This window comes from Nelusetta ayraudi, unplaced genomic scaffold (assembly GCF_046127955.1).
Source record: "Nelusetta ayraudi isolate G7.1 ecotype Tasmania unplaced genomic scaffold, CSIRO-AGI_Nayr_v1 ptg000019l, whole genome shotgun sequence".
Classification (NCBI taxonomy): domain Eukaryota; kingdom Metazoa; phylum Chordata; class Actinopteri; order Tetraodontiformes; family Monacanthidae; genus Nelusetta; species Nelusetta ayraudi.
This window is the reverse complement of record NW_027466069.1, coordinates 4513269-4655849: the sequence shown is the minus strand read 5'-3', so window position 1 is coordinate 4655849 and position 142581 is coordinate 4513269. Positions and strand designations below refer to the sequence as shown.

The 142581-nt window shown below is 47.8% G+C and overlaps 3 protein-coding genes across 4 annotated transcripts in view; 1 reads left to right on the top strand and 2 right to left on the bottom strand.

The window, feature by feature from the left end:
- Positions 1-35018, bottom strand: part of agrn (agrin) — a 258671-nt gene extending 223653 nt beyond the window's left edge. The window contains exons 1-2 of the mRNA XM_076026536.1: positions 34732-35018; positions 32708-32969 (exon numbers count right to left, since the gene is read on the bottom strand). Of these exons, the coding sequence (XP_075882651.1) occupies positions 32708-32969; positions 34732-34935 (466 nt within the window). The 5' untranslated portion in view covers positions 34936-35018. The remainder of the gene's footprint in view (positions 1-32707; positions 32970-34731) is intronic.
- An 11762-nt stretch (positions 35019-46780) lies between these two features.
- Positions 46781-114056, top strand: mtor (mechanistic target of rapamycin kinase). 2 transcript variants are annotated; one of them, XM_076026544.1, is made up of 58 exons: positions 46781-46946; positions 47379-47521; positions 47746-47854; positions 47938-48170; positions 48772-48972; positions 49053-49187; positions 49276-49551; positions 50206-50314; positions 50495-50678; positions 50906-51034; positions 51122-51366; positions 51529-51738; positions 51834-52039; positions 52502-52624; positions 52805-52888; positions 52980-53072; positions 53152-53286; positions 54032-54161; positions 57598-57848; positions 57942-58028; positions 59718-59885; positions 63207-63319; positions 63562-63724; positions 64305-64397; positions 64664-64810; positions 65195-65337; positions 65753-65915; positions 66019-66164; positions 81131-81206; positions 83292-83431; positions 85215-85315; positions 86129-86244; positions 89325-89402; positions 89988-90095; positions 94553-94678; positions 95391-95522; positions 96242-96357; positions 99441-99558; positions 99907-100095; positions 100971-101071; positions 101244-101340; positions 101581-101679; positions 101780-101902; positions 102355-102537; positions 102993-103127; positions 105673-105847; positions 107589-107724; positions 108277-108424; positions 109344-109466; positions 109546-109628; positions 109726-109798; positions 109892-109966; positions 110728-110863; positions 111781-111846; positions 111960-112040; positions 112201-112281; positions 113031-113136; positions 113217-114056. In XM_076026544.1, exons 2-58 carry the CDS (start codon positions 47393-47395, stop codon positions 113230-113232), a joined length of 7542 nt encoding a protein of 2513 aa, XP_075882659.1. In that variant the 5' UTR covers positions 46781-46946; positions 47379-47392; the 3' UTR covers positions 113233-114056. The 2 variants fall into 2 exon arrangements, with proteins under 2 accessions (XP_075882659.1, XP_075882658.1); XM_076026543.1 differs by having other exon boundaries at positions 46782-46946; positions 99907-100104.
- On the bottom strand, positions 68289-71697 carry angptl7 (angiopoietin-like 7). Its single transcript, XM_076026550.1, has 5 exons — positions 71192-71697; positions 69870-69970; positions 69586-69780; positions 69162-69357; positions 68289-69061 (listed from the first exon to the last, which is right to left on the bottom strand). The coding sequence occupies exons 1-5, from the start codon at positions 71553-71555 to the stop codon at positions 68892-68894; spliced, it is 1026 nt and encodes a 341-aa protein (XP_075882665.1). The 5' UTR covers positions 71556-71697; the 3' UTR covers positions 68289-68891.
- Positions 114057-142581: the final 28525 nt, after the last annotated feature.

Below are 142581 nucleotides of genomic sequence, written 5' to 3'. Positions count from 1 at the left end.
GAACTCTGGGCTTCTTTAGAGAATATAAAACAGAATTTCAGGGAAATAAACTACGTGGACAGGTTGTGTGTCCGCCATGGTCAAATCCAAAACAGACCTGACGAGAACGCGACGTCGGCCCGCCCGCACGTAAATCTGCCTGGTTGCAGAGAGCAGGAATAATAAACACATCTGGAGGAGAAACCACGAGCGGCATCGGACCCCCCCCCCCCCCCCCCCCCCGACGCCAGCAGTGCGCTCCACAGCTGTCAGTGGCCAACTCTTCTTCCATCCCCTGCCACACCCTCCCCAGACCCCCTCCTCCCCGCTGACCCTTCACTTATTGGATCAGGGCAGTAAATACGGAGCGCTGCTCTCCAGAGACGCGTTTGACTTCCACTCAGCCCCCCCCCCCCCCCGACACCTGTGCAAAGAGCAGCGTGATGCCACTGTTGGAACAGCCGAGACCTGAGCAAATGAAAGAGAGTGGCGGCAGATTGGAGGAGATTGGGGGGGGGGGGTGTCGTAAATCTGGGCTCGTTTTGGGAGTGGGGAGGGAGGAGTCTCAAAATACCCAAATCGTTTTAGCGCAATTTTTAATGGATCGCATTTTAATTCACTGGATTTTTGTTATTTTTTTCTGTAAACTCAAACTGGCTAATGTACTAAATGTATGTTTATTTTTCCCACTTGGCAGGACTCTAGAGGAAAAGTGGCCTTTGCATAAGGTCACCTGGTCAGATCACTTGACACACAACAGCCACACACAAACTGCTTGGCTCTGCCTAAGTAGCAAGTTTAAAATAAATTTTGGGCTTCTTTCGAAAATACAAAACAGAATTTCGGGGAAATACCGACAACTTTTGCATTTTACATTAGATTTCCTTTTATTGACAAGTTCAATCTGAACTAACCGCAACTAGGAGTCAGAACTCACCCTCCCAGGTCATCACTATGTTGTTGTTGTTGTTTTTTTTATCCATTTGATAAAGAAGGCCGAGTAGGACAAAGCAAGGCGGGAGTCTCCTTCCGTCAAATTGCACTTGACTTTTTTTCCCCAACTTAGGCCCTGTCCACACGGGAACGTTGCCGTTTTTTTTCTTTCCCGGGGTCGAAAAAAGTCGCGTCCACACGCTGACAGATGGAAACGGAACGGTGGGTCAAAACGATGTAATGCGTATGCCACACCAAAACGTGGCGCTGTTAACAGACGCTGACACAGCCACCGGACCCACGATTTAGAAAGAGGGCATTTCCGCTACAGACTAAACACACAGAAAACAAAAACGCCGAGTAGCGGAAAAAAAGTGAGTCTGAGGTTTTGTGAGGTTTTGTAGTAATATTGCATGCCGTGTTTTTTCCGGTCACATGACAGTGACGGTGCGATGACGTCATCGTTTTACAAAGATTTTCCCACTCTGGGACCCGTTTTCAAAAAATACCGTTTCGGGGGACCCAAAACGGCGTTGCCGTGTGGACGAAACGCCGTAACGGTTAAATACTTTACCGTTTCCACCAAAAAACGTTCCCCTGTGGACGGGACCTTAATCACATCTTGAAACCCAAAACGCCGGCCATCTGCTGCCGAGGACGCTCGCGTTAACATTCATCCCAGGGCGCTCGACATTCGGATCAACTCTCTGATCCTTCCCCTGCTGAGGCCGTTTGCACTTAGCCCGTCCTCCTATTCATCAGCCCTGATTGGGCCGCCTGGAGCACATTGACCCGCACTTGACACTTGTTCTCAAGACGTATGTGCCTGAAGGGGAGAAGAGAGGATGGTGGATCGGTGCTGCTGAGACGAATGGGACTCAATTCATTTGGACTCCGAGCACACCAAGAGAGGTCGCCAGTCTGATGCCGTCACCGTTTTTTTTTTTTTTCAATTTCCTCTCCGGCGCAAAGCAGGAGACACAAACCAACACAATCAGCTCCAGATCGTGTCACAATAGGCCAGGCTTATCGCGCGGCAGGTGTGAAGCCCTTTTGATGTTTCCGGGTCGGCGCTCTCATACGTTATCTGGCCCACATCACAGCCTTTTGTATGGAGGGAGCGAGAGAGGGTAGGTGGAGGCAGCGATGGGGAGAGGGGAGGGAGCGCGGCCGCAGTTTCAGGAACTGAAAACTAAAGTTTTTCAGAAGCGGTCGTCGTAAAACGCGTCAGTCCTCGAAAAACATGCACTTGTTTTTTACTTGTTGTCTGTTTGCAGACACAGCTCTTCAAGGCTGAGCTTGAAAATGAAACCGGTTGGAAAATATGATGTTCTCTTGAATCTGGCGATGGGGATGACAAATGGGATTACGGGATTTCGGGTACAAAGATGGATCAAAGCCTGCGCAGTCTGAGCTACGGTCGCTCCTCAGTAACTGTTACATTTCAAGGAACAGAATGCCAGGAAATAACACTCGTCCGTTCTTTTCCCTCCACAAAAAGTTGCATGCTATTCGAATGCAATGAACAATAAACTGAATCCGGCTTCTGTGAGGGTCTTCGTCTCATTTAGCGCTAAGTGAAAAAAGCACAAGTCGGAACGATGTATCAGGAGTCAATCCAATTTGGCTCCCATGCAATTAAACAGGCGGCTAAAGAAAGAAAAATCCCTGATGTATGAATCGCTGGAGACTTCAGGCCTCGATACAAAAGTTTGGCTCCCTTGCGTCTATATAGTCTGTATATCACTTATTTCCCCATTTCAACCGAGGATGCAACAATCTTGCTTGACAAATGACCTGATGCCAGACAATGGAGTACAAAGGAAGTACGAGGGGAATATTCTCTGCAGAATCACGTCTCTCTCTGTGATGCATTTTAGGAGCAGCATCTCCTGCATCCATTCTGGTCGTGCGCAAGCACCAAGGCATCTCTATAACAGAGTGGAGAGAGTGAGAAAGAGAGGATCGACGCTCAACTATATTTTCCAAAATTGAAACACGACAGATTCGGAGAGTGTTGATGGGTTAATAGATTTTATTCTGAAAGCCGGGAGTGAAATGTCAAGATCCCAGCGGCTCTGCCGTCTGCTTGCAGCGGCTAATGTGAGAACCGTGACTCAGCAGTTTTCTGGGCTCCACAGTGAAACAAACTAAAGTTTCATGAAGCTCATCAAACTTCAACTTTCAGACAATCCATTGGGTAAACAGCCTGTAGAAAGTGTTTGGAAACAGGTGACTAGGCAAACACTCAAGCTAGCAGTCTTGTTACTGCTAAGTTAGCCTCCAGCTAACTTAGCAGCCTTCTCAACACTACTACTGTTTAACCAAAGTTATTTAAAAGTAAAGTGCAACCACAAGTTCAGAGAGAAGCCTTTATTGGCCTGTTTTGCTTTAAGTATGAATACTCCTCCCACTCCTGAAAAACGGACGGTAAAATAGCATCCACGCTAATCTCTCCAGCACGAGCCGCTTTCTGAGCGATGCAGCAGCCGTGCCAGGTTAACAGCAACTGGAATTGGAAAAAAAAAAAAGGAAAGAAAAAAAGGAAGAAAGAAGGATCTCATGCTTTGACTGCTTCCTGTGGAGCGTGACGGTAACGCTTTGCTTCGCTGTCACATTAAGGACAAGAAGGAAAACATGACAGTGTGCCGCTCTTTTGTTCTTATTTTCTGCTTTTTGATCCACACTGCTCTCTGAAATTGATGGAATTGAAGTAAGAAAAAGAACAATATTCATGCAGATTCATTCAGTCATGTTGTTTTCTGTCTTTTTTTGACAATCCACTTAGAACGCAGGCAAAAAAAGATTAAAAAAAAATCTTTACAAAAGAGGACTCAACAAAGACAGGTACGTCAATGGTAATTTGCTTGATGAAAACAGTTCTTAAAATATTTTTGTTCCCTTTAATATTTTGATCTGCCAGGTACTTATGGCTCGTCTACCAGCAGGAGCCCAGGCCGAAAGAAAAAACGTAATTGAAAAATGTTAATATACTCACTGTTTATATAATAGGACAAATGACAGTCGGCGCACTGTAAAAGATCCTTTCTTTGGGTGGATTATCGCAAAGTAGCAAGATCATCATCATCATCAACATCACCGACACGATGATAATAATAATAACCCGTCTACATCCAGCTGAGTGTTTCAGGGCATAATTACCCCGTTCGCTAACTGCGTTAAGCTAAACACAGTGGGGCGCTACGAGCTAATTATGACATTAATGACGAGAAACAGGTGACAGAACTAAACGCTCGCCTTTGTGTCGATGGGAACCTGCTTTTGTTTTTTTCCTCTCTACTTTGTGGTGCCTGTCGCTCTGCTTCCAGCCTGACACCAACCGCTTATTAGTGTGTGTGATTGTGTGAGTGTGTGTGTGTGTGAGTGTGTGTGCGTGTGTGTGTGTGTGTGGACGTGTGTGCTGTGGACCTCTGGTTCCCACACACTGCACCACCAGTCTGAGGGACTACCTGACCTCAGGGACCAATTGCCCCCCACTGCCGGCACTTCAAGGCCGTGACCTCTGACCCCCTGCAGTGAGAACTTGCACGGCTCTGTGATCCGTCTCTGCCTCGGCCTGCCTGTCGCTCGTTAGCGCGTACAAAACTCTCTCTGTCGTCTGACAGCCCCATCGCTCTGCTTCTGAGTCCGAAGTGTTGCACATCCGCCTTGCCAGCATCCAACCCACAGCTCCTGGTTGGTCCTAACATTATGCAACCAGTCGGTTTCTGTCTAGTTGTGACAGAAGCAGGAAGTAGTTTCAAAGCTACTCCTGAATACCACTCACAAAGTCTTGAAGATTAAAAAAAGAAAGAAACGGCAGCAGCCAGTTTGCAAATATTTCAATTAGGAAATCCATCTTAGCAAGCTCAGATCTGAAGCATTCTCGGATAGTTGACTGAAAAATAAAAAAACAGGAGGTGAAAGGTGAAAAAAAAGATTAAGATCGAGAAATCTTGCTGAATCATCTTGTCAAACAAACATTTTGAATTGGGCTTGATGTTCCATTACCAGTCAGTTTAGTTCTTAGTTTTCATTTTTTTTTTCAGACTTTCAAAAAGTCTGAAAAAAGCTCTGGTCACTCTTGCTTCTGATTGGTTGTGGTTGGTTTACGAAGGTGTCTGATATGCCTCCTGCAGACCCTCATGTGTTTGCGCCAGCCTGCCCGCTAGCCGCACAATGCCGGCCTTGTATTCGGCAGAATACCTGTGTGTGAGGATGCCGCTGCACTCTTTTAACTTCCTCCGCAACAATGGGCTCCTTTCTCGTTAGGCTCCGCCCTTCCTTCGCTCCGTTTCCTGCCAGCAAACCTGCCGGCGAGCCTATTTCGTCCACGTATCCAGCAGGAACGCACCTGCGCTGCCCCGTGATTCATTACCGGAGGCAAAGGTCAGTGCGCCTGGAACTAATGTTTCTTTTGCTATCTGATTGATCTGACTTAATTTAGAGAAAATTCCCTGCACTGCAGCAAACACAAACACACACAGACACACAGACGACCTCATTGCATCACCTCATCCAATATGATAAACATGTTGGATTACATCTTAAAAACTTATCTTATTGATGAGATAAAATATTGGCCACAGAATCTGTCTCCTTGATGTTCATCACGAGGAAAAACATTTTTTAATCGCCCGCATTTAGCATTGAGCAAAAAAAAAAAATGCTTTTATCGGGATGCTCCGTCACATTAACGCTCCTGCGTCAGTCCAAGATGTCACACAAGCTTCCAGACTCGACAAATCACAGGCCCAGCCCACTTTTTCACAGCATTAGTCAGCCTCAAAACTAAAACTAGACTAAAAAAAGGGTACTGAAAGTGGATGGATGGATGGATGGATTTTGAACCTAAAGGTCGCGCTCAGTGAGGATTCCTTCTCGCAACTGACACTTGCCCTTTCAGTATCGCAAACACAGGCTGGGAATCCTCCTGACTCATCAAAGCGCTGCGAATCACCCGGACGACGCTGCAAGTTCGCTCAGGTTCTCCTCGGTTGTTGTTGTTGTCGTCTCTCTCGCTCTCCGTTTCCACGCTCTGAAGTTGGTCGCCGGAGGCTGAAACTTCTAAAGCGGCTTCAGTGCTTCAGTCTGTCACACGCTAGCAAACACGTCCTCTCACGGGTGTTCAAGGCGGAGCCGGCCGGCGGTTTAATTTAAAGTTCATCTCGTAACGAGTCTGACTCACGCAATTACAGCCTCAGAAGTCGACCCCGGCGTTTCAGTGATAACAACTGCAGACAACAACTCTCCTGTGGCTTTTGGCAGTAAAATGAAAATGGATAAACTATGCAAAGATATTTTCAGTTTAGCAGGAAGGCAAGAGAGTCTCCGACCGCCATACTCAGCTGTGTGTGACTGAGAAAGTCTAAGTTTGATTAACACACAATCATTGACTTTCTAAGAGGCTCGCTGCATTGTGTGTGTGTGTGTGTGTGTGTGTGTGTGTGTGTGCATTCTGAATAATGCATCATTGCATGTCTGTACTGCCTTAAATCCATGTGTGCGTGTGTGTTTGGTGGCAGTTTACTCATCTAACCACGTCAACTTGACCCAGTTTGGGTTGGTGAGTCATGTGACTTCACAGTTACCACAGCACTTTAGGTTTTCGGCTGGCTGGCTAGCTTGCACACGTTAGACGTATGAATGTTTTATGACAGGGAGGAAACAAAAAGAGAACAGTTGGTTCCAAATTCTACCCAAATGTGCAGGTTTGAATAAGTGAATTAAAAATATTGGGGGGAAAAAAAGAATCATAGCCGTATTCAGACAATTTTAAAAGTTTTCATCCTTGACTTGGACACACTTCTTTCTCAATTGTATTGGATTTACTCCGCAAGTTAATTGAAAGTATTTGGGAGGGAGTGATTAAAAATACCGTGATAGCATGAAAGATGATTGGATGAACCAAATCAGTCTTGTCACATTCAGGGCAGACTAGCCTGATTTTCTTGGATGGCAGCGATACCTGGTTGCACCAGCTCCTCAAAGCCGGAGAAAGTGTGAACCTCAGTGAGGGCAAACAAATTTAAAACCACCCGAAGACCACACGGCAGACAGGGAGAAGTCAACCTCCCCCTGGGAGCACTTCAAACTTTTTCAGGGACGAAATGCAACATATCACTGTACGTTTTCTGGCAGTAAAAAGTGTCTCCGAAATTTCAGAAAGCAAGAAGGACTCCCAGAGGAAGAGACCAAAGCCATTTCCACGACAGGTTTCCGCTCTGAGATACCAGCCGCAGTGACTCGTTTTTTTTTTTTTTTCTTGTTGCTTCTGCAAGCAAAAGATGGTTGTGATCTGGCCGGTCGACCAGCAACGTTGTCCTTGTGAGCATCAGAGCTTCAAACAAAGAACAAACCTGGGCGTCGGAGATGGACGGAATAACTAAGCTTTCGGAAAAGCGTAAGGAACCACATTCCTTGGCCGAGCGGAGCTCGATGAAGGCCATCAGTCGGAGGGAAAGAACTCTGAGACATCGACCGGAGACTCGAAGATTGATCTCCGCCAGTGCCTGATGGAGCGTCTGTCGGGAACGTCCTCCAGAGAAGAGAGGAGCAATCCTCGCACACAATTACGGCCGAGCAGAGGAGCAGAGGAGCAGAAGAGCCTCCCATCAAACCTGCCCCATCGATCTCCAGGAAAACCAACGTTATCGAACCCCTTCGGCCTGATTGCTTATTGATTATCAGAAACCAGACTAACAAGGATGAGCCGGAGTTCCAAAAGGTCACCTCGCCTCACAGCACCACCACCACAAGGTCGACCGTTGCCCGGCCGATCCGCCTGATCCGCTCGCGCCAAATTTGCGGGGCTGCAAAAAAGAAAAAGCACCTTTGTCTGGTCTCCTTTTACTGGTGGGACTGGACCACACACACACTGCGGCCATGACCAGCGCCGGTATTGTCCAGGCGGTTGCCAAGGTGGCTGTCAAACAGTGGCGGGGAGAGAAGAAGATGCGAAGAACACTTTGTTTTTGTCTTCTCCCCCCTCAGCTAATGAATAACTTCAGCCCAGGCCGTGGCGTGTTTATAGGGAACACAGGGTTGTTTGTAGGTAAAAAAAAAAAAAAAAAGATCTGCCACTTCCCAGAACTCTTGCCGCTGATCCCTCCATGATCGCAGTTTAACTCCGGGCGCGGCGACGGCTGCGGCCGCCTCCGGCTTCACAATCCTCCTCATTAGCTATTCAAATGACGGGGATTATATTCAAAAGTGTTTTTTTGAAACGAGTCAAGCATGTAAAACGCCTCTAATCCTTTTGTCAGACGCGACGCAAAAAACCCTTTTGTCTAAATCCAGCGGAACCCAGCCACGGTTCTGCCAGTGTTGTGTCTGCAGTGACAAACTGTACAAAAAAAACAAAACATCATTTTGACGCAGTCGACGGCTCGATTGTCTGGGGCGGAGGATTTAGGGGCTGCATAAATTTGGATGAAGTGCCGATGAGCATGATGTTCCTGAGCGATTGTTCCGGTGATTATGCTAAAAAGCGACAAAGGTTTGAGTGGATAAACCTTCGGAGACGCCGCAGAGGAAAAGTTCTGGGCCGTTTGGACCTGCTGATGTGGAGTCGAGTCAAGATCGGATATTTTCCAGAAGTCCGTCGTCAATCCCGTTGGGATGGCAAAGCGTGTAGCAACTGTAACAGTCGTACAGAAACAAATCTTTGCTATGTTTGTCTGTTGTTTTTTTTTTTTTTATAGTAGACTTCAAAGCGAGCGTTAATCCAACAGACATCAGGGTTTTGGGCCAGTGTCTGTCGTCGCCTCTGAATAATGAAGCAACTCGTGATGATGTAAACATGACCTACTTATCATGAATGACATAATCGCACTGACATGGCAGCTGACAATGAGTAGCATTTTCAGCAATGTGAATGACTCATTTGACCCCTTAAATAATTATTAAGGATAATAATTAGATATTTGCGGCGTAAACAAGCTCATTCTAGATCATGGAAATCTGGAACTGTTTTTTTTTATCCTCTTATTATTCTGATGTTGTCGGGTGGAAGTTATGTTACAAGAGTGAACACGCAACCCCTCGTCGATTAAAGACGACAACGCGTCCCCAGCCGCCAGAGTTTGCAGCTAATTTCCGAATATCAGTAGCGTCGTGTCTGCTAGCAGCGTCGCGCTAATGAGTGTCTAACACGACAACGAGCTAAATGAGCAGTCGGGGGAGGGTGGGGAGCGCCGGTACGTCGCCGTGACTCTTCGCACCGTTACTTCTGTCACCATCTGGTTTCCGTTGAGGAGAGACAAGAATCGCAGTCAGGCAGAACGGGCGCCACAATTCACCCCCTGCCTTATGTTTAATTAACAAACTGCTCCAGATAAGTCCAATTAGATTAGCGGAGGAAATCTGGGAGGGGAAAGGGGGTGCTGTTGCTGGTGCTGGTAGAATTAATAATGCAATTGGGGGAGCAGTACACCGACAGGGAGCTCGGCAATCTACCGCGTTTGATGTAACAGCTCCGTAAATGATAGGCGAGGTGAGATCAAACAGGAGCGCCCGACGAGGAAGCACGGCGGAGTTCACCGTCCCGGTGAGGACAAACTGCGTCAGTATCAGCTTAGAACGCGTTGTGTATCGTCTGCCCTTCTGACCCCACATCCGACTGACGGCCCGCCTGACTCCAACCACCACAAACAAAAGATGGCGACGAGAGATAAAGCGCACAAACCCCGGGAGTTACGGCGTCACGGCGTTTCAGCTCAGGTGCTTAAAAGGCTCCGTCCGACCAGGGTCCACGATTGTGTTGGACAGCTGGGGGGCCGGCTTTGTCCCACGGCGCTTAAAGAATTCCGTCAGAGATTGCGAGATCGAACCAGGCGTAGTTAAACAGAATCTGAAAAGACTTTCCCAACTGGAGGACGGAGAGGGTCAAAATTACACCGGGTTTCACCATCACAGATAAAAAAAAAAAAAAAAAAAAAAAGGTCTGTGATTGTGTAAAAGCTTTGTGTTTTTAAAAGCAAAGTGCAAGAAAACCTTTTCTATGTGTCAACACTGGTGCCAAGTGAGTGAATGTGTGTGTGTTTTATCTCGACCCAGTTCTGTTGATTCCTGCCTTAAAAGTCCGACATGGTTTCCCTTTCTTCCAGCTTGCAGACGCTGTAAATGACATCTTGGGCGCGCTAATGGTTTTTACATACTCTCTAACACACACACACACACACACACACACACACACACACATATATATATATATATATATATATATATATCTACATAAATATAAGCCTCTCTGCCACATGATCAGAAACACATGGCAGGTCTTCATGGGAAGCCGCGGCCGCTGGAGATGCAATCTAAACAGCTGTCTGTGCAGCGCAGCGCCGCGGCTCTAATACAATAAAGGCGGCTCAAATGAAAAAGCAACAACGCGACAGGTGCTACTCGGCCGCTTTCATTAGCTGGAAATACAACATTTCCTTTCGCCGGGCTGCTCCGGAGGGGATTCCGTCGAGTGGAACCATATGTTTAAAGAGTCTGGTTCCTATTAGAAGCATCGCGGCGGCTGCCAGCCTGCGCCGCGCTCTCTGGTTTACGGCGCTTGTTTCCATCTGCAGCGCTGAGGGCAACCAGGGGACTAAATATATCCACCGCTGCCCTCAGCCCACTGTGGCCACCCGGCTCGTGGCTCAATCCCTGTCAAAACCTCATCCCCTACTTCTTCTTCTTCTTCTTCTCCCTCTCAATTATTTTCCACTTTGTACAATCTGGATGCGCAGACATGCTGTCCAAAAAAGCAGAGCGTGGATGGGGAGGAGCTGAGGGTTCAGCCACAGCCATGGTAACCGCCGTGTAAAAGGTGGGAGTGGCTTCGGTTCAGACAGGGAACATCACAGGGACCAGGCAGAAGATACCTGATGTACTTCAAACTCTGTGGACCATGAACATGTGATAAAGAGCTTTTCTGATTCAAGTTTTTTCTTTCTTATTTTCCTTCCTACTGAGAGATATGGAGATGTATTTCATTTCCCACCAAAAAGATAAAAAAGAAAAGACCCGACTTAGATTTTATGAGTCGTCGCAGTGATGGATGGCAGCCACGCTGCATAAAGAGCTGCTTGTTGTGGAGGAGCATCTTTAATAAAGTGGCTGTAATGTTTTACAGCCGGCGGCGAGGGAGGATTCATTCCGCCGTTTAGCGTTCCCGCCGCGACGACTTTGGGAAAGCGCGCAGGAACTTTTGTCGGCAGGCGCCGCTTTTTTTCCCCGAGCACAACTTCACACGGGGGGGCATCACTGCGCCGCGTCACAACACAGGATGTCGACGGCGGAAATTAGAAGGAAGAAATCTGCATCCATCTGCTGTTCTTCTCATCATCATCATCATCATCATCATCATCATCATCCAGACTTCATAACCTCAACGCGTTGTATCGTCCCCCTGCCAGAGATAAAACGGAGGGACTTTAAGGACGTCCTCTCTTCTTTTTAATTCCCATCTGGAATGAAAAAAGGCTGCAAATCACCAGCGGCTGTAAACACGGAGGGAGGCAGCGGCGCCGTTCGAGCAGGAAGAGTTCAAACACGTCATCGCAAAACGCGCACTTTGTCACAACAAACACCAGTTTGGGGAGCCGAGAGTTCATCAAGCTTTGCAGTGTCTGGCTTTTTTTTTTTCTGTTTTTTTTTTCAGGATGAACTTCCTGTTGCGCTTCCATCTTCTTCCATTTTGCTGCATCCAGCCTCCTAATTCTGAATTCTATTTCTAGCTGTGTTATTATTGAGGGAGGACTTTGATTTGACAAGAGAACCAAGACCAGGCCCGGGGGGGGCGGGGCTGTGAGGTCTTTGAGGGATTTTTTTTGTCTTTTGTTGGACAGGACGGGTTGTGTTTGCAGGCTTGTAATGCTGTGAGTACAACTCTACCGTCTGGGCTGCGGTCCAGGCGGGTAGCGGTGGCGGTGGTGGCGGCGGTACAGCAGCAGCGGCGGCGAGATGCCTCGGCTTAAACCTGAGCCCTGCAGCTGCTGGTTACAGCGCTGGGGCCGAGCCCGAGGAAAGCCAACAGTGATCTCCTGCCGCTGCCACCCAGAAACGTCAAGTCAGTGAGGCTCGGATGAACGTGATCAGTACGGAGAGTCGGACTTTCTGCCTCGAGGTCGGGCTGAGGAACCAGGAGGATGATGATGATGATGATGATGATGATGATGAAGTCGCTCGGTGGGATCTGACAGCTTGGGACCCAAAAACCAAACTGTGCTCCCGTGGCATCTTTTAACAACTTCCTGTCACTTTCTACAGGCTGAGCCCTCTGAATTTCCACACAAGTCGCTGCTGGTGGATGTGGTTTCCTACCGGTTCTTGAGTTGCCCCCCCCGCACCCCCCAATGGAAAACTTCCCATGGATCTCGGGGATTTGAGGGAATGGGAGCGCGCTGGCTGAGTCGCTGAATGCCTGGGTGTGACCGACTGAGCCGTTCCTGCCGCCCGACAAGTGTTCTGCGTTCTGTTCTATTTATGTGATTATCTCAACGGCGAAAGCAGCCCCGCTAATAGCGTTGCCGACAAAACACGGGCTGGAAATAGCCGAGGTCCGAGCGGCGACAAAAGAAAAAGAAATTGCCCGATCGTGTCTGCGGTGAATTCTGGACCTTTCGCCAGTCCCTCAAAAAACCCGTCGAGGAATAAAAAGAAAAGAATCAGACTACTCAAAGGCTGCATTTTTGTAGCCGTTGGAGCATCCACGTGCTTTTGAGCCGTATGACACAGTGAAATACGATTTGACGGACGACGCGGCGGCTGATTAAAGTCGGGAGTGTTTCGACTCGGACGCTGCAGCTCGTCGCAGCCCAGTGACTCGGCTGGGAGCATTTCTCAAACGCCTGTAAATCGTTAGCCAGCTTCTTTAATGAACACTCCCTCCACCCCTCCCCGACCTCCTCCTCCTCCTCCTCCTCCTCCATCTCATCTTCTCCCTCTCTCTCTGTCTCTCTCACCGCTTCTTATCTCCACTGCTTGAAGAATCCAAATTGAGCAAACACTGAGTCATCACACCTGCGTTTCCGACTTCCAATCGTACCAGCTTATCGCGCTGGTCAGCAGTCGAAAAGAAAACGGAGCTTCTTGCCGCTGTTTGGACGAACGGCGGTGACACGCGGAGTGGGAGCGGCCTGTGACCTACAGCCAGCATCAACCAGAATCAGATGTCATTTTGAAATGGGTCAAATCAACTCCCAAAAAAGTGGGACATTCCAGGAAATACACTGTATCAGTGGGCTGACTGACTTGAGCGGACACAAAACGTTTCTCTTGTGTGGCTGGACTACAAACATTAAGAGAAGCTAAACGACCCAACTGAGTTTCCATTATCTTTCCAACTGCTCAAAAATTAAATCTAAAAAAAAAAGGGGGATGGAATTTCCTGAATTAAAAACAAAAACAAACTTGAATATTGCAGAAAAGTTTTGACGCTGTCAAGAGGTGGTTTTCCAGACGTGCGTTGCCAAAAAATGCAAATCACAAAAGTAACGAAAACAGATTTTGAGCACTTTTGTCATGTGACCTCACCCTCTAACGTCATAGGACGCTGTTCTTTTCCTTGTTACAGGAAAAAAAAAGGAAAACTTTTGGAAAACAGTTGATTATGAACGTCCAGCTACCTGAAAGTAACTCGCCAGAAGAGTTGTTTTTTTATGAGAATTGTGAAAACTTGCAAAACAGCACTTAATGAAATTGTTAAAACATCTAAATTGTCAAAGAAAATGGATGTATTCTGTGGACAACCTGCAATGGCAGCCTGATTGCGGTCTACAGTGTTCACGTGAAATTATCGCATCAACGTTGCGACGTCAACGTTCATAAAAACGAATAAAACTGGACCAAATCCAAGTAAGCTAACACAATAGGCTGTGGTGTTTTGTCAAGGCTAACACGGTGCCAGATGCTTGTGACACCTGCAATAATTGTGTCTTTTGGAGGATTCAGTCTGAACAGCAGTTAAACATTGACGCCTCACGTTGGCACTTTCACTTCAACCTCGCCGTGCCCCAGTTTACAAAGCCAGCCTCATGAATAATAGTTTTCCGTGTGTGGCGCTGAAGAAATTAGCCCAACTGCTAAGTGCCCCTGACCTCATTCAGGTCTGAAATCATCATCATCTGCCTGAGGGAGACTTAGTGAAGGATACGTCAAGACATCACTGGCTGATCTTACATACAATCGTAGGGCTCAACAGGATGAATTAACAACCAACTGGACTCTGGATGAGAATCTGTCAACTCTCCAAGACGTTAGCATGCAACACTGGGAAAAAAAGGGGAAAAAAGGGGAAAAAAAGCAAAAATGTATTTTCCCTTTTTTTCCTTCCGGATAGGCTGTCCTGATGTTTCTGTTCTCACACTCCCTCGCAGACGCACATATCCTCCCCTTTGTTGCTAGGAAAACACCTGTGTCAACAACACTGGTTTTAGCCAAGATCTCCGCATTACAGGTAGCAATTTAGCGATCATCGCGCTTCCTCAATTATCTTTTCCAGTGGTACGTTCAAAGAACTGCACGTTCCGAGGAATTTGAAGACTTGAATAGGAGGGTGAAAAAAACATGCAAATGGGGTACTCATTTAATTTTAGCCATCTTGCATTCTTGTTTCCTCAAGAAATCTGCCAATTTCTTTATTTTTCATTCAGTAAAGCTGGCATGGTAACATTGCTGGTTGATGACAGAAAATTGTCAGTCTGCAAAAACTTTTGTCCTGATGATACTTGATTGTAATAATAATAATAATAATTAATTTTCTTTATATTGCACTTTACATTAAGAAATCTCAAAGTGCTAAATTAATTGCACTTCTATTTGTTGTCTGCATTTATAACTAAACACTCACCCAAAACTACAATTAAATACATCCAGGGAACCTGCTATAGGTTTCTATAATGTGTGTATAACTTGAAATGACAAGATGAATACCATGTTTCGGTATTCGAACAAAGGTCTGACCAGAACCGGGGCAAGCGCTTGCAGCACCCAGAGTTAAGGATACACTGTATTGTTGGAGGCTGCACCCGAACAAGGCCAGAGGTGCACTGACCTGTGACGACATACACACAAAACATGAATGGACGGAGGAATTTGAGAAATGTCCAAAAGTCAACACAGGGCCAAATACTTGACTAAGTAGCCTCCTCAGGTTCCATTGTTAACTTTGAGCTGTTACTTATTGCAGGGATGGAATCAAAGACGGCAGATTGCATGTCGGGACCTCAGGAGTCCGCAGGGAAGGTTTTTCGTTTTCGCAATTCATTGACGTTACGTGATGGGAGGAATAGTGTCCCTGCCGTTGGCACAGCGCCCCCTGCAGGTCTAGTCTTGAACTCTAAAACTGTTTGCACTTTCGCTATTATGAACATCTAAGTCAGTCCCTGTTAGCTCACTAACTACTTACAGCAGGCCAGTAGGGGGTGCTGTCTCGATGGTAGGAGTGCCATAAATAAATAAAACATTGAAGGCAAGTTGGAATAATAATAATAATAATAATAATAATAAATATTAATAATGTTGGTGACTAATAGGCCTCCCCAAGCATCATCCTTTCTTGCCTCCTGTTTGGGAAATCAAAAAAAGAAAATAAATAAGTAACAAAATTCCATCCAAGTACGATTTCAAAAGAGAAAAGTAGTGCTGCTTCTGCAAAATGGAAAGCACCTCGGCAGCGAGTCCATTACCGAGACTACCAGGAGCAAACTGCGTCAGCAACCAAAGTCATTGTCCAAAGCAAACAGTCACAGATGCGATTCATCATCAAGTGGCTGCATCTGTGAGTTTTGTCGATTGAAGTTTGGGGAAAAGTGCAAGAAGAAAACTAATTTTGGTTTGGAGTCACTGACAATCTCAAGTTTTCAAACGCTGCTCATTCACAATGCGAGTTGTCCTTGCCTCGCCAAAGCCGCCGTGGTTGTAACCGCGACCAAACCCCATGTTTTAGCCCCCTCTCCTCACACTTCCTACTCCCCCCGCCCCTTCTGTAAATTCTTCAGAGGTGAAGCTCGCAAGCAGATGGGTCAAACCCGTCCTCAGGTGATGGCGGCTCGCCAGCAGCTCTCTTCTGTTCTCCCGGGGGCCCGTCCTCTGCCTCTGCATCCCTTGCTCCCCTTTCCCTCACTGGGGCCCCTCTCACTCACTCTCTCCCTCTCACTCGCTCAGTCCCGGCACAATCAAGTGGCCCCGTCAGCAACGGGCATTTTCATTACCTAAGTGCCAATTCCTTGGCAACCGAGCAGGTACTAGAGCGATAACCGCGGGCTGTCAGCTGAATGCTAATGAGCAGCCAGGCTCCCACACACACACCCCTGGTACGTTTATTGCAGTCATGTTAACCATCAGTATGGATAACTGGTGCAAGCGCCAGTTGCAGCCGACTGCTGATGATCTGCGGGCGGAGACAATCTTCCCTGATTGGTTTTGATCCAGGGACCCATCGATTTATCTGCGCAGGCCTCATTCCGTGCACACCATCGGTGTTTTAAAAAAGTGTCACAAAGTCGTGATGCATGCTAGCCAGCTAGCACTTGACAAACCTCTAGAAAAGACAATCAGTGGCCTCGAGAAAACCCAGAAAAAGGAAGGTTGTTGTTGCTCGATGCTTTGATGACATGACCAACATGGCATCCTATGTTAGAATCAAAGAAGTTGTGGTACTTTGAAATACTGCACTGGACTATAAAGTTAGTAAAAATCATCTCAATGGAGATTGACAGCTATTTGGACAATTGTGATAGATGAAAACTAGAATAGTTCTGGTGTTTCTTAACAGATTGGTAATTGGTAATTGGTGGCAGAAAGAAGCAAAAGTCAAACCAAAGTGACTATGTGTGCACACAAACTGTCAAAGGGAGTTTTCTGAAAAAAAACTTCTCTTTGGTGATATGTTACGCAAAAAGAAACTCTATCAACATTGGGACAAAGTCAAAATTGTATAAATAAAGCAACAAAAAAAAGACAGACATGGTATGTCTCTGGAATAATCAGGTTACTTTGTTTCCACTTGGAGTCTCATAACCCAATTCCTCAGCCATTCCTAATTCCTAATGCCGCCGCGACCTTGTGTTCTGTCTCCGTCCCGTCCGGGAGAAACGGCCGCCATCAGCCGAGCTGGGGAAGTTTGGGCAACTTTGAGAAAAGAAGCCACAGCGTTTTATAGAGGCTGAATCGATACATCTAAGTAGGTCGCTTAAATAGATTCAAAGTCTCTCTGGGCTGCTGCCAGCCGGCTCTGAGAGACCAGCGTCTCTCCCTCTCTCTCTCTCTCTCTCTCTTTAGGTCTGTTCGCTCGTCCCATAAACGTCCCTGTAAGTTGATTAGGCCTGATTGATTGCGGCGACTTAGAATTCCTGGCGCAACAGGAGTTTTCAAATGCGTTGGTGTATACAATGAGAAGAGAAAAGAAGGTGCATTAGGGTTGGAAGGGTTTTCTTTTAATGGTTTAAAATTCATCGTGGCGTCTCTGTCTTTGGAAGATACTTGCAACTGGGTGTTTTGGGGTTTTTCAAAAAGAGAGAGAGAGAGAGAGAGAGAGAGAGAGAGACTGAGCACAGCAGATACAACTTGATTAGGATTTGGTTCAAATAAAGAAAAGAAGAACTTTGCAAACTTCAAACAAGAGGTACCCAAAGTGTTGAAATTAACAGATTAGCAAATTGATGTATTTTTTTCAATAAATGTATTAAAAACACACACACACAAACACACACACAGAATGCGGTCGCTCTCAACATAGAGGAGAAGCACCCTCTCAGAAGACCCTTCCCCCAGGCAAAGAAGCACGGAGGGAAATGGCGGTCGTCAGGTAAAATGACCCTTAATGCCTGCTGAATGGGGCGGCTAACTTTACGCGGTCCAGGTCATTAGGAAGACAAAAGGGCCGGTCAAACAAGAAGGAGGACCCCCCCACACACACACACACACCCTCAGTGTCGCCCCTCCCCCCACTGTGTCGGAGAAGGAGACCAAATGTGGCCTCATGATTCTCCCTCGCACCCTTCACGGCGTGTGTGTGTGAGGGAGCAGGAACAGGACGGGACGCTCCCAAGTTGGAAAGGAATGAGTGTCGGATGAAAGTGGAACGGAAAAAAAGTCAAGTGGGATGATTGCTTCTTGGCACGGCGCTGGGCCGAGGCCATCCGACGAGCTGTCTGCCGGACGCGTGTTGGCGAAACCTAAATAAAAGACATCCTCCAAACATCGGCTGCCTTGCGGGCGGGGCCGACGAACACGACATCCCGTCGATGCCGTCGAGCCTCGCCGATAATGTTTGCTGATTGCAGAGCGGGCCGTAAGCAGAGAGAGAGAGTCTGAGATGAATCAGGCAGGCAGACTGCAGAGCAACAGGCAGCAAAAGTCACACGGAGCTGCCAGACAGACAGACCGAGAGAGAGAGAGAGAGTGGGCGAGCAAGCAAGGCCAAGGCTGGGAAGGAAGAGCGAGTCCCTGGAGGTTTGCCGCTACAGTAACAGCCTCTTCCTCCAAGGGACTTTGGTCAAGAATGTCGACGGTGAGCGCTAAACTGCGCAAAGCTAAGCCAAGCTAAGCTAACCAGGAAGCGTCTATTTTCGCTACTCCAAGTGGAGGCAAACTGCAACCAGCCATGCCTCTTTATTGCACCTCCCGATCAAAACTCGTAAGAATGTGGTGGATCCCAGCGACTTTTCACTTAGTTTCGTAAAAAAAAGAAAGAAAAAATAGTTGGCCAATTATATAAATATGCGGCAGAACGGAAGCAGCAGGTCATTATTCATGAGGGTCAAAGACACTGGCACCGCAGTTCAATCAGCCCACTAACACACAACACAGACTGCAAAATAATGCTGCATTTAAGAAAAAAAAAAGAGAGAGACAGAAACGAATTCCTCTCCAGCGATGCCTTTGTGTATATTTACACAAAACAAGAGCGGCGGCATCATTACGCTGTCGGAGGATCAGCCCCGCTGCGTAATTTCAGGGGCAAAGCGCTGCTTCCTAAACAATGAAATAACATCACAATGACGGTAATAAACCCCCGTTTGCTGCTCTGCTGGCGGCTGGCCACGCCCACGGTGCTGAGGGTGGGCGGCGGGGAAAACAACAAAAACTCGAGCCGTCTTTATAGTTTGAGAGCTTTTCCAGTCTCCAAGGATCTTGGTAAAGAAAAAAGAAAGAAAAAAAGAGGGCCATCGTTGGCTGTTCAAGGGCCCAGACTGACTTCATCAGTATTCTGTCAGCCTATCCTTTATTTCTGTTGCTTTCTACACTTTTTTTAAAAAAAGTGTGAGCTAAAAGACATTTCAAGAAATAAGCTCATCACGATGTCACAAAGGGCACCGGTACCTCTCCTAGGTTAGTGACCACACCTAGAGCCAGGTGTTGGCTCTGCCTTCTTCCTTTTGTTCCCCTTTAAACATACGGAAGGTCCATCAGTGCATCAGTTTTAGTTGGAGGTTGTAAACAGAGGGAAGTTTTTTTTTGTTTGTTTTTTTGGACATGATGTGAAAAGCCCAAGAAGAAGGGCTAGCATATGGCACTTTTAATGGGTTGCTGTTATTTTTGCACTGACCTGATTGTATTTGAAAAAAATATATTATAGATCAAAGTTAAACGTTAAAAAAAAAAGAGAAATTAGAAATGGGTGATTTTCAGTAGAAAGTCTGCTTCCGAGAGAATCACGACGCAACACTTCCTTAAAAACCCAAAGTCACGGCTAACCCACCTCCCCCCCTCTCTCTTTTTTGCCGCCACCGCCGCTGTGCGCCTGTCACATCCGGGGTCGGGTTACCCTGCCACGCAGGCCGACAATGGGAGGGAAGGCGGAACAAAGACAGCCGAGCGGCTCGGGGGCCTGGCAGCGACTCCTGAAAGGGCCACTTCACACAGAGAGCAATAATTTCACCTCATTCGGAACAAAATCCCCGTGAATAATCTGCCGACATGAGAGCCCGTCTCCCCGGACCAGGGAGGGCCCGGGTGTAGAGAGCTCAGCCGAGCAGGTCCGTCTGACCGCAGACCTTCTGACCACCTTCTGCAAGGTGAAGCAGCACCTGCCGGGACCTGGGAAGCAGCTTTTGTGCGCTCAGGAAAATGTTGTCACCTTTGGCAAACAACAAACTTGCCTAAAAAAAGTCCCATATTGCACCAGTTTTCCAGCCTTTAATTCTCCTCCCAGGCTGATGTGGCAAGAATGATTTTCCTCCAAAACTCCACAGAGCTCCAAAGAACAACGCAATTAACGCTCTGTTTACAACCTCCTGCTAACACCCTAGGATGCGTTGGACCGGTTAAAAGTTTTTGAAGGAGGAAAAAGATATACAAGGCGGCCATGAGGGACATCCCAAAGGTGGAAAAACAGCTTTGTTCTAGCAAATTTTCAGTTTCTGAGGCCCTAAATGTTCATTTTTTATATATAATTACAGGACCTTTAAACAAGCCTGAATATTTTTCTCAGGACCTTGTAGCAGCACCGGGTGTATAATCCAAATAAGGCGCATTTTGCATGATATGGGGCTTGAAGTTGTTGCTCCGAGGCCATGTGAAGTCATCTGGGGAGGGTGTGGGGGAGGATCAACTTTTTACAAGCTCTATTTTTCCAAGGATTACCCAGTGTGCTTGGAGCAAATGAGCAAAACAGAACCTCAAAAGGGCTCAAAAAGGTTGAGAGCAGGTAAGTGCGGCCCAGTCTGGAGCTTTGTCAGGCAACAGGTGGCTGGGAGGGGGACGCTTTCAAAACACAACAAGTCCACAACAAAGGCCGCACCCCCCACCAGGAGGCGCGGCCTTTGTCGACACACATCTGAAGGCAGTGGCTCTGCCGGCGGCCTTTTGGGGATGTGGGAGAAGTTTTGTACAGTTTGGCCCAGAAGTTTGGCCTCTGATGGGGGAAAAAAGAAAAAGAGAAATAAAAGAAAGAAACTTTCTTCTCGGCACATTTCAATGGCTGCTAATTCAGCCGACCACAGGCGGCGGATAGGAGTGAAATTAAAAAGGTTTCACTCACTCTGCTCCGGTGCCTGAGAGAAAAAACACTGCCTCTCTTCTCCATGCTCATTCAGGGCTGTTCTCAAAAGGCAGAAAAAAATCAAATGAATGAATAAATAAGCCTCCGATACAGAGCTGGGCACAATATAGAGACACTGACGGCGGCCGTACTCGACTGCGCACACATCCCGACGGAGGAGATGACTTTTTTTTGGGAATAAACCCTAGACTTCACTGCCGTTGTTGTGCAGGAGAGATCCTTTATTTCGAAAGATGCAGGCATTATCTTGGCGCTAATGACAGCAAACAATCAAAGCAGAAATGTTCCTGGGCAACTGATTGAGTCTTGGACGATTAGAGTAAAAGAATCTCTGCTAATGCGGAGCAATGCAGTTAAAGAAAATCCTCAACAGTTCAGTTGTTTTTATTTACACCTGGGGAAACATCCCAGAGTCTCTTCCAGAATATTTAGCCGACTGACATCTCACGAGCATTTGGCGATTTCTTAACCAGCTGCTTTAAACCTTCATCTGAATGCAGCGATCTCACGACTCTCGGGCCAAAAGCAGGCGGCGCGGCGGACGATCCCGCGGCACCATTTAAAGGGGCTGCGAGGTGATAATCTGCTTCGCTCTTTATTGCCTTTTTGGCTCCTCGGCCTCAATAAAGTTCAGCGACTCCCAAGTGTTTGTGTCAGTTGCAGCTGGCCGCAGTCCAGTAGGCCGAAAACTCACTGTCGGGAAATGTAATTACAGCCGTCCAATGTGTTTTTTCTTTCCCTCTCTCTTTCTTTTTACCTGCTTCATCTACCTAATCCATGCTTCAAACAACACTGTAGTAACACTGTAATAACACTGTCATAAACATCATGCAACGTATCGGGACTAATTTCTGCAAAGCTGTTTCCAGACAGGCATTAGGTCACTTTTAAAGTGATTGGTTATTCAGGCTGTCGTGCTTGGACCTGTTTAGATGTTGTCAGCGAGGTGGGCGGGGTCTCGGCATCCTCACCATCCTCTTCTGTACGGCAAACAGCAATTAATGGGGCCCCGTCGCTTTAGGTTTGTCAAGTCTGCCGGTGCTTAAAATTGGTTCGGGGGCTGGGGGTAGAGGTGGGGGAGAGGGGCAGCTGCATCTCCATCTGCCAGCAGCCGGAGTCATCTAAGAGACGAGTGATGCCGAGTGCAGCTTGTGTGAACCGATGGGACCGCCGTGGGTCGCCCGGTACTGGAATATCCATTTAAAACCCACAGGAAAACTTCCCCCTTAGCTTAGCTTAGCTTGAATATATGGGCACACGCATGTGTATTATCTGTGTGAGTTCATTATCGGCAGGGCTTTGCCGTCTGGCCCTCAGGGGCCACTGACGATAGTGGAGAAACTGAGCTAAGACTGCTCCCTGGGAGGCTCCCTCTTCATCCTTTATGCCCCCGCTTTTCTCTCGTGTGGGGACACCGTCTTCCTAAATACACAGTCAGGGAAGGGAAGGAAGGGAAGAGGAGGAGGGCGCTGGCAGAGGGAGAGGAGGCAGAGCGGAGGACAAGAAAGAGGACTCGGGGGGTTCAAGGAGGGGAAATGAGAGGCGAGTGGAGAGAGAAATCGCCTCTCAACTCCGCTCATTGTTTCCATGTAAATTGGGGCTGATCAAGATTCCGCCGGCATCGTGAGCAGCCGCTTCAATCTGCGCAGCCTGAGCGGAACCGGGGAGGACCGAGATGAGAGACAGCAGTGTGTTTTAAACAAGTGACACACACACATGCACAGACACACACATAAGCGGCTGAGCAAAAAGAGAAAAAAATAGGCGCACACACACACACAAAGAGACAAAGAAAAGACATTCGGCTGGAGTGGCTGCAACAAACGCTCCCACTCCAGGGCCAATAAAGATGGAGGGTGGACGTACTTCAGGGGCCGCACGCACGTACATGTGAACCTCCCGATGCAGCAAGTAGGTTCAGCTCAGAATCTGAGACGAGCGCTTCGCTACGAGAAGGATGCATGCCTGCGGTGGAGACACTGTCTCAGGAGATGATGGAATTTGGAAAAGAATGCAGGATTGTGACTGATCCTCACTCTGGGAGGGGTGGTTGGAGGGCAGTGGAGGGGTGGGGGGAGGGTGTCAACGGCCTCTTGGAGCGCTGTGAACAAGTCTGACCCTCATTTCACCCTCCACCGCCGTTTAACGCTCACTCTGGCCCGAGGTGAGGCCTAACCCGGCCCTGTCGCCTTTCACTTTATCCCTCGTTTACCTGGAATGGGATCGGATGGGGTGGGTGCTGATTGGACGGTCCTGTACCAGCCTGTCAGGTGACTGAAGTAGGTGTAAAGGCGAGCCAACAGCACTGAAGCTAAAAGCTAATTAAGGCCAAGCGTGGGGGAAACACTTCTCTGATCTAGATGATTAGAAGAACACTTTAAATGGGCCTCTGAAAAAGAAAAACAACAAACACGCGCGCACGCACGCGCATGCATGCACACACACGCGCATCCACACAAAGCATTCATCCAGACGTTATTCAAGTCCAGGCTCATGCAAAAGACTCGTCTCAACTTCGTCTTCTGGAGCCGTTTCAGATATTTCTCTATTTTCATCTGAGTGAAGCAAAAGCAAATATTTGCACTCAGCCAACAACAGATAATTCTGAAGGCTGAACTCGCTGCTGTGATGCAGAAGCTGTTGACCTAATACGGATGTTAGGGTATTGTTTTTCTTAAAAAGGGTGAGATGATTAAATGGCCATTGACCCTAAACTAGCAAATGATCCCAACTCCAAACAGCAGAGATGAACCTTTCTCATGGGTCTGGAGAAAATAGTTTAGCAGGAAGACCTTTAGAAAGTCTCAGAGAGCTCATCGATTGGCTGTCTTACAGAACAACCTGGAGTATGAAAAGTCCCTTTTGTTGGTTGAAGTGAGACACAACCAGACAACTATCATCCTAACTATCTGTTTGTGATTGAATCTGCCGCTAGCAGCCGAAGAGGAAAAACATCAGGCCCTTGTGAGAACAGGCGAAAGCAGCTCTTCCTAAAGAGCAAGTTGCGAGCTATCTCCCACACTTTTCCCCTGGCAGTCAGTCCGAGCAGGCCAGGCCGCTCCGCCTCTTGAAGGTGTTAGCAGAGCGCAAACTCTCCCGACATCCGCCGCCTCCATCTGGCTCGCCGCTCGTACTTTTCTCCCTGAGAGGCCTCTCGTGTGTCAGTCAAAAGATATGGTATTCCAGGGAATACCTCTCTCTACACACTCAGCGGGAGTAGGAGAAAATCAAAAAACATCATTGAGCGAAAAGATAGATCCTGAAACTGCTCTTTAATATACATATACGTTTATACACGTGCACACACACACAATTGTCGCCTCGAGGATCAGTGATTCATCAAAACGGTTGGAACATGAGATCACAGCATCTCAGGCGACTCGGAGTGGCCACGATCCAGGGTTCCGCCCCCGGCAACCGCCTCCACCTCTGACAGAAGACGCAGCTTCGGGCTGAGCCCCTCGGCGCCGCCAACACACATGCCTGCAGGATGACGCCGGAAGGCGCCTCGCGGTAAAACGCTGCAAGTCTGATTTGCTTTTGTTTGCAAGTGCGGCGGCGATGGTGGCGCCACGCAGTGCAGTTGCAGAGGAGGCAACCGTATCTTAATGATCTCTGATAATCAAATTTATCTTCTGCCAGGGCGACTTGAAGGAGACACCAACAGTGTGGAAACGCCAACAGTTTTTGTGCACGCATGCACATGCGCACACATACTTTTATTATTCTCATTTTTTTTTGGCTCCTTCACTTATTCAGGTGACTTAGAACAGCAGATTTTTACAGGTTTTAAACTAGCACTTAGCTTGTTTAAGACACATATAGTCAATCATCTGCATCCCTTTACAGTTGCTGTGTTACACTCCCCAAATTTCACCACCAATATTGTTCGTCATTCTGCCAGCACCGCTGATTTCCACCACTTATTTTGGCTGTAGCGAAGCGACCGCAGCAACACCTTGTACGTGGAAGCTACTTCCTGGTTCTGAGACAGGCAGGCAGTTGATGGTTGGCAACCAACCACAGGTCTAACCACCGCAACGTCCCCCGCTCCCCACAACCCCGACTCCGCGCCTCCCGAGGACCATCAATTTTCCCTGTGCGCTTATTAGTACAAGGCAGCGGGACTTTAGTCTAACATTACTTTGGGGACTGCGGCTTGTTGACAGCAATAACAGTGTAATGGTCGAGTCACTTACAGTGTGACTTGGTGTGTGCATACGTGTGCATGTGTGTGCGTGTGTGTGTGTGTGTGTGTGTGTGTGTGTGTGTGTGTGTACGCAGACACATTGGCTCAAGTCAGTGAGACATCCTCTGCCAGATATCTCTGTTTGTCTCTGAAAGCCGTCACGTCCTTGTCATTGTTGGCTAAAGCAACAACGAGCGCTGGCGGCAGAGTAACCCCCCGCCACACACCTCCTCCGCCTCCCCCTCCAACCCGGCCTGACAAATCTGTCAGCCTGAAGGGCGAACACAGAGCAGGAGAGAGGGAGCGAAAGAGAGAGGGGAAAATTCCAAAGAGGGTTCTCTGTGTCTCGGGAGGGTTGGAGCTTCGCCTTGTCAAAAGGATTGTTGAATCCTGTCGCCGCGGCCGCGATCAGTATCAGACTTTATCAATGACGGCAGCCTGCGGCCAGTTTTGCTATAAAATCAATGCTGGGGAAATTGTCCTCATTGTGCGCGTCCACTGTTTCGCTCGCCCTGCAATACCACGGATACCCAGACACCTGGATCGAGGAACCACCCCCGGCCGAGCAGAGATAAAGAGCGGGCTTCAACCGTCTGAGCTTGTGTCTTTTGTTACAGAGAAAAAAACAATCTAGAAAGAAATAGCTGCAGCAAAGAAATGCAGTCATAAAAAAATAGAATGGGGCAAAAAAAAAAAGAAAGGAAGAAGAGTAAACCAGGAAGTCACAGGCCAGTGCGCACAGGACATCATTTAGACTGTTTCAGCACGGTGCTGCTCTGTCTGAGGGGAAGAAAAGCTCATTCCGCAGCAGCACTTTGTGACAGAAGCGCCTGCGGGGCCAAAGAAAAACGCAGCCCTTTCTCAATACATTTCCCATACATTATATTTAGTCCTTCCACTCTTGGGACACAGGGGTTGAGGGGCTGTGCACAGCTCTGGACACACAACAGGGAAACACTACATCTCTTATTTACAGTTTCACACTTGTACTTGCACTTTGGACAGATTTTCTGTTGTTTTTTAACCCCTTAGGGCTGAATGGGTATCTTCAACTTATTGCGACTTGTCTCCCCATCGGCTCAATTTGCTTCTTTCACAGTCAGTGGTGCTGCTGCTTCTCGCAGAGACGGAGATTCAGGTCAGAGGCCACTGTGCGCAGAGGTGCACCTGGTTGTCGGGACCGTTGTGACGGCTTTACGGGGGCCATGGGATTCCAGCCTAATTACAGGTAGAGCTGGAAGCACCGCAATGCGGAGGGTAAGCGCTGTAAGGGGAGCCAGGAAAATGGCCCGGGTGAAATAAGTCATCTTTTTAGTCAAAGGTTAAAAGTAAAAGGGGTAAAAAGGCTGCAGAGTGCTGACTCGGCAACTGTCACGCATCAACCCATCTGCCGCAAAAGGTGCTGGGGGGGTTGGCGGGGCAGGAGGGGAAAACAACAGCAGGAAGCCAGAATAAAAACTGCTGGCAAGGGACATAGACGAGCACAAACAGGAGCAGAGAGACACTTCTGGGTAAAACATGAACATTTCGAGGTAGACGGATAATGATCAACAACCCCCCAAATAAGGAAATGTGAAGGACCAAGATCCTCTCGAAGGGAAGTGGCATTCACCTTGGGTTCAGCATGACGTCCCAGTGACGGAAAGACTGTGGCGAAATAAAAGGAAGCCAGTGAGACTGGGAAGTTGTCTGAGGGGCAAAACACACACAGGATCCTGAAACATCAAAACGTCCTCCTCCCTTCACTTCCTGCACAACACTGAGTAACACTGGCGGTGCTGAGGACAGGCTGGGCTAAATAAGCAGGAACAATGACTCGTCATAAAGACAAAAGGTAAGACGGAGGTGATTAGGACTTCAAAATCCTCCAAACGAACCCAATACAATGGCTTTGAGGGACATTTTAAGAAATTACTCTCAGCCAGGTCCTGTGGAACCAGGAGAAATATTAGTTCTGCTGAGATTTAATTTAGCAGCGTATCCTTTTGTAAAAGAGGTTTTTAAAGAAACAGACAATACTGTCGTTACCAGGCAGCAGCTCGGCCAAATATTTGGCGGTATCACAGACACCAAACAAGGAAACGTTTGGATGATCCGACCTCGCTGGGTTGCACCCAGTGTGACGACATTCCGAGAATCAAACCAACGTGGTCCTGAATCCAAGCGACACCACTGGGATGGATTGCTGCAGCTGCTTTCTCTCTGGTGCAGCCCAACAAAAATCCTCTCCGGCACCTGATGCTATTTGCCGTGTTGACACCCCTTTCCCCTACCCCCCCAATCCCCAATCCCCAACTCCACTTCAGAAATGCAGTCTCAGGGCAAGAATTTTGTCACTGATCCAAATTCCCCAGAGGGAGCCCAGATCTCACGCAGACCGCTGCCCTGAGCTCTTTATGTCCGAGATAGAAGATGGATGTTTTCGGGTCACTGTGCATCAGGCCAGTTCCACTTTTCTCTTCCTGCTCTCTGGAAAAAAAAAAAAACTTAACAGGCTGCCCCAAAGTGAATCGGCTCAAAACACAATTCGTGAACCAGAATTTTTGCAATTAAATCACAAGCATGTTTTACTTTTATTGTGTTTTGGCAATCCGGTTCTTCACAGGCAGCATTTTTCTAACCCAAAATTAAACCAACCCCGCATTTGTCCACTGACAGGAAAGTCATGATTAAGTGGTTCAGAGGAAATTGCAGCGCAACGAGCAAACGGCAAACAAAAAACAACAAGGGTGAGAAAAACTGTCACTTAGAGGGAACAGCAGATGAGGACACATTCAATTTTTCCCCAGCGCATCTGAATCTACACATCTCAGCAAAGTGGCAGGCACGCCGCTACATGTCGGCGTCTCCCGCGTCCAATCGATAGCATCTCTGATTGTTATCAGCCAGACGGCGATATTCTCCCTGTCCAGGCCGAGATCTCAGCTAAGGTGAACGGATCGCAGCTAACTGCTCCCTTCCTCCTTCTGCTCTCTTCCATCTTTCATGGCTTTTTAATTTAACAGTCCTTTATTGCGATGCCAAGCGAGGCTCTGTGCGCCCCTCTCTGTCTCCTTTTTTTTAATTAAAAGAAAATCTGAAATGCGTAGTAACTCTCCGGAGACTCCAGGGCTCGCTGGCAAACAGGAACGCCGGCCTTGTTCCTCTCTTTGAGCCGCCCTCTGTTGCCGACTTCATCAAAGCCCGCCATCAAGCTTTCCCTCTTTGCCTAATTTCGTCGCTCGGACATACGCCCCGCCCCTCGGTTTACCGCAGCCTCGCCAAAAGCCGCGCTGCCGCGGAAGGACTCTGTGGCAGCAGGCGAGTGAATGAACTCTCGCTATTTGACCAGGGACTATAATCCATTCAAGGACCCTGAGAAAAAAAAAAAGCCCCAATCCTCAAAGTCAGTCTTCTTGACTTCCCATGACTCCCGGCGGCGGGACAAAAGGCTGCTTGTGCAGACACGGCCTGTGGAAAGACCCCAGCGCTTTAGTTCAGTCACCTGGCTGCGGCTGCACAGCATTCTCACAGACTTCCCAGGGCCTGATTAAGATCAACTCCATCTGCTATTTCGTACTTTGAAAAAAAGAAAAAAAAGAACCTGTGGTAGCGACATGGCAATAAAGTGGATCTCCCACTGCAGTGCTGACGCTCTAATCTTCCTGAGGAATGTCTTGCTAAGATTGAGACGTGAGCAGGTGGACGCCGGGTGTGAAATGCAGAGCAGAAAAACGGATGCAAGATTTTATACCCAGAGTGTTTTGCAGCCAGGGCCGAAAAACTTGCATAGAGCAAAGGCAGCCTCTCTCTGGAAGAGGTCATCTCGACTGTATGTAAGATAGAATTAGCAGCCTGCAGGGGTAGCACGCCTTCAAAGCATCATCCGAGTAGCCGCAGTGAATCACTCGGTCCACAATCTCTCGTGACTGACAGTAAAAAACGCCCCTTCTCAACACCGTTGTGAGTTTCTTAACAACGCGATGGTGCGTCACTACGCCTGACCTTTTGTTGACCGATTTGTAATCTGTTTAGTTCTGAGGCCGCGGGGGGGACACAACTTGTGAGAAAATTACCAAATAGGAATTGTGTGATATCAAAGTCACATGAATGAGAGGTTACAAAAAAAAAAAAAAAAAAGATGGTTACAAAATTCTTGCCTTGCCTCTGTCAGGGAAGATATTATGATGGACTAACTAAGCAAATTATATCTCTTTTCTCGATGTGACTCTGATTGCCCCGGGGCCACAATGGCATACCTTCAACATTACGTGGGTATATTACAGGTGTTGACTCACTGATCAAACGTAGATAAGAAACCTAGCATGTGCTTCTTGGTACATTTGGACTACAGTAGTAGTTGCAGGAAACAAAGATTACTCGACCAGATCAATGACATCTGTATACCGATTTCCTAAAAGCCTGCAAGACAACCTCACCTGTGCCCTCCCCCCACCAATACCCTACCCCCGTCCTCCACCCTGCCTCCCACCACCGTCCCTTATTATCTCTGTTCATAACTCAAAGGTGATGAGGTAGCCAGGTAGGACTTTGCGCAGGTCGGGAATTCCAAGGAGTTCTGGGCCCACACCTTGTACAAATAGTGGAGGAGAAGAGGGCTGAGGTCACGGCTCATTCACTAGAGGAGCTCGGGAGGAGGTGAGCGCTAACAGTGGTCCCACATCCCACTCTAACAGGCATTCCACAGGTCCGCCCCTTCGCCTATCATTAGAAAAGACCACCTGCTGGCAAATAAGGACCCCCATCACGCTCCCCAGCGGGTCCGGCGAGTACCGTCGTCAACCAGCAAGCCTCCACTGTACACGGACAGATCATGGAGAATCAAAGCTATGCTGAGCTGTAAAATGCCGCTCATTAACATCCCGCAAGGACTTTTGACTGTGAGAGCAGTGAAGCACGTCGGCTACACTCTGCTGCACCTCCTCCTTTAAATAGATACACACAAAAAAGGAGACAAAGAAGAGATCTTTGATGCGGCTGTTGCATGACTGGGCGCTCACTTGTAGCTTTTTTCTAGTCTACAACAAATGGAGCCTCAGGAAATAAAAAGAAAGGGGAAGGAGAAAAATAAATCAAGGCAAAAGAAAATAAAGTATTTTGTTGATCTTTTCTTCATGGGGGCCTGGAGGAAAAGACTTTGAGATCAAGTCGTTAGGAGCCAAAAACAAAGGCGGCCGATGAAGAGTGCGAGGCAGATAAGATCTGCCCCAACACTCAACACATCTCCATCAAGAAGCTTCCTCTCCTTCCAAAAAACCCCAACAAATCCATCTTGTCACTTGGCAGGAATTGCAACACTGTTTGAAGAAGAAAAAAAAGAAGCAGAGGAAGAAGAGGCAGCCGGGATTTGCTTGGCTGTCGGGAAAATTTGACAGCGCAGAATGTGTTACAGTACAAGTTAAACAGTGACTTTTATGGCCCGTGAAACGAGCACGAACCCATGTGAGCCTTCACCTTTCAGGGAAGATTCCTCTCCAGGACTGTATTTACATAATAACTGCGGCCTTTCAGCCATGCGATCAAAGATTTCAGTGGGATATAGTAACGACTCAAACTAAGTAACCAACTGACAGTAAAAAAGGACACCAATCACAGGAGTAGGAAGAGTGTGAAAATCTCTCTTTCCTCACTCGACATTACCCCCAACAGGAGTCAACAAAAAACATAACACGTCTCATTTTCCACGTCGGAACATGTGCAAGACTTGCACAGTGGCTCCCCACGGCCCCTTTCTTTGCGTTCTCTCCCCGTCACTCGTCATACTTCACTTCATGCCTTTGTCTTTCCCCGTATTGCCCCGGTGGGACGGGGCTCACACAAAGCCCTTTTCTCTTCCACCTCGCAGGGCCTTCCCACCTCGCTCACTGCCAGGCATTCCTGAGTCTATCCTAGCTATCGAAAATGTCAAGAATGAGGGGAGAGCGGGAGAGGGTGCGAGGAGCGCGCCGGCAGGTAGAGTCTTGCCCAGCTGCTCCCGCGTCCCAAAGCCTCTGCAGGTAATACCTGAATACCAGAGATCGTTTGGCCTCTTACGATGGAAGCACAGTGGTCCAAACTTCTGTACCCTCCATCAGGTGGAGACATGGCATCTAGAAATTTGATGGCATGGTCGTACCTGGGACTTATTGAGCCATCAATGCCAGAGGGGTGGGCGGTTCAGACCTTTCTTAAAAAACAAAAGTTCCTCTCTCCCTTGAAAGTCAAACTTTAACTTTTTACCCGACGACTCTCTAAAGTATTTTCTTCCACATTATTCCCTCATTGTAAAGCAATATGAGAAAACCAGGTTATGTGAAGTAACCCTTCTTCAAATGCAAAGCACTGAAAGGAGAAAAAAAAAAGAATTGGGAGGGGTGGCGGGGGGGGCACATTCTGGACATTTTGCCAGAGCCAAGAAACTCCTTTCCCCACGACGGGAGTCCAAGGGGAAGAAAAGGAGGCTGAATGAAAAGGTTAGCAGTGCAGTGTTTCGTGCCTGGACAGACAAACAGAGGGAGTTTTATGTCGCTGCCAAATGCAACTTAGCACTGCAAACAAGCTTCATCCACTGGAACATCCCTGCCACCCAGCACCATTTGCAAGGAATATAGACCCCTGCATATGTTAAAACGGCGCTGGGCAGCGTGAGCCGCACGCTGATTCATTTCCAAGCCCTGATGCTCTGAGTGTCGGGGATTTAAACTTTGAACGGCGGCCAACATTGTCAAGCACCAGTAAAAGTTAAACAGCAGCAGGCTCCGCCGTTCAGACGCATGAGGGCACAGGTTGCCACAGCCTTGCAGTCACGGCAAATGCAGAGATTTATTAGTCATGGCTGCGTGCTTCGTCTCAGGAGAGTCTCACAAATGACTCTTCAACCAAAAAAAAAATAAAAAAAAATAGAGACTTGGAAGGAGTCAAAATATTTAATTAACTCTTCCATGGGCCACAGCTCGGCCACTTGTTCGGACAAAATACACTTGAAGCTCATCACTGACTCCGACTTCTTCCTCTGCATTGCAAAGCTTTCGCAGGGTTTGAATAGTCCGTCCACCACGTGCTTCTGCCGGCGCTGGTGCAGAGTGAGTGTGTATTTCTTTTTAACAATAGAGTTTGGAGGGGTGGGGAGAAGAACCTGTGCCTCACGTGTAAAGCCGCTGTCGCCTTCTACAGTTCCGGCATTGTTGACTATGTGCATGTAAGTCGCGCCAGGCTGCAAGGGGGACTCGTCCCTAAATCACTCCGGCTGCGTCCATGAGGTGACACACACACACACACACACACACACACACACACACACACACACACACACACACACACACACACACACACACACACACACAGCGGCTACTCCAGGAAAGACGGGCACAGCTATACCATAGCTCACATATCCCATTTTGATGGATTTCCGGTAAACTTTGACACGCTGAGCCTGAGGCCGTGTAACGTCAGCCGGCACGCCAAATCCTTCCTGCTTCAAGGGACTTTTGACAAACCACGGCACACAATCCGCAGTGAGCCGCACAACGCTATAGCGCGGCTCTGAATTACGTTACCTAAACTGCCTTTAGAGACTTTATAGCCCCCCTCCACGCCTCTCCCACTCCTGCTGTTTAGTTTCCACCGCTTACCTTCCACGCAGTGCTCCACGTCCTCCAGGTTACGCAGCGTAATCCTCATCAGGCTCGAGTTCAGCATCAGCTCGTTCTTGTGCTCCGGTCCCATGGACTGCAGCGCCGGATTGAGGAAGAATATGCGGGTGTCTCCTGTGGCCACCTGGTTGTCGCAGATGCCGGGGTTGCCGAAGCCGCCGATCATCACTTTGTTGCCGCCGTCCAGGAGGATTTCGCGGTTGACGCTGGACTTGCCTTTCAAGTAGCGCCACACGCGGACCTTTTGTCGCAGGGACAAGAATAGAGGGAGTGTTTTTTATGTCATGAAGAAAAGGTTATGCACTGAATTACATTAGCCAAAGTCGTGCAGGCTGAGTTAAGGCAAGTGCACTGGTTTTCTAGTTAATTGCCTTAACTCAACCTGCAAGGCTATGACGACGTGGACGTGAACCTGAGAACCTTCACAATTTTCCAGAACATTCTCCCTTACCTGCACCTACTGCCATCACACTGACTGTTGGTCTACAACATAACTAACAAAGGCCCTGTTTACACAAAGACGGCAATTTTTGAAACTGATCATTTTGGGGAACACGTCCTAAAAAAAAACGTGTTTACACAAAGCCGTTTTTACACGCAATTACACAGAGACGCTGGAAACGCTGCAGTACTTTATTAGCTTATAAACGCATGGACGAAATGAGAAAACAGTTTTCAGAGAAACCTGTCTTCGTGTAAACGGAGCCTGAACCTCTTGCGTTTCTGCACGACATGTGTGATTCTGAGACAGTAGTTCCCAAACTCCAGCTCCAAAGACAACACAGAGTAATAATAATAAGCAGTGAATCACAGTAGGTGCACCAAAGGGCCGCTTCTGTCGGGGGAAATGAACGCACGCTAGCAGCCTCGACTCATCTCGGCAACTTGTGGTGCCGGCGGTTTGCGTTTCCAGGACGGCGAGCCTCTAATCTGCTCCCGCTTGCTCGCCGAGAAACAGGAAGCGTGCTTGGGAGACGAGCATGCGAAAGAGTCGAGCTGACCAAACGCAACCTGTTTATTTTGACGGATTACAGAGTGGCCTGCCGCAAGTAGTCCCTCGCGGTCTATAAGTTAGTTGCACAACCAGAAGGCCCAGAAAGGGGGCGGATGTCTGCCTACGGACTGGAAAATGTGTTTTTTTATTTATGGAGCAGCTGATGTTTTGTTTTTGTTTTGTTTTGTTTCGTTTTCTTCTCCCCCGCCCTAGTGATTTATTAATCCCAGACCTGAAGCACTTTAGGTTTGTCAATCAGAAGCCCTGCGTGCATATCTTTACTGCTTTCAGACACACCTTTAACAGCGCCTTTTCTGCACTACTTAAAAACAAAGACACATTATTATAACAATCTTATGGGCATATAAACTGCAAGATCACTTAAGTAGTTTTTTTGTGAGTTTTTTTTTTTTTTGCTAAAGTGTTTCGTGGCACTTCCCTGTGGCAGAAAAAATCTAGAGTTCATACGCTGGCAGCTCGAGCTTTGGCATTTTCAGCATGTGAAAGTTAATCAATAGGACCTGAAGTGAAGGAACAGCTGCAGCGAGTCTGGGGTGATTGCGCGGCATCCCCTGCAGTGATGTAACTGGTAAGAAGAGGGTGGATACAGAGAGATCGTGGTAATTCTGCGCGAGAGAAGACGAGTCCTTAGCGGTGGACCCGCCACTATTGTTCAGGACGGGTGAGTTTGTCACATGTTGCTGTCAAGGCAAGTCACAGATACCCCGCGGAGTTGGGACGCGCTCACATTTCTGTCTCGAGGGGAGATGAAAACGAATGAAATGTTAATATGACTTTTCCCTCGTAGGTGAACGCACGACTGTGCTGGTTTCCGACTTTTATTTGGCGGAGGAAAAGCAGGTGGATTTGCCCCCCCTCTCTCAGGCAACGCGCTCCGGATACTCGATCGCTCCCAAAAATGAGAAGGAAACGGAGGGGAGTAGAAGAAAAAGAAGCCCACAAAAGCATAAACAAACAAACAAACAAACAGACAAACAAAATCACTCACCTTGCAAGAGTAGGTGTTGTGCACCGGGTCCATGTTGATGATTTCGTCCACGGTGCCGGTCAGCACGACGTTGGCTTCCTCTTCCCGGTCCTCCAAGTCCTTCTCCGGACATGTCGCGGCGCAGCGCTGCCCCAGAGCCACGAGCAGCACCGCGGCCAGCAGCAGTGCCGTCCGGCCGGGCCGGAGTGCGCGCTGGGAACCCATGGCCACCGCGCTGACACCAACAACCTCCGCACCGCACGCAATAAACTTTACTCTCTAAAAAAATAAATGAATTGGGAGACAATTTGGAGTTTTTAAGACGAGCGAACAAAAAACTACAAACTCGCGGCGGGGGCGGGGGGGGTGGGTGGGTTGAAGAGACTCCGTTTTCTGCCAACTTGCAGCAGCACCAGACTACCGGCGTCTCTCTCTCTCTCTCTCTCTCTCTCTCTCTCTCAGCAGAGCACTTCAGCTTCCCCGCATCTGCAGCCCGGGTTGAAGAAATCCCAGTGTGCCGCCACTGCCGCCGCCGGCTGGGAGAGCAGGAGGGAAGATTAGGAAGGAGGGAGGGAGGAGGAAAGAGGAAGGGATCTGCCTCTCCTCTCCTCTCTCTCACTACAGGAATGCAACTGCACTGCACTCTTCTTTGCACCCTCCTTCTCCACCACCACCCCCTTCACTTTCCTCTCTCTCTCTCTCTTGTCTTTCTCGCATGCGCGTGTGAGTGTGCGCGCGCGCTGGGGTGACGCTACAGGATTTGCATGCGATCTGAATTGCTGATCTCACAACTGAGGGTGAGGTGAAGTGGGCAAAGGGGGGTGTTAGCCTGAAAGGCGAGGGAGGGGGGGCGTTCCGATATGAAGTGGCTGTCCAACGTCGCCCCCAGTTGGGCAAACTGTGTCCCTGCCTCATCCCTGTCCCTCACTCATTCTCTCACTGGTGATGAGGGGGGCAGCAGGCAGGGGCCGTTTATGACTGAGATTTGTTCATTTAAGTTTTTTATTTATTAATTCATTCATTTATTTATTTATTGGGGGAGGGGAGGGCACAAATGAATCCCCTTGGTTTTGATCCCAACACAGCAGATGCAGCCTCCAGCTGATCCTGCAAGATGTGATAACAGGAACACACCAGTAATATGTCAATGACCACTGCTCACATAATGAAGTCTAGTCCGCGTATAATCGCTGTAAACTCTGTTAAAAACCAATCCAATAGCTCAAATCAACAAATTAACGGCATAGACGCCCTTCATGATTGAAGATTTGCCTCCTTTTTTTGTTTATTGTTGGAATCTCTCCCATTTCAATAGGTAAGTGCTGCCATATGTCCGCTGAGTCAGGGAGGTGGCTGCCGAAGAGACTAGACACTGTGTAAAATTTCCACTCTTCAAACGCTGTAATTTTAACTACCCTTCTATTCCTGGGAAAATGACAGGCCTGGTTATGGGCAGTCGTTGCCAGAGGGATTTGCAGAAATTTGTTCAATAGGTCCTGGCACATAACAGCTGAGTTGGCCAGATAGTGTTTAAAATGAGCGATTTGTCAAAGCTTTGCATGTCTGTTTTTAATTCAAAAGAAAAGAGTAATCCCGTCATGTTTACAATCGCACTATCTCCAACTTTTCTTTCATTTTTTGCACTTACCCTGTGATGGGACTTTTTCAATCACTTCTATTCAAGCGCAATCTGAAAAAATCAACGGATGATATGATGTGTAAGATCTTCAGAGCGGGCGCTGCTCTGCTCAGAGTAAATGACAGGCTTGGCTGCCTTCAGGACTCTGAGGTTTTATATAACATTTTCATTTGGCTTCCACTTTGACATAAGATTCAATTGATAGCCAAAATGACCACATTAAACAAAATGAACGTAAAAACGTTTCCTGGCCACCTTGCTCTCGCATTTCATCAGCTTACAGTCATAAATGTAATTCTATCATGTCAAAAAAAAAACTCTGAAATACCAAAATTTCATCTTTTGCTTGCCGCACTTCCTATGCCAACATATTTTAAAACTAGACATCCTGGAAATTAGCCATTTGTGATGTCAGAGAGGGCACTAATACCTCACCTGGGTTAGTGACAACATTTACAGTCAGGTGTTGGCTCTGCCCTCGGAGACCACATCTGTTTTCGTCCCTTCCCAAACCTGTGGAAGCTAGTTTTTCAGGAGAAGGCTGCAAACAGAGTGCTAAGTAATGTGTTTTCGGGAGACATTATTTTGTTTTTTTTGTTGTGTGTGCGTGATAACTCATTTTGTGAAACTGTTCCACTGGAGTTCAGGCCGAGATATAAAAGCTTCAAACGAGTAGATTTTTTTTGCACAGACCTAATTTGTCAGAGAGGCAGCGGGAGAATTTGGCAGCAGCCTGTAAGTGAAAAAATGGCTCGACTGGGGAGTAATGGAGGCCCATCTTAATGACAGTGAATACGCAAGTAAATAATTTATACACTAGCTTTTATAAGGACTGTGACTCAGCTGGTGTAGATGACACAGCAGACTCTGGAGATCAGGCCTTGTGCAAAGCAGAATACAATAGTGGTTGAGAGGTGGAAAGATCCCAAATGTATTATCTAAAATAACGTCTTGAAATCTAAATGTTAAAGAATCTTTATTGCACAAGTTTTGTTTAGTTTTTTTTCCAGACTACACGAGAAACATCACATGTGATGACAGGAGAAACATTTTATCTCTCCAACCAACCTCACACATCAGCTGGATCAGGTTTGAAATCACGCTCATCCATCTGGCAAAGCTCCAAGAGGAAGTCACTCTCAGTATGACTGGAGCTTTTGATAAGAACATCTGCATGGATGTTGTATATTTGTTAATAATATTGAAATTTATATCGGAGGCGAAGAAAAAAAGTTAGCAGGGTTTCTCATGAGATGGATGTGTGAAGTTCATCCAAGGGATACAGGAAATGTTTCATCTGCGGTGGCAGGTTAAAAGGCTCTCGGCTAGAATTGCACAAATATTTGAAGAATTCAGAGAAAACAATGTTTCCTGTTGATACGATTTGTTGGAATAAACCATGTTTGCTACTTGAACCATCCATTAAACACTCCTGTGTGTCGCCCCAATCCCATTTTATCAAAAAAAAACATGATTTGTGGAACGCCTCCCGTGACTTGATTTTGAACAGAGCTGAAGAGCGACGGCGCTAACCGCCCCTCACTTCACTTCTAGTCATCTCCTGGCTGGCCGCTGCCTCCCACGGAGCATTTCAACGCAAAAACGCTGCTGAGAGTAAACAGGTTTAAAAATCATCCGACCTTTCACTGGCACTTTTGTAAATCAAAACGTGGGCGGATGGAAACGCAGCAACAGGATAAAGAGGTGGAAAGGAGCAGAGACATCATCCTGTGTTTCCTTTGGCGGGCGGCTGACTGTCTGACACCCAGAAAAGGCACTTTTTAAAAATACCAACATGAAGTGGCACAAAGCAACAATAAAAGTTTGTGTGTATTTCAACAGTGAGTAAAAAGCACACATGCCGCTTTACTCTTTTTTGATCTAACGCCATAAAAGTCCGGCATCTTGAATTTACTTCCACGTGATGAGGTACCACTGCTCTGCCGGCATGCCAATTTTTTCCAGTGGGCACCCGTGGTATTGCAGAAGAAAATCCCAGAGGGCCCCAAAAATTTTTTTTCCCATGGCCGCAATCCAAAATGAATGTCTGCAAAACCGAGGACACCGCCGACCTGAAACACGGTTTGTAACAAATCTTTCAATTGTGCATGTTTGAGTCAAGGACTTTTAATCTTTCTATTAAAAAAAAAAGAAAATTAAGACCAGAAAAATTCCCAGAAAATACTTTGGATCCCAGTAAATTCCAGATGTCAGGCTTTTTGGGCCTATGTGCCAGCTGAGCAACTCCAAAGAAATGAATGGGCCGAAGTCTTGGATCCATGATCTAGTTTTTATGGTACATCTTTAGTGCAAATGAGGCCAATAAAGTTCATTCTGATTTTTGAATTCTTTGCGTTTCATCCACAGTGATTTGGTTGTGCTTTAATCTGTGGCACTACAGACTCGGCTGGCGCTCGACTGGCACACAAGGAGCCTGTCACTGCTGGAGAGGCTTGACTCTGTTTTGACGTGTGTCGATTGGAAAGTAAGCGGCGTAACCCGAGAGGCGGCATTAGCAGCCAAATCGTATGCAAAAGGCCGAGGAGCAGCTGCGTCGCTGCGCCCGCGTGTACGTCGCTGCATCCCAGAGTCTCTGCGCAAGGATTGAAAGCTAATCCATCCCTCGGCCTTTCCGTGTTCCAGTCGTGTAAGCGATATCCTCCAGCGCCTCCCATGTAAATTATTCACCGCTCCTCCTCGAGGTATTTAGCAACTTTGAGAGCCTGGCCCTGTCCTCCTGAGCGTCCTCTATCCCTCCACTTATCAGTTCACTTCCTCTGCTTATATGTTGTGGGGTCGTGTGCAGACCCACTCCTACTTAGCAAGCAGGCACAGATAAAGACTAACACACACACACACACACACACACGGACACACATTCCAGCTTTATCGAGTGTGTGTGTGTGTGTGTGTGTGTGTGTGTGTGTGTGTCTGCGTGTGCTGCTGCAATTCTTTTGTTTGTCCAGAGAGGCAGGCTGCGTAATCTCTGCCAGGTATCAGCATGAGAACAGAGCAGAGGGAGGTGAGACTGTCTGGCAGGACGACCTCAGAACACAGACATAGTGTCCGGTTTCCCGCAGAGTGACGCGCCCAGCCAGCGGCAGCCGGCCGGGGATTCCAACCTTCTTGCTGCAAAGTCACAATGCTGAAGGATGATTTCCAGAACACCGTGATTCATGCAATTCAATGCAAGTGGACTGTTCGCATATGTTTGGAGAAGCAATTTCTTGATTTTCCTTTTTTATATTGTTGTTAGATGAACAGTGATATTGGAATTCTGCACAGCAATAGCAAGCAAAGAGGTCATGGGGGTCGTCGACGTGCAAAGACCAGACACCCTGGACAAGTGGCCAGTTTATCGCAGGGCCACGTAGAAAGACAAACAACCGATCAAACTCGCGCCTACTGGGCAGTTTAATGTTCCCCATTTAGCTTCACTTGCAAGTTGCATTTTGGACTACGGGACAAAGCAGGGAGAAAGAACAGGGAGAACATTTCAATTCCTCTCAGAAAAGCTACCCCAGGTCCAGGGATCAAACCCACAACTTTCTTGCAGTGAGGCAACAGAGATTGCTAACCACTGCATCGGATGCCTTAATTATTCATACATCCAAATATTCAGTTATTCAGTTAAAAACTTTAAAACCAGCTTCTATCAACTGGAAAACATGTTTTATAACAACGGTTTTGACGACCACAAAAAACTGACTTGGCTCCATGCTCCACAATGTCACACCAAGGTCAGTTGTTGCTGATCACACATAACGCCGGCGCCGCATGCGAGAACAAGCGATGGCAAAACTCAATTCACATGGCAGCTCGGCGCAGATGGCTCCCCAGGGAGCCGTGGACGGGGCCTCGGCGCAGAGCAGCACGTTCTCGGGTTTTAGCGCTCGCATTGGAACATCTAATTAGTGGCAGGCCTGCAGGAGCTGGAGCAGGAGTGTTCCCTCAGCCTCGCTGCTTGACACCAACGGTCAAACACTGCTTTAAAGACCTGATCGCTGCCAGGCGTCGCGGCACCAAGTTTGCGTGTCAGGGCTCCGTGGAAGAGGACGGCGTACGCGAATGAGACGTAAACACGAGAGACGTGATCGAAGGCCGTCTCACTTCTGTAAACGGCGCGTCCCAAACAGAGCCGGACTCTGACCAAAACTGGAGACGGTTCCCGCGAGCTAATCGCGCCCTGGGAGTTTTGCAAAACTAATACTTTTACTATTCCCGCTGCGTGCTGGCAGACGTAAACACTTGCCGCTCGTGTGATTCTCGGAAAAAGGGGGTCAGGAATTTCATCGGGTCCTCGGTGAACCGCCGCCAAATGAGAAGCCTATTGCACCTCGGCGTGCATTTGCATACGATGATTGCTTCTGCTAACTTTGCGTTCCCGCACAATTCAAATCCATTCGGGGGAGTTAGCGAACCGAGTGGCAGAGGTGATATTCGCCGTTGATTGGTTGCCCCGCACAGGTGCAGCGTGTCTCATGCAAGAGAGATTGTTTTCCATGAGACGGTGGTTGCATGATTGTTTTCTGGAGTTCTGAGTTTTTTTGTTTGCGAGGTCAAAGTCTGGACGGTTGTGCCTGGAGTTGTTAATGTCTGGGACGCCGAGACGACGGCAAACAACTTTTCTTCAATGGCTGAGCATCGTTTTCCTCCCTACTGAATCTTCGCTGTCACATTAAACAGACGGCAGGTTTAAGGTTTCTTCTTTATCCCAGGTTGGGTTTTTTTTTTTTCATTCTTTAGTTACGGAGGTAGTTTCCACCAGGTTACAAATCAAATTTGTTTGGTTGATCAATGGATTGGCACTGTGTACTCTGCTGGGTTTTGACTCTCTCAGTCTAAGCGGTGGAGAGGGCAGCTGTTGCCGCGCCGCAGCAGACGACACTCTGTGTTTAGCCGTCCGGCAGACTGCCAGATGGCCCTCTGCTTTGCGGCGTCAAGTCCAAACAGGAAAAGGTTGCTCTCACACCTGGTTTTATCCCCTGTGTATTTAACTGGAATGTCAAGATAGCTCGGTGCCTCATGTAGCCACTCTGCAAAGTCCAGAACCGTCAACTGCACTCACAAAAAGCGTTGGCTGATATTAACATTCTGCCCAAACTTGCATACTTGACATCATAAGATATATATTTATATATGTATATGCACTCTGAATATCATACGTAATATGTGATGCTGACAAAAAAATCAAGAGCTTGTAAATCGTTGTCACTTTATCTTGCCCAGAAAAAAACTTTTTAACATTTATTTCCACTGAAAATGTCCCGTTGTCGAGGCCCCCGCCATTTCTGTTAGCACTTTATCCGAGGGGCTTGTCTCGGATAAACCTGAGAAGGTACAAGATAATGGTGCGTCGGCGAGGAACGCCATAGACTGGCTGCCTCGCTACAGATAAGGAGGCCTTGCATCCTCAACTGGCGACTGCGGCGACTTTATTGCCTCCTCGAGTGGATCCTGCACACAATGGCAGTCAACACAGCGGCAATCGAGCTAATGAAAAAAATAACATCTCAACCAAGGTCGTTCTATTCAATCATGCACCAAGTACTGTTACATGGATATTCCATAAACTTATGAGAATTTCTTCGGTTTTATGACTACAAAACAAAATATACATACATACTTGTTAGTGTTCAATCGCTTTTCCATCACACAGTTGTGTAGCATTTATCACCTCGACTCGGACTTGTTTGTTTTCCGTAAGAGATGAGTACCACCTCAATGGAGGCGGAGTCTTCAGAGCAAGACTAACAAAGAACTCATATGTTACGATATTCTTATTACGGTAATCACTTTTTAGTTTTTTTCAGCTTCTCTCAACACCATTTCACTGTCTACTGGTCCCCGTTACGGTCTCTGCTGGGCTGTGAGTGTCTAGCTTAGCACTTAGCACAGAAACGCCTGCACCATCATTTGAGCTTACCACTGGTTTGCTAGATGTTGCAAAGTTTATTTTTTGACTTTGTGAAAGAGTCTCTCACATTAAAAACACCCAGTGTGTTCGCTCCCTGTCCAATCACAGGCCTGCACTCTGTTGATGTAACACTCATGGCACCACCAGCCAAACAGGTCCTGAAACGGTACCTGGTACCAGGCCATAACGCCTAATGGGAAAGCTCAAAAACCGAGTAGAGCCCAGCTGAGTAGGTGCTGGCGGAAAAGTGCCATTAGAATGCTTTGAGCCATAAAATCAATGAAAAAAAAAACATTTTATTTTACCATTTGGCAACCAAATATTTACGCAAACATGCGCTCTTTTAGCGTTTTTTTTGTTTTTTGCACCATCACGTCTAAAAGCAGCTGGCGACTGAGTGTTTGCCGGCTGTAATGACAGCAGGGGCAGCAGCTCCCGCCGCTCCGCGACTCGCCGTTCCGCCCTCCTCCCGCTCGTTTATGCATAGTGCCCGCAATTTACTGACGGCCATTTTGCCTAATGGACGCCGTTCATTCATCGCCCCGCTCGCTCTCTGGCAGCCGCTCGGCCCAGTCCATTAGGCAATGAGTCCTAGGCGGACGCCCACTGCATCCGCCACCCGTCGGATGAATGGCGAGATCAGGAACCCTCTCCGACTGCCGAGATGATGAAGTCGTCAGCGTAGAGCGGCCGCATTTGTGAACCTCCTCTCCCCGTCTGTTGTGTCGGCCGATGAGTAATAAGATCTGTTTGGATTTTCAAACAGGCAGCTGCGTCTCTTCATTCATTTGACATGTTGAATCCCATTACAATCACAGGACAGAAAGAGGGAGGTTGTGTCAGAAAAGAACCTCATTTCCATAAGCCAGCCTTGGCTTCCGGCTGCTCTGCGGTTTGATCTACACGTCTGACCGAAGGGGAAAAAAAAATAAAGAACCTAATCAATAGTGTGTGTGTGTATGTGTGCGTGCGTGCGTGCGCGCATTTGCGCTTGCCCTTGCCCAGTCAGGGAGTTGAGCGCCGATGTGCCAAAAGACAAACTAAGCACTGCAAAGTGCAGAATCATCACGGCTTCTCCTGCAAACTTGCTTTGACCCAAAACGCTTGTCCGCTCACATTAGCTGATTGGCCTTGTCTCTTCGTGACGTTGCATTCCTCTTATGCATACTTTTTTTCTTTTTTTTTTTACAGGCCCCAATGATTTCTTCTCCTATTCGCTTCATCAGTGCGTGGCCTGCTGCTCCCGAGAGTGCGGATTAGTGCGGCTTCAAACGATGTGTCATGATTTGGGTTTTTTAGGGTTTGCATCTTGTGCAGTTGCGTTCACACCATTTCTGCTAAATATAAAGAGCAGGAGGCCTCCAGTTGGCACAAAGTTACAGTAACAGTGATTTATCATCAACCACCAAGGACAGAAAAGTGCATGCATGTTATAACTGTTGCACTGCCACTTCCTGCTGCTCCTAAATGCCACTCAATGACCACTTTAGCTGTTACAGCTTGCAGACCTGCCGTTACCGCACAAGCTCTTCCATATGGACGCCTTTCCTGTCCTTTTGGACGGCGGCCAGTTCACGCTGCTGCACCGTGTCCAGGTAGGTGTGGAGGGCCGCCCCCCACCTCCCCGCACATCCACCTCCTACACGTTAAAGCAGGTGTCACCTCATGCCCAGGAATCTGTGACTCATACCAAAACGCCTCCTTTCCGCACACGGATACCTTGGGAAGAGAAAGGGGGAAAGAATGTGGTTGTGGCAAAGCGTTTGACAGACCGACTGAGTGATTACGTTACGGAAGAGCGGCCGCCGAACAGAAAAAGGCGGGCGGGCAGGAGGAGGTGGAGGTGCAGCAGCAAGTTCACCATGTTCAGGTTGAGATAGAAGTCAGAGAGACGGACTCCGTCATATGCATGAATGTGTGTGCAAATGTTTTCTCTATGTATATATATAGCTAACCCGTAGACTTAAACTGTGCTAATGTCGTAATCAACACGGAGAAGATTTAAGATATGACTGTAGGACTTATTGTCTTGCACACAAACCCTACCTGCCACTGCCCAGCTTGTAAGCGAGTCCACACTGACTGACGCTGCTAAACAGCCACGAATGTAGCGTGGCACGTACCTGAAACACTTCCCTCAACGCACTAACACACACACACACACACACACACACACACACACACACACACACACACACACACACACACACACATTTGCACTCAGACAGCAACACGCAACATAATTCTCACAACACACAACAACATATTTCCCCCATGATTCCTCGCGTCTCTGGGGGCAAATTAATATGAACAGTTCACCGGCTGTGACCTAAACGCACCGTTTCACACCTTCCTCCTGGTTCACATGGACATGGGCTTGTTAACGAAATTTCTGACACTCAACTCCCGCGACATTTTTCTTTTGAGCGAAGAAACCGAGGTCATGCATGAAGAGAGACAATAGCCAATTTGTATTGTAAAAGTCGGTTGGACTGTGCATGTTCTGTTCAGGACGCAGCCAATCAGAACGAGCTAAGACACAGCAGGTACAACGTGGTGACGTCACACTGGGAATAAACTCCTTTCGGGGGATTTTCTGGCCGTTGCCATTTTTTTAAACAAATAAAAGACTGAAAATTCTACAATAGAAAGATTTGCAATGAATCATGTTTCAGGTCACAGCCGTCCTGTCAGCCGTTTCAAAGGTGTTTATTTTTACATTGCAGTCTGTGGGGAAAAATGCTTTTTGGGCCCATGGGATTTTTTTTTATTTTTATTTTTTGCTGCAGTACCTAGAGTGGCCACTGGGCCGCCATATTGCCAGTCTGGTATTCAGTTCTTATATCACACCAATGGCTGAGACACGCAAAGAAACGTTCTGACATGTCAGAAGTGGACGTTGCAATATGCTCATTGCCACCAAGAGGTCAGGGGTGTGAATTGCAATCTGCCAAAATTACCGACGGCCTTCAGATTTTTCCGTCAACGTGAAAAAAACGTCAACGACGGAAAGTATCCGGTTAACTCTAATATAAATATTGTGGATTTTGATATTGTGGAATCAATGTGGAATCAAAATTCTGCGACTGATGAAAGTGCTGCTAACGTCCTGATCCTGTGTGTCACTCAGCAGAGGAGGCCGCGGACGCCTGTCAGGACAAGAGCCCTTTGTGGATGTGAGTGCTCGTGTGTTAGTGGCGCTCTTGAGCGTCGTTGAAGTCAAGTGACTGCATGTGTGTTTCATCCACCCCGAACACAGGCTCGCGGTGCACACAAGCGCTCAAACACGCACATTCTCCAGTGAAAGCGTAAGTCAAACAGGAAGTTGTACCCTGCAGATTGAGTGAGTGGCTGTCTCACTGGAAAAATATGTGTGGCTAAGATGGGTCTGTGCACGAGAGAGACAGTCAGAGGGGCCCTCAGGCCTTAAAAAAGAAGAAAAAAATGGGGATGCGCTACCTTCCTTCCTCATGGTGGTGCATTTCATTCCCCACTCCCCTCTCCCCTCAACCTCTCATTTTCTCCGTGTTTAGTGCCGCAAGGCTGCCGGATCTCATTTTGCTTCTCCTCCCTCTGCGAAACCACATCACACTCACTCACACACACACAAACACACACACACACACACGTGTTCACACTGCAGCATGATGATGGAGAGGTTCAGTCAAATTTACATAATGAAATCAAGCACCCATTTAAAATCTGCCAAGACAAAACGGCGCATTCGTGGCGAGATTACGCGATTATGTCTCCTGACTCGTAACGTGGAGAAGCTAACGTGTTCTTCTGTAGACACCACAGTATCAGCTATTACTCAAATGATGCAAAGAAAATGCCAATTACTCTGACCTTGTCAAGAGGGAAACTCTACTGTCTCGATGAAAGGCTTTAAGATGCAGTTTGATGTGTGATTAGAGCTGATAGTAAGGGGGTTGCTCATCACGAGAAATAAGAATCACTTACTTCCACTGCAGCCGGACACGTCAGGAGGATTTTTTTTAAATTTTTTTTTTATCTGATTGTGCTGTTTGGCCCTGTGAGAGTAAATTGAGACATTTGCTTACTACTGCTGGGAGCGTCTATCAGGCCACGACCTAAACATGCTTTTGACATTTTCGAGGCCTATATCCTGCAAAGCATCAGTAAAAGGGGGAATAGGTTTAATTTGAGGGCATCAGGGTATGAACTTCACGTTTCAGGCCCTCGAAGATTAAAAGTTGTCTTAGGTAATGCCTCTACCTTGTGGCTGAAAACAGCCACTGCAGACAGATGAACTCCAGGATGCTGGTCTGATAATATATTATCCTTTTTAGAGACAGCTTTTCAGGTTCCAACTACTGCGGTTTTTTATTTATTTATTTATTTTTTTAAGTAACACACTTAAATGAATTGTATCGCAGAGGCGGTTAACTGAGGGTCTGTCAAGAGCACAAGACAAGACTCCTCTACTATCGCTGCTGCGTTTGTGCAGCATGCGTTTGTCTGTGCGCATAAACCTGGCGCAACTTGAGCTCTCGTGAAGTTTCATGCGTCCCTGCTGGACACCGTCCAACTTCACGTAGCGACACTATAGCTAACGATAGCTAATGTCCTCATGCTAGCCCCAGCTAGCCGTGCAATGAAAGATATTCTGTGAGAGTCAAGTGGGAATTAGGTGGCCGACGCATAGTTTGTGAACAAGTAAGTGGCACGAAGAGATACTAAACTTGGGAAACGGGTTTCTGTCACAGCTAACACATACTAACGTTTGCAGACGCTTACACCGCGCTAGCTAAACAAAACCAGCGTGTGGAGCTGGTTGGCTCTGTGAAACCGAATCCGGAGTGACAGCGTTGTAATGAGTGTGTAAGGGACGCTATCTTTTCAGCTTCGTGCAGTGCAGCCGTCTTTGTTACGGGCTGACTTGCCCATGTTTCCACCCTGGCATGATGAACGACCGGGGTGGGGACACGTTAGCTTGTTTGTTAACCTTAGCTTAAGCTAACAACAACAGTGGCTTATGTCAACAACCCAGCGATGAGTACGCCTGTTGTCTAGTTGTTAGTGGTTAATGCATCTTCACTTAAACGAAAACAAAGAAGTTGAATGCTTTTCCACTTGGCTTTCTCGCAGCACCGGCCGTCCAAATGGTGGTCATGTCAGGCACAGGTACTGTGCTGCAGCAGTTTATCAGCGGGCTGAAGAGTCGAAATGAAGACACCCGGGCGAAGTCTGCCAAAGATCTGCAGCACTATGTGACTACAGAGCTCAGAGAGGTAATAGAAATGTGCCTTGTAAAAAACTTCCTTTCATTTCACTTTATAGGTCACGAGGAACGTTGCCTTTGTGGCGTGTTTACACTGTTTATTAAAATGACTGCATTTACGATGAATTAGCAGAGATCCTTCCTTGTCCTGACATGGTAGATTTATGCTAACTGCTTTTATTTTTTATGATTATGTTAAATGGCTATATTCTCACTGGTTTATTCCTTTCTTAGCTGAGCCAAGATGAAGCCACCAGCTTCTATGATGAGCTGAATCACCACATATTTGAGCTGGTATCCAGCTCCGACGTGAATGAGAAGAAGGGCGGGATTCTTGCCATCGGTAACTTTTCAAGACAATCTGCCACATTCGATTGACTTAAAAGCGAGTCAACGTTTAGCTCTAATTTCATGCCTGCGTTCCAGTGAGTCTGATTGGCGTCGAGGGAGGCAATGCCACCAGAATCAGCCGCTTTGCCAACTACCTGCGCAACCTGCTCCCGTCCAGTGACCCTGTGGTGATGGAGATGGCCTCCAAAGCCATGGGACACTTGTCCATGGCCGGAGATACCTTCACCGCTGAGTATGTGGAGTTTGAGGTGAAGAGGGCCCTGGAGTGGTTGGGAGCTGACAGGAATGAAGGCAGACGCCACGCAGCAGTGAGTATCACCGGCACCAGAGAGCACGGACTGACGTAAAGTTTGTTGTGTCAACACCGAAAGCTTCTATGTGCTGTCTCTCTGTGGCGCGAGACCCAAGACAAAGGAGCAGCTTGGAACAGGATCGTGGGAGAGAAACCACTGCTTCCCTTTTTTAGGGTTTTGGTTCGGTTGCGTCAGACCTTTTCAGATTTAACCTTTAACTTTAAAATGCTCTTACTTGGGTTTAACTTGGCTACATTGTTTTCTGTTTGCACTGATTGCCACATAGGAAATAAATCACGGCAAAAAAGCTGATTGCATCCCATTTACGCTTTTATTTTTTTAATTTACTGCTTCGCCAATTTGAAATAAAAAAGATAATACTGGACTGAATGTCTATAAATCAGTCACACCTCTTCTTGCAGCACATCCCACTGATTTTCTCTTTTGATCCAAAGTAATCAAAGTCTACTGGATTCTTTTATTCACTGTCTTGCAAACTAATATTATAATTCTAATTTTTTTTCCTCAAAAGTGTCAGATCTCTATTCCCTCGGTGTCTCAGCAGGGTGAATAAAACAATGTGAGGCATCTTCACTTACTGGCCCTCTGCTTGCAGGTGTTGGTGTTGAGGGAGCTGGCTGTGAGCGCGCCCACCTTCTTCTTCCAGCAAGTGCAGCCCTTCTTTGACAACATCTTCTACGCGGTGTGGGACCCCAAGCAGGCCATCAGAGAGGGGGCCGTGTCCGCACTGCGTGCCTGTCTCATCCTCACCACGCAGCGGGAGACCAAAGAGATGCAGAAGCCACAGTGGTACAAGGTGAGACTCTGGGCTGCTCCGGGTTGGGGGTTTAAAGCGTTGCGAGAACAGGACTAATGTTGACCGTGACGGTTTGACAGCAAACCTTTGAGGAGGCTGAAAAAGGCTTTGACGAAACGCTGGCCAAGGAGAAGGGCATGAATCGCGACGACAGAGCTCATGGCGCTCTGCTCATCCTGAACGAGCTGGTTCGCATCAGCAGCATGGAGGGAGAGGTGAGGGCCGCCGCCGCACCCAACGATCACAGGAGGACCAGCCGTTCTGCTCGCTGAATCTCTCTCTCTCTCTTCCCCTCTGCGACAGCGCATGCGCGAGGACATGGAGGAGATCACGCAGCAGCAGCTGGTCCACGACAAGTACTGCAAGGAGCTGATGGGCTTCGGAACCAAACCTCGCCACATCACGCCCTTCACCAGCTTCCAGTCGGTGCAGCCGCAGCAGTCCAACGCCCTGCTGGGCCTGCTGGGCTACAGCACCCCGCAGGGTTTCTTCACCTTCGGGGCCACGCCGGCGCCGGCCAAGACCTCGCTGGTGGAGAGTCGATACTGCCGGGAGCTGATGGAGGAGCGATTCGACCAGGTTGGGCTCACAGTAGACATTCAGCAGCTGGTCTAATGATTGTCTTGAGCTGAACAGGGTTGCTTTAATACTGACGATATGGCTGTTAAGAGAAATTACCCATCATTTCATTTGTAAATAAGTAAAGTTTGGAACAAAGTAATGTGTAGTTTCTCAATTTGGGATCATTAAAGTACATCTAACCTATGTCTGTAGGCAGCTCGATCACCAAAAGTCTTTTTTATCATTTATTGTGAATGAAACTCCTGTAAAGTCTCTAACTAATAGATCCAATAGTTATTTAGTTGTATGGTACTTTGTTCTAATTTGTTAAAAAGGTTGCACGTTGTTGTTGTGTTTTTATGTTCAAGATTTTTCACTCAAGACTTTAAAATTCTGATGCATTTCCTCATTAGAGAGCTAATAAGGAGCTTTTAGAGTGGTGGTGCTAATGACGAAGCAAAGCACTGCAGCAGTTTTAGCCTCGATGAATATTTTTTGGGGGAATCACTTTGACGCAATATACTGGATTTGATGCTTTCCAGGTTTGACAACATTGCAGCCACTAAGTGACAGACTGAGTCCTTTCTTGCTGGCAGCAAAACAAACTGGCATCCCTGGAGTCAGATAGACAGACAATGGATGACACAAGCTGCTGTTGTCTCCCGTGTCCAGGTGTGTCGCTGGGTGCTGAAGTACCGGACCAGTAAAAACCCTTTGATCCAGATGACCATCCTCAACCTGCTGCCACGTCTGGCTGCCTTCCAGCCTCACATCTTTACTGGTAGGACTCTTGTTTTTTCTTACATTTGCTTTAAGTTCTTTCTATTTTAATTGACCCAGGCTCTTAAAAAAACACAGAATTTCATTATGGAATTTAAATAAAATTCAAATAATTTTGACCTCTTGTCCTCTGTTCTCCTGCACTCACTACCTTTTTTTTTTTTTTTTTTCCCACTCTCAGACCAGTACCTGTCCGACACGATGGGCTACCTGCTGGGCTGCCTGAAAAAGGAGAAGGAGCGGACAGCGGCGTTCCAGGCTCTGGGACTGCTGGTGGTGGCTGTCAGGGCAGAAATCCAGCCGTACCTCTCCAAGGTCCTGGAGATCATCAAGGCGGCTCTGCCACCCAAGGACTTTGCCCACAAGTCAGTGTGCAGGAGGGCACAATAGTGTCAACCTCTGCGTACCTTTTGATTCCTTTGCATTCAGATATTTCTTCCTTTGACATGTGACATTTGTCCTGACAGCATCGGTATCATAGTATCGGTTTGCATGCCACTTCCAGCGCGTGTTATTTTTGATTTTGGAACTAATAGGAAAACCAGCTTTGGTCCTCATGCATCGTGTTGATCCCTGTCTTGATTTTATGCAGGAGGCAGAAGACAATGCAGGTTGATGCCACAGTGTTTACCTGCATCAGCATGCTGTCCAGGGCCATGGGCCCCAGCATCCAACCGGACATCAAGGAGCTGCTGGAGCCCATGTTGGCTGTTGGCCTCAGGTAGGTTCACCAGGCTGTTGGCCACTGACCTGACAGAACATTTACTCCTCCCGACTCTATAAGTGATACCTGTTGCTGTTTCCTTAGTCCCGCACTGACGGCTGTGCTGTACGACCTGAGTCGGCAAATCCCCCAGCTGAAGAAGGACATTCAAGACGGCCTGCTGAAGATGCTCTCGCTGGTGCTGATGCACAAGCCGCTGCGTCACCCCGGCATGCCCAAAGGTCTGGCTCACCAGCTGGCCTCGCCCAGCCTCACCAACATTCCCGAGGCCAGCGACGTGGGCAGCATCACGCTGGCGCTGCGCACGCTGGGCAGCTTCGAGTTCGAAGGTAAGAACCAAAAAGATTTGATTTATTAATAACAACATGGTATACATTTCTGAACATGGCAACTGCTTTTTATACTACATGATGTGCACTCTGAGCTACGACAAAAACCAAACGCACTGCACAACGGACGGAATCGCTCAGAAATCCTCTCTGTCTCTCCAGGACACTCCCTCACCCAGTTTGTGCGCCACTGCGCCGACCACTTCCTCAACAGCGAGCACAAGGAAATCCGGATGGAGGCGGCCCGCACCTGCTCGCGCCTGCTCACCCCCTCCATCCACCTGATCAGCGGTCACATGGTCAGTCAGACCGCCGTGCAGGTGGTGGCGGACGTGCTCAGCAAGCTGCTCGTTGTTGGCATCACAGACCCAGGTGAAAGAACGAGGCTGCTTTTGTCAGACTGGAGACGGTGAAATGTGACATTTGAAGCTCTGAGTGATCCAAGCGGCACCTCGTTTTTCCCGCAGATCCGGACATTCGCTACTGCGTCCTGGCCTCCCTCGATGAGCGATTCGACGCCCACCTCGCCCAGGCCGAGAACCTGCAGGCGCTGTTTGTGGCGCTGAACGACGAGGTGTTTGAGATCAGAGAGCTGGCCATCTGCACCATCGGCCGACTCAGCAGCATGAACCCGGCGTTTGTCATGCCCTTCCTGCGCAAGATGCTTATTCAGGTGCAAATGGCTCATCAATAACACGTTCTGCACTAGAATCCTATCCTAATCCTATTAAATATGTCTGTATAGATGGAAGATAAGAGTTTCGAATCGTCCTACTAGAATATAACACGGTATTTTTTTCAGAAAGTTTAAGTTTTTGTTTTTTGTTTTTTTGGATGAATGTGAAATATTTTGTCGCCTAAAAATCTCTTATTTTGCAAAGCAAAATAGCAAATATTATCCCTCAGTTTACAACTAAACCAAGTGTCTGCTGTCCCAAAAGATGCATGTTTTTGATGCTTCTATTAAGTTCTCACTATTAAGCAGGAGAAGTGTTACTGTTACCATTCAAAGGGCTAACGGTGTTAATTTGTGCAACTTGGGAGAGTTTATTAGTTTCTTGTAAAACCCTATCTGCAAACTATGTATACAATTTAGTCATTTAACAAATTTGCATGTAAACCATTTGGTTTTCAGATTTTAACCGAGCTGGAGCACAGTGGTGTCGGCAGGAACAAAGAGCAGAGCGCTCGCATGCTGGGCCACCTGGTCTCCAATGCGCCGCGCCTCATCCGGCCCTACATGGAGCCCATTCTCAAGGTACCGTCTCTTAGTTGTCCACTGTCGAGGTTTACGGGGAGGAACGGGCGTCACTTAAGCAAAGTTTGTATGTAATTACGCTGCAGAGTCTATTTACGGGCGTTCTGCAGGCCAGGATTGATCAACAATGTCTTTATATCATTATATCGACGTGACTCAGTTGCCGTGTTCTCCTTCAAGGCTCTCATCCTCAAGCTTAAAGACCCAGACCCAAACCCCGGAGTGGTCATCAGCGTGCTCGCCACCATCGGCGAGTTGGCTCAGGTGAGGCTGGATTTCAGAGTTTGACAGAAACCGTCCCTGCTGGTTCATTCCACTGACTGCGGAACCCGCCCTGCTGTGTCCTCCCCACCAGGTGAGCGGCCTGGAGATGAGGAAGTGGATGGACGAGCTCTTCCCCATCATCATGGACATGCTGCAGGACTCTTCGTCGCTGGCCAAAAGACAAGTAAGTCGTCCAGACCCCCGAGCCGTGCTCTCGGCTGAGCCGTGTCAAGTTGCAACGCTAATCTCTGACTTTCCACCAGGTGGCGCTGTGGACTCTTGGCCAGCAAGTAGCCAGCACAGGATACGTGGTGGAGCCCTACCGCAAGTACCCCTCCCTCCTGGAGGTGCTGCTCAACTTCCTGAAGACGGAGCAGAACCAGGGCATCCGGAGAGAGGTGTGCACGTCTTCCCCCTGCCGTCTCCGAATCCCTCATCTTGAATTGTTTAAGCAACAGCGTGACTCAGCTCTCTCATCCACTGACTCATCCCAGTCACAAAAAATGGACCATTGCTGGCAAAAATGTATTCATGACGGTGAATCACCACCAGGCTCTTACATGGTTTCCTTGAAAGGTTTATTTTTCCCACGATGTCCAGTGATGTAAGTGATAACTGTCAAGTGCGCGCCGCCACCTGAGACACCGCGCACACAGTGTGCAGGATGGAGAGCAGATACTGACTCTGGCAACTCGCATCCATTATCTGTGTCCATCCCTGCACACCTGGTCTTGGTTTATGTTTGCATTCCCCCCCCCCTCACCTTTAATGTATCACGTACACTCAATTTATAAAGCCTTATAAGTTGAACTACTTTGACAGAGACAATTCACAGTCAGACTGGATTCCAAACTTTCTTTGGAATCCACTCCGATGTTAACTTAATTTCTTCCTATTAGTTGCTTCGTCATTTTTATTTTTAATTTTTGCTGTTTAAAATTGGCTCCCTTTTTTTTTTAAACGCTTGAGAAATTGTACGTTTGTTCCTTTTTTGCTTGTCAAACCCAAGTCGAGGACTGAAGACCTAGTTGGAAAAAAAACAACGAGCCTTCTCTTGACAGCTCCGTTTACTTTTAACATATAACGTGAGATAAATTGCACACTGATATTCAATAAATCCACTCTGAATGGCGTTCCCAACAGGCCATCCGTGTGCTGGGTCTTCTCGGAGCTCTGGATCCCTACAAGCACAAAGTGAACATTGGCATGATCGATCAGTCCCGTGACGCCTCCGCCGTCAGCCTCTCCGAGTCCAAGTCCAGTCAGGACTCAGGTAGGCCCGCCTGTCTGTCTGTGATCCCTGCTCCTAATCACCGCTTGGGGAATCGTTCCTGGTTGTAAATCTCACTCGAGGCTTTTGGATATGGTCTTTTTCTCAACCTTTTATTTATTTATCTAAAAGCAGCAGCCGTATTAATTTTCAGCGCAACAGCTGGAAAGTCTCTAACTGTGCTGGTGTATTCGTTTGGGAGTTCAGTTTTTTTTTTCTTTCTCTGTGGCGACTATCTGAGTCTGATGAATCGTCCTCGAAATTCACCGTGCGTGGATCGGCCCGCCGCTGGAGCACTCGCATTCATCTTAATAGAAAAATAGATCACTCTCTAATTTGTGTTTATTTTAAGAGGTCACTGTTTGCCATCGGCAAGAATAAGTTTACTTACCCTCGCCTGGAGCTTCCACTGCATAGGCGCTGAATGGAGACATTGGAAATCTAATCAGGAGGTGCAGATAGGCCGACCTCCAGGCGCCCAAACACTCAAACTCTAAAAGTCTTTAGTGCCACTACACATCCTCTGATGTAGTTTTGCAGTTCCCCCGGGGTGCTTTCATTGATTAAACGCCAGTTGAAGAGCATTTTGCATTTTCTTAATATTTAAATACGATTTATTGAAGCGAAAATGTCCACAGTGAAAAGGAAAAGTAATCATAGAAACCAGGCGTTCCAAAGACTCCAATAAAAGTGTCTCCCACAGTATTTAATCATGGGCACAATCATTCATTCATTCGTCACTCAGCCATTACGCAAAATGCAGCACAATTTAGCAAAAATGAACACGTTACCGTAATTAACACGCGTGCATGCAAAGTGCTGTCATCGGAATCTTCACACGTTGACTCCAGCAGCACAAACACAATTTCTTTTTTACACGAATCAGTAATTTTGCCACAGTTGACCGCGCCGTGCTTGTCTGAACCCCCCCCCACCCCCCATACAAAGGAAAAAAAAAATTCTTCAGAAAATGTGACATATTTGCATACCCGCATGCCACACATTTTTTCACAGTTCCTTAGAAATTCCTTTCTTCCTCTGAGGTCTGTCACGCAGGAACAGAATTTCAAGAGGTCGGCGACTCTAGCGGCATTCTTTGGGATCTGTTAAATGAAAATGGCCAAAGCTTTGCTTGGCTATTTCTCGGGGAACAATATTGAATTCACACTGACCCATTTTTAAGCAGCCGTCTTCTTAAACCATCTGTTGAGTACAATAAGAATAAATGATTAGTTTGTTTGTTTGTTGTATGTTTCATGTCCTGATAGAATTAATCTGTCAGATGCTCTGATCACATTTGCAGCCAAAATGACTTGTGCTGTTTTTATGAGTTCTTCCATCCATAAAAAATGATGAGACAGATATGGCAGCAAAACAATAGTTCTTGTTTTTTCGTGATGCATCGATGAAGGGCAGAAAGCTCAGCTGCCTCTTGCCCTGCGTTGCTGTCGCTGCATCTGGGGAATGCAGGTCCAGGCTTGTCTGCGCCAGTTGAGTTCCCGCTCTCAGATTGTGACCCTGAACGCTTTGCTAATAGGTTTACCAGTGTGTGCGCTCGCTGGCTAAATGGTCTGTGACAGGAATTGGAGGCCGCACGTCTGCCAGTAAATCTGCTCGGAGAACCGGCAAACATTCAGCAATGTTTTTTTTGTTGTTGTTTGTCGACCTCGGTCAGAACTCCTTCGCCGACTTCAAACAACGGCAGTCCCGTCACCGCAGAGCACCAGGCTTGCACAACTGGTCATTAACAGGAGTTGCTCTGTTTGCTTTTATTTTTATGACGGCCGTTCTGCGCGACTTCGGGGCCTGAACCACTGCGACCGCGGCTGCTCGTCGCCGCCTCGGCGTCTGTAGGCTGCGCCGTGGAGTTTTAGCACAAGCACAACCGCCTCTCAGCGGACCGGCGGGCTCTGTTATGTCTTGAGACCAGACGCATGGGAGACGCGACCGGGAGCCGCTGAAACTTTACCCCCGCAGTGAAATACTGAATACCAGACGTCTGTGTTCTCGCATGCCTTGTAAAGCAGAGTGGTGCTGCATAGATAAAAAATGGACGGACTGGCCCTTTTGTTTGTACAGCTTCTCTAAATAAAAGAAAAAGCCATGAAAGGCAAACCGTCATATAAAGAGAAATATGCAACGTGCAGACTGGAGAACACCCCAGGCCTCTCTGATGCGGCTGGACTCATGCAGCTCCTGCATTCTGATTCATTCAAGTTTGATTTTTTTTTTTGTGCTGATGATAGCAATTGCATGCATCTTTGAAAATTTATAGGTGGACCGCTTTGGAAAAAGCGTCCAGAGTCAAGCAAAACTTGCATATCCTCGTGTTTGACGGCTTGTCAGACACGGAAAGGCTCCACTTTATCAAAATATTTTGAGAATGGATCACTTCACGTCTCTAGTTTTTCAAAACAAACGTGGAAAGCCAAACATTTTTTGCTGCGAGGCCGACTAACTGACTGGAGATAAGCTGAGCCAAAGCTGCAGGTCGGCCCATCAGGAACTTTATCTGGGTTCTCCGTTGTGCTTGTTTACTGGGTGCAAATGTCTCTCATAATTGAACCTTTATCGAACATCATATCCCACTCAGTATCCAGAATGACCCATCAGCTTGTTGACCAAAAAAAAAAAAGTTCCATTCAGAGGGATTTGAAATTAAGACGTCTATGTGTTTCACATCTTTTATTTTGAAAATGCTGCTCCTGCTACTGCACAGTGCGCGCACACACCTCAATCCCAGAGGCTCACTGACAATGGCACATGGCCACCATCAGTGTTCGCTCACCTCAACCCTGTGGAATGTAACCGATTACGTAACTTGGATGGATAAATACATGATAATTGTTTAATAGTTATTCAGTCTGATTGGAATGATATCATGGTGGACGCAGTGAGGCAGGAAAGTATCAAATCAACAGTGCGATGTCATTTCCTGATTCAAAGGGTCATTGCCTCCATCTAACCTTTTCCTCTATGACCTCACACCGACCAAGTTTACATCAACAAGACTCCTCTTGGCTCTTCCTTTAGACCAGGGGTGTCAAACTCAAAGACACAGTGGGGCTGAAATTTAAAACTTGGAGAAATCTCAGGCCAACATTGATATTTATTGAAATAAATTGTCCTCCAGATAGAACGGTGAACTTTTTTGTATGGATCCAAGTGAATATGAAACAAGCAAAGCTTCATACTGTACAATAAATAACTCAATATTGCACACATGCAAAATCGAATTTCAAATTTAAAAAAATACTCATCAAAATGAATCAAATGTAAATTAAAAACTGTACAGACTTTTTTTTTTATTTGCAACCTTCTGATTTCAATTTCGATAGTTATCTTTTTCAACGGACTAATAATACAAAAAATAAAATAAAATAACAACAAAAAACCAATGAAGTCATCTAACCCCTCTCTATTGTGGTCCTCCTGACAGCGGACTACAGCACGAGCGAGATGCTGGTCAACATGGGCAACCTACCGCTGGATGAGTTCTATCCGGCTGTGGCCATCGTCACGCTGATGCGCATTCTGAGGGACCCGTCGCTCTCCAACCACCACACCATGGTCGTGCAGGCCGTCACCTTCATCTTCAAGTCCCTGGGCCTCAAGTGTGTCCAGTTCCTGCCCCAGGTCATGCCCACGTTTCTCAACGTGATCCGGGTCTGCGACGCCAGCATCCGGGAGGTACAGCTAAGCACGCACGCTGATTTTTCATCTTGTCTCTTTTAACCACCTTCTCTTTTTTTAAACGGCTCTGTTTCTCTTTTTGTTTCCCAGTTCCTCTTCCAGCAGATGGGAATGGTTGTGTGCTTTGTGAAGATCCACATCCGCCCCTACATGGACGACATCTTCACCCTCATCCGAGTGCGTAGACCCTCCTGCCCCCGTGCCTCTCCATCACCAGCCACTTAAAACCCCAATCCCCTAAAACGCAGACCCCCCCCCCTCCGATTTTCCTACAAATCAGTCAAAACAGCTGCAAACCTTCCCTAATTGTGCTCGGTCCTGCTCACCACCTTCCTCGTTAGGAGAAATGTGTTGAGAGGCTGCCAGTGGAGCATTTTTCCACGCAACGCGGCCGCCTCGCACATGTGTGCTGCGGTTCACGACCGGCGAGATGAAAGAAGCTCCGCCGCCGCAAGAGCGAGAAAATCGCATTTCTTGTTTGCGAATATCGATCTTCTTGTAAAGTATGTCTTTCTCACAGCACAACACTTCGACCCACACATGTTGTGTTACCGCAGTGCCCAATTTGCCAGATCAAAAACATGCTTTGCAGAAGTGGGATGAACGATAAAATGATGCTATTTGCTTGTGGACAATATTCTTGTAACCGGTTAGCCGAGTATTTGTTCCCCGCTGCGGCGTTTCGGGACAGTTTGGCTCCGGGGAACTTTTCCCCGCAGCCACATCTGATTTATTCCACATAAGGGAAGAAAATACAAGGACACTTATCACATCATGTGGAACAAAATGCCCGGGTCCTCCGTTGTCTCGCACATAATCATATAACAAGGCAAAAAAATATGATCTGACCGACCCTTTTATCGGGAATCTCGCTGACTCTTTTTGCGATGATGGGAACTCGTCCTGCAGGAGAAAAAGTAGAAGTGTGCGCCGGGCCGCCGCACCTCAGGTCCCTCTGAGTTAATAAATGGCGGGTCAAACAAAGACTCTATTCATTTTTTCCCTCCCTCCCTTTTTTTTTTCTTTGCTTGAGCTCAGCTCCTGCATCCTGATGAGAGGGCTGGAATAGCCATTCAGGATGAACACTTTACTGGCTCTCTGCTCGGCTGGCCGCAGGCAGAGAGAGAAAGAGAGAACAGGAAGTCCGGGGGCTGCTGGAGACCCGTGGTCCCCAACAAAACACCTCCACCAGATCTCACAGCTGAAGCCCATTGACTGATTGACGGGTTGCGTGACTTTGAGCCTCTGACCTCAGCTCTCAGTTGCTTTGCCGTCTCAGATTTTAATTTAATTTTTTTTTGTCACTTCGACCATGTGCCGATTTTCCCCGACTGCCGCCAGAGCATCAAAAACCACCCAGAGACACCAGGCTCCAAATGATCTCCGCGTCTTTGCCATTGACACCTCTCGCTGGGTGTCTCTCTGCCGTTGGCACGCCTCGGCGTCGCCATCTCGCCGCTTATTGATGGAAACACATTGACCAATTTTCCGTAGACCAGAAGACGGCGTCAGCAGTCTGCAGGCGCTAAAATGGACGAGGCCGCGCATCGTAATGAATGTTTCGGATTCAGCAGCTGAATGCTGTAAAAATTTATATCCGAACATCAGGGCGGCGTTAATTTGGGCCATTTTTTACTAAGTTCTCCCAACGTGCGACCTACTAAAAGTGTCACATCTGTGTTTTTGCTCAAGTGCGCTCCCATTACCTTTTGCCTCGCATCATATTTTTCAGGCTGGTTTTGGCCTGAAGGAAGTCCGGTCTGCAAATATATTCAGATGCTTTTTCTCCTCCGCGAGGCGGTGAAATGACAGTTGCAATCACATGATGTCTCTGCAGAAAGATTGAATATGTTGTTTGTGTCGCAGGAGTACTGGACGCCCAACAACCCCATGCAGAACACCATCATCCTGCTGATTGAGCAGATCGTGGTGGCGCTGGGCGGCGAGTTCAAGCTCTACCTGCCGCAGCTCATCCCACACATGCTGCGCGTCTTCATGCACGACAACAGCACGGGACGCACCGTGACGATGAAGGTCAGTGTGGCAGTAACACGGAGACAGCAAGCCAATAAAAACTAAAGTGCATCAGATGCACAGTGGTGGATGCCGTGCATTTGGTGATGCACTGCATTACAATAAGAATCGGTCTTAAGTCTCCAAGTGCTGTTTACTTTTGTGCAGTCACCAATATTTACCCACATGCTGCACTTGGAGATTTTGTCCAGACCAGAATTACAAAAATGTAGTTTTCTTATTTTTCCTTATGAACAATAAACCAAAAAAAAAAAAAAAACGAATGCCTAACACACGCATAAAAAAAAAAATAATAATCTTGAGGAAATATTTAATGACAATAATAGGGATTGAGGTTACACAGTGATGTGACTGGGAAACGATTGCGAAGCTGTTACTATAAATGCCCTCAGGCACCTGCATGCTGCGTTGCGCCTTTAAAGACGGAGGAAGGGTGGGTGTCGATACGCCAAGTTGTGTTTAAAAACACCACAAAAGAGTGTGTTTTAATCCTTAATTACAAACTGGCCTGGCGCCTCTGTTTACCAGATGACTGCTCCACCAAAACTCTCCACCCAGCTCCACTCCCGTCAGCCCTTTTCCCTCTTCTCGGTTCCGCCCGTCTCATTATTCAAATGTTTATTAGCTTGTCATCACAACAGTCAAGTCGGTCTCATCGCCGGTGAGATGTTTTTTTGTGCAGCGTCCCGTCGATTGCGTAACTTGCCAGCAAACACTGTTTATCCCTGATGTAACGAGACCAGAGTGTAAACAGTCGCCCGGTTTTAGATCGCACCCGTGACTCGCTGTTTACTTATGACATTTAAAAGCCATTCGGACAGAAGGAAGTCAGAGGAGATTGAAACCATTATTGATGGATTTTAAATGTACGGTCTCTGAGGCGGGAGAGATTTTCCTGCCGGGGACCATGGCAACGCTGGCACAGGCTTTCACTCTGCGTTCAGAACAAGCTGAGACGGAGTCATTTTAAAAGCTCCCTCAACGAAAACCGAGCGAGCTGTCGGCTGTGGCCCGTTGCATAATCGCAATCGCCGTCGGAGTGACCTCAGCGGGTACTTTTTAATTACAAATTGCATGCACGTGTTTCACAGTCTGGCACAAAGTCCCGAGGATCTCGGCATTCTCTCCAGTCGGCGCAACCAGGCCGTTTTTACATAATTAAACCGGTGAACGATGTTTCGAAAAGTTAGACGCTGATTTTTTTTTGGCTCCCGAATTTGAAGCGACACTTGTGGCCGTGTGAGTGTTAATTATTAAAAATAAAAAACCTGGATGCTGATTTGGAAAAAGAGAGAAAAAATACAGATGGAAGTAGAATTTTTAGGTGAGAGAACGGCAGCACATGAAATGCTAAAGTCCCTCCTGACCACATCGATGCAGTTCAGACCGGTTCAAGTTAAGCTTGTCTGAGCACGTGCCCGTCCGAGTGGCTAATGGGCCCTGTCATGTGACGCCAGGCGGAGGTGGAAGTGGCACCGCTCGGTGCGGTGGAACCTGCGAAGGCGACATCAGTCAGTCTGGCTCGGCTCGGCTCGCCTCCGCTGACTCTCCCTGGAGAATTCTTTAAAGCGGCAGGAAAGAGACAAATGCTTTTACACTGGTTGCACCCTAGGCGTCCGTAAACCCGGGAAATAAATAAACGTGAAGTCTGTGATGTATGTCCTCACCCGGGTAAAATTTACAGCAACCGTGGGCCAAAAAAAGTAGTTCCAATTTAGCGCTTATAATTATTAACCGCTGTAAATCTGTGTAATGTATAGCCGCGCATTATGTAACCGGTTTATTTTCTCTACCCGGTCAGAGTTGACCGCTCGGCTCCGTTAAGACGTTTCGACTGAAGTTCCGGATTGATGGAGGAAAAAAAGGCGACATGCTGTGGCTCATAAATCTGTCTGGGAAAAAGCGGGCGGCACTAATTAGATTGAAAGGGATCACATATCCTGCTGGAGTCGCTATTTGAGTCGATAACTTCATTTTGCCAGGATCTCAAAACAGGCAGCCTGTTTAAAAAAAAAAAAATGGGTTCTTGTCGCTCAGCACTCAGCTCAGACCACAAGTTGACTTATTATGGCTGTTTGAGGTTTCCTCCGACATTCATCAACAACCGTTGCAAAGCGTTTGCCCCATCACACGGCCGCTCGGAGGATGGCACGGACACACCGCCGACACCGTCTCCAGTTGCAGCGGCTGCAGCTGCCAGCCCGTCAGGTTTCACCCAGCAAAAGAGCTTTAAAAAATATATATATATATTACGGTCTGCGCCACAGGAAGTGGGCACAGGATCCTCGGCGAGGGCCTTCAATCAGGCGCGGAGTCAGAGTCTCGCGGTGTTAGATAACAGCGTCTGGTTAGTCCATACAGCAGCTCTGGATCTGAAGCCTGATCCTCGGCGCAGGACGGAGGTCACCAAAGGTGGGCGGGGAGAGGCGGGTGGAGCGGGTTGGGGGGGACGAGGGGACGGCGTGGCGTTCAGGTTACCCCTTCGGTCTGTGGCGAAGAAAAGAAAAACATTCCTCCTCATCATTTGGAGACGCTGCCGCGGCCGCCCCCTCCGCCGAGCTGGAGCGCACGCAGCACATGCGCTCTGGTGCGTCGCGCGTCCGCCTCAGCTTCCTGCCGTCTCGCCGCCGACTGTTTGGACGTGGGGGTGGGTGGAAGGGGCGAGGGGGGAAAAGGCTGGGTAGAGTTGGGAGGGGATGGGGAAGTGGAGGGGTTCTGAACTCAGTAACTCACACTGGAGCGCAGCGTGACTGAGACAGCAGAGCTCCCAATTCATTTTAAATTTTTATTAATTTAATTTTACTTCAATCTTATTATATGGGTTGTCACTTTGTAAAACAATTCCAACATGCTTTTCCAATAGGAAGCTGCAAACAGAGGGTTAATTATGCTGTTTTTTTTGGGTAATCTCCAATTTGTTCCGCTGCCAATGGGAGTCCAGGGTGAGAAATAAAAAATCTGAAAATGGATTTGTTTGTGGGACAAGTGCGAACTAAAATATACCACTTCCTGAGAGTAATTTTTTTCCTGTATTTTTTAAGGAGTGTAGTTTAAAGTCGCCATTCTTCCATGCGTTCACACCACTGCAGTGTTCTGGCATGGAAGCTCCTGCGACCTGCGCCTGCACCTTGTTGCTATCAACAACAAACACAGCTTTGCTTTAGGTTTTACTGTTGAACTCTGTCGAGCTCATTAAAAAAGCAACAACAACAAAAAAAGAACCACATGAGCCTAATTGTGGTGGTGTGTGGAACTGAGCAGTGTGTGTGCTCTCTGTCTCTCTCTCTCTGTCTCTCTGTCTCTCTCGCTTTCCTCTTGCAGCTGCTTAACGCCATCCAGCTGTTTGGTGCCAACCTGGACGACTACCTACACTTGCTGCTTCCGCCCATTGTCAAGCTCTTTGATGCTCCCGATGTGCCTCTGCAGGCCCGCAAGTCAGTACCGCACGCTGTGAAGGCCGACCCTCACATCCCCCTGCCTGTAAACCATGAAATAACCCTGGATGGGGAAGCCTTTTTTTTTTTTTTTCTGTGTGTTTTGTCTGAGAAACAAAAACAACTAGTTAACATTTCTTGCAGAGATTAAAGCTGCTTGGAAGGAAAAAGGAGAAAGTTCTTGGTCCCGTGTTCTGCCTAACCAGTTTAACCAAGTGTTGGCTTCTGCTTCTATGGCTCAGGGTCGCCCTGGAGACGCTGGACCGGCTGACTGAGTCGCTGGACTTCACCGACTATGCGTCACGCATCATTCACCCCATCGTGCGGACGCTGGACAGCACGCCGGAGTTACGCAGCACCTCCATGGACACGCTGTCCTCGCTGGTGTTCCAGCTGGGCAAGAAGGTAGCTGCTGTCTGGGGTCCCGTCCCCGGGGGCTTGGTGGGAAGGGGGCGTTTCCTGTAGTCGGAGCTGTTACACAGACGACTTCCCCCACCAGCCTCCCTACTGTTGGCTGCACACGAGCAGGTTTTCGGTAACGCCACCCACCTTTCCTACAGCAAGTCATAATTACTTCCTGCCAGACTGCTGATGTCATTTGGCTCTTGGCGGTGGGGGGGTTGGCGTTTATGGGGAGTGGATGAGGTCATCTTAACCCCCACCCCCCCACCCCGCACCCCCCCACCTTCCCTCCAAACCTCTCTCCGGCGATGCCTCTGCAGCCTCTTATCGTTTCTTTCAAAAGGGCCCCACTTACCTCGGGGAAACCGCAGCCCTTCGTGCTGCTACCGCTAACGTGCAAGCGCCTCCTTTTGATCTTGGTCCCCGCGATGAGGGTTCGGTTAGAAACAAGTGCAGGACACTTAACTATCCAGCTGACGGCGTCGGGATTAAAGGCGCTTTAAAACCACATGAATCTTTTTGCACGCTCTCCTCCCTTTTTCTCTCTTTTTTTTAATCCCCATCTGCGCTCTCTCATTCACAGTACCAGATCTTTATCCCGATGGTGAACAAAGTGATGCTGAAGCACCGGATCAACCACCAGCGGTACGACATGCTCATATGTCGCATTGTCAAGGTGAGACACTTCCACCGCTGCGTTTTTTTTTCCTTCAAAGAAAAACACGTGCTTCTCCTTCTAAAAAAATGCAAAGGAATTCTTCATCAAGGAACCTCTTACATAATCTCAAATAAACTTCCCCCTCTTTCTTTAATGCCGGATTCACCATCAGAGAGCCATTATCGCACACGCTGTTTATCAACAAATATCCTCTGGAAAGCAAATTAGATTCCCTGAGGTCTGATTCAGTGGTGTGTGGTCCTGTGTGTGTGTGGCTTTAATAGGGCTACACCCTGGCAGAGGAAGAGGAGGACTCTCTAATCTTCCAGCATCGGCATCTCCGCAGCAACCAAGGCGACACCCTGGTTAGCGGACCGGTGGAGGCGGGGCCGATGAAGAAGCTGCACGTCAGCACGACGGCTCTTCAGAAGGTTAGACGGCGGAGCTCTGGCACACGTGTGGCCAACAAGTCCCGCGCACAAATGTACTGCTGCCCCTCTGTGATGACACCAAGCACAACAGATTAGTGAAAAATTAAAGAGGGAAACCTGAACAAACAGGCGGGAGAAAGAAAAACAGAAATGCAGATGTTTCCTCTCTGGGAGGCGTCACATCGTCAAAGAGCCATGTGTAAAACCTTCCCCTTCTCCTTTAGAACTTTTAATGGACTTCTGTAAAGACTTTACAGTGTGTACTTGGGCTACCAGTGTTTCGACTCGCACATTTACCTGTGAAAGTCACGCTCAAGGGTAAGTGAGTCACTCCAATGTCCCTTTTTCCCAGAAGTGAAGGATAGTTTCTGCCCTGTTTTACAGGCCTGGGGGGCTGCGAGGAAGGTTTCCAAAGACGACTGGCTGGAGTGGCTGAGGCGACTGAGCGTCGTCCTGCTCAAGGAGTCGTCCTCCCCGGCCCTGCGCTCGTGCTGGTCATTGGCCCAGACCTACATCCCGCTGGCCAGGTGCACTTTCTTTCTTTCTTTCTTTTTTTTTTTGAAATTGTATCTTTATTTGGAACAGACAGGCAAGTTGCACAGTACAGCAGAATTAAAGGTAATACCGTTTTTTGTTTAAGTCCTGGTATCCTGCACCCTTTGGGAAACAGCAAACTTCCTCCTCCTTAACCAAGTATCATAAAAAAATCTGCTATAAACAAAATCAATTTGTTCCAGATTCTGTAAACTTTGTCTTGTTGGTTTCCTAGTTGGAGGGTCAATTATTTCCATCCTAAATATCTCTAGAATGGTTCCAAGCCAGTCATCTAGAGTAGGTGGGGTGCCAGGTGCACTTTATACCATTTTCCCCACATCTCAGCCACCACTATGTATAAATCAAACATGTTTCATCGTGTGCAAGCACTCATCCTGTGGCCCACAGGGACCTCTTCAACGCCGCCTTCCTCTCCTGCTGGTCCGAGCTGAGCGAGGATCAGCAGGACGAGCTCATCCGCAGCATCGAGCTGGCGCTGACCTCCCAGGACATCGCAGAGGTCACTCAGACGCTGCTCAACCTGGCTGAGTTCATGGAGCACAGCGACAAGGTGGGGGGGGGGGTCGACGAGGGGACGCACTTTGCGGCGCAGTATTGTTTTTTCCGTCTGAAGAAATATTTAGCTAAATGGTGTTTGCGTTGCTTTTCTATAGGGTCCTCTGCCGCTCAGGGACGACAACGGCATCGTGTTGCTGGGCGAGCGGGCGGCAAAGTGTCGAGCCTACGCCAAGGCCCTGCATTACAAAGAGCTGGAGTTTCAGAAGGGCCCCTCCCCCCTCATCCTGGAGTCTCTCATCAGGTAGGAAAGGGTGGAAACGGGGAGAGAACATTACAGCCGATGGCTCAATTGCTCTCTCAAATCGTTATTGGGAGGCACGTCGCATCCTGCAGCCTGGAAAATGAGCCGGCATGTTTGGCAGATTTGGTCTCCTAGTAACAACGACATCATAACATAATTACAGGTGTTGGTTTGAAATGAGTCGTCATATTATTAGCAGTATTTATTTTTTTTGCTTCTCCTCCCAGCGTTGTTCTGCTGCTGTCGTCAGCCAAAAGCACGTTTGACAGTTGCCTCTGTTATTTATTGTCTTCGCCCGGGAAGTTTACTGCTGAAAGATAAATATTGAGCTTCTCTCTCAAAGGCACTTTTTCAATGGAATAATTACGTAAATTACGTTACATGTGCCCTCTTGTCCCGCGACGTCGCTTTGATACATGCTGTCATCTTTTCCACCCCACCGCTTTTCATCCTCCTCCATTTGTGTGCCCTTGGCAAAGCATCGGAAAAAAAAAAAAAAAAAAAATCTGTTTTCCAGGCATCTAATTGGACGGCCGCCTCCTTTCTTCATCTGCGAGCGTCTGGACTTGCGTTTCTCGAGGGCCTGTTTTCAATTTCTCGGGGGTCCTGATGAAGATGAATGATGGAAGTCGGCACTCTGGTGTTTTCAATATTGCCATCTGGTTCTCACCTCTCTAGGATTTCCCATAAAAGATCTTGGGGCCAGTGTGCTTAAAGTGCTAAACCCTGGTCTACTCTGTTGTTTCTGTGGTATTTTCATCACATATATTGTAAGTTTGCTTATTTTTAAGTACCTAAAGAGCTATTGCATTTCTCAATGGGTTTTAGATTTTGGTGGCTGTTTATAAAGGCTGTTATATAGGCTGTATATATGTATATATTCATTTTTAAAGATCTGGAAAGGATATTTGGGATTGGTCACGTATTCCCCAATATGGTCTTTGGATGTTACTGGTGCCTGGTACAGTGCTACTTGGCTAACTTGTTTCAGTCTTTTTCCACCTTTGGAAGATTTAACAAGAGGGGTTGTTCCTTCTCAGCTTCCATAATAACCGTCGAAGTGAATGCAGTTTTTCATTTACAGACACGCTAGAAACCTGATTCTGTATATAACAGTCGTAGTAGTTTTATTCTCATTACTGCTACTGCTCTCGCAGTCTGTCGTCGCCATGTGTTAGTCATCACCGCGTTGCCATAATGTTACGTGGCCGTGATGGAACGGCCTGGAAATTAGGTTACGGGTCGTGTTTATCAGGTTCAGATGTAAGGCTGCGTTTACACTTCATCCCTCTGACAAAATGCAGCATTGGCCATCTATCATTTTTGGTTTTCCAATGTTGGGAGGTGCGGCTGTGACACTCGGTGGCGCATCCAGCTCTGAAGTGGAACCTGTGTCGACTCTGTGGTTGTTGTAGTTGCAGCACAACAAACCGGCTGACTCCTGGTCACACGGTAGTCCAGGGCAGCCCGGGTTTTGTTGCAGCGTGGATTTAATGTGTCTTCGGCCTTGCTGTTAAAATTTAAAGCACGCAATGGAAGGAGACGGGGCTGTTTTTGCCATCTGTTGCCGATGGGCTCGCACCACGTGTGCGACGCTGTTCACAGGTCTGCTTTTGCCGTTAAAAGCGCCATGGTTGAACGCCAGAAAAAGACCTTTTGAAAGAAACACTGTGTCATCATTTGCCCCCCATTCAACTGTCGTCTTTAGGCTCTTTTCTCTAAAGGGAAGTGATGAATGTGGAGCTTTGATGAGATGTTTGCTCCAACTGAATGGGTCACCTGCTAAAAAAGGACGGTAATCTGACTGCAGCCCACCCTTCCCTGCACCGGTCCGAGGCGGCACCCTCTGCCAGTCGACCCTTGAATTGGTCTGAAAGAATTTTTTCGCACCAATATAGTGCCATTGTTTTCCAAAGGCTCTCAAAGCTTAAATCTTCCAATGGGGATGGCTAAAGCTGCGTGTGGCCCAAGCATTGGCGTTTATTTTGGGTGACCTGGAATGGGGGGGTGACCACCCCAGCTGACCTGAGAGTCAGAGGTCAGGGCCAAAAGCCACTATTGAACATGGATTGACTTTGGGTCCATCCTTTTAACCTGGAGGTGAATAATGCTCAAACATCTGGGTTTTTTTCTCATTATTTTTTTATAAAAACTTTTATTTTCTGTCACATAATGCAACGTAATTACAGAGCTGTACACATTTTACAAAATGACACACTTTCATAAAATATTGTTAGGATTTTACAATACAATGCAGCATATTTATTAGCAGATACCTTTGTTAGTTGGTCCCCGTTCCAGCACCTCATTCCCCTTCGCTCTAATAAGTTTCTACCAGTCACTAAAGACGTGCGCCTGGATCAGGCCAGTCTGCGCAGGTTTTGACTAACCCTAACCTAAAATTACAACAAAAAGACAAAAAAACATCCTAGTGCTTTCGAGACAAAATAAAAGGAGTCAAACTGGAGTAACCCAAAGGAGACAGTGGTAAAAGAGCATCTATCAAAGCTTTTAAAAAATAAAAACCTTTTACTGATAAATACACACAATTAACTACAATTTACAATCAAACACGGTAAACACACGACACATTCATCCAACTAAGACAGAGCCAGACATTACCGAAGGACATTTCCACAACTTGTTGACCATTTTGTAAAGTACACCCCCCTCCCGAATCTCTTTGGCATTCATGCATCTCCACTTGATCCCGGCCACTCGGCGAACTCAAGGTTGGAATCCAACTGGCCGCACCTTGATCTCCACTTTCTTCAAGGAGTAGTTGGAGCCGTGCCAGCCGTACCAAGTGATCCCATCTGAGCTCCTGGTGTGCTGGCCGTAGCGGTAGAAAACGCCATTGAGGTTTGAGTCAGTGCAGCAGTTGTACCAGTAGCCACCTGCGAAAGGTAAGTTGGGGGCGCGGGGAAGAGGAAGTCGAGGTCAGTATAAGTTAAGTTTGAGGAAACGGGCCACTGTTGTCGGGAGCCGCTCGCTCACCTTTGCGCAGGGAAGCGCAGTGGTCCACACACTTGTCGTTGTCCTTGTCGCCGGTGCTGAAGTTGGTGTTGTTGTGGTAGCGCAGCGAATCCCCGGCGTTGCCGCTGTAGTTGGCGATGAAGAGCTTGTAGCTGTTGAGCTCGTTAGACAAGGTGAAGAAGCCATACTCTGCGAAGCGGGTCTGTCCTTCCCAGTCCTGCCGTTTGGGGGGAAAAACACACATTCTGCGGTGACGTGGCTGCCAGTAATAAAAAATGTGAAATATTGGCCCTCACGACCTGCTCAGACTCTCTTGAAGTCTTGGGGAGAGGGAGAGTTCTTGCACAGATTGTGTTTTTCTTTTACAGTATTGCCAACAACGTAATGGTTTGCTTTTTTTTTTTCATATTTAATTTTTTTTGCACCGACTGTTTCCAACACGTACCTCCATCTCAATCCTGAGCACACTGGGCTGCCTTGTTATACGGAAGATGTGCTCGTTGCCCAGCCAGAAGTCTCCGCGAATGGATCCAAATCCGCTCTTGTACTGCCTCCAGTCGCGGTTGAACGAGGTCAGGCCAATCTTGCGCCTCTGGATCACCGTCCAGCCGCCGCCGTTTGTCTCCATGTCACAGTAGACCTGGAGATATATGTATGTATACTGAAATGTGAGCTAATGCACTCTACAAAAAAGAAAGTGCTCTCTTCGGGACCGGGGGTTGGACTCACGCTCAGCTCAGGTGTACCCAGGAAGTCGTCCTTGGGCAGTTTGTATTCACCGGAGATCCTGTAGCTCTTGCTGTAGAGGGATGAGCAGTCATATATGGCGTCTGGAAGAAAAACAACAAAGGACTCTCTTCAGTTATACCAAAACCATATGTTACAACCTGAATTGCTCTCAGAGCCTGAAAGTCATAAATCCTTCACAGTTTTATGGGCGACTGAGTGAACGAACAGATTAAAACAATGGCTATTTGATTCTTAGCTGAGAAATAATACGCACAGCTCGCTCTGAATTTTCCTATTTTCTTTTACTACTTTACACCCTTTTAAGCCTTTTTTTTTCAGCCTGGAAACACCATTGGTGCGTCTGCGACGTCGCTTTGCCGCACAGCAGACCGACGGGAGGAGGAGAGGAGAACCCTCCGCTTCCTCCTGTTCTGCTCTTACAATTCCGCCGCTTGTCAAAAGGGCCTCTGTGTTCGCTTTGCCAGTGACATGAATGCGGGCCCCGCCGGACCACCGCAGTCAAGGTATTGGAATAATAAACTACGTCATGCCTGGTTAAGCTCTCAGCAGCAGGCAGCGCTGATTAGTGGCGCTCCAAAGTTGAGACGGACGTCTCTCAGGCTGCTGGACTTTGATGCTGAACTGCTCCTCGGCAGAGCTGCTGATGTGACTCTGACTGCAGCTACGAATTGCTCTTATTATATACATTTGTTCTCGACTGCTGCCGGGCAAGACTGATAACTGTGAGAGCTGTAATCTTGTTCCCCTGCAACCAATTGCCACCAGTCGCCTCAGACCTGTGGAGCAATATAGGATTGTGATTATAGCTTGTCACACTTGATTCTGTCCCCGTGTGTTTGACCTTTTCGCAGGGCTGTGCGGGAAAATGTTGTTACCTGCATTCCACTGAAATTGCACCTTTTTTAATGGGTGTTATCTAGCGTATGTTACTGTATTAAAAAAAAAACAAGTTCTGGCCCCAAGAAACAGGAAAAAAACAAAACGGCCACTTATAGTTGAACAAAGCAAGCAGCTTATTCTGGTCCAATTTGCACCATATGGAAAAATGTTTTTAGTGCCTGCAGTGCTGATTTGAAACCTCATTGACTCTATAGAGACAAATAACCGCAGAGCTCAAACGTGGGCTTGTAATAAATGAGCCTTGAAAAAATGTCTCTGAGGTTGTTTGCTGTGTAAATCGCTCTCGTCTTGCTGTAATTAAGCACAATCGAACAAACGAGTTAAAACAAATTCTGAAGCTTGAACCTCACTCTCAGTCGGCTTCCCCCGCCGGAGCCGCTCAAAAACCCCGGGGCGCTCACCTGACGACGAGGTCTGCGGCGGCGCCTGCAGCGCCTGCAGCTGCATGATCTCCACGCGGTTGTTGATCTCCGAGTACTTGCTCTCCGCCTCGGTCACCCGGGCCTCCTGCTGGTGGTTCTGCTTCTCCAGCTCCATGATCTTCCTGACGACGCTCATCTGGTCCGTCTCCTGCTTGCGGCTCAGCTCCCCCAGCAGGCTGGTCAGGTTGGCCACCTGCACCTTCAGGGCGCGCACCTCATCGCAGCACTGAGCCTTGGGCGGCTTGGTGGACGCCATCCTCTTCTTGGGGCTCTGGGCCTCCGTCTGTGCCAGGAGGAGCAGCGTGACGGCCAGAGCCGCTGCCACCAGCTTCAGCGTTGCCATTTTTCTCAAGGAGAAAATAAAAGGAGGGATCTGCTGCGGGACGTTTCTTGTCGGCTGGAAGTGTCAGGTGGACCAGTTGTCGTCTCGGGGCTCCTCTTGCTCTGGCAGGCTCTGTCCCACTTCCTTGCTGCAGCTGCCGTCTGCCTGCCCGAGCATCTTAAATATTTTCCATGTGGGTCCTCCCCCTCAGCCGGTGTGCTGACCCTCTCCAACCTCCAGGGTGGAGGACCTTTTCCCATCACTCCTCCCCTTCTGCCTCTGCTTTCATCTTACTTTCACTCATTCCACAGAAGTTTTTTTTTTCTTTTTCTTAAACCGTGTTCCCGCTCTCGCTGGTGTTTTGAATTTCTGCCCACAGCTCATTTATTTCTTCTGACTCAGAGAGACACACGATGTTCTGAGGAAGTTGAGCATATGAGAATTCACTTTTTTCTTATTCTTTTTCAAGAATCCAGATTGCGTTGGATACAGAGTTTTAGTATTTACTTATTCAGTTGTCGCTCTGACAGTTGTAAATGTTTTTGTTTCCCCTCCCTCGTGTCTTAAAACTTAAATTACCCTAAAATTACCCTGCGGCGAGCCACTTCTTAGAACATTTAGCCTTTTAACGCGGAGACATGTGTGAAGTCACTAAGTAGTTGTAATTGTAGGCTAAGTGTTCCGTTGATGCTTCCTTTTTTTCTTTCCGCCTCAAGTTTCAAGGGTGCAATGCAACAAAAGAAAGACTGTATAAATCTTTAAGTTTAAACGGGACCAAAAAAACAAATTTGTCATCAGATAGTTTTTTTCCCCCCCTCAGCAGAGGTGATTAACACATCATCTCGTTGTTATGATTACTATTATCATTTTTAGTCTCATGTTCTGAGGAATTTCTCTGATCCGCGGCCCCCTGAGGAGCTTCCAGCCTTCGCAGCTTAAAGATACCTGTGGAGATTAACCTGCAGAACTCTAGATTAGCGCATCCAAGTAACAGATCTTTTCTGTTTGATGAGGTATTCTTTCAGCAGTCTGTGTCAGCGTTTCAGCGATAAAAAAACTCAAACTAAAACTCTCTTTCGAAAACCATTTTCCCCCCCCCCCTGCAACGCATGGGATGTTTTGTACAATAACTGGGCTATAGGCATTCCATTCAGGTTTTATGTGAACTTTATGGGTTTTCCATCTCCACATGGACAAAGCGCCTGTCTGTCTTTGCACATCCGTTTTGCGATACACTTTTTTTTTTTCCAGTCACCTGACTCAGAATCCTAAATCGTTTCTTTGCAAACTTGTCTTACTTGTCGTTAATTTTCAATGTCTCTCGTTATTTCTGGCCACTTTGGCTTCATGAACAACCCAAAGTGGTTCTCATTTATAATTTGTCTGCGTTTGAAATTTGGTCAGGGAGCCCACAAAGCTGAGAGCTGATGACCAGGCAGTGATTATCCTCTTCCGTAGCAATAGATTAAAAGAAACATGACCTTTACTTCCCATTGACCTTCTAACACCTGTAACGCTTCTTGCCACATGCTTTCATGTGTCTCTTTTTCCCCCCCCACTCTCTCTCACTGAGCCAAAGATTTGTCAGCCAAACAAAAGGAAAATCAGTTTGGTTTCGTTCTGTTTTACTTAATTTTTGAGTCATGGAAATTGCAACGCTGTATGACAAGTGGGGGATGGATTTTTACTCAGTGTAAAAAATATGTTCTTATGCAAAAGTCTGGTATTGTTTTGTGATATTTGCATTCATACGGCTCGTTCTGTGCTCAGTGTTGTCCCCCCGCCCCCTTTTTCTGGCTGGTATTTTACAACCGGTCATCACGCTGCAATTTCCCATTTACTCATACTCATCTTTGGGGAAAAAATAAATAAATAATCAAGATGTTGACATGTGCGTTTAGTTTCCTCTCTTCCATATGGAGCCGATAAACTGTTTGTCATATTTACATGAACGTAACAACCTGCCTTCATGTTCAATTAGCTTCTCGGTCTTCATTACCGGAGGAACTTCTCTGATTAAAACCTGGAGCCCTTCTCGGTGACTCTATTTCCTGGAGTTTGACGGTAGGTCGCTCAATTCGTTTCACGACTTGTTTTGCTTGGCATATTTTTTGCCTTTCCGCAGAGATGGCAAAGATCACGCCCACGGCACAGCGGGTGACTCAGCTAAGCTTGAAGTGTCTTATTTCCAGTTGAAATATGTTTCAGGCAGCTTTCAAATATGACTCATGCATGATGGAAAGTGACTCGAATCGGACGACTGAGTAATGTCACGTTTAAGTGTGTGCCTGCGCGCACTCCTGCCCACCCCTCCGGCCCCTCCCCCACTCATCCCAAACCCCAAAGCCATTGATTCCCCTCTCTTTTGGAATGCGGCTGATTTGCCGTCCTGGATTTTCTCAGCGCCCCGAACCGCTCTGTGAGTCACATCTCTCACTGCGCAGCAATGAATCCCAGCGGCATCGCTTTCCCGCAGTCCTGGGCTCTGTCATTTATCACCGGCGCACAAAAAGTTTCTGCTGGACGCCGTTTTTATATGCGCGGCATCGTGCTGTTTTTACTTGCCGAGCAGCTTCTTTTAACAGCCTTTTCCCCTCCAAACATGTCTCACCAGGCTCCCCCGGCAAACAGTAGAGCAACTAAACTGTAACCAGAGCAACTTTATTTATATGACTTCCTCTGGAAGTCCACAACAGATTTTCTCCCCCCTCTCTTTGGCTTCACATGTTAGCCGGACACCTGCTGGACTAATGGTACAGTCATCTATCCTCAGCGGGAACAAGCGGACAGAAATAAAGAGCCTTTAGTCAGAACACTCTCACAGACAGCTTTTGTGTCACTAAATACACTGGAAACATTTAGTAATCGCAAGGTTAGCGAGCTGTCACAACACTCATGGGTTCAATTAGAGGAGTGGCAGGAGGTGATAATGTTTGCCTGTGCATTCCACAGCCTCCATCTGAACAAAAAAAAAAATACAAAAAAAACCCCCATTGCATTACATAATAACTGTCATTGTTTTTCAGCGAGCAGCCCCACTCGCTTTTTTTTCTCCAAACTCTTTATTTGGTTTTGTTCATTAACATATACAAGGAACATTTTCCGAAATGAACAAACAACAAAGACATATAAAGCAAGGTGGAAAAATGGGTCAGAAATAATCACTCAGGTGAGTGAACACTGTCCATGTCCTTGACTAGTCTCCATTTCCTCCAGTTTTGTTCCTAGTCACGTGCTTTTGCTTGGTAATGGCTTCTTATTGGCTGCAATCATTATTTTTCAGAGATACATGTCTTCTTTCATTATTAATCCATCTGGGATCAGTCCCAGAAACTAGATCCGGGGATCCCTGGGAGCCTTCAGGTGTAAGACGCTCTCCAGAATTCTTTTAAGATTGTCCCAAAACGGGTGTAGTTTGACGCATGTCCAGAAAATATGGAAAATGCTGCCTGTCTGCCAAGAAGTCAACGTTCTTTGCAGCTGGCCAGCAGCATTTAGTGCAAGCTGTTAAAAAATTATCTCAATCTTCATTACCCTGAGGTCGTCTTCATCCAAAGAGTTGGTAGTTGCAGTTGGTAATCTTTGCGAGTACGTTAATATCTTTTATCACACATCTGGAAATGGTGGTAGTGGCGGCGAGGAAACTGGTTTCTGTATAAATAAATCCTTGATTGCTCCGCACCGCAGCGCCTCTTAGAAACCCTTGTTCTGGTGGTGACTAGCGCAGTCGCTGGAATAAACTCGCCGAAAAGGTCTTTCCTCAGATATAAATGAAACTGCACGAGAACAGCGTCCTTCTCTGTACAGGACACGGGGGTTGGCCAATTGCCGCGTGCAATCAGCGCCGACCAAGGCCTCTCTGTTTATTTAATATTGCGGCGTCCTTGATAAGCGGTAATTCGGAATAATGCCGGCGTTGCACGTTCGGAGTCCCGCAGCGCGAGTTAATTCTTGACATTGCACCAATCGCAATCGCAATCTCAACCTGACGCTGGCCGACGCCTCCGAGTGTCCGTGGTACTCGAGCAGAAGAGCAGACGGCCGACTCGCTCAGAATTTGAATTTCGGATCCGAAAAGAAGATGAGAAAAATCCTGACACCCCCTCCTGCCCCCCCAGGCACGCATGGGGGAAATATAAACCGTTCTGCGTCTTCGGTAATGAAGTGCAGAGCGTGAGCCGGGACGTCCAGCTCGCTGAGATTGGCAGCCGTCAAGCCTTGGCACGGCCCTCTGGGTGTCTGCCGGGCTGAAGCTCTGTGATGGCTACCAGGTGGCGCGTGTTGGCGTGCGATGGACGCGGGCCAGGCGGCGGGCAGCTGTCTGCTCGCCACCCTTCCAGCCGACTGGTAGCTGGGACAAACAGTCCTGCGGGCAACGTGGATGGATTAGGCACAAAGCCCTCTAAAAGAGTTCCCTCTGGTTTGTGTAAACACGGCCGGCCATGTGGCGCTGCTTCACAGGCAGCGTTTCGTGACAGCGCAATGTTAAAAAAGAGCCGCTCGACAGGGTAGGAAACAAAAAACCTCTTTGTTCCCCCTGTAAGAATTGTGTTGCTCTGTGCTAATCACTGCCTCTTATTTTCCGAGGCTGTTCGTGGTTGCAAGCATCTCCCTTTGACGTATATGTTGTCGTGCTGTGTATTTATTTCTGACGCTGATCCAGCCGAGACTCGGCATAGTGGTGTTTAATAAGAGAGATGATGTTTATTGACTTTGTTTTGAGCTTCAAAGATGGTGTCACACAGGTTTGGATGTGTGTAATGACCTGCAAAGTTGTTGTTGTTGTCCATACAGTACTGTTGCAGTATTGCATTCTTGGTTGTGACAAGATTAGCCAATGGAGGGGCTTCATTATTCCACTCTGTTTTCACCTTTGCTTTACGCAGTTGTTTTTCAAAAACCGAAGAAAAAGCAAAATTTGCATTTGGTGAATAATAACAATGACAATCTGTCTGTCTTGCAGCAAGTTTATTTATTTTTTCCCCCATAATTTGACAATAACAATAATTACTCGAGCAAAACTGACTCTGGGGAAAAGCTTTTGTATCTCGCAACGGCCGGCTTCACTTCACATGCAGCCAGCACAAAGCGAGCAGCTGAATTATTTCAGGAAGCTTTGCGTTGAGCTCATGTTTCCCCACCGGGGTGGCGGCGACGGCAGCATGCCAATGAGGTAACCGCCGGGTCTCTCTCTTTATTTGGGCCACGGGAGAAGCTCTGCGCCGGTGGCCTCTTGACCCTGAGGTGAGCTCTGCTCCCTCTGTGGCGACTGTGCAACTTGAGGCAGTCAGGATGGATTCTCCCGCCAGCATCCCAGCAGCTCACCGAGAAAATATACATGTACTGTATTTTTCTTTTCCATTTCATTCCTTTGCCATCACTTATTAACATTTGCAGTTTTAACGACTTACTTGTTCTTCAACTGTTAAGAGTGGCACATGTCAGAGCTTGGTTTCAAGCTTGGCCGGCCTCACTGAGAAAAGCAGATTTGGTCATCTCACATGTGGAGCGATGAGTGCGTGCTCCCCAGAGCATCTCGCATCTGGTTGGAATGAATCAACTACTGTTTTTGTCCTGACATTTTAAAAAATAGAAAAAAAAAAAAAAGGAAGGCTGAAGACAAAGAGCTTATTAGATGAAGTTCGAAACAGTCGGGCGTCCCTCAGGCTCGCCCGTCCCAAATCGATGTGGATGGAAGCCCGTGCATGAGCTCAGCACCTTATTTTCTCCTCTTTATCTCACGCAGCGACAACGCCGCACTCGAGCCAATGACGAAGATTTCCTTTGGTCTCGCCTTACGCAAGAGTTATGATTTGGTGTCACATCCTTGGCAGTGTTGACTGATGATAGTCAGATGTCATTAATGTTTGAAAGGAGTTTTTTTTTTAAAGGACGGTTGGAGGTGAAAAAAAAAAAAAGGATGTTATTTTGTTTTGGATCTAGTTTTCAAACCCTGTCCCCGTGCTAGGCCTCTTTTTGGGAGGCATGCAAGTGAAACGAAGCAGATTTTTGTAACTTTGACCTCTGTGAGACATTAAAGACAAAGACAACTGTCTACTGTTGATTGCTGTCAACTTTATGTTCATACAAACCGCTTTTAAAAATGTGCAAGAAACATTACAAATAAAAAGGAAAACACATAATTTGACCGAGATTAAACGCTTGTTTGGACACAGTTCAAAGAGCTTTTTATTTATTTTTTATTATTATTATTATTATTTTTTTAATGTTGCTGCTTTCACAGAAAAACAGCAACATCAACCAGTGTGTTGGGCCCTTTTGGGCCGACAGAAGCACAATTCCAGTAACAGGTTTAGACTGACGTCTTCCTCAATGCGTGGAAATGCCGTTGTTCTGCCGAGAGACTCAGTCGTCACATCTGATTGGGTCTTTTGTCAGAGGCCAAATATGAGGTATGATTCTGTTTGAAATGATTGTCTTCCCATCAGTAACATTTTGAGCAGTAACAATTTCTGCAGTCTGTTTTTGCAATAGAAGAAGCAGAAAAGGAAATCTCAGGAGCGTGCCGAGACTGTAGCATATTTCAAAATCATAAGCACAGTTTTTCATATTTACTCTTGGGTTGTTTTGTCTCCGCAATTTAACCCCAATATATTGGTATGGGGGAGCTGCGTGCTTTGTTTTTGCATTCAGGATGGAAGTCTTGCACAGGAAGCTCGGCGACATATTTCATGAATCATTATCATATTACAGTTCTTAACACTTGAGCTGGTGTTTTTTCTCCTTCCCACAGGAAAAAGAAAAATCTGACAAAAGTTTAAGTTAGCGAGCAACACTCGCGGCACCCAAAACAAAAGGGGGAGATTCATCTGGATGTGTTCAGGCTGCGTGCTGCCCCGGAGCTGGCAGCCAGATGGCTTCAGCCGAGGGACGGTGAACTCGCTGGGGTCCGACGGAGAGAAGGCCCTCCGTCTGGTCGCCTCCCGAGTCGAGGGCACATCTGGCTAGCTTTAGCACGGCTCGGCGGCAGCCTGAAGACACTTCAGGACGAATGCAAAGGCCTTCCAGTTCTGTGGTGTCGAAAAAGCCAACAACTCTGACAACAAGTTGTAATTTACAAGGCCCGGTTTTTGGGGCGACCTAATTACACACGGCGCACACGTGAAAGCAGGTTTACATAATCCTACAATCGTTTTTTAATTCGTTGCTGTATTTGGTTGTTGCAAGTGCTTTGGTCAACACCCATGAGACTTGCACACCAACGTGCGTTTTACCAGAGCCATGCCATGTTACATAATGGCTTTCTGTCACGTTTGATTTCCTTCAGGTCCCAAAGTTTCACACCCTCCGTCCTCTGTTGTTTACGCTAGCGTCCCTTCAAAAGGAAAACAAAAAACAAAAAACAAAAACAAAACACTGAAATCGCACCAGTCGCAACATTAGAGAAAGCAAAGCAAAGCTTGTTTGCTTTAGTTTGCTTGTTGGTTTCGGGTACTGCTGGAGCTCTTAAATGTCAAAGTGTTGCAAAATAAAATTGGAAGCCAACCCTTTGAATTCACGGCAGCTGGTTTTCACGGTTTCTCAGCAGTGCGGCCGCCCTTGTTGAGAGGTCAAAGCCCCGGCATCCACGCGAACTTCCTCCCCTGGAGTCCGATGATTTGCACTTTGGGCTTAATTGCCGCCTCGAGAACGTCTCTGGGTTTGTAAATTTAGCCCGTCCGTGCATGCGATCCTCTAACGATTTGCCAAATGTTGGGTCTTTTGCACCTGTGCTCCTCATCAGTAATAAGGAATAGACCATTGGAACCAACGCACATTTGCATGAATTTATGACGCAGTTTACAGAAACCTTGCAGAGCAGTAAATATAGGCGGAGTCAAATGCTTGTTGCGTTGAGCCGCTTTCTGTTTTAGCCCTCGACTGAATAAGGGAGTGCGCTGGAGGGGTCGAACCACATTCTCTTTGCTTTAGCTCGCGGCCATGACTTAGCTGGTCATAGGTCAGCGGGGGCGGGGGACACAGAGTGGCGTGAATTCTCAGCTGCACTGCTGTCATAAGGAAACGGTTTGTTCACCTTGTCTTACACGTGAAGAACGAGGTCGAGGGTAGGCCAACGCCGGCCCGTCTCAGATGTGTCGCCGTCCCTTGTTGGCATCTCGTCCTGCCTCCAGTCTTGGTGCCAGTTTTCCCACCTCCAGCTGCCTGTTTGATTTAAACGCAGGCACCCAGTTAATGTGTTCTTTGGTTTCCACGGCAAAGAAACGTAAATATACTGCATGGAATATCATTTCTTAAATCCAAAAAAAGCAAAACCAGAAACAAGCACCCTTAATGGTCCGTTCCTATTTTCGCCACACTGTGCTGTGATTGGTTACACACACTGACACTACCGTTTACCGAAGGACAGGTGCATTACCCGCTCCCCCCACTAGTTGTGTTTGGAAGTTGTTGAATGGCAACGATGGATCCCATGGTCTTTATTTGCTTTTTCACTAGCAGACAGCGGCTGACAGATCCCACCACCCCACCCCCGCTGTGCCACTTTCATCACGTCCCGCGGCCTTTTGGCCCGTCTCGTCCCGGGTCTCCTGACTTTTGTGCAGGAGTGTCCTTCATCAGCCTTCGCCTGCTGTCCTCAGGAACTCCACCGCATACCAGCGCCCCCTTCAAACGCTACATTTTACAGATGTATTGGCCGTGGCCGCACAAGGGTTTTGCAGTTGAGGAAATATAATAGACTCGCGGTACATGCGAGTGCTTCCAGATGTGGCCGGCGGCCCCAGTGAGTGCAGGCGGGTGCACAAACGGGAATTGTGTTGTCCTGACGGATATCACGTCGTTTGTCAAACAGGCGTGACAAACGTCACTGGGTACATTTGTTTCTCACAATAAACACCCAGCCGGCGGGGAAATCTTTACCTCTTTTTCTTTTTCCAACGTGGCCCCAATGGAGGCATGTTATTCACATTAGACTTGGCTATCAGTTTACACACTTTCAGATCTGACTCATTTCCATTTGCAGCCATTATGAGTAGGAAGCCAGCAAAGGATTGTGCTTGTTTGTCTCTGTGGTGCTGACTAGCAAATTTCTCCTGGATATCAATATAGTATCTATCTATCTATCTGTCTGTCTGTCTGTCTGTCTGTCTGTCTACTCCTACTGGTCGGTTGGAGCGCGCGTTCTCGAACTTGGGACGGGAAAGATTTCACTGCCGTGTTGCTGGACGTCGGCAACAAAGAGCTCATAGGGAGAAGGGCCGTAATCGGTGCTCACTTGAGGTGGATAAACACATTTATTGATCTAGTTATTGTTGGCACATATGAAATAATATCAGCATCTCCATCTTTTCCCAGTGGTGTGCATTCGCTCACTGGGGATGTACTGTTTCTACTCTCACATTTTGTATTCCAAGTTGGATTTTGTCAGTTGGCTGAAAAACCTGGAACCGTATGAAAGGAAAGAAAAACAGCATTTGTATACTTTTGCCTTGCCTTAATCAAAATTGTAGCCCTTGTCTTTTAATTGTTGCCAAAAAAAAAGTCTTGAAGCGAAGCGTTTCCCCGGAGTCCAGTTTCAAGGTTTATCTTTGAGGGGATTTACTGATCTTCTCCTTTGTCTCTGTTGTATCTCGCAGCATCAACAATAAACTGCAGCAGCCAGAAGCCGCATCTGGAGTGCTGGACTACGCCATGAAGCACTTCAGTGAACTGGTGAGTGTTTTAGAGTAAGGTCTTTTTCCAACGTTATATTCATTTTCAGATCTGAAATTTTGGTACCGGCGGGTTTAGCCCTATGTTAGCCTCATGTTTAGCCTTGGACCTCCCTCATGTTTGAGAACAAGGTGACTTTAGGCAGTCTCTCGGAGGGTGGAGCCAATCCTTGGCAGCAGGTTTTGGTCAGTATCTGGAAAAGCATTTTCACCCTTCGTGACATCACAAAAGCAAAAGATTACCCTTTTGACTGAAAAGTATTTTACTGGAAGAAGACGCAGATTTCCTTTAGACAACGCCGGTACAGTGAGCAGCATTATGGACCTACTGAAAACCTCCTTCTCGTACAGCTCGATCCAATCCTGCCCTTTTGGCCTTTGGTGACACATTTTCTTAGTTTGTCGTAATGCATGTTTTTTTTCACTTGTTTTTGGTCTGTTTTCCTTGTTTAATGTGATGCTGAAGGTTTTTTGAGGGACGTACCTCCAGAACATCCTGTTCTTGCTCATGTGCGACATGTGGAAAAACCTTTTGCAAAGGGGATGAGGACGAAAGGGCAGCGCAGGGCAGAATCACGGACAGTTCTTTTTTTCTTTTTGTTCTCCTTCCTCTTCCAGTTAGTGGGCTGTCTTTATTGTCTTACATAGTTGCACACCCTTTAATGTGTCCCTCTCTTAAAAAAACAACAAAAAACAAACACTGAGGGCTACTTCATATTTTTTTCCACTGTTTAGTTTCAAGATGACTGCACACGAAAAAATCCAAAAGGAAATTATTTTTTAATGAACATCCATGTAATAGTTTTCTAATGACTTTATTCATAAGACGTCAGTGACATTTCTTAATGTCTGTATTCCCACTTCAATCAGTCTGGAGGCTGTGTATTTATGCTGTATGTGTATATATGAAGTGTATCACATGTGACAACAAAAATGATAAATTGTCAATTCAACAAATTTTATACTCATTATTTTGATATCAAGAGCTTCCTCCAAGTTTTGTATTACGTAAAACTTCTTCGTGTTCTCGATGAGGGAACCTGCTCCAGGGAATGAACCAACCATTAAACAGTGGACACCATCACGTTGAATTTCCACATCACTTACATAATAGGAAAAAAGAACATTTTTGCGGACCGTCCCTTCCGCCAAACTCTTTTACAAACTGCATCACTCGCCGACTGTTTTTGTTTTTGCGTGTACAAAAGAGACTTTGTAGTTTAAACGGCGTGAGCGTTAACACCCTGCGGGTAGACATTTGGCGGTGCTCAATCTGTTTCAACATGCCCGTGTCGTTTATTTTGTCAACAAATGATGAATGTAGTGATAAATGTAGTGCAGTCTGAACAGTATTACACATAGAGAGCAAAGTCTTCCAATAGACTCACTTAGATTATGAGTCTGTTCAAATGAAGCCGGCGCCCTTTTTATTTTTTTTTTTTAGAAAATTACATTTTAAAAGTTTTCCCCTCAAAAACTTTCCACAGATTACAGCAAAATGGTCTTTTATTGTCGTCGGTTGTCGGCTGACTACGTTTGACGCGTGTGACCAGTGATGGGACCATAACCAGCGAGGCTTTATGCCGAGACCAGGCCTTTTTGAGAGAATGCATTCATGACTTTTTATGACGGAGTTTATTTTTAGCGCCAATATAACCGCCCCCACCCCCCTCGCCAGCCATGGGGACTCCTGTGTTAAAGGTCTTTCCTCAAGCCTCTGTGAACTGCAATTATGCTCCTCTGAACCTGTGGTAAAAGTGAAAAGACCTAAGGAAAGACTTAAGCAGTTTCACTGTGCACTTCCCGGAACCCTGTCTTTTTTTTTTCCCCATTTATTTTTAATGAGGTAACCATTTGGAAAGATTCACAGTGGGGAAAATGTAAGGTTTGTCCTGTTGGGTCGTCCATATACCTAAAACAAACAAACAAAAAGTCTGTTATGGGTTGCAGTTAATTATTGGACCATCTTTCCATGCACCAGTCAATACCTTGAAACTCAGTTAGGATATAATGAATTCCACAGTTCTTATGCAACTCTGTCTCTTCTGCCTTTTTTTTTTTTTTTTTTTTTTTTTTGGACTGCTAGGAAATCCAAGCCACCTGGTATGAGAAGCTGCACGAGTGGGAAGATGCCCTGGTAGCGTACGACAAAAAGATTGACATGAATAAAGAGGATCCGGAGCTCATCCTGGGCAGGATGCGCTGCTTGGAGGCCCTGGGAGAATGGTAGGAGCTGCCGCCAGCACTCAGCCTCCTGCATCTCTATCCTTTATAAAAATTAAAGCAGCCTAATAGAGAGCTCTTCCTGTCAAGGTTTCGGTTCTGATGGAAAAGACATCTTCCTTCCTTCTTCCTTTTTTCGTACTCTTACGCCCGACGTCGAGCATTGATGACTTTGCAAAAAAAAATAATAGAGAAATCTTTTCCTCAGCCTTGACCGCAGTGTATTTTTTTTTTGTTTTTTTTTTATTCTCCTGGAAGCGCACAAACTTGCACCGCCGTTCCAACGTTGGCCAGAATTTTGACTCAGGAGCCCGCCGCCCACCTTCAAAGTCCCCAAGATGTTGGAACCATCCAGATATGCAACCCGTCACAGACCTCATGAAGCCGAACAGATGTTGATATTGTTATGTAATCCGCCGTCCGTTTTGTACACAGTCTTGATTCATTTGAGGAGAAAAAATAAGAAAGGGAAAAACAACAAGCTGGTAATTCTTCTTAATTTCTTGCAGCAAAATAGTTTAGTTGAGGTTTCTTGTTTATGTTTTTGCTTTTTGTCAGCGAGGGATCGCAGGTGATGTAACGGTTGACCAGGTTGTGAGTCAAAGTGAATCAAAGTGAGGGAAACAAATGGTTCCTCGCCGAGGTGGAAGCAGTCCTCATCAATCCCCGAAATGCTTAGAGTCAAATGATATTCCATTATTTGACATATTTGAGGAAGACTTTGTTCCAAAGTCTGTTATTTTATTCAGTTTGAAGTCATTCCAGACACACTGTGTACTGCACGCGTCAGTTACTGTCATAGTGTGACCAATACACATAAAAAGTTGTCAAAAGCACTCAAATATGCTGGTCATAACAAAGCAGATTGTCATCACTTGGTCGAGGCTGAAATCCTGCCGGAGTGCTTTTGGACGGTGCGTTTGCAGGGAGGTGGTGGGTTCTTCCATTTTCATTTCCTCTCACCTTCACTGTTCAGAGACACGAGTTTACCTGCAGTCAAGGAGTGTTAAGTCAAAGTCAAGTTTGACAAAAAAAAAAAAATCAACTGATTACTTAAAGCCGTGATATTCCTCCTCAGGATCTCAGCATCAAGCATTTTCAACGAGTGCTCTGATCCAGATGGGCAAGTGGCTGATCGCTTCCCAAAGTTGCTTCTTTCTTTCTTTTTTCTTTGTTTCTTTCCTTTTCCTTCCCTTTCTCTCTTCCCTGTCTTCCCCAGCGGGGATGTCGGGTCTCTCTGACGAGGCTCGATGAGTATTTAGACTGGGTTTGATACCCTGGACCTCAGCAGGAGGATGGACCTCCATCTCTCTGTTGGGAAACTCGATTCTTTCTGTTGGACTCCGGTGCTCTGGACACTCGATTTCAGATGTTGGTCTTTGAGGCCGAGTCAAGAAATAAATAAGGGCAGATGTAGTGGAAACTTTGTCTGGAGTCTTATCTCCTTCATTTCCGAGGGCAAGAGTGCAGAACTGTTCCGCTGAGGGATTGTTGCAGTTGTTGACCTGCGCGGGGGAAAAAGTACGTTTTGTGCCTTGATGTTGTTGTTTGATTGCAGGGCTTTAATAAAGAGCTGCTGTAGTTGTTTATTAGGACAGACGTGCAAGAGTTCCAAGATTTGAAGTTGAAAGACTTTTTGTGTCGAACAATTTTGTTCTGCACTCAAATAACAGCCATTTTTAACTGTTTTGATTATCTAGATATTTTTTTTTAATTTGCAGCCTTTGGCTCTTATCAAACCGGCTGTCATCACTGATCACAAACCCCCCCGCTTGATGTTTTCCAGGGGCCAGTTGCACCAGCAATGCTGCGAGGAGTGGACGCTGGTGAGCGAGGAAACCCAAGCCAAGATGGCCCGCATGGCGGCGGCCGCAGCCTGGGGTCTAGGTAACTATCAGCTTATCAAGGCCCCGGATTATCGGCAGCGGAGAGTTTTCCTGCACGTATCATTAAGGCTGACCCCAGTCAGCCCAGTCGCCCCCCAAGCCCCCTCCCTCCCTCCGGTGCCGCGGCGCAATCAGAGTCTCGCCGTAAACGGTAACAGCAGAGGGGGCGAACGCAGTCCAGTCAAAACATTGACATATCATAATGTGAAATGGTGGAGAAAAGCAGCAGCCTGAGTTTTAACGGCGCCCTCGTGAGGTTCGCGGTCTGCGGTTTCAACTTTTCCAGCCCGGTTGTAAATCCTGCGATGATGCTCGGCCGCGGCCGTCCGCTCGTTTGTCAGAGTTGCAGGCGAACGCGGCGGGCGGTGCCGTGGCGCTGCCCAGTTAGAGATCCCAGTTCTGCATGCTTGAGCTGCTCATTTGCCCCCTGAAAAGGCAATAGATTTTTAGCCCTCTGTTTACAGCATCCTCCTGCAAAACAAAAGTTATTTCTTCCCACTGCAATCGGCACTTTATTGGACCTTCCTCACATTTGGAAGGGGTGAAAAAACAAGGTGTTGAACCTGGCAGACTGCGACATCACCGAGGGCTGATTTCAGTGTCGTTTTTCTAAAGCAAAAAGCAAAATATTATTGAGAGACTAAAGACACATGAGCCCTTTGTTCACTCAGTTGACTTGCCTGTAAAACTTTTTGCCTGAATGACCAAGTTCATAAATCTTCGCATGAGATCGAATGTCTTCTTCCATTAAACCTGCTCGTTAATGGGCACGTGCCCCCGTGGCTTTCGCTCACCGGTTGCGTTCCCTCCTCAGGACACTGGGACAGCATGGAGGAGTACACGTGCATGATCCCCAGGGACACGCACGACGGAGCTTTTTACCGAGCCGTGCTCGCCCTGCATCAGGACCTCTTCTCATTGGCCCAGCAGGTGAGTTGCGGCGCCGCTGAGACGCCGCTGCACGGCGTTGGAAATGTGCATTAATCGGTGCTTATTTTTAGAAAAGAAACAGCATGGAGGTGCGGCTCCCTCCAACTTTCTCTCTCAGCCTCTGGAATTTTCATTAGTCAATTTTTTTTTTAAAAAAAATACAAAAACATTGGAAGCTTGCACTCACAGAAACGTATAAAGCGGCTTTGCGGCCGTTCCAGACAGGATTCGGTTCCCCCATCGGCTCAGGAATAGAAATAAAAGGCAAGCTGATTATTTTGGGGTATTTTCTTTTTTTTCTCCCCATTTTACAGTGTGATAGCTCCTTGGTGTTGAAACGTTACATAACCCTCGAGTTGTAAATGATCCCAGCGGTCAGTCCCAAACGGACTGACCCCCTCCCACCACTCCCTGCCCCATGCGCCCCCTCACCGTCCGCCTCACACGGGGTCTGCCGGAGGTCAGCGCTGTGTTTTCCTCATTTCTGAAAGCTGGATGAGCTCACGGTGGCGGCTGACGGATCGGCCCCGCGGCCGGATGCCAGCACATCTCGCTAAACGTGAGCGAGGCCAGCGGACACCTGCTCTCGCCACTCGCCGTGGGGCTCGTCCTCACCATGGCCCCTTGCCCCCCCCCCCCCCCCGACCGCTGCCTTCCCTTCTCTAATTTTGGAGATGAAATCCAGGTGCAGCTTACAGGATTCCCCGTGAGCTAAAGAGGGTGAGGTTCAGGGGGGCTTCTGACAATGAGGGCACTCACAAAAGGGGCAACGAGAAGCAGATGGAGCGTGGCTTAAAGCCTAAACGTCAACGTCGGCTCGCTCTCGGCCTCCGGATGCGTCTCGGTAATCCCACCGCTTAAGGCCTTTTGATTTTGCTTTCCTCCCTTATACCCTCAACAACCAGACTCTTGTAGTTCGGGAGCGTCGACGGTGGAGGTTTTCGGTTCCTTTGCCTCGTCCGTCTCGCCATTCTCTCTCTTTTATCGCTGGTGTATTCGCCGATCAGTCCATCGTGCTGAGATCCGTCATGCGTCGGCAGTCCTTGATTTATAATTCGTGCCGCGCCGGCTTTTCCTTTTGATCACGCAATTTGTCAAACACGGGGACGAGTCCACCTCTTGTTAAAATTAAAATTAAAAAAATCACATTGGAGGACTTTGCGGCCCTGGTTCTCGAAAATACAAGTGCAGGCTTTATGTAAAAAGAATGAACGATCGGGCCCCAGTCTGGTGCGGGAGCCAGACACTGCACTTATCAGGAGTCGTCTGGGCTGCACATTTCCAGCGAGGCCTCGCCTCAGTAATTCAACAGGGGGCAGAAAAAGGACCCTAACTAAGTCTGAGGCTGTAAAAAAAGCAGCCTCATTGTCACCTCGTGTCAGCCACTCGGCCCGCAACCCCCCCCCCCCGCTCCTCTCGCCTGCAGATACCTGAGGAGCTCCTGTTCCTCTCTTGAAGCGACGACAACCCCCAATAATAATCATGATGATAATAATCATGATGATAATAATCGGCGGCGGGAAACAGCTGTGTGTTTTGCCCCCGGAGAACTTCCTCGGTCGCCCTCCTCCCTGGTTTTACCTTCCCGGCTAATAACAGTTTCCCCCCGAAAACTTTGGGCGCGGGGGCCTGCAGAGATCAACAGGCTCTGAGCCGCAACGCTCAGCGCCCTGGTTTGTCCCCCCCCCCTCCTCTCTCCCCCTCTCTCTCTCTCACCCTCTCTCCAAGAGTTCAAACCAGCGGTGGAATGTCTGAGCTTGAATTCAGGTGTAGTCAAGAAATGGAAATTACAGATGAGTCAGTTATACAGTAATACACCTGTTTTGAAAAAAAAAGTTCCAGGAAAGAAGAACCCCCCCCCTTTCCTCCCCTAGAGCTCGACTCTGCCCCGGCAGCCTAAAAATCATTGCTTACACTCACGTTTTTACACTGTTGTCACAAGAAGATATACGACTCGCATGTTTTTTCTTTTTTTCCCTTCCCCTAAAATCTGCTCCTTTGCTCTGCAGGCACGTGCAGAAGTAGGTTGTGCGGCGATATTTCTCTCTCCTCTCTTACGTAACGTCAACGAGCTCGCTTCGTTCCCCACGCCTCGTTAAAAAAAAAAAAAAAAAAAGGAACCTGGCACTCGGCGGTGCATCCAACCCTCTGCTGCACCAGCGAGCCTCCTCGGCCCGAGCCGCTCCGATGTGTCATTGTTGGCGGCGCTTTAAGTGTCAGGGGTGTGAGCAGCCGGCTGCAGCAGGCCTGCACTTGTTTGCGCCGACTGTTTTTGACCCTCGGTGTTTGATTCCAGCCTCTCTGGTCCCAGTGCAGGGAGTTTTTTTATTTTTTTATTTTTTTTTAAATGAAATGTGTCATAATGCCTTCAGAGAGCATTACTTTCTCCCCTTTTTTTCGGGGTTATATAAGATGGTTATAAGTTAGTCAGCCAGTAAAAATACCGCAGTCATGTGTAAAAACAGTGGCAGCACTAATAGACACTGATTTTCAATAAGTCTTAGAATTCCTGCAGAATTATGTCTTAGTAAAACAGTGTGATGTGTTGATTATGAAGTTCTGGACTAATGCAAACAACATTTGGTAATAATTGACTTATGATTTACTGTGAATCCAATACTGTTTTTTTAAGCTGGTTGTTTATTTAATGTTTTTTTAAGTTTATTGTCTTATTCCCCCCCCCATGTTTGCAAAGGAGACAAACAAAAACAACTGTTTTCTTCCATCAGCTTTCATTCTTGCAATTTCTGTAATTAAACAAACAAACAAACAAACTATAATATAACCGTATTTCATATGGAATAAAATCCTCCCTTTGAAAAAATGCTGCTTAAAATAATTATAGCCTGACCTGTAATTACCTCTTCAATAAGAATTTCCAGATTTGCTCGGGAACAACACAAATGCCCGACGCACCGAGCCAAGCGTTTAAGCATTGCCACATGTTGGCGTCGCAGCGGCTCGCGCGGGGGAATATCAGCCGAGGTGCATCTGTAGCGGAGGAGGAAACAATGTCAAACTCTGCAGGCCTGTTGCCGCGGCGACCCGACTGATCTGGCTTGGTATTCCTCTCCACGCAGTGCATTGACAAGGCCAGAGACCTCCTGGACGCCGAGTTGACAGCCATGGCCGGAGAGAGCTACAGCCGGGCCTACGGGGTGAGTCCAGAAGTTGAAATCCGCATTGGCCAGGAGAGACGACACTTGGCTTGTCTCAAAGTCTAAAAGCATAAATATTTAAAGTCTGTTTGTTTTTTTTTCTTTTGTTCCACTTTACCGTCCGTTTTTGATTTTGTTTTCCTGTACATGAAGAACAATCCAAACAAACATTTTGAGTCTTGAAGCAGTGGCTGCAGCGGCTGCAGCGGCGGCAGACACGCAGATGCTGTCGGGTGACGTCGTGGTAAAAGCCATTTGGTTCTAGTTTGAGCCCTACGTACATGCAAAGAGAGGGCGTTCCCAAAAATCCCGACCCCTGGATCATGTCCCATAGTGACGGACGTCAACAAACACTGCGTGCAAACGAGCAAACATCCCCAACAGATGCCCCTCAGGGAGGGGGAAAGCTTCCGACACATTCACCCCAATATTTCCATCCGTCCCTGGGCTTTAATGAGCCTGTAATGCGACACAGGATCGGCTTTCACACCATCTGGCGCCATGTAATTATTATTTTTTTTTTTAAGCAGCTATGACAATGATAGTTTGCATAGTGTGTCAATGTGTTGTGTGTTTGCGTCCCAGGCCATGGTGTCGTGCCAGATGCTGTCGGAGCTGGAGGAGGTGATCCAGTACAAGCTGGTGCCAGAGAGGAGAGACATCATCAGGGAAACGTGGTGGGAGAGACTCCAGGTAAGAGCGGCGGGTGATATATGGACACAAGCACGCGTGCACGCACGCGCACACACACACACACACACACACACACACACACACACACACACACACACACACACACACCGGGTTTTACTCCCTCACGTGCGCCTCCACAATGTAAAACAGATGTTGGAAGGGCTACTGTAACTAATGGGAAACATTATAGGTCACACACAGACATCACGTATGCTCGCATAGATGCACAGCGTCGCACTGGATGCATCGCCTGCATCGTGGTGCTTGTCTGTGCGTCAAAATGAGGGTCGGCGCTGATTGAAATGGCAAACGTTGCCAAACTTAACTACAGTCGGTCACAGTGCGACTATTTTTTTTCACTGCTGTTCAGTCGACAAATTGTGCTACTGGAGAAGGAAAATATTGCTTAATGAGTTTTGTGTTTTTGGTACGCTAAACATTTCACAGTGAGGAAGTGTTTGCTTTGGCTGGAGTTCCTTTAAAAAAAAAAAAAAGAAATCTGTTTTTTTAAAAAAAAGAAAAAGAAAATCATCATATATTATATAACCAAATAATCGTACTCACCGGTCTTTCAGCAGCTTTTTTTTTTTTTAACACAAGCAGAGTGGCAGGCAAGGTTACTTTAAAACAGGGGTCCCCAAACATCCGGCCCGCTGCGTGTCTCTGTCCGGCCCGCGTGAAGGCAGTCATAACCCCCCCCTCCCCACCGCCACGTAACTTTGCCGACACGTTAGCGTAGCGCGACAGCGATAGCGCGCTCCAGCTCCCGTTCCCCCGCTCAACAAAGACGTTAGCGCTATTTCCAACCAGCAGAAACCCCCCCGTCAACGAAAAAAAATGCCGGGACGTTAGCACTATATTTCCAACCAGCAACCCCCTCCCCCCGTCAGCAAACCGTGGCCCGCCGACATGATGCAGTTCCGTCATGTGGCCCATTGCTAAAAAAAAGTTTGGAGACCACTGCTTTAAAATGTAAAGTGCTCCTGCTCAGCATTGTTATCGCAGCCCTCCCACCTGAGCAGTGCAGCTCGAGAAGCTTATTTCCTGTGTTCCATTGTGTGTTCTTCGCTTCGTCGGAGCCCCGTGTTGCCACCCAGAATGCATCGGCCTTCTCTCACCAGACATTAACCCTCATCAAAGCCTTTCTCTCTTGCCTGATGCTGATTATAATTGCCATTATAATCGTTCACTTTCAGCTGCAGTTACATCACATGCCGTCGTAATCGACGGTTTGAGGACACGGCGAAGAACCGCAAATCCTCAAGTGTTTTTTTTTTTTAGAAACTTTCTTTGCCGGCCTCAGAGGCTTTGAAGTGCAGAGACATGGCAACCCGCTCTAAGAGGATACTCTTCAAGTTAACCGGGCTGCACCCCATTGAGTCGCGCTCACAGCGGCCGTGGTGCAGAAGACCCCTCGCCATGTATGTGCATGTTCAGGAGGAGAAAATGTTCAAGTTTTTTAAAGCCAGATTTAGTGATAAGCCTTTAATCTGACACGCAAGCGCTCCGGTCTGTGGGGGCCGTGACGTCTGAGGCGCTCGGTTTAATACAGCATGTAAAACGTAACTTAATTCAAGTCCCGCATGACCTTCCCGTTCTCTCTCTCTCTCTCTCTCTCTCTCTCTCTCTCTCGCTCTCTCTCTCTCTCCCCAAATTGCACCAGCATAAATAAATGAACCGTATCATCCTCGTAACCTGCATCCCAGCCCACACTGCTTGACCACTGGACTCTTGTTTCATTGTGCGCTTCAGGATGCTAAAAAAGATTAAATTCCCAATACTACTTATGTAATACTGCAGTGCTGGAAGATCAATGAAATTTACAAAGTTTACAAATCTCCTAATGACAGACCAAATGCAAATGCATTTCTGTGTTTTTCCAAATGGTTTTGATTTTCAATTTTATTTATGAAATTCCAAAAATCTTATAATAACATTGACGTAGGGTGATGCTTGACAGTGTAATGGTTCTACTATTGCAGCACCTTCACACAATTTACAAACACAGCAGCTTACGATTTCACTGTTGGATCTTCCACATGTTTGGAAGGCGGGAAAAAAACAAAAACAAGGACGGTTATTATACAACGCAGCTGATTCCCAGAACTGTGTATTTTAGCTCACAAAGTGGAGAAAGCAAACAAAGTGAAGGACACGTCGTCGATGGAAAAGCATGTGGCGAAGTTAATTTTGCATAATCTGGAACCTTTAATGTTTTCAAACATGGTGTGGGGAGGTCTTTTTTTTTCCTTTTTTCCACAGCTCAGACTCGGCATCTGTTTACGGATGTCACAACGTCCTAAATATTAGCCTCGCAACTCTCCCCCATTCACGCATAATTACCCCAGCGTTTAGAATTCATCCACGTCTGATTGTCCTGTGACGCTCTCTGTCAAGTTTGGCCCCCGAATCCTCTTAATTCCCAGCGGGAACGGCGAAAACCAGCAGCCGCCTGATCGTTTCGGCTCTTTTCCCCGCAGCAGATGGAAGCTGGTCAGTGGAGGTATTTAGGATCAAGAGGGCTCATCCCCACCAAACAGACAGGGGCCCATTAAAGCAGCGCAGCGGCCCGACAGGTTCCTCCTCTCCTCTCCGCCAGTGATTTATTGGAGGCCGACCTCACATCTGTCGGCGAGTTGCCGTCCTCGACTCTTTCCCTAAAAACGGCGGTTTGTCTCTCATCGAGGAGATTAGAGTCTGAGCCGCCACCGCCACCCAAGTGTAAAAACACTCCACCCCCGCTTCACCCCCGCCGGGTTTGGGTACACCTGTGGTGGCTGGTGCTGCCCCAGGTGGCTGTTTGAGGTGTCTTCGGTCCGCCGCTCCTGCACCAGACCCTTCCACAGCCCTGTTGGGAAAAGTTTGTCCTCTGTGTCTACATTCAAAGACAATTTATGTGACTGCAGGGTCATAAATTAACCGCCGCGCTTTCTATTATGTAAGGTGGAGATTTATGCACGGGGCTCTACCCGGCTGCTATGCTGCCATCGGTTAAAACCCAGTTCTGAAGGCGACTTATTCAAATGGGGCAATATTTGAATAAAACAAATAACCAGTGTTTTGTTTTTTTGCATTAAAGGTCGCAAAACAGTGAGTTTGTGAGTCTTTTACCTCTTTTTTTTTTTTTTTTTCTTGTTTGGCTTCCCTGACGTACGTACATATTTGTGATGATGTTACAAAGGGCACTGCAACTGATCCTGATACTCAGAAGGTTGAGCCAACACCTGGCTAGAGTGTCACTGAGTTCAGATTCAACAGGAAGCTAAAACAGGGTGCAAACAGAGGGCTAAACACACTTTTTGTCTGAGAACTTTTATGTAAATTAAATGCTGTGACACTGGAGTGATTTATCGTATTTTGTTTATCATAATGTGCCTACAACTTCCTATAACTCCTATACGGAGGTTGTTAAACATTAAAAGGGAAACATAGCGTTGATGCTTTCGGCGCTGGACTGAAATATTGTTTCACAAGAAAAAGCAGCAGGTTCCTTTGACTGATGCTGTGCTTTTGAACCGATGCCACTCACCGTGTAAAAGACGGAAAGGTTAAGTGAGGAAAGACAAGGGAGGAATGAAAGCGGAAGCTGAGGCCCGGGAGGGAGATGGAAGCAGAGATTTACTCCTGCCCGCTGTAAAACGGAACACATCCTCGTGTTTCTGGGCGAAATCATGCAAAATAAGGTCTTGCAGTAAAAGTCTTCCCCATCAGTGCCCTCAAACCTGCTGTTTCCCATTTAAACACCGTTACCTGAACGCCGACGTATAATTCCAGCCTGCGGTGTCGGGGAAAAAATCCACCTCTTCCCGGTTTATGTTTTTACAACCCGTGGAAAGGCGACGAGGTACAGGAGGGGAAAAAAAAAAGAAGACAAGATTGGAACGAGGTCACAACTTAATGAGAGACCTGCGGGGAGGAACCGGATCGGCGCTCGCTGACAAGTGATGTCGGAAACTCGGTCATGTGTGTCACGCTTCTCGCTGAAGCGCCGAGCTCACAACCTCATTCTTTCTCCTCCACCTGCCAGCCGTGACCTTTCTGTGGAGCGCCGCTGCTTATTATTATAATCAGATTTGATTGTTTACGTTGTTCCGTGCGCTCCGTCGAAGCTCCGTCTCCTCCGTTTAAAGGTTGAATTCCCCATGTTTAGTTTTTTTTGCATTTTTTTATCTGCATTTCCTGCCTCTGACGCCGGGGCTGCAGTTTAATCGACAACACGAATGCACTCGCGGACAGACGTCCCTCAAACGGCACGTGAAGGTGGACTCACGTGGACGCCACGGAACACCGGCCCTAACGGCAGCACCCCCTTGGGGGGCCTTTTCTTTTTTTTTCTTTAGGGGTCTGCGCCTCACACATGGGCTCATTGGCTCGAGTTTAACAAGGTTCCCTTCCTCTTTAAGGAGGTCAAACAAACGAGTAATGCCTTTAACTCGTGTGCGTTTGTTCCCAAACAGGGTTGTCAGCGTATCGTGGAGGACTGGCAGAGGATCCTGATGGTGCGATCGCTGGTCATCAGCCCCCACGAAGACATGAGGACTTGGCTCAAGTACGCCAGCCTGTGCGGAAAGAGCGGGCGCCTGGTCAGTGTTTGAAACAAAGGGGGGAGGGGGGGGTGGATGTATTTTCTTTCATACTTTCTTTCTTTTTATTCCCGCCCCGCTCGACCCTGATCGCCGCAGAGTTAATTGTAGTCCCATTACATTCAGGAAGAATAAATCAGAGATGATTGAAATTAGTCTTGTCAGCGGGAAGAAAAAATGGAAGTGGGGCCCCTGACAAAGTTAATTGCCACCTTGAACGTCGGCCGTGAATTTGAATGTTTTTCAGACTGTGTGAGAAGGTTTTTGTTTTTTAGCACACAGATGAAGTAATGTAGCGCTCCCCGTCCAAAACTGTGTAAATACATGAACTTGCATTTACCCCACTGCCATTTCCCAGACTTTCACCTGCTCTGTTGCAAAGCACGCTGGGTAAATTGGCCAGTTTTCTCTCTCTCTCTCTCTCTCTCTCTCTCTCTCTCTCCCTCTCTCTCTCTCTCTCTCTCTCTCCCAAAGTTGAGCTTGGCATGAAACTTTCTTTTAAAGGTTGATGATGTTGAAGTGTGTGTGTGTGTGTGTGTGTGTGTGTGTGTGTGTGTGTGTGTGTGTGTGTGTGTGTGTGTGTGTGTGTGTGTGTGTGTGTGTGTGTGCGCGCGCGCGCGCGCGCCTGAGTGCTGCCAAGTGCATCCTTCTCTTCTCTAAAGTTCCTCCAAGCCCTGAAAGTCACCTCCGCTGCCTCGATCCTCCTCTTTAGGCGCTGGCCCACAAGACCCTGGTGCTGCTGCTGGGCGTCGACCCGTCCAAGCAGCTGGACCACCCGCTGCCCACCGCCCACCCGCATGTCACCTACGCCTACATGAAGTACATGTGGAAGAGTACACGCAAGGTGGGAGCCCATGAGTTGTGATTTTGGAGAGTTTTTTTTTTTTCTGTTCCTGGCTTGTGCGTGCAGCACCTGCCAGGAACAGAAAAAGGAGAAGAAGAGCGTCAGACTATGTTTGGTGTGTTTTAATAGCCTGGTTGCAAACCTCCTTGTCATGAAGTGACTGCGCCGCTTTTAAGAAAGCACCTGCGGCCCTTTGTGATGTCACAAAGTGCTCTGCCTCACGTCCCATGACACCATTCTGCTTAAAGAAAAGATGAGACAGATTTTTCCTCCAGCTAGAAATATGCACATTTTCCACAAGTGCATTGAGTTTTTTGGATGATCATTCATGCACAGCTGCTCCACTGGGGTCCTGGATCCAAAATGAAGGATCAGACATATTTGGTCTTTTTCGAAAGCGAAGGCAACAACTGCAACTGATTGTGTTTCTGACCGAAGGGAAGCTTGTGAATTCTCTCTACGACTGGTGGAGGCAGGTGAAGATCTCAGATTTATTGCTTTCTGACCTCTTTTCAAGGCCTGGGCCGTGCACGTGGACTTTCCCGATTTCGCAGAAACATAATTTAGATTTAAGTGCCGAATGTCACCGTTACTACACTTGCGATAAAAATATATCAGGTTTGGAAGATATGATATCAGAACGCTTGCAGCGCTGATAAACATATCAGCGAAAACTGGACACCTCTAACTGGATGACTTGTGTGTTTGTTCCCCTCCAGATCGATGCCTTCCAGCACATGCAGCACTTTGTGCAGGGGATGCAGCAGCAGGCCCAGCACGCCATCGCTGCCGAGGACCAGCAGCACAAGCAGGAGCTCCACAAGCTCATGGCCAGGTTTGTTGTCCTTCCCTTCTGTGCACTGCAGCAGCAGCAGCAGCAGCAGCATCTCATCTCCCTCAACCCCCTTTTTTTTTCCACAAGAGAATATTTGCACATCTTCGCTGGAAAAACACAGGTGTGAATTATAAAAAGAAAAAGTGAACGAACGGCTGCATTCCTTTTAGTTTCTAAGGTTTCAGGCTTCTGGTGTTCTACTCGATGCCTCGCTGTCGCACACCTTCCTGTGACACTCGATGAAACGGGACGATAGCTACTCTTATTAGGAACACGTGTACGTTTCCCCACTGCGGCAGCTGTGAAAACAGACCTGCGGTCCATATATTCAGTGTCCGCAGACCCCCGCCGGACCAGTTTCACTGAGCGACACTTTCCCATATTGGACAATCTGTACACGTTTAAAGGTGCCGCTCGATGGACCGGAACCGAGTGAGACTTTTACTTTGCCGTGAAGTGAAATTTCACTGTTGCTTTCAGTTGCAGCCTTTCCATCAGATTGTTTGAACAGACCCGAGTCGATATCCTGTTACTTTAGTGCATTTCAGCGTCAGTCTGTGCACGTTTTTAGACGGACTGGCATCGGCGTGACTTCAAAGTTGAGGCACAGATATTGGAAAGTCTGATTGTTTTTGACCTCTGCCGTTGTCGTCGCTGCGCGGCGACCTGGGATTTGGTTCGATGTTGAAATCGACCTTTGGAGCGGCACAGGAGAGAAAAGGCAAAACTGTAGCGAGGAAAAAGTAAGCTCATGTGTTTACTGCCCTCACACTGTAAACACACACACACACACACACACACACACACTCATACAGGGTCAAACCGAGTACGTTTGTGCTCCTTTTCCATGAGTGTGACCCAAACTGGCTGTTACTGCTCTGTTAAGGGCCTTCAAGAAAGCGGCCAGATTCTGGGAAAACGTCTGGGCTTTTATCTCGGTTCGTCGCCGCTTCTTTGACATTTCCACTGTTTGACTGCGTGTGTTAATGCTCCGAAACCAAACATACCTGTGTGTGTGTGTGTGTGTGTGTGTGTGTGTGTGTGTGTGTGTGTGTGTGTGTGTGTGTGTGTGTGTGTGTGTGTGTGTGTGTGTGTGTGTGTGTGTGTCACGGAGCAGCTATTGTGTGTCCCCCAGCTCCTCACTCCTCCTCACAGCTTCGGTACGGAGAAGCCCCTCGCTTCACCCCACTGCGGTTTGTTTTAGAAAAAGGCGACACTGTTTCCTTTAACCTTTTAAAATAGCCGTCAAGTGTTTTTACAGACGGCCGTTCGGGTTCTTGGGAAAACTTTGCCGTACCCCCGAGTTGGCAGTGTTGTCGTCGGGCCAAGAAAGGAGAGTCTCTAGCTCTCCGTGCACTTTAAACATTAGCCCTTTGCCTTAACGGCGGCAGGAACGACGACAACAACAAAACAAAGGCAGGTTCAACCTCAGAGCAGACGGCTAAAACACGTTATTAGCGAGTGTCCTCGCGCATAAACACTGCAGTCACGTGCGTGGCGGCAGTTTTGTCTGCACTTTGCTCACAGCCCCAATTTAAAAGGAGACTGAAGGACGCTTTTTGGTGCGCCGGCTGCTCTGCGCTCTGCATAAACATACATTATTGTCTGCTGGTCCCCCCCCCCCCACACACACACACACACCCACCCACCCACCGTCCGTTTCATAAATCACACACAACAAGCCCGAAGCGTGACTGAAAAGCAGAGGGGATTTTTATGATTTTTTTAATTTGTTTTTTGAAATGTGCATTTTTCCAGACAGTAAGCCTGTCTGTCAGAGGAATGCACGGTCAGAAAAAAAAAAAACACACCTGCGATGGTGTCAGTGAGGACGGCCTCTCCAGACGCGCTGACACACTTTCGTGAATGCGGGTCGAGTGCGAGGTATGTACGGAGCACACCTGGAGCCATTAGCCAGGTAGCTCTGCTACCTACCGACACGGTCACGCTGGACGACAAACACGCTTTGCTTTTTATTTTGCATTTCTGGAAATTTCTACCCGCTATCAGTTTACCAGGAGTGGAGGCTCTGAAATCCAAAACGTCAAAAATTGTGCACTCGCGTGGAAAAAGCACTCACAAGATGTTGTGTAATGCAAAAAAAAGAAAGAAAAAAAAAATATATATATATGCCTGCAGCCTTGGGTGTCCGTGAGGATGATGGAGCCGAGTGCAGGGTGACACCTTTGATTGATGGTGAGCCCCCCCACCCCCATTCGTCCACATCGTTGTCGTCGGTGCTTCTTATCTAATTAACGGCTCTGGGTTGCACAGCTCAGTCGCTCCTGTGTTGGCTTTTACAAACTTGGGCTCCATGTTCAAGGTATCTTATTGTGTATTTTGGGTTTTTTAAGTTCTTTGCTAACTGCAAGTGTTCCCACGCCGCCGTTTATTACTGCAGATTGTTTTATTTTTATTAACAGCATTTGCTTTTTTAGTTTTTTAGTTTTTATTTTATTTGAATGAAACAGGAACAGAGCAGTTAGTGTTTGTGCTTTTATTGTTTTAAAGGCTGCAGTTTGGGGGCTTTTTATTTAGGCTTCACTGGGGACATAATTGTACCCACAGACTTTTGTTCCTCTTCTCAGACCGCACTGGTGCAAAAGGTCTCCAGGAAGCAATGTCCTTAGCCCTCTGTTTGTAACCTCCTTGCAAAAATGCTTCCTGACTAAGTTGCTGCTTCTTCTTGTATTCTCTGCAATATTGGAATGGGACATAAACGAGGCGTTTGAGGGTCCCTGAAGGCAGCACCTCCTCTCAGAGAAGGGATTGAACGAGTGGATTGTGTTGGTAGTAGTACCACTGAGGTGTTAGTGCCCTTTATGACACCACAGAGGGCTAATTCTCACTGTGTTTTGAGTTTTATTTCTTCTAAATTTGTGCTGCAAGATTTACCCTAGACACATAAAAAAGGTAAATTATTAATAAAGTGTTGTTGTTTTTTTTTGCTTTTTTTTCAAATTACACAACTTTGCTTTGCTGACCGCTCAGGTCAGAAATGAATGTTCAACTCCGTCACTCAGGAATTGACCAGGAGACCAACGCGTGTCCGTGTTCTCGCTTCCTCTGTTTCCGCTGCGCAGATGTTTCCTCAAGCTGGGAGAGTGGCAGCTCAGTCTGCAGGGCATTAACGAGAGCACCATCCCCAAAGTCCTGCAGTACTACAGCCATTCCACGGAGCACGACCGCAACTGGTACAAGGTCAGTCCCATCCCTTTTAAGTCGGTCCGGCCCCCTTCGCTCCTGACCTCTGCCTGGCCACAGTTAAATCCCAGCTGTTATCGGCGCGAGGTCGTCCCCACGCCGCCGTGTCACCGGGGGAAACTCAAGACCTCACTTTTTTTTTTATCGCCCTCTGACCGCTCGGCACGGCTTCCCAACAGCTGTTTTTCTTCATGTCATTTGTTTCGGTCCATTAATTTTGCTGGTGGAATTGTCAAGGACGTGAGCCCCATGGAAGAGTTTTTCCGCTGCCCACCTCGACAGATACATCTCTGTCACCGCAGCCCCACACTGTCTTCTCTGACTACTGTCTGTCGTGTCGCGCAGGCCTGGCACGCCTGGGCGGTGATGAACTTCGAGGCCGTGCTGCACTACAAGCACCAGAACCAGGGGCGGGATGATAAGAAGAAGCTGCGGCACGCCAGCGGCACCAGCGCCACCAGCGAGGCCAGCAACAGCGACAGCGAGGTGGACAGCAACGACCACAGCCCCGTGCCCTCGCCGGGCCAGAAAAAGGTCAATGAGGTCAGAATCAAAGTGAGCTTTTCGAACCCCCAGAAGGCTGACTAGCTTATCCAGACCAGAGAGCAGCATACTTAGCCCTTTGTTCACAGCAAGGCTTGAACTTTCTGGTAAAACTGAAGCTTTGTTGGACCTGCCACTTATTTGGAAGGTGTCAAAAAACAAGGTTGTCTCAGGCAGGGGTGATCATTGAGATATTGTTGCGCTTTGTGACATCACAAAGAGGAAGTATTTTGTGTTGTGACGGAGACCTTTTTAAAACTGTTGCAAGCACCCAAAGCTGCTGAGGGATGTTTTTCGTTTCTGGCCAGTTTATTGAGGTGAATGTTTCAGTTTACAGCACCTTTAAACTTTTTCCATTTCAACAAGTGACCCCAAAGCTGTCTAGAACGGGTGGGGGGGCAAACGTTTTGACTGGTGGGCCACAATGGGTTGTAAAATTAGGCAGAGGGGCTGGGACCCACCTCATAGGAGGAAAAAATATATCATGGGATATGTAGAAGACATGTTGCTTTAACGTCAATTGAAAATGAACAAAAGCAAAGTTACAACAAAATCAGTGTCTTTGAAGCCTTGTGGTATTTAGCTCTTTATTGAAACGACTCTTAAAATGCTGAAAAATGGATGAAATACAGCTATTTTATGACTAACTCACTATTAATATCATTGCTTAAGTTCGGCGGGCTGGATTAAAAAGCTTAACGGGCCGTGTATGGCCCCCGGGCCGTAGTTTGCCCACACCTGGTCTGGAACGTCTCGTCCTCATGCCATTTAATTCAACTGGAGCCTTTTCTTCTTCTTCTTCTTCTTTTTTTTTTTTTTTGTTTGTTTGTCACGCATGACAGCCCACATGTTCTGTCCCACAACAGGACCTGTCCAAGACGCTGCTGCTGTACACAGTTCCTGCCGTTCAGGGTTTCTTCCGCTCCATTTCCCTGTCGAGAGGAAACAACCTGCAGGACACACTCAGGTGAGCTGAAGAACAATAAATGACTGCGGCACGCAGAGCAAATGGCACCCGAAAAACCTTTCAGGCGATGGGGAACGTGGAGATAGGGGGGCCTCTGGTGGTCAAATGTGGTACTGAAGTGAAGCCCGTTGGACCTCACGTGTCGTTTTTCTCCGTCGCCGTCGTTTCTCAGGGTTCTGACTCTGTGGTTCGACTACGGCCACTGGCCTGAGGTCAACGAGGCCTTGGTGGAGGGCATCAAGACCATCCAGATAGACACCTGGCTTCAGGTAACGCACACATATACAACACACAAAGCATTTAACTGCCTGCTGTTAGCCCAGATGGCAAACGATCATGAGTTAATTAGTAAGAATTTATGTGGTTGGAGAGAATTTATGAGATCTTTTAGTGACTTTGAACACACGATTACAAGGAAACTGTAAAATAATCAGATTCCAGTTGAGTTTTGCTGTTTTTGTGTTGTTTTTTTTTCCTTGCTTCCAATCTCATCATCTCGCCTCCTGCAGGTCATCCCTCAGCTCATCGCTCGGATCGACACCCCTCGCGCTCTGGTCGGTCGCCTCATTCACCAGCTGCTCACCGACATCGGCCGCTACCATCCACAGGTGAGCCCTTCGCACTTCGGACGGAAGGTGACGGCGGGTTTGTTATCTTTTCACCCACAACGGTGCCGCTGATCACCGCTGTTGAATTGCTCGCCCGCAGGCTTTGATCTACCCGCTGACTGTGGCCTCCAAGTCCACCACCACGGCCCGGCACAACGCCGCCAACAAGATCCTGAAGAACATGTGCGAGCACTGCAACACACTGGTGCAGCAGGCCATCATGGTACTGACATTTCACTAACTTTTCCGTTTTGATCAATGGTCTCTGATTCAAAAGCCCTTCTGCAGCAACTCCTGCTAGCGGAGGCAAGTTCAGAGCGACTTTGCAAAATGAATCAACTTCACAATCTGAAAACTGCATATTTAGTTCTGTTAGTTTGCAGATGCTTTGTGTTACCAAAAACAGTGGTGGCCACTAATGTCTGGCTGAGGGTGTCGTCACTTATCTGACACTGAGGTGTTCATGCCGTCTGTGACATCACAAAGGGTTGAGATCCCAACCATGACAAGGCATTATCTGGGCTTGATTCTTGTAGGGAAGTAATAACAGTGTTATTCTGTGTAATGCATGGTGAGGAAACACTGTTCAGTGGCCTCACGTGCTGCTTTCACACCTTTTTTTCCCCCCTCGGCGCCCAAATCTGACCTTTTCCTCGGCGCATCTCTTTGTTCCAGGTGAGCGAGGAGCTGATCCGCGTGGCCATCCTGTGGCACGAGATGTGGCACGAGGGCCTGGAGGAGGCGTCGCGCCTCTACTTCGGGGAGCGCAACGTGAAGGGCATGTTTGCCGTGCTGGAGCCCCTGCACGCCATGATGGAGAGGGGGCCGCAGACGCTCAAAGAGACCTCGTTCAACCAGGTGAGGGTGAAACCCTGAGATACAGTCCCGCGCAGAGCGGCAGGTCGGAGCCGACCTCTGCTTGTCTGTTTTTGTGTTGTTGCGCTTTTCCGGAAAATGTGAAGCCACAAATTTGCGGAGTTTTAATCGTTTGCCTCATTGCCAGAGAGTCCAATTAAAACGCTCCAAGGAAACCGCTCCTAAATTATACTCTCAGGTCTGTTTTCCCTTAAACCTAGTCAGTTTGTTGTTGCTGTTGCTATTGTTTGAGAGGCACGATTATGCCGCGATCTTGAACGCGTTCAATTTGCGGCTTATATGCAGTGTCATTTTCACGTGTTTCCACTCAGAGCTGTCCTTGCAGGGCTTTTCCGTTCCAAACAAAAATCCCTCCACTCGTTACTTGGAACTCTCGCGGTGTCTTTTTGCATTGAAGCGTGTGAGTGACGCACTGGTTTGTCTCCTCTGTGCCACAGGCTTACGGCCGGGACCTGATGGAGGCTCAGGACTGGTGCAGGAAGTACATGCGCTCCGGCAACGTGAAGGACCTGACGCAGGCCTGGGACCTGTACTACCACGTGTTCCGGCGCATCTCCAAGCAGCTGCCGCAGGTGGGCAGAGCCAACAGAGGCACCCACACCACACTTAAGCTCTTCTTTTTGTTATTGCTCTTTTTATATGTATTTCTCCTCTTTTTAATTTTTCTTTTTTTCTTGGCATCCTTCATGTTGGCGAAACGAGGAAACGCGGCGCTGGTGAACTGCTGAACATGAACCGCCGAATATATTCATGACTCTTAACTCAACCTTGAAAGATTCAAAGCAAAAAGAAAAAGAAAAAAAAAGAGAGAAATCATGTTCGCATGTTTTTCCCCTTGAAAAATGTTTATCTTCAAAAAGTTGAAATGAGGTTTCTGGTTGAGTCCGAACGTTGATGGCTTTGCAGTGATGCTAATGGCTGACAGACATCTATTATTTATTTATAAAAGAAGACAGCGATTATTTTAATGTGCCAGAGACAGACAGACGGAAAGACGTTGGCCCTTGTTGTTCTGGTGGTAATCATTTCTCTAGGCACTCAGTAATGTAAGTGCTACAGAACGACTCTCGCCGAGAAAATGCTTCCTATAGGATCCAAGTAGTTGGGGCTCAGAGTTGTACTCTTGGCGTCTCTGGTGCATTTTCAGCTGCACTTGCGGCCGCTGCTTGCGGCTGAGGTGTTGCCCTTATGGAGCTGTAGGGTTCTCAGTCTTGTCAAGTATAAGGTTCACATAAAAAATAACTGGGAGCAGCGAGAGAAAAACTCAGGACCAAAAGATTGGCTTTCAATATGTAAAGGCAAAAAAAAAAATCCAGATGGGTGATTAATGACTTAGAGAAACCGCAGAAGATCACTCGGCGTAGCGCTGCCCCTCGTGACATCACGCACTCGGCAACAATTAGAATCCACGTGCGAGGTCCTGCAGCTGGGTTTTTATTTAGTTTGTTGATGTGCCTGTGCGATAACGACGGCTCGCTGAGGTTCTGGAGCACATTAATAATTGCAGGATTTTCCCTCGCCGTTATATAATCAGCCGCTGTGATGAAGCGCGTTGCCGCCTTCTCGCGGAGTGTGTCTCTCCCCAATGTTCCTCAAAAATGCAATTAAAAACGGCTGGGAATGAAAAAAAACCAAACAAAAACAACAAAAACACAAAAACAGGAAAGTACAGCTGTTTCCTTCCTAATTACGCTTTCCCTCTTCGCCAAAAGATTCCAATAAATTTGCGAGCTTAATATTTTATGAGTTCTGTAAACATGCGGCGATGACAGCGTACACTTTAGCGTTGCCACATTGTCCCCGCCACGGAGAAACCCCGTCCGCAGGCGTGCGTTTGAAAAGTGCGATTCCCAGAAGCTGGATCCTTTTACGGGCCTACCACTGGATGTTCTTTAAGTTCACTTGGACTGCTTGTTGTTGCCCCTGCAGCGGTGATAAACTTGAAGTGGGAGTGACGGCAAATAAATTGAAAAAAAAAAGAAGAAGCAGATCTGTCAGGAGCTTCGCAAAGCAGAAATGGAGCCGGCGATGTCATTTAACGCCGCCGCTCTCAGCGACTCGCTCCCCACTGCCACATTACACTAAGCAGCATGAAATACACAGCGGAGTAATAACACACTGCTTGCAAAAGCAAATATCAAGCCGCCTCCCCTCTGGGCGTTAGCACGGAGATAAATCCGCCCTGGGACGCTGGCGCGGGGGGAGATCCAGGTTGCAGCCGCGACACAGTCGCTCACTCAGGAGTCAAACTGTGGCAGGGAGGCTTTGTGCGCTCGCAGGGACTGGTTTGCAGCGTGCATTAATTAAATGTTTCTTAGACGACGTGCAAGACGAGGCAGACGCATCACATCAATTGCATATTTAGTCTCGAACTGAATGGGACGCACCCGAGTGGCTGTGACGGGGAGCAGAGACGAGGAAGGTGGCGGATTTGAAGCGCTGAGGATGAAACAGTCCAGAGGAAGAGAAGAAGAAGAATCTGGAACTCAATCAAATGTCAATTTACACCCGATTGACTAGATTTTTGTTCCCATATCGTGCAATATTCACCACTATGTGCCCCTCGCTGGTGAATGAATTGAGTGAAGTCCGCCATTTACCTCTCTCGGCTGCACTGCTTCTCAGAAACTGTGAGTTCCAGCTGCAATTCAGCCTCCTAGGAAGTTTGCACCGTTCAAACCAAAAGCGTCTATGGCGCGTTCGCGGCTCTGCGGCAGATCGCGACCATTAAAGTCAGTGTGCAAGTTGGCACCGGGCGTGGCAGGCGGGCACGTTTCAGACGTATCAAAACGCGCTGTTTATTTTTTTAAGTCGCAATCGTGTAAATCGCAGCAGGTAGAATCGTTCCGGCAGGAAGTCACTGGAAGACACGGTGGATCCGGCTGGATTTTCATCATAATATACAACGTGCTGGATTTTGTTTTTCTACGTGCTGGATTTTACTGTGAAACGTCAGCGTTTTTGGTGTGATTTGGGGTTTAGTTATTGCGCAGCAAATGTGCACCAGGTCCAGCGATGCATCGCTCTTGGCAGCTGAAATCCAGTATTTGTAAAAAATGATTCGCTAATGAAACTTCCAGTGACCTGCTCGTCTGTCTGTCTGTCCGTCCACTGCAGCTCACCTCTCTGGAGCTCCAGTACGTCTCCCCCAAGCTGCTGATGTGCCGCGACTTGGAGCTGGCCGTGCCGGGCACCTACGACCCCAACCAGCCCATCATCCGCATCCAGTCCATCGCCGCCTCCCTGCAGGTCATCACCTCCAAGCAGCGGCCCCGCAAGCTCACCATCATGGGTAAGACGCAAAGGGGCGAATCGCCCGGGCCTGTAGGCCAGAGGAAATGAGAGGAGATTAGAGAGGGATGTGTGTGGGAAAGCTCGCCGACTGGAGCGAGTCCAGCGTCCTGAGGTTTCCAGTTCAGGTCCCGTTTCCACTTTCCAGGTCTTGATTAATTTAAGTCGATCAATTTTCCCTCAGTGGCGTATTTATAAATTAACAAATCGCCAGAGCCAAAAACACTTGCGTCATGAAGGAGGAAGGTCGTGTTGTTCCTCTACGCGCCTCTGCACATCAGTGTCGGCCGTGTCCTCTCGCCGCCACCGCCGCCGTCGATGTCCATTTGGCCGTCCCCGCCGCGGCGTTACCCCGTCCGCCAGCCAAATCCGATGATTGTCCATCACAAGTGAGACATCCCACCCCCCCCCCCACCTTGCTCCGGCGGCTGCCCGTCTGCCAGCACATAATGTTGATGCCTCCTTCTGGCGCGTCCCATCAGCGTCGCACAATATACGCCGGACGAGACGACGGCCGATAAATCAGCTGACCTCGGGAGCAGGACTCCAGATCAAGGGCCGTCTCTTCCCGCCGTAGCACAGCCAGGACCCTGATTTACTGCCTGCCTGCCTGCCTCTGGGTGTGTGTGTGTATTTGTGCGCGACACGCTGGGATTGTCGTCAGGCTGAGACGGAGGCCTCGGGCTGACCCGCTCCGCCGCAGGCATCAGATAACCCCATTAACGTGAGCTGAGATGATGATGGTGTCAGTGAGATCCCTGGTGGTGGGTGGTGGTGGTGGTGGGTGGGGGTTGCAGGGGTCAGCAGCGTGACAAAGTTTTTTCCCCGACATCTGAAACCGTCTCTGGTCCAGAACGTAGGTGAGAAACTTTCCACTCTGACATGACGATGCCGCTGCCAAACTGACTGACACCTCGTCGGATGTAAAATTCAATTCAATGCAGCAAAACGTCAATAATTGAAGTCAGAGTCAGAAACAGAAAGGAAGTTTTATTTTCATTGTGCCAGATGGTACAGTGAAGTTTGCCTGTGCGACAGCTGAGAGACGCCAGCGCACAACCACACTGCAGTACAGCACAGCCACTGCGGCACACACTCGCTCCACACCTGCAATAACACTCCGTTAGGTGCACGTTAAAAAAAAAACCAAAGATCCTCTGCAGAGTGCCCATATTGCACATAACATCCACAGTAAAAATTTTGCATTAAAAATGATCATTTTTAACCAAAATAAAAACTCGAGGCAGGGCACGAAAACATGCAGCTGAGATCTTAATTATTAGTCGTTGGCTTTTAAATCAGGAGCCACACTTTCCCATCGGTATGCGCTCGGTGACAGTGGTGGGACAGATTTGCCTGCAGAAGGGTGTGTTTTGAGGGTTATGTGTGTTTTTTTTTCCCCCTCCTCTCAAATGTTTGAGCGTTGATTACCGCCGAGGACGATCGTTAAGTGAGGAATAACAGTGAAAAGCTTTGCAAAAAAAAAAAAAAAAAGCTCCTTTGACGAGCCTCCACAAGCTGCAGCCGACTTGCTCCTTCTGACGGAACAGCAGGGGAACAAACGACCTCGGCCCTCCGGCAAGAGCTCGTCGTCAGGCCATCCGTCCCTCTCTTGCGTAACGCCTTCGGGTTCCTGAAGGTTGTGTGTGTGTGTGTGTGTGTGTGTGTGTGTGTGTGTGTGTGTGTGTGTGTGTGTGTGTGTGTGTGTGTGTGTGTGTGTGTGTGTGTGGCGCCCTCTGCAGGCAGCAACGGCCACGAGTTCATGTTCCTGCTGAAGGGCCACGAGGACCTGAGGCAGGACGAGAGAGTCATGCAGCTGTTCGGTCTGGTCAACACGCTGCTGGCAAACGACCCGGCGTCCTTACGCAAGAACCTCAGGTAGTCACACACACACACACACGTGCACGTGCACTAACACACATAAAGAGGGACAATAAACATTACTGGACATTTTTTCTTGAAAATTTTTTTAAATGTGCCCAATTCTACCGTAAAACTAATTAGCATTAGTAGTCCTCCTGTGGGATCAATAAAAATACACATTATAATGTATGACATATAACATATTTATACCTATTCAATTACAGTGCAAAAAAAACACAAAAAAAACAAATATTAAAAGTAGACACAACCCTGTAGGCCCCAATTCAACCAGAGGGACCAGATATTTAAGTGCGAGTTTTAAAGTGCATATAGTAAGATGTAAAGTGATGCTGTTATTGCACATTCCCAATTGCACAAAGACCTAGGTGTGTCATGAAATGCACACATGCCCTATTGCACATGTGGATAATATTGCACATGGCTCAATACAAACAAAACACAGCTTTGCAAAGTGCTCAGGTGATAAGATGTAAAGTGCTAGTATTGCTAGTAGTGCTAGTATAACATGTAGCCCAGAAGCATAAATACTTTCTTACCATCCATCAGCATCCAGCGCTACGCCGTCATCCCGCTGTCCACCAACTCGGGCCTGATTGGCTGGGTGCCGCACTGCGACACGCTGCACGCCCTCATCAGGGACTACCGGGAGAAGAAGAAGATCCTGCTCAACATCGAGCATCGCATCATGCTGAGGGTGAGGAGCCGCCGACGGACGGCAAAAAAACAAACAAACAAACAAACAAAAAAACGTCTCCACCGCCGCATTTAGATGCAAATGAGCTGGTGGTGCTGACGCGTCAGCAGTCGATCCCCGGCGCAATAATCTGCTTGCTTGTTTGTCATATTTCCGTGAATCCTCCTCTCCCCCCTGAATACTGAAAAACAGGTTTATCAAAGCCGCGCTAGCGTCTGTTTTTCCCAGTAATTAAGCTGATAAATTGCAATCAGTAGTTGCTTAGAAAGCAACTGACAACATTCACGCGTCCCGAAATTTGTCACAGGCGAGTTACACACCTGAGTGAGCAAGCGAGCGAGCGAGAGAGAGAGAGAGAGAGAGACGAACCTGAAGGAGTGATAGTTGGCGAGAGGATGAGAAGGACGACAGAAACATATCAAGATTCTTCCCCTTCTCCCAAGTGAAGGCCGGCGCTCACGCTCCGTTCCCATTGGCTCCCCAGCCGGCGCAGGTGAGGTATCTTTAGCCGCTGCTCATCTGCCACAAAGAGCTCGTTGACCTCGCTCCACCACCAGCGGCCTGGAGTTCTGTCAGCCGAGCTCAGGGCGCCAGGCTCTGAAACATCGCCTTGAGCCGTCCAAGGTCGCCGCAAGCCAGACACACAAAACAGGCTTCACTGCCGTGTTTTTCTTCATGATGACAATAAAGAAAGTCTAAGTCTAAGAAGTCGGCGGGCAAACAGCTCGGCTCTTTAGAGGGAGAAGCGACCCAACGGGACTCCTTTAGTTAAATAGTCGCAGAGACCAGTGACGAAAACTGCTCCGCACATCGACTTCCTTCTGAATTTCCTGAATATCCGCTTCCGAAAAAAAATCCAGCAGTGTTTTCTACCTGTGGAATCTTTTTATTGAAACGTTCTTCTTCTGTTGTGCTTCAGATGGCGCCAGACTACGACCACCTGACGCTGATGGAGAAGGTGGAGGTGTTCGAGCACGCCGTCAACAACACGGCAGGGGACGACCTGGCCAAGCTGCTGTGGCTCAAGAGCCCCAGCTCTGAGGTGCGTGTGCGTGTGCGTGTGCGTGTGCGTGTGCGTGTGTGTGTGTGTGTAACAGATCTCAAACTCCCTGCTGCTGCAGGTTTGGTTCGACCGTAGGACCAACTACACTCGCTCTCTGGCCGTCATGTCCATGGTGGGCTACATCCTGGGCCTCGGCGACAGGTCAGTCCGGCTCTTCGCCCTGATGATCATCCCCTCTATCACACTATTACCAGCACAGCAGCAGGACGATCTTTTCTCTCTCTCTCTCTCTCTTCAGGCATCCGTCCAACCTGATGTTGGATCGACTGAGCGGCAAGATCCTGCACATCGACTTCGGAGACTGCTTTGAGGTTTGAGACTTTTGTCCCTTTGCACTGCTGTTTCGCTCGCGTAAGAGTCACAAAGACACTGACGGTCACGGCAACCACCCACCCATCCGACAGGTCGCCATGACCAGAGAGAAGTTCCCTGAAAAGATCCCATTCAGGCTGACGAGGATGCTGACCAACGCCATGGAGGTACGTGGCTTTTGTTGCCGTCTGACCATGCGAACGCTTTTGATGTCTGCTTCGGTCTGGAGGCTCAAAAAGAGAAAAATGCTTTCACTCCAGAGTCGTCGGTGTATTGAAGAATCGCACTGCAAAACATACAAACACGCCGTTTATCTGGGTTTTATTATTTTTTTCCTCTGCGTCGCGTTTTTCCAGCTGTTCTGCAGCTGGAAAAAAAGCTAATGGATTTTACTGAGAAATTGCAGCATCTTTAAAAGTGCCTTTAGCACAGTATCTGCCATGTCAAGACAAGAGTACACACTACAGTGGTGGGGGGGGGGGATTTTTTTTTTTTTGGACATCTAATGCACTTATGCTCTTTTAAGACTTTTGTCCTTAGTTTCCAAGTGCAGTTTTTTTTTTAATGCAGTCACCAATATTTTGTTACATGCTGCATGTGCTGCTCCTGATCTGTCCAACTCCCAACTGGATGTTTCAGCGAGGCGACTTTGTCCCTTGTTGCAACAAATCCAGAGAACAAGAATTTAGTTTTTAAATTGTCTTGTTGTCAACGACAAACAAGAAAATGTTTTTTTTTTTATTTGTGTGCTGCTGATGCAGCCAAATCTTTTAAAACACTTGCACAAATCAATCGTCCGTCAAATTTTTAATGACAGTAATTGGGATCAAGAAGAATTTCAAGGGCGTCTGAAAACTTTTTACCATAAGACGTTCCGATTTCGTCACCACCACGCGCCGTCACCCGCTTGTCTCTGATTGGTTGCCAGGTGACGGGCCTGGACGGCAACTATCGCATCACCTGCCACACGGTGATGGAGGTGCTGCGGGAGCATCGCGACAGCGTCATGGCCGTGCTGGAGGCCTTCGTCTATGACCCGCTGCTCAACTGGAGGCTCATGGACAGTAAGAGCGTCGTCATTTTTTTTTTTCACCCCCTCCAAGACGTGAGACAGATGTCGATTAGCTCCGTGTTTGAGAGAGAAAATTGAGCCAAACACGGGCAGAAGATGTGCACACATCAAAAAGGTCTCTGGTTAATATTTCAGAGAAGAAGAAAAGAGAGTGACTCATTGATCCGTGACTCACTCCCTGCTTGACATCTCTCTGCAGCAGCGCAACGCCGTAGTTGTGCTGTCAAGGAGGCCCGTCGTGTTCTTCTTCGGTTTAGAGGAGCAGGTGTGACGTCAGCGTCGCCCAGTGGCGGCCGCTTGAGCCCAGCGTTTCCGCGTCAGCAGTCGTCGATAGAAGCTGAGACAGAGGCAGCGATAATCCGAAAGTATCAAGATGACAAAGAGATGTTGCAGGAGGAGGAATGTTTGAGCAAAGTTGCTGTAATAACTCGTGTTTAATTTGTTTCTTTCTTATTGCTGTGAGACTTTTGCGGAGTCATGTGGGTTTTTTTCACCCAGTCAATTGAATTGATTTATGTCATAATAACACAGAACAAACGTCCACACAATATTTGTAACCTCAATCTAGAGCGAGAAACTAAAGAAATCTAGAAGTTCTCTATTTTACAATCACCCATTTTCAAAGATCTCTGCAAAAATAACCTTGAAATTTCAGCTGTGAGTTTATGTTACCAGCAGCAAACCCAATTTTGAAAAACAGAATTAGAGTTTTTTTTTTTCATTCTGTCAGTGGAAAAATGAATGAATGAATGAATTCATAAACGTTAAACCAACAGACATAAAAATATTTTTTTTTCTCTGAAATCACAATACAAGAGGATCATTGTTAAATATGAAGAGCGGTGTTTGGATGTGCTGCAAACAGGACACAGCATCAGTACCTTATGTTTAATTCTGACTCGCTTGCAGCAAACACCAAAGGCAACAAGCGCTCCCGCACCAGGACAGACTCGTACACGGCCGGACAGTCAGTGGGTGAGTTCCAAGAACAGCCTTGACGTTCTCCTGCGTCCTGGTTCACATGAACAAGAACCTGCGACTAACCTGTGGCTCTTCTGCTGCTGCTGCTGCTGCTGCTGCTGCTGCAGAGGCCCTGGAGGGAATTGACCTCGGCGAGACCACGCACAAGAAGCCAGGAACCACAGTGCCGGAGTCCATCCACTCCTTCAGTGAGTGCTGCCTGCTACACCATCACTCTCCCTCGGAGGCAGTCAGGAGTGATGACTCTGCTGTTGCAGGGCAGCACTTTAGTCCACTTTTCCCCCTGCGGGGGGAGGAGTCGTGTCATCGCTGACGCCGCGCTGTGTCTCTGCGTCTGTGTTTGTGCAGTCGGAGACGGTTTGGTCCAGCCCGAGGCACTCAACAAGAAAGCCATTCAGATCATCAACCGAGTGAGGGACAAACTCACAGGTACGTTTTCAAACGGAGGAGATTCTGAAAGGTGGCCTACAAGTTTTGGATCTAATGCAGTACTCATTTATCATCTGTGGCAAAGAGAAAAACTGATTAAAGTCCATCCTTTGCTTATTTTGTGTTCTTGCTAAAAGACACAAATCTGGAAATATACCTCTTGTGATGTCACAAAGGGCAGTGATACCTCTCCGTGGTCAGTGACAACACCCACAGCCACGTGTTGGCTCCGCCCCTCTGAGCCTGCCCCAGCCACCCTCCTTCCAAACGTATACAAGGTTCAACTAAGCATTGGGGGATTTAGCATTTCAGATTTAGCATTAAGCTAAAACCCACAGAGAATTTTATTTTTGAGGATGTAAACAGAGGGCTAAATACACTGTGTTCTGTTGGGTCATTGCCTTTGGTCAGTTAGACCAGAATTCTGTCTGTCACACTGAAGAACCCAACCTGAACCTTGTAGCAGGAGGCTGAAAACCAAGTGCTCTAGAAGGAAGGCAGCAAACAGAGGGCTAAACATGCTGTTTTGTGATCCTAATTAACAGTTTGTGCCTGGTTTTCCCACCGGAGTCCTCAATGAAAACCTGCTTCTTCAAAATGGGATTAATATTGAACTTTTCGGTCAATAGTTCTTTAAGCTCTTCAACAGTTTCAAAGCCGGAATAATTAATAATTATAAGAATCTCGCAGAAGTCTCTCTCAAGTCTGTTGACACGAGTTTGTGTCTCTCCCCCCCCACCCCCCGGCAGGTCGCGACTTCTCCCACGACGACACGTTGGGTGTGCCGACGCAGGTGGAGCTGCTCATCAAGCAGGCCACGTCGCACGAGAACCTGTGCCAGTGCTACATCGGCTGGTCGGTCGCCGCTCAGCCCCTCTCGCACGCCCTCGGCTGGAGAATCGCCGACGCTAACAGCCGTGTCCCTCTGCCCTTAGGTGTCCCTTCTGGTGAGGAGGCCAGCGGGAAGCTCGGAAGAAGCTCCAGATTCACTGAGATGCTTCAGGAACCTCGCAGAGGCTTTTTTTTTCCTCCCTGTTTTTTTTCTTTTTTTTCTTTTTTTGAAAAAAAATCATTTTCTTGTTTTTAATTGTAAAACTGTGATTTCTTTTCCTCCCACTGCTGGTATGTTTTACAATATGACAGCATCTTCTCAACTGCGTTTTTACCTGATGTTCATGCAGCGCGGCCTCTGCTCCCATTAAGGCTCCTCACTTTTAAAGTGAAGGTTTTTCCACTGCGGCCGTATTGAAATAATTTATGACATTTCTTGTTTCCCCTACCTCCACCCGCCATGTAACGACAAGAAAATCCCTCACCGTTTCTGTTGTGCCATTGTGTACTATTATTACGATTAGTATTATTATTATTATTATTATTGTTATGTATGTGACAGTTTTTAATAACTCTGCCTGCCTTCCACTAATTTAACGGCCTCGAGTGGCAGCCAATGACGTCACAATGTGACGGGCCCGGACGTGCCGGCTAATCATGTGACGACGACGACGATCAGATCAGGAGAGCAAGAGAGCCTGCCTTTCCTCCGGCGCCCACAGAGGGCGCTCCGACTCCTGATAAGATCCCTCGTGTGCTCGAGGAGAGTAAGTGAAGCTGCTCCTCGCTCTTTTTTTCTTTTGGTAGACTCGGAGAAGGAAAGAAGAAACTGCGACGCCGCACCAACACAACACACTGTTCGGCTCCCAACCAGAGCCAAAGACACAAATATTCTGTCGGAAAAGAGAGAAGCGATGGAAAATAAATGTGTTTGTTCTCACCTCGCCAGGACCCCACGCACTCATTTCCTGCACACACACGCACACACACGCACACACACACACACACACACACACACACACACACACACACACACACTCACTCCGCCTCTCTGATCCAAAATAAAGTCAAATCACACGCGACGAAATTGCAGCAGTGTCCGTGGAGACGACTCTTGATTTGTTTTGTTTTTTTGGTTTGTTTTGTTTTGCGCCCCCCCCCCCCCCCCAGCTCCTCTTCCTCCCCCCCCCCCCACCCCCGCTGTTATCTGCTCGATGCAAGGTGGCCTCTCTGTTTTTTTCCCCAGCCGCTCTCATTATCATTCCGCCGCTCCTTCCCCCATTTATTTCTTCTCCGCCGCCGCCGCCGCCGCCGCTCTCTCCTCCTCTGAAGGTTAATTACTTATAGATAGTTAAGGATTACGGATCAACAAAAAGCAGCCCATTGATCTTCACCCTCCGCCAACACCACCAACGCCCACCCTCCTCCTCCTCCTCCTCCTCCTCCTCTTCCTCGTCACCATCCTCACCACAATGTCACAGTCTTCACGCACGGGTCCGACCGGAGGCCCTCGGTGATTATCTGTTTGCATCGATCCATTCCTCCGCCGCCTCCTTTCCTCGCTTCTCACCCCTTCTTCCCTCGTGATGCCCCCCCCCACCACCATCTAGTGGGGAAAAAAAGGAACGAGTCGTCTCGAGGAAAAAAAAACGTGCCTTTCGTCACCGTCTTTCTTGTTCTTTCCGCTCGTCTAATTCACCTGCATTTTCAGCCCCCTCTCCCTCGTCCTCCTCCCCTCCCCCTCCCGCTCCCCCTTCAACTCCTCCTTCATGTCCGATGAGGTGCGTCCAAGTCGATAGCTTCAGCTAAGTAGGCGGCATTGATTGCGAGGGAGTCGGGGGGTGTTTAGCTGTTTACCAACTGTGGAACGACGCAAGTGGCGACTTTTCTTTTCTCTCTTTTTTCTTTTCCTCCTCTGCGAAGAGTCGATGGTGACAAATGATACACATCGGGAGGGGAGGCGGCGGTGGTATGGGGGGGGGGGGGGAGCTCGGTGGCTCCATCAGGTGGTAGTGAGGAGCCGTCGAGGGCTTCGCCACCTTGAGCCCAGACGTGTGAGGCTCGACGGCTCCCGGCTGCGCTTTTTTTTCACAAGTGCGCGCTCGCCTCCCGCCGGGAATAGCTACCTCTCACCTCCCAGCCTTTTTTTCTTCCCCCCGCCCATCTTTCCTTCCTTACACGTGTTATTCCGCTTCCTCGCCCTTATCCTCGCTCCTCGTGACCTCCGGAGCTTTGCTAAGTGCTCCTCGTGTTGCTTCCTCAGCCTGGAGAGCTGCCACATGGGACCCAGAGCTCACTGAGAAACTGAGGAATTAGTCAGCTCATGTTATTTTTTTTTAAAAAGCCTCCTGTTGCCTTTGATATCATCCCTGTGTCAGACCTTTGGAGTCAAGCGGCTTTGCTTCTACAACAGAGCTGTGTTCCTCTTGAAGCGTGGAACTTGTATCATATTGGTTATTATATAACCGATATAATAATCGATATCTGAAGTTTGAACGCCAGCAAACCTCTCGTCATCAGAGCTTTTGATTTAAAAAAAAAAATAACTGACCTGTTGCATTCACAGCCGCCCAATTAGTTTTCCACACTAACACTGGTGACATTTGATAATGGTGCCTGGCCTCCTAATGGTTGTAAAGGCGTTACTGAACTTCAGTGCAGTTCTTTGCTCTTCTTCTGTCGAGGAAATAACGTCCAGTACACACGGCACAGTCCACACTGGCCGCTGCTGCTCACAAGCTAGCAGTAGACTCCCAGTTTAGGCCGCTGCTAAAGCGGCTGATTGGTCTGGTCGTACTCTGACCAGCTGATAGTGTTCCAGACCACAGTTTTTGTGTTTTCAAGGTGGATCTGTTGAGATTTCAGACTTGAAATCAATCCAGCCGCCTCTTAGGGTTACCATGGTGTTTTCGTTCGGGTCAGTTGCTAACAAAGTCTTTCTTACCTGGCCCTCATTCACATAGCCAACAAAAAGTGTTGCAAAGACCTGTGAACATGTGACCTTCTGTTCTGAGGGTCTCAACATGATTCAATAATGGAGCCAAAGGAAGAAACTTCCAGCGTTGTCTAAAGTTCACTTGAGAGGACTCCCGATGCCGAGCGTGCTCGAGGCTCCTCCCCGACTCTGATTCCAGCAGGAAGTGATGTGAAGCGGCGCCCTGGTCCGCCTCCTCCCTGCACTTCTGTCAGGACTCTCCCTCCTCTTGTACCTCGCTATCTACTCCGGCCCGGGCCAGTGGCTGCGGGGGAGCAGCTCCAGGACGGGGCTGGTGGGGCAGTATTGACGGACTGCAGTCACGATCGCTTGGCTCCGTCTTTGTGTGCTGTGCCGTGACGCCTGGTATCGACGGAGCTGACAGGAGTTTAGGCCCCGCCAGAGATCTGCTGCTCTCCAAGGACGCTTCAAACATACTCTCCCGCCAGCTGCAGCCTTGTTTACCAGGCCCTGTTAGTGTTTCCAGGAGCTGGCACGTCCACAGGATCCATGTGGAAAGATTTTTTTTTTTTTTTTTTTTTTTTTTTTTAAACCCCCCTCCCCACCTTTCTGTTTATGCAAACGTCTGCTTGCGGCACATAGTGGGGCGGGTGAAGCCACACGGTGACGTGAAGCCAAAAATACAGAAAGAGGAGGATTCAAACTGAGAATCAAGAGAACTTTTTTATGCCCTGCAGCTTTCCGAACAGGAATAATGAAAGCAGTGCATCTTAAAATTGCTAAAAAAAAATAAAAATAAAAATAAAAAATTCAATGAAAATAAAGTGTGTGGTGTGCGCGTGCGTGTGGAACAGCAGTATGCAAGATGATCACTGAGCCGGCCTGACGTGACCTGAGATTTTTATTTTTTAACTCAATTTGCTCAAAGCAAAGTGTGAAAGATGACACTCAGCTTCAGCAAGCCACTCGTCACATGCCTGATGTTTTTCTCGACTCCCTCCGGTGTTCCGCATAGTTTTTTTCTGCAAGGACGTTCGGAAGCACAGAAGAAGTTCCAGGCGGTAAGTAGTGACCTCCAATACCTTGAATTTACCTCCTCCATGTGAGTTCACCTAAAGCGGCACTTCAGTCTGTGAGTCTGTGCCAAACCCTTCACGTGTTCGCCGGCAGCGTGTGCGCTCGCCTACGCGGCTCTCCTCTGTATGTTTACCCGAAGAGGGAGCCTTGGATTTCATTAAGAATAACAAAGCCATTAAAGCGTAAATAATGTCCTTTTATATTGTTTTCTCGATGGAAAATAAATCGCGCGCCGCCTTGATAGAGAATTTGGGAGCGGCTCTCATCGCCTCCGCTGACGAAACCGACGGAGCTGCCGCCTGTATTGTAAACAAAATTGCTTGTTTTTAATGCTGCTGTTTTATTAATGTTTTTACAATATGCTCTGTGTCTCTGGTGGGTTTTTTTTTTTTTTTCTTGCGCAAAAGCAAGATGTCCTTTTCTAGAGTCTTGGTGGTGATTAGGCGTCTGTGAAGCAGCTGCTATGGCCTTCAGAGCAGGTTTGTGACTCACTGAAGTGTTAGCCAGGCGATGGCAGAAGGTCCCGTATTTTACTCACAGTCACGTGTTTATATTTATCAAGCACTAAATATCCTGGAAAATTTGTCCTGCGAAAAGTTTTGAGTTTTAAATGCTGAAAAAAAATGAAAAGAAATCCGATATCAGTGCCCGTTGTGACATCTACCTACCCCAAAACAGTGTATTTAGTCCTCTGTTTACTGCTTCCTGGTTCTAGCTTCCTACTTTGTTCCATATATTTAATAGAGGACGGGTACAAGACAATATCAATGCCACGAACCTGAGATTGGAATTGATGCCCTCTGTGACATCACAAAGGTTGCCAAAAATTGTGTTTTTTATTACACACTTTCAGCAACAAAAGAAGAACGAACCATTTTAAGACCAACAAGACAACAAAGAACAATTGAATTGGAATTTTGCTCAATATGGGACCTTTAAGCCACTCCGACAGACGAAAACCTCGGCGCTCACTGAGGGAACTCCTCTGCCTCGCTAAAAGGTCCGACGTTCGTGACCGTTGACTGTTTTTTTTTCCAGCTGCGAGCATGTGTGACCTCGGTCCCGCCGCTCTCTGGGGAGGGGAGTCAGTTCATGCGGAGGTAAAGGTCTCCGTTAGCCCCAGAACCTGGACGCTCGCTTGAGTCACGGGCACTTTGGAAAGAGTAGCGCCAGAGCACGGGACTCGCAGCGCCCAGAGGACCCGACGGCTCCCTGGGAGGAGGGCAATTTATTCCAAACTTGACGCTCTTAGTGGACCGCCCGGCCAAAAGTGACCTTAAAAAAAATAATTTGTTGGTTCGGAAGCCGTGTGTATGTGTCTGTGTGTGTGTGAGGGAGAGAGAATGACAGCTGCAAGTGAGAGTCTGCTCAGAGAAGATGCACGCTCAGCAAAAGAAAAAAAACTTTTCCCCAGGATAAATAAAGATTGTTGAAGTCACCGCTCAGCACAGACGCATCATCGCTGCGTCTTTTTCAATTTGACATCTGTTTCGGGTGGTTGGATCAGAAGTGGAGGTGGGAGGCAGATGACTCACCTGCAAAATGTTTCCCACGCACAGGGTCAAAGGTTGAACGATAAATAAATAATCAGGAGACAGGGATCTTTTCAGAGAAGCCAGGGGCCGACTTCATAATTTCTGAAGCGCAGTGGTGAAAACATACAAACCTGTCTGGTCAAAAAAGTCAGGCAGAAAAGGATTTTTTTTTAAATGAGAATCCATACAGATCTGGCCTTTGGGTGGAGAGTTAAAGGGAAGGAGACCCATATTTTGCAAGATTCTTGTCCCTGATAAAGTTTTTTGTTTCCCCATGTGTGGAAAAGATGTGACACATTCTGTCCATCATTCAATGGATGGTCTTGTATCTCCTGTACGTCAGCACCTTAAACCTGCTGAGGGTCCTGAACCTTACATTGACAACCATTCTCTTTTCCGGGTGGGAAAAAAACACCCAATGAAAAAGTAAATTGCATATTTCGCGAGCCTATACAAGGGAAAAAGCTAATCACTCCTGACGCGTTTTACCTCCATCCCTGCAGATTTAAATAATTCAACAAACAGACCAGACTTCAATAAGTTATGAGTCACAGAACCATGGCAACTACAAAAACAACAACAAATTCTTGCCAACCTCATTTTTTTTTTTACGGCTATGATCATCCTCGCTGCACACTCCCTGTGCCAACCAACACTTTCATTTAGTCCAAACATATAAAGTTTTGTCAGTTGAATTGAATAGAAAAAGGTCATTTATATTCATAAAAGAAGCAGTGTGGGTGATATTACCTTCCTGCCTACAGTTTTCTATTTCCTTTCATGTTCTTGCGCTCTCCAGTGACTGCATTCACCCTGGAGGTGTGGCCCGAGTCTTGGACACTGCCACCTAGCTGTCGGTAGGGGCAGTGATGTGGGGGGTAAAAATGGAAACTGCAAGAACGGCAGTGAAAAGATTTGCGTTGTTTCCTGAGAAGCCAGACTGCTATTTCACACCGGGACTCCTGAGTTTACCGAGCGCATCAGGGCTGCAGCAGCCCGAGACATGTCGCACCTTCTTCTGCTGCCAGCGCCGAGTGCGCTGCAGGTGTTGGCAACGTGGCAACCCTCAGATCTAAACATGAAACCAACCGAGGAGCGGCGGCGGTGGTGTCTTCCGCTCCCGCTGCCCTCGTCACACCGTCTCCTGAGGGTGTGTTTGTGTGAGGATCCTGCTATCAGTAGGACCGACAGCGTCTCCGAGGCTCCAACAATGCTGGCGCAGGTACACAGGCTTCAATCACTTGGATGGATTTAGCTGTTTTGTTTGTTTGTTTTTTTCATACATATAGATCTGTGTTACACACATTGTGTTGAATCCCACAATGTTGTGGGATTGTGGTACGATTGCCCTTGTTGAATTTAATCATTTCCGAATCATTTGAAGTATATACAGTATTTTCAGTAGAGGGTCTGAGTCAACCATAATCCTAACAACATAATTCCAGATCAGTAAACATATCTGAAAATTTACAGGTACTATTTTACAGTTTTGGATTTTTTTTTTTTTTTTTTCCTGTGACAGAAGACCCGCGAATACTTGCTTCAGCGTCATGGTTAGCAACGGGATTAAGGTTAGGGGTGGAGTTCAGGCAAAGAGACACGGCCAATCAGAAGCAGCTGGAGCCAAGGAGTTTTGACCATTCAGAAGAACAGGTGACAATTTGGACGTGTTGACTCCATATCCTCCCCCAGTGCTGGATGAGCCCCTTTTGTAAAAGATGAGTGGTTTCAAGTTTTTATGAGCGGCGTTAAAATCGGAGATGTCTCATCTTTTGACGTTGATGTGTGATGTGCTAATTTGTCAAGCCGGCTGAAGTTGCACCTGTGAAGGAAGTCGATACTCAAATCCCACATCCTCCACAAATGCGGACCCTCCAAACTGGGATCAATGGATTGATCCCGGATATTGAAAAAGTGATGAAACGACAAGGAAACAGAAACCTGCTCATGAGCCAGGGTGCTGCCGTACCTGAGAATTCTTCACTTTGCCCAAGTCGTGCGAGTTCAGCCCTCCTGCGGCGCAGACGCTGATATTCCAGAGCAAACGCTCAGGTCAGCAGCGGCTCTGAGGAAGTTGAGATAATCAACCTTTAAGGCCAGAAGCTAAATGCTGACACGTCCTTCTGGCCTGTTTTGCTATTACCACTGGCTGCTGAAAAGCAGGACGATGACTGTTGAGGTCCAGCTGATGATGGAGAAAAATGGGAGAAAAAAAAAAAAAAAAAAGCACCTGGCTGAAGATGAGCATTCGTGTGCTCCTCAGTATCACAGGTGTGTGAAGTTGGCGAAGCTTCGGCGCTGAAGCTCCCCCTATCCCGCAGCCGCGTGGCCGATCACTCAGCCTAAGTAACTTGTTGACGCGGGAGTGTCCTCCAGCTGTCTGAGGCAGGCCATCCTCGCTTCAGGCCCGCCTCAGATTTACTCACCGGGGGGGAAAAAGCTATTACATCTCCTGTTATTATTTGCCATAAAAATGCGCTGAGCGGCGAGCGACGGCGAGGCGCTATAAAAAGCAGCGGGGTGTGAGATGGTGTCGTCAATCAGGCTGCGGCGGCGGCAGCAGCGGCGGCGGCAGCGGCGGTCATGGTAGGTGGTAGCTGGGCAAGAGCTGCTCTCCACCCGCTAGTGGAAATTGATTTTTCCTCCCAGTCCCGACGATTAGGGCGTGAAAGAGGCGAGTGGAGGATGGAGGGGAGAAGAGTGACGATCCGTCCGAGTGGGCGTGAAACCTGCGAGCTGCCGTTTGTACATCCGCTCCTCTAATCTGGTGTCGGAGCGGAGGTGGTGGTGGTGGTGGTGGTGGTGGTGGTGGTGGTGGAGGTTCCGCAGGTTGTCGTGTAGGAGGCGCAGCAGCTGGATGTCCGTCACGCATGCACACGCGTCGACGTCCTTGCTCGAAAAGGGCTCGGCTGTGATTTAACGGCCTTCGCCAAGGCCGCATTCCACTTTGCTATTAAGCCTCCTTCGCAGCGCTGCTCTCCTCTGAGCGAACGTCCTTCCAGGGATGTTGGATGAGTGCGGCGCTTTGCTGGAAAATAAAAGGACGACTCAAAAATGAAGGACACTCAAAAAAAAAAAAAAAAAAGACTGATTTGAATTTTCTCTTATCCAGTAATGGCACAGTTCCATTATTTTAAGGTCTAAAATTATCACTCCTATTTTCAGATTGTTGTAGCAGTGGAGCAGCCCCGCACATGATTAATTACACCCCCCCCCCCCCATGATTAAACACTGATGCTGACACATTGCTGGACCTGCCACATTTGGGAAAAAGAAATCTAACACCGTGGTCTCAGAGGACAAAGCCAACACCTGGCATGGGACCACTGTCTTCCCTTGTGACATCACAAAGGGCAGGCTTCCAGAACAGTGTGTTTTTAAGCACCGACTTTCCACTGCAATAACTGGGAATGTGACTTTTGCTTTTAAAGGAATGATTTTCTTGCTTTTTTTGCTGCAGGACGTTGCAGTATTTTCATTTTTATGTTCCATCCAATGTTTTAGACCAAAAAAAACAGAAAAAAAAAAAACAGCAGATGTTTCCTCAGCTGCTCGTTGCAGACGCCCACCTCTGTTCCTCCATATTTTCCACAGAGGCGAGGGGGGGTCGGGGAGGGCGGTCGGCGGCGGGGGGTGGGTGTTGTTCACCTCGGTGTTTAGCAGCAGGGAACGAGGAGGGAGCCTGAACCCATCCGACGTGAAATCCAGCCTTCCAAGGATCTTTAAGCTTCGGAATTTATGGAATATGGAAGTGTGCATTTGTGCGCTTCAGCCCCTTCCTCTGCCTTGTTCGGAGCCATGCGGCCGTGTCCAGCACTTCCACTTCCCCTCGGCCTTATCTCCAACTCATTCACCGTGCATCCATCCACACACACACATACACACACACACACGCACGCACGCACGCACGCACAGAGCTGCACTGTAAGCTATGATTCAGTGCACTATTCTTATCGCCGCTCGGGCGTCGTGATGTTCTGAGGCACGCTGGTGCACTGACCCCCCTCTCGCCCGTGCCTGCAATAAGCATAACCATATCTGACAAGGCCAGAGCCGTTGAGGGAGGGAGGGTGGGGGGAGGAGGTGGGTGAGTGTAGGGGAGGAGGAAGAGGAGGCTGCTCTCGCCTCCTTTAGATAGCTTTTCTACTCCTTCTGTTCTCCCCCGGTACCCCCAGACCCCCCCGAGGGGCCTTAAGCTAAGCTCACTTGAAATGTGGCCCCGTTTATGTTCCGCATGTCATCGGCTCACCAGCCTCCGTTTGGCCCCGCCCCCTCGTCTGCATCCCGGGGCGTTTAGCTTCAACAGGCAGATGGGCAGCGGGAAGGCACAACGGGGAGTTGCAGTAACTGTTGCAAATAACAGTTGTAACTGTTGGCGGGTGTCAAAGTGAAACTGCTCGGCTGAAACCACCGTTCTGGTGGAAAGGTGAGAGTGAAAAATATGGTTCTCAAAGCGACCAAAGTGCCTTCGACTCATGTTTATCGACAGCAACCCCCTCGGTCCAGTTGGAGAGACCAACAGCAGCAACGGGAAGCGCAGTTGGCAGCGCGCTAGCAGCAGCGCAGCTCTCCTGTCGTTCCATCCGGTTCTTCTCTGCGGCGTTTTCCACCCGGCTCAGCTGCAACCGTTGCTGCCTGTCGCTGATTGGATGAAAAACACGTGGCGTCAAACATCCAGGCGGTTTGTCTGATTTCACTCAGAAACGACGGGTGACGTCGGCGTCACAGGATTTGCTTTGTGTTCCTCTTCAGAGGCAGAATAATCGCAAACACCAGGCGATGAAACGCTCCGCACAAAAAAAATCCTCCTGGCAGCCACTAATTTGTCTTCCTCAGACACCAGAAGGGAATTGGATGCACGTTCCGCCTTGTAAACCCAGCAATCGTTCGCCACCTTCCCTCTGCGATCCTCCCTATTGGAATTCTGGGATGGACACACACACACACACACACACACACACACATATTTGAATAAATTTCATTTACTACTCACACTCTTTCTCTCCCTCCAAGTCGATCTTGTGTCCACAGAAATAATGTGCATGCGGCCATTATCTCCGGGAGGGGAGGGGCCTGGCGGAGAATGAGGGGCATCGTGTGCCTGACTGGCTTTCATTTACAAAGTGGCCATGTTACTTTTGTGTGCAGGAAAAGTAACACAAAAAAAATGAGATAGCGACACTACGGCGGCGTTCGCACCACTGTGGCGGCGTTATCGCCGCTGCCGCTGACTCTATCGGGGACTTCCCCTCACGCTGCCCATCCCGACCCCCACTCCCCCATCCCGACCCCCACCCTCCGAGATGCGGTCCTGGAAGAAAAAATCGCCGCCGTCTCCCAGGATCAATTAGTCACATCCTGGGAGTCGCCAGGCGAGGGAAAAAAAGATAGGCGGTCGAGGCATCGAGGTGATAAAGTGTCACAGCCTTCCTTCCTTCCTTCCATCCATCCTTCCTTCCTTCCATCCTTCCATCCTTTCTTCCTTCCTTCCTTCCTTCCTTCCTTCCTTTCTTCCTTCCATCCTTCCAGGCTATTGACACGGCATTCAGCCCTGAGTTGATGGTGGCGGCGAGGGGAGGAGCCTCAGAGTTCTGACATCAGCAACTGCCTTCCGGACACTTCTTGTTTTATTACAGTCAGTTCCATTTTACATATTTATACATTTATAAAACACCATCTCCATCCTTTTTTCCACTCCTGCAGAGTTACACTCTCCAAAACTGAAATATCGCAGACTGTTTTATGATCCATGCAACTGCTCTGGAAAAGATATAAAGCATGACTTCAATTTTTGGATCAATGCTTTAGTGTTTTTTTTTCTTACAGGTAGTCGCCTGGTTATTTAATGTGTGTTTTAAGGGCTTTTGAGGCTTAAAAAAAGTAATCGGTTGTGCTATGTTCTGGCTGATCTCTACTTTAAGACGGTATAACTACAGATTTTTTAATCCGGATTATCAAAAGTCACCAGGGTAGGAAAGGAGTAAAAACTCAGTCATCCTGATCCTGAAGCCCCTCTCCTCAACCTCCTTTTTTCCTTTCTTCTTCTTCTTCTTCTTCCTTCTTCTTCTTCTGTCGTCGTCGTCGTCGTCCAATGAATACTCGCTGTGCTTTGTGCTCATTGTGTTGTGGCCACCCTCTTCCTCTCCAGTGAAGACTCCCCCACTCCCCTACCTCCTCCCCTCTTTTCCTTAAAGAAATCGAAGGTGACACTGGAAATGCAAAAACGGTGAGCTGGCACTGAGTCACGGCGGGACACAGGCCCAACAAAACACAGGAGGGTAAACAGCGGCTATTTTTAGGAGGCTGTCACATGTCCTGGAAGCAAAGAGCTGCGTGCCGTCTGCGTGCGGCGGTGCGTCAACGTACAGTTGGAGAGAAACACCGCTCTGCTGAAATAAAGCTCTGGTTGGGTGTGATTGAGCTAGAGCGCCCCCTGCTGCGAGCAATCGGTCTGGTTTTACCCCATTGGTTAGACTGAGTTTCTCTGAACAATTCCATTTTAAGTGGCATCATGCTTGAAAAAATGGCTCCGGTGCTTAAAGGAGGAGTACACACACATCAGCCTTTGGGTCTAAGAAATGTTGCTCTGGGTAGTGGTTCCACAGCGCCCCCTGTGTGCATTGTGCTCCCACTCCTTGTTTACTGGCTGTGTGACCATGTCGAGAAACAACAAATTGCAAAAGGACAAGACCTAATGGTGGTGGTACCACGGTTGGCTGAGTTGGTTAGTTTGGGAGAACGAATTAAATGGAGAAAATTCCAAGAATAACTATCTGGCTGCAACATTATGAATTTACTAGACTTATTTTTCGGAACTTGCCTCACCAGTTGTTATTGTTCACCCCGTCAGTGGCCGTCCTGTTATGTTTCGTGTGTCGTTGTTGGAGGCTCAGTGCAGGGAGCTTGTTTGTTTTGGTGTGACATGCAGAACTACGACATCTAGTGGTGGAACACTACTGCATGTATCCATATTAGGACTGCGTTTACTATTTGTCTGTGACTGTGGTGGCTTTAACCTGGTGGGCCACAATGTGAGATTTTGTTTTGAAGATGGAAGAGAAAAAAAAAAACTTTCTTTCACCCTCTGACTTTTTGCGATTCCGATGCGTTAAAATTGGAAAATATCCGTCGCTCTTTGACTCCCTTAGTTTTGAGCACCAAATCGCTCTGTGTCTGATCCGCCTGGCTTGCTGATGTTGCTCAGTGGTGGGCGGTGAGGAGGGGGCCTCTCTCCCCCTTTTAAACATGTTTCATTTGCGTGAAATCCGACAGTGTGAAAGTTTGTCAAGTGCGCTCGTATGCATGGACGAGCTTCACACTCTAGCGGCCCATCACACGCTCGCTCTCAATTGGGGAAATTGGTTGAACAGGGAGCAAATCTTGCCACTTGTTAATTCAGCTCGCTGCGTCCAGCCTGACGAGTAAGGGGGGGAAAAAAACACTCCTCTCCTCTTTTCGCCTCCGTGGGGTTTATTTGGCGCGTAACTATTCCTGCGCCCGCGGCGCTGGACTTCGCTACGTGTGAAGTGAAGGGAAGGAAGAAGGAGTGACACGCAAACGCTGCCCCCACCCTCGCTGTCTCTTCCGATCAGCCTCACTTCCTGGACAAGTCCGCCGCTGCCGAGTCCAGTCCACAGTTTGTCCCCCAATGACGGAGCTTCCTTGACCTGCCGGGGGTTTTGCCGTGACGAGCAACTTCTCTCCGGGATCGCGCTGATCTGCGCTTTTATTGTCTCTTGTCATTCTGTAGTTGTATAACAGCGATATATATGTTAGCGAAAAATATGTTCAAGAACTTCAATCGAGGGCAGCGATGACACGCTGGAATTACAGGTGAGGAGTTGATAAATAACTGCAGCAGAAGAAGGGACTAGCTAACAACACTGCTAATGTTTCGCTCTGGTGAAAAGTAAAAAAAAAATACTTCGAATGAAGCAAATACTTGACATTTATTTATTTCACTAAGAAAAACAGCAAAATTCACCGTTAGCGGGCGGCTAGCTGCAGCACGTCTTCGCTCTTCTCTCAACCATCTCGCCTTTGTGCGATTTTTTTTTTTCCTTCCCCGCTGCAGTGTGTGTAGGATGAATTCTTTTGAGGATTCCAGAACCCTGATCTTCAAACTTGAGCGCACATGCAGAATATGAGCGCTCATACGAAGCAGATAGCTCGCAGTCTGCCCAAAGACGTCAGCGGGATTTAGCGCCCTTAAAAAAATGTTAATGCCACAGAACTGCATTGTGTTCCTTTAAAGGGGGAAAAGAATAATCAGGAGCGTGCCAGGCAATGAAACACAGCCAAAATCCTCCTGGCAGTCACTAATTTGTCTTTCTCAATGACAGTCACAAGTTGGCGCTATACAGGAAGCAGGCTAAGAGCTAATCCGCCGGGTATATGTCTGTGCTTTTGTGCCGCGGCATCGGCTGATTCCACTAATTTAGCCGCCTTGATCCGGTCCTGTTTAAGCGGAGCCATGTTTGGCAGCGGGAAAAGCTGCGGCTGCCTTTAAACGCAGAGTCGAGTCGGTCCAAAGGGGTTTTTTGTTTCAACAACAAAAAAAAACCTTCGCCGTGCAATTACGGAAGGATGATTTTCAGATAAACACAAAGATCTTGAGCCCCGATGAAAGAGGAACCTAATCCCCTTCACATCCCCGCATTCCGCACATCACTGTCATAACCTGCTACACATCCCCCGTGCCCATTAAAACACCTTGGAGGGAGAAAAAACAACAACTTTGAAATAGACTTTTAGTAACACTGAAGTCTGACAGCCTCTCACGACATCTACATCAAGAAGAATTTGAATTTCTTTTTTTTCTCAGATCTGAGATTTTTACAAAAGGCCAGAAGACTCTCGCTGGATGGATGTTTGCAAGAGGAAAACAAACACGTTACAAAGGATGGCAAAGCTGATGATGCTCGCGGAGACGATGGTACCTGAAGGACTCGTGCCATCACCTTTTTGACACGGTGATGTGAATCCAGATGGAGGAAGAGGAAGACTCGTCTTAAAAAGCCCGAGTGGTTCTTCTATTTATTTATTTATTTAAGATCCCGGGAACAGGCAACAACTCCATCATGACTTTATTGATTTTATTTCAACCGGAATAAAATATGACAGTGACTATAAAAAAAATCGCTTGAGAAATGTCAGAGTGCAAGGCCGACCCGGGTTGCCCGGGTAACCGCCTCCCACTGATTCCCATACTGGTGACGTCCAGGTACCAGGTGGTGGCGCTGGTGGAACCGCCTGTCCGCTAAAGACCAACCAGGCAGCAACAGCAGCAGCAAAGGTCCAGACCTGCTGCTGCTGCTGCTGCTGCTGCTGCTGCTGCTGCTGCTGCTGCTGCTCACATCCTCCTTCCAAATGGATGGAAAGAAGCCAGGATTTTTCATGCATTTTTAAATTTTGTATTTTTTTTTTTCATTTTGACTTTTCCCATCGGGATGAACTGACCCTTTAACAAGCGAGGCAGCTCCACTCCGCCTCACTACGCCACTTGAAAAGCCTTCAGTCGTGAGGCTCTGGAGTCAAGCTGTTGGGCTGCAGCGGGACTGAATCCCCTGCTGGGGGCGCCGGCGCTTTCACACACACACACACACACACACACACACACAGCTCCTCTGAACTCTGTCCACGGGGCAAAAGCCTGGCCAGTGTGAGCATCTCATGCTTGTAGTTATTCAGCTGCTGCTGCTGCTGCTGGAGGTAAAATAGAGAGCCACAAAATAAAATTGTGGCTCTTTCTGGATTTTTAGAAATTTTTCACCGAGAGCAAACTCACCCAGCAGCGAAGACACGGCCAAACTATTCCTGAGATTTCCTTTCCCAGTCACACGTGTGCACATACACACACACACACACACGTCCCCTCCGCCAAACCCCTCCCCCATTTTACGCTGCCATGACAGCTTTGTCACAAAGATGAATTCATCGTCAGCACTGCGGCCAAAACAAGTAATTTGATTGGCCCCGACCACAAATTAAGTTAGTGTGATTCAATTTTCGATTTGGGCCTCTCTCTCAGCCATACATCAAGATGGGAGACATATTTCATTACGCAGCGAAACTGGCTGGCCGACCAGCCGTAGGAGGAGCCTCCACCTCCACCGAAGCGTTTACGACATTTACGCTAAAAGCCGCCGCCGTCGCTCGGCTTGTTAACTACGGTGCCGGGTTTTCAGACGGGCGGGAGGCCGAGCTGTGACCCGGCGGCTTTAAAACTCACTCGTGTTCTCGGAGACGCCCACGCAGCGCCGCTGGCTAGCCGGCTAGCCGGCGGGCTAGCTGCCTTTTTGCAGGAAGCGTTCTCATCTCCTCTCCTGTCAGGGCGCTGATAGCATCACACCTCCTACACTCACACCTCCTGCTTATCGCTGCCGCTGTGTCCGCTCAGAGGAAGAGGTTTCCAGACGGAGCGCTCAATCAAGCCTCCTGTCCGCCTCCCGGCCGTCTCGTCCCTCAGCGCCGCCGACGGCCTTCTCTGATTAAACCGCCCGGCTGCTCCTCCGAGCCCTCTGCGGTTCACGGTGGTTCAAGCTGCGGGTGCAAATACGAAAGAGCCGCGGGCGGCGCCGAAACGTCTCCTGCCAGGGTTTTTTTTTTTTTTTTTGTTCCTTTTTTTGTTTTTCTTTAAACGTTATCGACAGCAGAGTTTGTCCAGGTCCAACGTTTCTAATCACCTCGGCTGTTGTATCCACAAAGAGAAAAAAATGTCTTTGAAGCAACGAGCTGTGATCAGACGCCCAAACACATTAGAACTGAAAGAAGTTGTCCTCAGCTTTTGCTTTTTTTTTTTTCTGCTCCGACTGAAATCTGTAGAGTGAGAAATTCTCTTGTCATTGCCGGTCGAGCGAGTGAGCGAGAGAAACTTTGCTGCCTCACAACTTTTTTTCACTTTGCGCAGCTCAACTTCTCGCCTGTTTTTCAGCAGCACTGAGGCTGCCGCCGCCGCCGCTATTGATTCTTGTTTTTCTCTCCTCTGTTGCACCAAATGTGACTGGCAAGTCAACCTGACCCGCAACAAAGGGGGATGTTCTGTTTCAAATGCAAATGGCTGCGAACGGCAGACACTCTCTCTCTCTCTCTCTCTCTCTCTCTCTCTCTCTCCCCTCTGCTGCTGTTTTTCAGTCTGCAGGTACTGACTGCAAAGTTTCACCACATCGCTTTGCTAAACACTCGTTCGTGTGTGTGTGTGGGTGTGTGTGTGTGTGTGTGTGTGTGTGTTAGGGGTTTCTGCGCCGAATTTTCTTTTTCGTGCTGATGATGGAGTTTGAACCTTTGATTTATGTAACCAGCTCAAACTGTGACACAGCCGTTTGCAAAGTCATTCTAACGAGGGTGGGCGTCGCCGTGGAACAAATAAGAGCCTCAGGCAACAGTTGCTCCTCAAATCTGTTCGGTCCCAAAACTGCATTTGGTCTTAAGATCTCCACAAACAAAACAAACAAGAACTCAAACAAGCTTCCTGCTTCCTGCTCTAACAGCCGTCGCTGAAATTACTCCTTGGAGTGATTTCTGGGTATTTTGTAGTTTGGGTTAGAGCTGTTTTTCTTCTTTTTACCATTCATGCATCACCTTCTGGAAGTTCTGTTTCCTCTGTCTCCCCTCAGGTGTCCTTAGGTGAGCTTCCGCTGGGCAAACAGGGACATGACGGGGTCGTCACTGTTTAGTGGACAACGTCAGGTCGGTACACAGGTAGGTGAGTGACGCAGAGGAAGAGCTTCTGCCGCGCTGCTTCGATTGTTTACTTGGAAATCAGGAGGTCGGCTTGTGCTTTGCTGCAAACTGAAGCCATGCGATCCGAGACCATCAGATAGAAACTTCAGCAGCTTTATGTGAAGACATCTAATCACATCTTCCCTGTTAATTATACACTGCGGGTTCTGCATCGCTCGGTCTGCAGGTCCGGAACAACCTGGACATTCCGGCCATATTATAAAAAAAAAAAAAGAACATTTGACAGCATCACCTGCCTCCATACATTAAGACTAGAAAACCTCGAAGAATTTACCAAATTTTTTGAATTTAATCACGTTTTTTTTTTTTATATCTTCCATTAAAGTAATCCATTTTATCACACTCAATAGAAATCTTCATAGTTTTGCCAACCAAAACTTAAAATCATTCCAAAAACATTTAAAATCCCCTGAAAATCAGCATCATGAGCTGCTGGATGCAGCCCCTGCTGAGGGGAATCAGATCTGTTGACCAATAGCAGAACAGAATTCAAATGAAGGCAACTAACCACGTGCGGCTCCCTCAGATTTTTAACCGACTATCGATCGGAACGTACAAGCGGAGTCCATCCGTGTCTCCCGGCCCGCTGACCTCTGACCTGTGAACGGTTCTGGACGTCCCGCGCGGCCGAGCAGGCGTTAACGTGTAATTAGCAGACGGGAGAGTGCATTAGTGAGCCTGAGCCAGAGCGATAGAGAGTCGCTGGGCTTCGTCTCCTCTTTTCGGTTTCCACGGTGCCCTTGTGGGAAATTAGACGGGACGATAAATTAGCTTGCTGCTCTTTGCCTGCCTGCCTGCCTGCCTGCCTACTGGTCTCTATGGGGACGCTGCAAGTGTGTCTGGGCCCCATGGAAACGGCTCCGCTGGGGCGCTCGAACGCTGCATATCTATTATCCCTGGCAACGGCGAGCGTGCAGCAGCTCCTGGAAATGGGTGAAAAATCTTCCCCAGGGAGGACTTTTTTTTAATTTTTATTTTGCATCCGGAGTCGCCTCCAAGAGGAGACGCCTCAGACTGCAGCGTAAAAATCAACACGCAAAATAGCTCAGAGGTGTGAAGGCTGGAAGCTTGACCACAGCAGGCTTTGTGTTGTCTGTTTGTATGTATATATGTATATGTATGTATATGTATGTATATGTATATATATATATGTATGTATATGTATATATATGTATATGTGTATATATATATATATATATATGTGTATATATATATGTATATATATGTATATGTATATATATATATATATGTATATATATGTATACATACATACATACATATATATACACATTTTTTTATATGTGTATATATATATATATATGTATATATATATAGTGTCTAACATGGATTCTCTCCAGGTTCTCCGGCTTCCTCCCACAGTCCAAAAACATGCATGTCAGGTTAATTGGAAACTCTACATTGTCCATAGGTGTATATGTCATGGTTGTCTGTGGGCCCTGCAATGAACTGGCGACTTGTCCAGGGTGCCACCTTGCCTTTGTCCAATAACAGCTGGGATTGGCTCCAGCAGACCCCAGTAAACCCTGAGTTCAGGAAGAAGTGGGTATTGAAAATAGATGGAATTTATGGTCATGCGAAATGGGGTCATGCGGATGTGACGACGCTGGCGCTTTTGTCCAGGAGAGGATTGGCTGCAAACTGGCCAATCAGAATCTCTTGCTCCTCCTTCCTCCCTCCCTCCCCCAAGCCGCAGCTGTAAATTTTTCGCTCGCAACCGCCTGGCGCCCGATTATCCCCGATTAGAGTTTTCATGCTGCCCCGTTTCTCTGCTGCACTTGGTGCCTCCTTGTAATTTTGTCTGATTTACTCCCCGGCGCTCTCTCCCCGCTCTCGGATTTATCTTTAATTATTTGGTCCTTATTGGTTTGAAATGGCATCCATCTCTCCAAAACTAGGATTCTGTTGCGCTCCAGCTTCAAAAATTCTCCCACATGGAATATTTCTGTGCTGTGTTTGTGAGTGCGGATGTGCCGTCTCACTGAGAGCTGGGAGGAACTGCCGCGCTGTCGGCGGCACGTTTTGCTCCGCACGTCGTCCATCGCGTTTTTTTGTTGTTTTGTTGTCTCGGTGCCAGGAGCTCCGAGGAAGAGGAAGAAGAGGCTCGCATGCATCAATGCTGCCGACAAAGAGAACAACACAGACACAGGGAGCACTTCAACATCATTTCCTTACGACTAGTCCATACTTTTGATGCTCTGACACCACTAGTTCTGCGTCACTGACTCGATATAAAGATCTTCGGAGACATCGTGATGTCACCCACTGGTTTACGAAACTGTTCAAAAATGTAGAGATTGTTTTCACAATGACAAGCAGCTATTACACTTTAGCCAGGGCCACAACTTTATGTCCATCTTAGATACTTTAGACCAAATCAGGTAAAATGGACTTCAGGGCCTATTTAATTATTTTCTTTAACTAGCGCTAGCACTAGCTGTACAGACAGCCAGTCATTTTCAAGTCTCTATGCAACCAACTTTGGCGACGCCTGCTGGCCAAACAGTAGAATGCAGGTTTGTGGCACTTTTTCTCCTCTGAAAGCTCCACCCATCTTTTTACACAGTCAATGTTCTGCACAAAGCTATGTTTTTTTTTTTTTTGTGAACTCTAACAAGCAGAGTTTTGCGCATTTCTCCTTTAAACTCCGCCCACCGTTTGTTACCTCCCGGGTTGTGCGTTTCGAAAGAGCCAAAACATTTTCCTCATTGTGCCGCCGCCGTTGACTCCTCCCAGCCTCCGGCCTGCGTCTAGACGCCGGGCTGACTTCCTCACGTCGTCCATATGCTTTAATATTTTATGCGGTCCGGGGAGGCTCTCTGCAATCTGCTGCCGCAGCACTTTTCCGGACACTATCTGAATTATGTGCCCGCCGGCCGACCGGCAGGGCAGCCATCCTCCTCAGTTCCGGGCAGGAAGCAGTCGTTTTCATGAGAAGGAACAAGGGTCACTTGTCACGGCGGCGGAACACTTCATCGCTAAATGGATGCTAAGATTAGCTCCCTCTGCGAGCCGGTGACTCATTAGAGCCACAAAGCGGTGCGGCGGGAAGCTAAACGTTTAGTGGGCGGCGGTATTCCGGGTGGGGTGCGACACCGGCGGATCGCAAGGGCCAGGGTTTTTCATTTATTGTATTTTTTATTTTTATTTTTTTTAAAATCCCAATTGTATTATTTTTGGAGGCCTTTAACTGCTCCTCCGTGACATATTAAAGTACGCCGCTGAGAGAAAGCGAGGCGCCGCGACATTCGGCCGCTGCGTCAAGTCCAAAGAGTCACTTTGCCTCCGACTGTTCGACAATCAAACAGCAGCTTCCTGCTGAGGCCTGGGAGCCGCGCCGGAACCTCGCTGCATAATAATTGTGCAACTGCTAAGACGAGAAAACATCGTCCAACAGGGTCTGAAAGAGACAGGAAAGACCCGTCCGGGTCACTTTCACATCCAGGAACCTTCATCTGGATTCCAGCTGGGCCGGTGCTCTCTGTGTTCTCCTCGGTTCAGCCGCGGTGAGTGAACTTCCTTTTTAAAATAAAGGCAAAAAAAGGGTTTCAACTTTCTGCATCAAAAGGTATTGTGCAATATCCTCGCAGCTGAAATCCGAATGTTTGTTTGCTGAGTTTTTGTTTTTCATTTGAAATGCGTTTTGCGAGGATGCTCAGTTTTAGCCCGATGGCAAAAATCACCACTTCTGTAGATGTTTGGTTGTAATTCCAGTGTCAGACACTTATGGGGGCCTGCAACCTATCAATGAGGTGTTAGTGCCCTTCGTGACATCACTGTGGGCTACTCAGATTAGGGTTAAAACATAGTCAAATACAAAGTTGGAAAAGCTTTAATAATTGGTTGAGGATTGGACTAATTTTTTTTTCTGTTATTCATATCCTTCAATACTTATGAGTGCTTGACTAGTCGGTGAAGCCAGTTGCTTCACTATGGCAACAAGTACCATTATGACAGAATGACGGCAGACTTACTCTCCCGCCTCGTTAATGAAACTGATATCTGACCGTACAAAGCATAAAAACTCATATTAATCCAAAAAAGAGACAGTGAGGTGTCGGCCCGGCCTGTCGGCGGCTCTATAAAGCGCCCACCCATCTTTCTTAACGGCCGATGCGTCAACGTTCGGCTTCAAAACTGCTGCAGAAAAGTGGCAAAGTTCGCCGACGAAGCTCCACCTCTCTCCGGCAGAGGGAGGGCACGGCGCCGGCAATAAATTTTGGCTTGACACCGCAAGGGCCGCAGGAGGCGGAGTTCACCCGCTGGCTGCGCCGCCGTTGGAGCTTGTCGGGTCTCGTCTCAGCCAGCCGGATATTAAAATGGAATTTCTTTTGGAGCAGCGAACGGCTAAAATAATCTGACAGGGTTTTTTTTTTTTTTTTTAAATCTCATTCTAGTTTATTACAGTGCTCCTTGCAGACCTTGGAAATTGTGAATGCAAGGATAACAATAATAATAATAATAATGATAATAATAAGTGATAAAATCTAAGCCAGAGACTGTGAAATGTGTGTTTTTCTTTCATCTCCATCTGCACCTGCTGATGAACAAAACAGTCTCGACGGTTCACAAGTGAAGCGGACTCCACGTTCCAGTCATGTGAGGAAAAATTTGAGTCTGTGAACCATTTGCAGTCACCTGGTCATGATGGGGTGTCTTCAAGGCCAAGAACAAGTTCTGTGACACGCACAGCGAGAGTGAAGGCTGGAAAGTTGCCCAACGACACCCACAAAACTGAGCAACTTAGTCGGAAGCAATCCGAATCGACGAAGAGCCTCAGGGAGAACCAAGTATTTTCATTTTTTTTCTGAAAGCGTTGGCGTAATGGCTTCTTAGTATTTTTAAGTGGCACTTTTTAGAACCGTTCAGGGAGTAAAAAGTGGCAGGACGGCTCACCGTTCAGTTATTCAACACAGTCGAGGACACATTATCCCACCTGGTAAAAAAAAAAAAAATGATAATAATAATAATATAAAAAAAAAAAAAAAAAAAAAAAAAGTTTTCTGTGTGCTTGCAGCACTTTTCTTCAGCGGTCGATTCTAAGCTCTCCATTTTCCGCCACTTGACGGAAGACACTCCTCCCTTTGCTCGCAGAGAAACTCAGGACTCTGAGTTAAGCCTCTGTGCTTTTAGCACGTTAGCGGTCCGATATCTGAGGCGCACAACTTATTTCAGTCTTTTTTGGGGCTCCTTAATCGGCGCGGAGTGTGCGCTGATTTTCTGTCCGACAATCAGAGGAATTTCTCTCAGATTCTCAAACAGCTGAGCACGAAGTCCTGGTTTGTTAGCATTTGGCACTAATAAAGAAGGCCTTAATTGACATTTGTCAGCGGCACAGCAGGAGCCGTGTGGGCCTTTCCACACCTGACTTTCTTTAAAATTGAACGTGTGTGGTGTTTAATTGTCTCCACCGCTGAACGCAGATTGTCAAGAAAAGTTGTTACAAGCCCTGTTGTTAACCACATGGATCCAAACTTTGCATGCATACTTATTGTTATAGTCGTTTACGTTTTCTCATAATTCTAATGAATTAATTAATTCTGTCTGCCACTATTTTGATATTTACCAGAGGCTGTGTGTGTTTGTTTGACCGTTTGATGTTTAGGTCTCTACTGAGGAAACTGTGATCTCAACCTGCATCTTAGTCTGAGTTGGGGCTCCAGTTTCTAAAAAAGAAAAAAGAAATCTAAAAATCCCTAACATGAAAAAGTTGTATCTGAATGATCTCTGCAGATCTCTCACCCCACCACCGGTGCAATAACCATCGGGCCTGACGATGAAAGCCTGGAGAATAAGACCCTAGTGGCTCTTGTAAAAAAAAATTTAAAAAAAAGGCAGAATTTCTCAGTCACTCAACAATGAGTTTCACAGTCATGCAAAAAAAAATCCTCCCACCGCCACGTTTGAGGACGTCACAACTTCTAAATCCTCTGCGGCAGGCGGAGGGGAGAGAGAAAAAAAAAAACTTTCCTTGATAGCTTTCACGGCCGCAACTTAGCGCTCGACAAGCCTCTTTTCCGGCCTGCCCTACATTCTGCAGCCGTATTGTTTGCATTCTAAAGGCAGTGCCCACACAGCTGGAGGATCAGGCCCAGTCTGACGCCAGATGAAGTACAGCGCCGCCGGCTGCCGCACCCTCTTTTCATTTCCCTCTCTGTCAGGGGGGGGGGTGGGCGGCGGTGTCGGCGGTGTCGGTGGAGGAGGTGGTGGAGCTCCTGGCCGCAGCTGGAAGATGGATAGTGCCGCACCGCTCCACTCTGTCATGGTGTCCAGGGCGGCTGTAAATGGCAGCGAGAAACTCCGGGGCTCCGCGCTGCTCCGATCTTTTGGAGCCGCTGCCAGGATGCAAACAGTCCCGGGAGGAAATCGGGCTCCCTGGCGGGAGGACCTTGAAAACCGCGGCAATGAAATGGGGGGGGGGACTGCAGGAGCCGTGTGTGTCGGATTGTGTGAAGGTAAAGAGGATCTCGCCTCCTCCTCCCACCAGTCCTCTGATAGCGGAGGGCAAACATGCCACATCATCAGAATCAACGCCGTGTGATGTTACCCAGCCTTGGTCTGCCTCCGTGTGTGTGTGTGTGTCTGTGTGTGTGTGTGTGTGCGCGTGCGCGTACATCCACACAGGTGTGCATCCTCGCTCATTTTCTGCACGCGCGCGCGCACGTGTCTGATTTGCCTGGCAGTGTTTGGGCTGCAGAGACTCAGATAACATAAAATCTTCCACGGCTCCGCATCTCCTCCCCTCCCCCGCCCCCCCACTCCCCCACCCACCCCCAGTTTCAGTTTGGTTGTTCCTCCTACCACCGGGGGCAACAACACCTACCTGCTCCGTCTCGCTGTTCTCATGGAAACGCATCAAAGCAGCCGCCAGACAGACGGGGGGGAAAAAAGAGAGAGGAAGAAGGAGAAGAAGAAGAAGGAGGAGAGAAGAGGGGGAGCAGGAGGAGGAGGAGGAGGAGGGAGGCAGAGGAGAAGAAGAACAAGCGTGTGATACTTTGTTTTGTCTACTGTTGCGCCCTTGATGCTTTTCTCGGCGGTGACAGTGAAGCCCTGTCACACAGGGGGCTGTGGAGGGGTAGTGGGGGGGGGGGGGGGGGGGGGGGGCTCTAAAGCCAAACACAGTGTGAAGGTGCTGCTGCTTTAAAATTCATGACAACTCAACGGGCACAAGCGCTTTCTTTTCGTATTTTTTTTTTCTTTCCCTCTCAAGTCGCCGTCGTCGTCTCTTTTTTTTTTTCTCCCTCCGCTTCCCTCCCTCCAAGTGCGTCCATACATATTTCAGGACGTTTGAGTGTATTCTTCCACCCACCGAGTCTTTTTCCTTGCGTCCCGCCGCGATGAAATCAGGCCTGACACATGAAAGAGGCCGAGGCCTGGGGAGCTGCGAGCCAGATTAAACCAGAGATGCCCCGAGGCCTACAGGCCTTGATTACAACCCCTCCCATTAAAAGAGGCCTTGACGCAAATCAAAGGCGGCAAAACAGGCTCCGTGGGGAGGAGGTGACCGCCGGAGTTTGTCCGGCAGGTCATATGGAGGAAGCAACAGCAGCAGCAGCAGCTCGTCGACTTGTGACAGTGACTGGTCATGTAAAGAGAACATTCCTGTTGGATTTTCCCCAATTAGACCCTTTTTTCAGTCTTGAATGTTTCTTGATTGGATGCCGCTCAGCTTGTCTGGCCAATCCACTGCTCAGGACTCTTCAGAAACTCAGAGTCTGAAGAGTCCCACTTCTGTCCATCACCCAGTCCTACATTGGACACTTGAGAAGTTCTCTCGAAGAATCAGGAAAGACAAATAAAAAAGTAAAAAAGTCTTAGTCTGGTCTGAAGCCGGTGAATTTGATTGTCGTCTGCGCAGCTTTGGAAGGAAAGAGTCTAAACTTTTTTTGCCAGTGTTTGAAAAGGGCTGCAGGCAGTGGACAGCATTGAAGACAGGTTGTGTTAAAGAGAAAAAGATCAAATGTCGCTTCATGGTTTTTGTGCTGTTTGGAAATCCTAAGAGGAAAGACAAAACCTGACTTGCAAAAAACGTTTTTATGCTCACCTGACGTGGCTTTCAACACGTGCCGTGAAGAGTTTTTGAGCAAATTAAAAGATTTGAGTTGAAAGATGAGCATTTTGGGACGTGGCATGCTGAACTCACAACATACAGCTTTTTGCTAATTTGCAACTCCTGTCCTTGGGTTTCCTCCACACGGCTGTTTGTCAACAAAAATAACAGTGAAATATTCATCTTTGAGTATCCATGGAAATGGCATCCTCGGGATATTTTCTTTTCTTGAAGGACCAGAGATCCAGCCATGACTCACCTGGGGGTGAAATCAGGGGTTCGACTCGGAGCTCCAGGACTCATTCTGGCACCCATCGGTGCACGTCACCGCCTCAGTGTTGAAGTGTCGAACTAAACTCTGCCAAAGTCAGTCAGGAGTAAAGTGAGAACATTTTCTCCACAGAGCAAAAACCTGCAGTGCCGTTCTGCACAAAATTCCCTGTCCTTTTTTTTTTTTATTTTTTTTTATTTTACCCGCGTTGTTTCAAGCAGCAGTCTCGACTCAAAGCAGGTTTTTTTTTCACTGCAAAATAACACACAAAAAAAGTCGGCGCTTTTCATGACGGATGCGAAGCGAGACGTCCCGTCGTAGGTGGTGCTTTTAAGGGACGTGCTGCCAAAGTTTCTGACAGAGTTTAGAGTCCCTCCTGGGGGCTTTTAATTGCTCCATTGAATGAATGACATTTCACCCATTGCCCCCTCTCCCTCCTCTCTCTCTCTGTCCTTTGTAATCAGTTCTGGGCCATTAATGTGAGGATGAGTATCGACTGGTGCGGCTCGCCGGCTGATAATTGAAAACGTTGAGGCCATTTAACATTCCTAATCAAAAACAAGCTCTCCAAAGCTGCACTCTCTGCAGAACAAATCAAACGGCCGTGAGTGCTAGGGTTTTTTTTTTTTCCCCCCTCTTTTTTTTTCAAATGAAAAAAATAAAATAAAACGGCCTGTGTTTACCCGTGTCTACAGGGATGCTGTTTACGCTTTTATATTGGGCTATCAGTGCCAACATTTCAGTCTGACAGGGCAGAAAATGGGCTGAATTTCTCGGGGCATGGCACCATATTGAATTTCCCAAGTTAGTGTTTTTGATCCAAACTGGTGGAGGGAGGGGGTTTGGGAGAGGAAGGAGGAGGATTGAAGGGGGAGTAGGAGGGGGGAGTGGGGCAAAAAAAAACAACAACAAAAAACCGCCTTTGTAATTGAAACGTTCTCAGTGGCTGCATCCACACATGCGAGCAGGTCAGCGAGTCCGGTGATGCAGCCCGTGGAGGGCTTATTGGAAATCACTGACTGGCCTTCTGTCGATCCCACAGGGAGGATGACTGAACCCTGCTCACCCCTACTCACCCCTACTCACCCCTGCTCACCCCTACTTACCCCCATCTGGCTTCTGTTTCTTGACTGATGTGCGCCGCAGCCAAAGTTGTTGCCCGGGCCTGAGACCTTTCTGTGTGGAGTTTGCATGTTCTCCCTGTGTCTGCATGGGTTCTCTCCGGGGTTCTCCGGCTTCCTCCCACAGTCCAGAAATGTGCATGTGAATTGGTCAATTGAACACTCTAAATTGTCCGTAGGTGTGCATGTGAGTGTGAATGGTTTTCTGTTTCTATGTAGCCCTGCGATGGACTGGCGACTTGTCCAGGGTGTCACCCTGCCTTCGCCCTAAGACAGCTGGGATAGGCTCCAGCAGACCCCCGTGACCCTGAATAAGAATAAGCGGGTATAGAAGATGAATGAAATCAAACCTTCAATCTGATTGGTTCTCATCTGGTCCGATTCTGACCGGACCAACCAGAAAGGAAAAATAGACAGAAGCTCAGAGCGGGTGGGGTGTCCTCGCGTTGTAAGCTAGCCCAACCAATAGGAAGCGTCGTGCTGTTACTGATTGGCTCCTTTGGTCATGAAAGGCTCTGATTGGCTAGTTGTTGATCAAGAGAGAAAGTGTGTCCAAACATTTACAATTTCTTTTTCTTCATTTCCTTCTTTTGGACCTCCCTCCATTTTTTCCCCCAAGTTGTCTCGAACATTGGAAACGAATCCCGTGGAGATGCGAGACATTCTGCTCAGCGTGTCAGGCTGCAAAAAAAATGCACTGGCACGGAGGTGAGAATCCTTCCTCCTCTTATTGTTCCGGGACCCAGCGTGTTCCGTTCCTCCAGGAGGAAGCACGTCGAGGTGTCCCGCATCATCAGTAATTGCGTGTGGGACCTTGCCGCTGCTCCCGAATTTTGTTTGTGTTGTTTCTTTCAGGGTCTGTCGCGTCTCAGATGGGACAGACAAACAGATGGATAGACGGACGGACGGAGGCTGCGCTGCCTTTTTCCGCCGCGGCTTGTCAACAAGACTTCTTTGTCCAGTGGTGCAGAAAAAAAGGCATCGGGCCCCCCGGTGGCCTCCGTCTGACTGGAGCGTCGATCACACCGCCTGGGAGCTGACAGGGAGCGAGACTTGTAAAAAATCCACCAGTAACACGGACATTTGCTCCAGCAGGCTGGGAGCTGACAGCTGCAGTCACCACCTACAGGTCAGGGGGATAAAAAATAAAAAAAAAACCCTGCTGGATCTTTGAAACCTCATCTGTTTATAAGATTTTAGATTGTACTGGAACACAGAGGCCACTGTGTGTGTGTGTGTGTGTGTGTGGTTGTGTGTCAATTTGCTTCAACAGCCACATTACGAGGTACGAAATTCCGAGAAAAAACATCCGGGAAGAGCGAAAGATTTTTGCATTTTTGAGCCTGTTGCCAGCTCTTGTCTGTCCAGTTGAGACCTGCTGCAGCTTCACAGCTGTGAACTGAGGAGCATGGATGCTCTTCAGTCCTTCTCCGGTGGTCAGACTTCAGCAGAGTTCCCATTATTTCAAAAATCAACATTCCTGCTTTCCGGGAGAATCCCAACACGCGTTTTTGATTCCTCCGCTGTGTGCGTTTGCGACAACATCCGCCCACCGCTCCGCCGTTTGGCAGCAGGAAGTGGCGCTCCGGCGGATGCCTTTTGTGGCGGCGCGCGCGCCGCTGCGGCGGAACAAAACGTCGGAGTCGTGGGCGCCGGTGGATGCGGCTCCGTCTCTTGTGTTTTGATGCAAACCAAATCATGTTTCAGAGATGCCTGGGCGTATCGACGCCCATGCATATCAATTTGTTGTGCCCTGATTTGCGGCACAAGATATGACAAACGCTGCAAATGAACTGGAACCGATTCTCCACCTGCTCCAATAAATTCGCGCTGGTGTGGTGGAAACTTTGGGGAATTACTCCAAGAGGAAAATTGGCTGCCGTCCGCCAGAGATACTGCAGCTGCAGGCCGCGCAAATGAAACTGTGTTTGTCTCTTTACTTTATTCAGTGCCCTCACAGCCCAAAACTCTGAAGGGTCTCCTGGCTTTCGCGGCTGTTTAAATAAGATTGCGCCTCACTCCAATTCGCCGAACCCCTCGGAAAGGTCGACGTTGCCTCAAACGTCTGTGGGTGAAATATTAAGCATCGACTCGGAATTTATGTGCCCCCACCAGGGGCGGAGGCAGGACTTGTGTTTTGACTGGGCAAGTACAAAATTGGATTGGTTCCCCTTTAACCCAGAAAAAGAGTACTGAAGTAGAACTGAAGGAGAAACAAACAAACTGGGTAATTCCGTCACTCTAATATTCTGCATTCTGAATTATGGAGCCTGGACAGGTAGCTTGGTTGTTTGTTTTGCCATCGTTCCAGCGATAACACTAAGCTAGCTGAAGTCCGCTGGCCACGCTAACTAGGAGCATGGCCTCGGTCCGACCTCCTATTAGTTTGACAAATTTCACATTTGTCAAACTAACCCCAACCCTAAACATAGTCCTAACCCTAACCGTAATAGGCAGTTCCCAAGCTAACCGTCGGAACCGTAGCAACCAACCGCTTGTGCATAGTTACATTTGCTTACATAGGATTGGACGGTGGCTATTAGGGGAGTAGCTTAGTGAAGTGTTTGTTTGTTTTTTTCATTGAACACTGATCACAAGTTGACATCAGCGCAATGTTGTATTTCTTTCTTATTTTTCAACCATGGATCGGTCAGTGAAAGCGTTGGTGCCTGGTCTTGTTCTCCCAATGATTCCCTCCTCCTTCTAACGAGCCAAGTCTC

Bases quoted from the DNA above. Each gene is read 5' to 3' on its own strand.
- angptl7 (XM_076026550.1), bottom strand. From the start codon at position 71,555: ATGGCAACGCTGAAGCTGGTGGCAGCGGCTCTGGCCGTCACGCTGCTC. The intron at 69,971-71,191 runs GTGAGCGCCCCG...TTTTTCTTCCAG, and splicing joins GCCGCAGACCTCGTCGTCAG to ACGCCATATATGACTGCTCA. The intron at 69,358-69,585 runs GTACGTGTTGGA...CCCAAACGGCAG, and splicing joins TGCTCAGGATTGAGATGGAG to GACTGGGAAGGACAGACCCG.
- mtor (XM_076026543.1), top strand. From the start codon at position 47,393: ATGGTGGTCATGTCAGGCACAGGTACTGTGCTGCAGCAGTTTATCAGC. The intron at 57,849-57,941 runs GTACAGCTAAGC...TTTGTTTCCCAG, and splicing joins GCGACGCCAGCATCCGGGAG to TTCCTCTTCCAGCAGATGGG. The intron at 111,847-111,959 runs GTGAGTTCCAAG...CTGCTGCTGCAG, and splicing joins CACGGCCGGACAGTCAGTGG to AGGCCCTGGAGGGAATTGAC.